Genomic DNA, 129,448 nt, shown 5'->3' with positions numbered 1-129,448 from the left:
AGAATCTGAGAACTTGCTGGGTCAATTGGTCTTTGAATTTTTTTACAGCATTATTGAGGTACACGATTGATGTGCAATTAGCTTGCACATATTTAAAGTGTACAATTCGATGCACTTTGACATAAGGATATACTTGGGAAATCATCACCACAATTGATCCAGATAATGAATATCCTCTAGTTAAAATGCAACTCTCTTACTGAGAAGTAGTACATTAAAATGTTAATAAATGGTATATGTATTAATATATGGTCAATACAGTGTGAAATGAGCTTAATAAAACTACCATTTATTAAGTATTAATTCACATCTCATTTAATCCTCATAACACCCTCATGAGGTGGTTATTACCCTAAATGCTAGATGAGGAAACAGGCTTAGAAAGAATGGAAGAAACTCGCTTCAGGCAAGTGATAGCATCGAGATTTTAAAAACCCATCATATTCTTTATCACTTGTATGTGGAATCTAAAATATGGCACAAATGAACCTATCTACGAAACAGAAACAGACTCACAGACATAGAGAACAGACTTGTGGTTGCCAAGGGGGAGGGGGTGGAGGAGGGAAGCACTGGGAGTGTGGGTGGGGCAGAGGGGGGGATTAGCAGATCTAAACTATTATACGTAAGATGGATAAACAACAAGGCCCCACTCTACAGCACAGGGAACTGTATTCAGTATCCTGTGATAAACCAAAATGGAAAAGAATATTATAAACAAGAATGTCTTTATGTGTATAACTGAGTCACTTTGCTGTACAGCAGAGATTGGCAAAACGCTGTATAAATCAACTCTACTTCAGTAAAAGAATTAAATTAAAATATAATTTTAAAAAACATCATATTCTTCACCACCCGAAGCTTTTTTTTCCCTCCGTCCCTTCCCCAGGCAGCCCCTGAACTGCTGTCGCTACGGGTTAGTGTGCATCTAGTTCAGGTACGTGGAAGGTGAGTGTGACGTTACGGGGATGTGGAGCGGCAAACTCTAACTGGGCGCCTCCTCTGTGTCCCCATAGCACACAGCACGGCCGGGCAGGGCGCTGGGCACACGAGATGAATCTGCCCTCTGTTTGCTCATGGTCAGGTGATGAATCGGGACCACTCTGGGGGCAGCTGATGTCTGTGACAAGAGAGAGAAGCTGGGGTGGGCATCAGAGGGGGTGGTACTTGAACAGGGTCGCTTAGCCCAGTGGAAGCCAGGCAGGAGACGGGATGTTCTAGACAGAGGGAACAGCCTTCGCAGAAGCTTTGGAGAGAAAACAGAAGCAGCCTCTCCTGGAGCCCACAGCGGACGCTGGAAAGCCGGGCTGGACCCTCCGGCCATGGGGAGCCGTGCGTTGGAAGGTTTTAAGGGAGGGAGGGCTTTACACGGTCAGCGCAGAGTGCTGTCAGGGTCGAAGGGCAAGTGTGGGCTCTGCTGGGGGTGGGCAGGGACCGGAAGAGGTGACAAGCGTGTGAGTCCCGGAGAGGGAGGGAGGGCATTTGAGGCGGAGGCTTGGGGGGTGGGGTGGGGGAGCTGCTGGGAAGGGGTGTGGCGTCTGCGTGCCCACCCACCACCCCCCAGCCCTGCTGGGGCGCTGTGGCCACCCTGCGGCCAGGATGGGCCAGAGGTGCCTGACGCTGCTGAAAGCTGCTTTTGTGCGGCCGCTGGGGCTCCTGTTTCGTTGACGTTGGAACCTGCTGCTTATTTATCCAACTCGAAGGGAAATTCAGCAGCAAACGAGGGGAAAAAAATAACCTCAGCGGCCAAGCTAGGAGGAAAGAGGCCCTAGCCTGGCCCCCACCACCCCGCCCGGCCCAGCCAGGGGCCTCGGATGGAGCCCAGGCTCTCCCAGCAGCTGTGGGCCTCATTCTGCCCCTGGAGAGGGGGGCCTGGTAGGTCTGGGACCCCCACCCTGTCTGAGGCTGCTGGCTGGCTGGGGGTCCCCCTGTGGCTCCTCCCAAGGAAAGTCACCTGCCTCCAGGACAAGCGGGCCTCAGTTCATCACGGTGCCCCGCCTCTGCCGGGGGAGGCTCCGGGAAGGCAGTCCCTAGCGTGTTCTGGAACCCTTCTCTGCCCCCACAAGCCCTCTCCGAAGCCAGCGCAGGCCCTGGCTTCAGGCCACACTGCCTCTCAAGGTGCGAGGGCGGAGCCCAGTGAGGCCGTGACCTTTAACCACTCCAGACCCTGTGGTCCCTCAGGCAGGGGTGGAGGTGTGGAGGAAAAGGTATGGACATTGCCCCCAGCCCAGGGAGGGCCTTCCAGCTCTCCACCGCACAGCCTGCCTTCCCTTCCTTTCGTCCAACAGTCCCTGTGCCTGGCGAGGCCCTTTCACACCCATGACCTTGTTTGCCCCCATTTTACAGATGAAGAAACTGAACCTTGGGAGGCTGCAAGGTAGAGCTGGACCCCAGGCCTCCGGACACTAGACCTGCAGCCTGCCTCACTTCTCTCTGAGGTCATCCCACCGGATGGGTCCACTTGCTCCCCTGGCCTGGTCAGCGGGTCTGAGAGACCTGCTGGTCTATCTGCAGGGGGCTGCTCCAGAAACTCCCGTGGGCAGGGAGCGTGTCCCTATCCATTTTGGCTTCTCTTGGTCCTTGCCCCGGTCCTGGCTTTTCCTAGGTGTGCGGTGGGGAGAGGCCAGGGGAGTTATTCCACGTGAAGGACAGAAGCGTCCCCCACTCCCCAGCCCCCTGCCCACAGGTCTTTTTCTGCTGCTTGTGTTAACGTTTCTGCAGGCGCCCACACAGGGAACATCTCAAGTATATTTTTGAGGTATTCAGGCCGTGGGAGGCCATGACGTGGTTTCTGGATCCAGCCGCCTGGATTCAAATCATACCCCACAGCTGTCATCTTAGCTAATCTGCCCAACCTCTCTGGGCTGCGCTTTTCCCGGCAGTTAAGGGAACACTCCAGCGGTGCCCGCATCCCAGGGCTGCTGGGAGGGTTGGGTGATCTGCACAGCGTGGGCTGGGGCTCTGCACTCAAACGGGTGTCACAGTCACTGCCGGTCCACACCCCGGCCTGCTCTCACTCCCTCCCTCAGACACACATCCTCCACTCAACTCTCGGGGACTCTGGGGTGAACTGTTGTCTGAAGCTGTCGCTTGAAGCCTGGGGCCACATTTTGATTTTCATGGTCTTTAGGCACTTTTGCTTTCCTGGGTCCCTTCCACCATTAAAATAAAATTTTAAAAACTGTATTTTGGGCTTCCCTGGTGGCGCAGTGGTTGAGAGTCCGCCTGCCAATGCAGGGGACACGGGTTCGTGCCCCGGTCTGGGAGGATCCCACATGCCGCGGAGCGGCTGGGCCCGTGAGCCATGGCCGCTGAGCCTGAGCATCTGGAGCCTGTGCTCCACAACGGAAGAGGCCACAACAGTGAGAGGCCCGCGTACCGCAGAAAAAAAAAACAAAAAAACAACTGTATTTTATGGCTACGCTAGTATAAAGATGAATATATTATCTATGAAAACACTTTTTGACCTAAAATTGATTTATTTTTTCCTGCTTTTAAGAGAAAGCCTTTCGGTGGGCCCCTAGAAGTGCTGTGGGCCTGGCGTGGTGCCCTCTGAGCCTGATGCATAAGGCCTATTAGGTGGATGTTGGACCTCCTGGATTGATCTCTGATACTCTTTTCTCTCTGTCTACCGCTTTATCTTTTCAGTGGCTTCCTGGGAAATTTCCTCATTTTTATCTTCCAACCTTGTATTATTATTTCTCCTTTTCCTTCTCCTTTTTACTTTTAACCACCATGTTTTTAATTTGCAAGAGCCCTTTCTTGTTCTCTATTTTTTCCTTTTTTACATCATCCTGTTCTTGTTTTATTATAAAATTTTTTTAAATTAATTTTTGGCCGCGTTGGGACTTTGTTGCTGCACGCGGGCTTTCTCCAGTTGTGGTGAGCGGGGGCTATTCTTCGTTGCGGTGTGCGGGTTTCTCGTTGCAGTGGCTTCTCTTTGCTGTGGAGCACAGGCTCTAGGTGCGCGGGCTTCAGTAGTGGTGGCTCGCGGGGTCTAGAGCACAGGCTCAGCAGATGTAGCGCACGGGCCTAGTTGCTCCGCGGCATGTGGGATCTTCCCAGACCAGGGCTTGAACCCGTGTCCCCTGCATTGGCAGGCGGACTCTCAACCACTGCGCCACCAGGGAAGCCCTGTATTTTACTATTTAAGAAGGAAAAGGCCCATAAAATACATGTGGTAAAGAGGGAGAGTCCCCACCCTTCTCCCCTCTGCAGAGGTAATGACGTGGTTTCATTTCATTTCCTTCCAGACACTTTTCTATGCACTTACATCCCTATACACAAGTGTATACAGGTTAGGAGTTTTCTTATGTTTCCCTTAAGTGATACATGTGTCATTCTGTAACTTTTTTTCGCCTGATGGGTCTTGGGCCCATCTGAAGCTCAATGGGCCATCTTCTCTATAGCATTAATATATCATAGCTGGACTGAATTAGTAACAGTACCTACCTCAGGGGGTGCTGTGGGAACTAACTGACATCCTGGATGCAAAGTGCTTAGAACAGGGCCTGGGGCAGACCAGGCTGGCCTAGAGCTAGTTTCCTTATCTGTACCACGGGATTAATGCGAGGATCCAAGGGGTCAATAAAGGGAAAGCTGTTCCTGACAGTGACTGACACAGGTAAGAAGAGCACCACAGCGCTGGCTATAACAGCAGTAAATGTGCAGGAAACACTCATTTTCATTATTGTAAACGTGCAGTTTCCTTTTCTGCTGGAAGGCGGACTCCCTGCCTTTGTTCTTTGTTTTGATGATTGTCTTGGTTCTGTCTCCTCATTTTCTCTTCTAGATGAACTTCGTCATCTAGTCCCAGAAATAATCTTACTGGATTTAGAGACTGATTTATGGAAGTTTACAGATTACTTTGGGGGGAACTGACATCTTTACAACATTGAGCCTGCCCATCTGGAGATGAACACATACATGGAGTGATGTCGGCTGCAAGGACAGCAGGGCTGGGGGCAGAGAGTGATGCCTTGAGTGGGGGTGGGAGGTGGCAATTCAGCTGGGAGGGGCTGTCCTAGAAGGACGTGGAGGCATTGGCCAGGTGACAGCCGTGCACATTTCTTGTCCCAGGTCTTCATCCCCATTCTGAGGTCCCTCGGACTCCCTTTCAACTGGAAGGACATGCCCACCCAGAGCCCCTCCCCGCCCCCCCAGTGCTGGGTGGGAGAAATCCATCTCACCTCTGACCCCCTCAAGTCCCTCGCCCCCCCTCAACCCAGTCATTGGTGTTCATGGGCCTGAGGGGCAGGTGGGGCTGAGCTCAAAGGGCCTGTGAACCTCTTTGCCCAGAAACAAGTAGGAAGTCTCTGAAGACCTTGAGAGACAGGAATGACGTAATCAGATCTACATTTCTTTTTTTAAATTATTATTATTAGTTTCTGCTTTATAACAAAGTGAATCAGTCATACATATACATCTGTTCCCACATCCCTTCCCTCTTGCGTCTCCCTCCCTCCCACCCTCCCTATCCCACCTCTCCAGGCGGTCACAAAGCGCCAAGCTGCAGATTTACATTTCTCAAACAGCACACTGGGAACCGGGGAAGGGGGCTTGGAGGACGCTGTCACTGCAAGTTAGGCGATTGGAAGAGAGAGGAAGGGAGCCCCAGTGTTGAATGAATGAACGGATGGATGGGTGGATGGAAGATCAGCCCGTACGGACACCAGCCGGTCAGTGAGGAAGACTGCAGGGTTGGGGAGGGGTCAGCCCTCGCAAGTGCCCCCATGACGACATCAAGCCACACGCCAGCCTGGGCCTGTTCAGCCAGGGCCAGGCTCTGACCGCAGGACTCTCCCGCTTCCAGCTTCTGCCGGGCAGGGAGGCCTGAGGTCGGACCAACTGCCTGGCAGGAGCTGGGACAGGGGAGGGGAGGCTGAGGGCAGGACGTCCCTCCACTGAGGGGTGGCGTCTGCCCAAGAGAAGCCAGGGGCACCAGGGCCAGCCGGCTCCCGGGTCTCTTCCCTCTGCCCTGGGCTGGCAGGTCGGTGGCCGGCAGGTCGGTGCCTGGTGGGCCCTAGGCTGTGACGAGGGGCCGCCGCCCAGCATCCCCGCCTCATCCACTCACTGGCGGGGTGGGGATTCGGCAGCCCCCCGTCCCACCCCTGCACAGAAGCCCTTTCATAGGCGGGCGGGCTTGGCGCGCTGGCAGCCCTCAGCCCCCATGCCTCCTTCCTGCCAGGCCCCCAACCGGTCCCCCTCTCCGGGCTCTTCGCAGGCCCAGGGTGGGGAGCGGCCAGGCACGGAGCACAATGTGGCTCCTTGTTCCCCCGCCCGGTGAGCCTCCTGGAATTGGCCCGTTTCCTGCCTGGGCCACAGGGCCTTTTCCAAGGTAAATAAACAGATACGGAGAAGCTGGGGCCGGGGTCAAAAAACAGGGTACCGGGGTACTGCTCCCTGCACCCCAGCCCCATGGCCACAGGTGGCGTGGAGCCGCGAGCGTGGGACAGGGAGGCCGAGGCCCCACCCACTGAGCTTTGCTGACCCCCGGGGTAGCAGGACCTCGGAGGGTTTGGGCTGCTCCATGCCTCCAGTCCCCACCCTCAGCCAGGGGCTGCCCCCAGAGAGGAAGCCCAGGAGCCAGGGACCCCCGGCAGGGATTCCCGGGCAGGGGAGACAGCAGCTGATGGCGGAAAGGGCTCTGGGGTGGACGGCAGTTCCCTGGGCTCCCGTCCCAGCTGTGCCACCTCGAAGGGCTGACCTGGGGAAGGAAGTACGCCACCAGCTGCAGCAAGGGCTCAGGAGGGGCTGCCAGACTGGAGGGCTGCCCGGAGTGGGTCTCAGCCCTGTGGGCAAGGGGATGGGCACACGTGTTAAGCAAGAGAATGAAGACTGCTCAGACTCGTGTCAGGGGAGGATGATGCCAGGAGGATTACTCTGTGGGGCTGCATTAGGGTGATGGGCAGGGGCCTGGAGGCTGGGCAGGAATCCTGTATGTCTGCTCTGTGAAGTCCATTTAAGTGGCTCTTAGTCTCTCATAGATTAGAACAAACCCTGTCTCTCTGAGAGCCACACTTTCCACACGCCTCTTCTCTGTAACAAAGAAGGTAACAAAGAGGGTGGCCTGGATAAAGGGGAAAGGGCGAAGGGTCCAGCTTCCTGCTTGCCCACGACCTGGGCTGGCGCCTGCTGGTGCCTGTGGGCTGCCCCCGCGGCTGACCCGCTCGCTTTTAACCCAGGGGCTCCTCCTGTAGGACCCTCGAGAAGGCCTCGGAGAGCTCTGTGTCCCGGGCTTCCCCGGCCCGACCACGCCGGCCACCGTGTCTGCTTTGATGTGGCTGAGTCCCCACGGGTGGCAGCGCAAGACAGCCCTGCCCGTGGCGCCCCTCTCCGTTTATCCCTCGCAACTGCCCCTCCAGGCAGAAGCCCAGGTGGGGACCCCCAAACTGGGACGCCCAATCCCGTCACTTCCTCTCCCAGACTCCCAGGGTCCAGGAAGTGGAAGACCCCTCCCCTTCTTCTCGATGGGACCATTTTCCTCATGATAATCTCTACGGAAAACGAATAGTTCACCAAGCCTGGACCCTGGTAAGTTACAGCGGGAGACACTGGCGTTAAGTTCACTCATTTTCAAGAAGGTGAGATTGTATGTTTGAAGGTCAGAGGGGCCCCTGTGTTCCCTCTTTCTCTTTGCCTCCGTAACAAATCCTGGCCTCCCCAAGGCTGACCAAAGGACATGACTCAGAAATGCACGAGTGAATGAAGCACATGAATAACTACGCTCCTCCCCCCACTCCCCACCTGCAAGGCTCTTCACGGCTCGGGATGGAGCCGGGTGGGAGATGTTGCACCCAAGCTGCTCCTTCTCCCTCTCCCTGCCCCAAAGTACGTCCAGAAACCCCCGATCGTCATGCAGTGCAGAGCTGGAAAGTCAGTTCATTAGATAATCAGTCAGCAGTAGTCACTCCCTCCCCTCTGACGCCCCTCCAGGGGAGCAGTGTGTCCCCACCCCATTTAGGTTGGGCTTGGCCACGTGACTTGACTTGGCCAATGCGAGGTAGGCAGACACGAGGTGAACAGGAGGTTTGAGAAGTGCTTGCCCCACTGGGCTTCCTGTCTCAGCCCTAGGAAGCGCATGCCCTGGCCAGCCCACAGGTCCTAGGAGGTTGAGAGATCCATGGAGAATGCGGGACCCAACCGGGCTTACAGCCAAGCCCAGCTGCCCGGCAGAAGCAGAAGCAAGTAAACCCTTGAGTGGTTTGTTCCGCAGCATTATTGGGGCAATATCTGACATCTGACTGGTACTGTTAGATGAACTCTGAGGCCCCTTATAGCTCTTAGCCTCTACAAGAGGACCAATCCTGGCCAGGTTTGAACATCCACTTGTCTGGACTGGATGTTGCATTGAATGATCCCTGCCTCCCAAGAGTGAAGGAACTGAGCCCCAGGGGCTCAGGGAGAAGCAGCCCTACCTCCTCCCCCTTCTCCAGGCAGGACAGAGGAGGGGGGTTCTCTGATCAGTGTTGCCCTTGTGCCCCTGCAGATGAGGGACCAGGGTTCCTCAGAGGAAGGGGATGATGTCGGACACAGGCTGGGCTGCCTGCCTGAATATCTCCCTTGTCAGCCCAGCCTGGCCTGCATTTCACACACATCAATCCAGTAGGCAGGCGTCTTTGTGTCCATTTCCAGAGGAAAAACTTGAGGGTCAGAGAAGTTAAAGGACTTGCGGAAGACCACACAGCTGGTAAGTAGACCAGCCCAGCCCCCGTTTCCCACGCCAGGGCTGTCTGCCCTTCTGCAGCTGAAGGAAGGGGGTGGGCAGGGACCAGTCCTGGGCCCAGAGAGGCCCCTCTCCAGCTGGCCTGCCACCTTCCAGGAGGGGACTCTGGGCAGATGGGTACATCTTGGGAGAGAGGCAGAGTTTTTCTTAAGCCTCCTACCTGTGCCCCTTTCCCCTTCCTATTACCTATATCCGGCCCTTGAAGGAAGTGTGAACCCCAGATTTGAAGCCTCTCTCCTCTTCCCTTCATCAAAGGCAGTTCGCAGATAACCGTCACTCCTAACAGCATCTGAAAAACTCACTCACACTGAGGCCCTGGTGACTGAGGAGAGCTGGGCCACCACAGGGGGACAGCTGCATAGGGGAAGGACGCCCCCAAGAAGGCCACGTATGGACACGGCCCAGTGAGGCAGGGAGGGAGGCAGGAGAGAGGACGGGGCCTGAGTTTCCCCTCCAAGTGAACGAGAGCATGGGGCCAGGTGTATTTATAACACAGCCCTGAAGGGGACCAGGCTTCCCATAAATCACACTGTCTCCTTGACAGGAGTAAAAATAGCCCCACGGCATCCTGCACATGCCTGTGCATGGAACAGAGCTGGCCCGGCCAAGCCCTCCGCCCTCTGGTCATTGGGACAAAGTTTCCACCTCCTCCTCCCCACCGGGCACCAGGCTTGCTGCTGGCCCCTCACCTCCACAGAGGGGATGCCCCAGATGGAGGGTTTGCTCGGTAGGCCCCCCGAAGCTCTGTCCACCAGGCCAAGACTGCTGACTCAGGCTAGCCACAGAGGGGACAGCACATGTCCTCGGCCAGGTCAAGGTGGGGAAACGGTCACAGCCCAGCAGTGGGTGAGGAATAAGGCTTGGGGCCAGGGGGCGGGGGACTTAGGCTGAAGATCCCAAATAAGCATCCGAGATCACCATGAGGCCTTCCAATACCTGACACCAGATGAAACAGGCAGAAGGGGAAGGAGGGACTCAGGGCAACCCTGAAGCAGGGTTGGACGTTGGAGGAGACCCCTCAGCCCGTGCACCGCAAAGGGCAGTCTGAGGTCTGCATCAGAGTGATTGGTGGAGCTCCTGACGGTGGAGACTCCCGGGCATGGACTCTGTCTGTGGGGGGGCGGGGACGAGGAGGGGGGACACTGCATTTTTAAACAAGACCCCGCAGTTCTGAGGCCCACTGCACCTGCCTTAAGCCCAGGCCGCCCCGCTCTGATGCGCCCCCACCACTAGACTGGAGCCCTGGCGGGTGGGAGGCACGACACGGGGCGGGGCCCGCTGCCCCCCCTCTACTGCTCCTGCTCGGCAAGCCAGTTTTCCCGCAAAAGTGACCTATCTGAGGCATGATCACACCCTCCCAGCCTCCCAGCCTCTCTCTGGGAAATCCACTCCCACGGGGCTGGGGGTAGGGAGAGGCTGCCTGCTCAGGGATGCGGCCTGGGCTCAGGTCTGGGAGGGGCCGATGGAAGGGCCTGCCGAGTGCTGAACCTTCCCTGCAGGTTATTATTACCAGTGTTTTCACACAGGAGGAAGCAGAAGCTGAGATTTGAACTGGGTTCTCTCTCACCAGAGCCCATGGTCTAGGTCACAGGGGAAAACCCCAAATTCTTTCCTGTGTCCAAGCTCAGTATTGCCACAGAGCTACCTTCAGCGTCTGTCTCCTGTGATGTCCAAGATGTGGGCGAATGGCCTCGACCAAACCAGGGTGGTGGCCGGGTACCCTCCCCCCACCCTCACTGGGCCCTGCCTTCCTGGAGCCCCACCCTTCTTCCTGGGCAGCAGCCTCTGCCCAGCAGGACCTGGCCATGCCCTGGGGGCTGAGGGGAAAGGCTCTCACTCTGGCAGAGACTGCAGGCACTTAATTCGTCTAATTAGACCAGGGCAGTGGTTCCGGCCACACGGCACCCTAGGAGACCTCAGAGGAGTTCCTCTTCTCTGAGCCTCGCCGTGCAACAAATGCTTGATGAGCACGTATGCCTCAGACAGTGACCACTGACCAGCTCCAAATCGGGAATTCTCTCATTCACTCTACCAGTGTTGATGGAGTACCTCTTACGGGGAAGGCACACTTCCAGGGCTGGGGTACAGCAGGGGGCACGACAGGCCAAGATCCTGTCCACATGGCACTTACATCCCAGGGACTATCACAGTGCCACAGCAACAGGGTTAAGAGTGGAAACTCTAGAAGCACCCGGGTTCAAATTCTGGCTCTGACTCTCAACTAGCTGAATGACCCTGGACAAAATACTTAACCACGCTGTGTGTAGCTTCCCCATCTGTAAAGTGAGGGTAATAATGATACCTGCTTTGCTCTTGGGAGGATTAAATGAGCTAATGGCACATGGCACAGGCTGTTGGCTGCTGTCACTGTCAGTGCCTGACCCGAGGTCCTCACAGGGAACATTGGGAGGATTATGACAAGACATTATGCATCGAAGTATGAAGTATCATAATTTGTCCTACGGCAGCCCCAGCATTCTTTCCCTCTTACGAGTTCAAATGTACCTGCCCTTGCCTTTTCCTCTTGGGCCACAGCCTCCTAGACAACAGATAACCTCCTGATTCCTTATGTAACTGGAAAAGGGCATGGACGAAGCAGCAGAAACACTGACCTCCCCTCCTTCCTGACTTGGTTTAGTTTGGGGTCTTGTAGTGGGTGCTACTGGCCCACCCCTAGTCTAGCCCTGATGGGAACAGAGGGTAACTGCAGCCACAAAGCCCAGCACCTTTGTGCTAGGAGAGGAACAGAGCTGCCTTCAGATCTGCAGGGGCCAGCACACCAATTTAGAAAAGCAGGCAAGATTATGGGCCCTAGTTAACAATCCTGCCTGGATGACTATCTTTCCTCAGCAATTGGTCTGAGCTATAAGCGGATCAAGAAGTAATAAAAAGAGACAGCTGAAAATGCTGGAAAGTCTAGTCATCTGGGTTATTCCAGTAAAAGGCCAAATAGTATTAAAATTTTTAACACCTGAGAATATCCTTATAGCGAAAAAAAACTTTGGGACATATTAATAATAATGCTAAGGCTGTTTGGATGCCAGACACTATTGTAAATGCTTTACAGATGTTAATGCAATGATCCTTACCAACTCTGTAGCGAGGTAAACACTACTATTATTTATCCCCAGATATCAGAAAGGATGGCTGGAGCAGTAGTTCTCAAAGTATGGTCCCCGTATCAGCAGCATCACCTTTACCTGGGAACTTATTAGACATGTAAATTCTCTGGCACCAACCCAGATTTGCTGAATCAGAAACTCAGGGCGTGAGGACCAGCACCCGGTATTTTTAACAAGCCCTCTGGGGGATTCTAACACATGCCCAAACTTGAGAACACTAAACTAGATCTGCTGTGGTAACAAAAACTCCCTGCGCTCAGTGGCTTAAAACAGTAAAGGAATACGTCTCCCTCGCGCTACCTGTCCACTGTGGGTGGGAGGAGGCCTTTGCTCATCACAGCACTCAGGCGCCCTTTGGAAATGGTCCTGAAGGCTTAGAACAAATGAAGAAACATACAAGCAACTCTACTAAAACTTGGTAAGAACAGTCCGTGGTATTTGAACAAGATCCTGCCCCATCCCCACCCCCAGCTCAGCAGAATGGAAATTCCCCTCGAGGCTGCTGCAGCCCAGCACACAGAGGTCCCTTCCCTTCAGCTCCAAGGCAGGGGTCATCTTCCCAGAACAGGCAGGAAATAAGCATTTGTCAGCCTGCCCCCAGCTACTTGCTGCTGAGGCGTTGTTCTGGGCAAGTGTTGCCGAGAAATGGGGGCTCTCTATTCTGCCCAGCACCCACTCTACCAGGGGCGTGGCACCACTCAGAACACTGGGCCCCAATCCCCTTGCCCTGGCTTTCTAGGAAGAGGTTCCATCCTGCGAGAGGCAAGCCAAGAAGGCCTGAGGCTATAGCCTTTCTCCTCCACTGAGCACTCAGCTCCTAAAGCAGGGGTGCCATTCAGAGAGAAGCACACCCTTGTCCCTAGTCCCAGCTCCAGAGCCATGGCACAGAGATTTTGCCCAGAGGGAGAGGCAGGCTGTAGAACAGAGAGCTCCCAATCTCTTCTCAAGGGAATTGACTTCATTTGCAACAAAGTGTGGAGAAGTTCAAGCCCAGAGGTGCCCTCAGAAACACTGGAGGCTGTGGTGGCAGGCAGTTGGGAGGAGACTGGTAGATTCATTGGAGATGTAGGCTAGTTAGTTTGTCAGAGAGAACCAGGGAAAGAGAGAGCTGTATGGAGCCCTTCTGGGGTCAAAACAGATCTCAAACACTGACCTCAGGAACCATCCCTTCAAAGGAGTCCAGATTTGATTGGATTAGTCTGGGAACAATATATGCCACAGGGCAGTGATGAAAACAGAGGTGCAACTAACTAGCAATTAGTGGCGCTTAACAGATGTGTTTGGTCAGGGAAAGAGAGAGTCAAAGAGAGCCCTGCCAAAACCACTGTCATTCCAGGGTGACTGTGGCCACAACCACCAAGCCTGTGTTCTCCGTAGAGCTCCGTCAGAGGCTACACATTAAGGGGAGAGGGTAGAATAGACCAAGTCACTAAACCAATAAATAAGCAGATAACAATGCCCCAGGGGAGGGGCACCATACTGAGTTGCTACAATATATTATCTAAAATGTCCACTTTCCAACAAAAAATATGAGGCATACAAAGAAATGGGAATGTATGACTCATACACAGGAAAAAGGCAAGTAATGGAAACTGCCTATGAGAATGACCAGGTGTTGGATTTAACAGACAAAACTTCAAAGTAGCCATTATAAATATGTTCAAAGAACTAAAGGAAACCATGATAAAAGAAGTAAAGGAAGCTATGATGGGAAAGCTGCATCAGATAGAGAATATCAATAAAGAGATAGAAATTATAAAAAGAACTAAATGGAAATTCCGAAGTTGAAAAGTACCATACCTAAAATGAAAAGTTCAGTAGAGAAGAACAACAGTAGATTTGCTCTGTAAGGAGAATTAGTGAACTTGAAGATAGATTAGAGATTATGCAGTCTGAAGAAAGGAGATAAAAAAAGAATGAAGAAAAATGAACAGAGAAAGGCTTTCACTTGAGTTCAATAATATAACAGCCTTATAAAAAGAGTCAGTAAGCATCCCATCTTTTTCTCTTCTCCAGAATATTTTGTTCATGATTTGTATTTTATGTTCCTTGAGTATCTGTAAGAACTCACCTAAAGAGTCACCTAAACCTAGTGTTCTATTTTTGAAGCTGTGAAACTACCAGTTCAATTTATTTCATTATTATAGGTCTATTGAGCCTTTCTATTTCTTCAGGCATCAGTTTTGCCTCTAATTTTTGGCTATTATGAATAATGTTGCTATAAATATTTATGTATACATTTTTGTGTGAACATGTTTTCAATTCTCTTGGTAATACACCTAAGAGTGGAATTTCTAGATCACAGGGTAACTCTATGTTTAACTGTTACCACAGAAGCTGCTCCATTTTACATTCCCATACAGTATGAGGGTCCAATTTCCCCACAGCCTTTTATTATTATTTTCTTTCTTTCTTTAAAAAAAAATCATAGCCATCCTAACTGGTATGAAGCGGTTTTATGGTTTTGGTTTGCATTTCCCTCATGACTAATGATGTTGAGCAGATAGTCATGTGCTTATTGACCACTTGTATATCTTCTTTGGAGAAATATTCATTTAGATCCTTTGCCTATTTTTTTTTGAATTTTTAAAAAATATTTATTTATTTATTTAATTATTTTGGCTGTGCTGGGTCTTAGTTGCGGCACGTGGGATCCTTGTTGCGGCATGTGGGATCTTTAGTTGGGGAATCAAGGCATGTGGGATCTTTTTAGTTGCAGCATGAAGGCTTCTTAGTTGCAGCACGTGGGCTTGTTAGTTGCAGCATGCGAACTCTTAGTTGCAGCATGTGGGATCTAGCTCCCTGACCAGGGATCAAACCCGGTACCCCTGCATTGGGAGCATGGAGTCTTACCTACTGGACCACCAGGGAAGTCCCCATCCTTTGCCTATTTTTAATTGGGTTGTTGGTTTAGTTATTGCTGAGTTTTTAGAGGTTTTTTTTTTTTTTGGCCGTGGTGTGTGGCTTGCGGGATGTTAGTTCCCTGACCAGGGACTGAACCTGGGCCACGGCCGTGAAAGCACCAAGTCCTAACCACTGGACCGCCAGAGAATTCCCTAGAGTTCTTTATATATTCCTGATACTAGTCCTTTATCAGAGATATGACTTGTAAATATTTTCTCCCATTCTATTGGTTATCTTTTCACTTTCTTGATGGTACCCTTTGAAGCACAAAAGTCTTTAATTTTGATAAAGTCCAATTTATCTATTTTTTTTCTTCTGTTGCTCATGTTTTTGGTATCATTCTTAGAAACCATTGCCAAATCCAAGGTCGTGAAGATTTATCCATGTTTTGGGTTTTTTTTTTAAATATTTATTTATTTATTTATTTGGCTGTGTCAGGTCTTAGTTGTGGCACACGGGATCTTCATTGCAGCACACGGGCTTCTCTCTAGTTGTGGCGCTTGGGCTCCAGAGCACGCAGCCTCAGTAGTTGCAGCATGCAGGCTCTCTAGTTGTGGCGCGCAGGCTCCATAGTGCGAGAGCTCAGTAGTTGTAGTGTGCAGGCTTAGTTGCCCCGCAGCACGTGGGATCTTAGTTCCCCAATCAGGGATCGAACCTGCGTCCCCAGCATTGGAAGGTGGATTCTTAACCACTGGACCACCAGGGACGTCTTATCCCTGTTTTCTTATCATTTATCATTTTAGTTCTTACATTTTTATACATTTTGAGTTATTTTGACTGATTTTTGTTTGCTGAACCCCTCTTGCATTTCTAGGATAAATCCCACTTGGTCATGGTGTATAATCTTTTTCATATGCTGCTAGATTCAGTTTGCTTGTATTTTACTGAGAATTTTTTCATTTATATTCATAAAAGATATTAGTTTGCAGTTTTCTTTTCTTGTATGACTTTGTTTGACTTTGATATCAGAGTAATAGAACAAATTGGGGATTTCAAACCCATGGATTATTCAGAAGTATGCTGTTTTATTTCCAAGTGTTTGAATAATTTCCTGTTATCGTTTTGTAATTGACATCAAGTTTAAGTCCACTATGATTGTATTTTGTATGGTTTCATTTCTTTTATATTTGTAAAGGTTAGTTTTACCACCCTGGGTATAGTCTATCCTGGTGAATATTCCACAGGCCCCTGAAAAGAATGTGTATTCTACCATTGTTGGGTAGAGTGTTTTATAAATGTCAGTTAGGTCCAGTTGGTTGATGGTATTGTTCACTTCTTCAATAGCCTTTCTGATTTTCTGTCTACCAGTACTATTACTTTCTGAGAGAAAAATGCTATAGTCTCTAACGATAATTGTGAATTTGTTTATTTCTCCTTTCATTTCTGACAGCCTTTCTCCATGTATTTTGAAGCTCTATTTTTGGGTGCTTACACTTTTTGGATTGCTCTGTCTTCTTGGTAAATTGACCCTTGTAATCCTTTGCTCTGAATACTTTGTCTGGTTATATAATAATAATTATTAATATAGCCACTCCAGCTTTCTTTTGAATGTTTTCTTCATGGTAAATCTTTTTCCATTCTTCTACTTTTCACCTATTTATATCATTATATTTGAAGTAAGTTTCATATAGACGGCATATAGTTAGGTCTTTTTTTTTTTTTGCAGTACGCAGGCCTCTCACTGTTGTGGCCTCTCCTGCTGTGGAGCACAGGCTCTGGATGCGCAGGCTCAGAGGCCATGGCTCATGGGCCCAGCCGCTCTGCGGCATGTGGGATCCTCCCGGACCAGGGCATGAACCCGTGTACCCTGCATCGGCAGGCGGACTCTCAACCACTGCACCACCAGGGAAGCCCAGGTCTTTTTTTTTTAACTTATAAACTATTTCTTTTATATTTTTATTATTATTTTTAAAAATACTTACTTATTTGGCTGTGCTGGGTCTTAGTTGCAGCATGTGGGATCTTCGTTGCCATGTGCGGGATCTTTTAGTTGCGGCATGTGGGGTCTTTAGTTGCGGTATGCGGGATTCTTAGCTGTGGCATGCAATCTCTTAGTTGCGGCACGTGGGATCTAGTTCCCTGACCAGGGATCAAACCTGGGTCCCCTGCATTGGGAGCGTGGAGTCTTAGCCACTGGACCACCAGGGGAGTCCCAGTCTTGTTTTTTTTTGGGGGGGGTGGTACGCGGGCCTCTCACTATTGTGGCATCTCCCGTTGCGGAGCACAGGCTCATCAGCCATGGCTCTCAGGCCCAGCCGCTCCGCGGCATGTGGGATCTTCCCAGACCGGGGCACGAACCTGTGTCCCCTGCATCGGCAGGCGGACTCTCAACCACTGAGCCACCAGGGAAGCCCTTGTTTTGTTTTCAATGTCATTACTGATCTGTTTGGATTTAGATCTACTATTTTATTAATTTTGTTTTCTTCTTGTTTCTCTATTTCCCCTTTCCTGTCTTCTTTTAGGTTATTTTAATGTTTTTTAGTATTTCATTTTAATTTATCTATTGTGTTTTTGACTATATATTTTGTATTGTTTTCAAGTGTGCTCTAGGGAGCACAATATACATACTTAACTTTTCAAGTCTACTTAGCATCAGCATTTTACCACTTCAGGTGGAATGTAGAAAACTTTCCACAGTATAGGTCCTTTCAACCTCCCCATTTACGTAATGGTTGTCATATATCCCATTGACATACATGGAAAATCCCACCAAATAATGTCATAATTTTTGCTTTCAACCATCATAGTCTTAAAAACTTAAGAATAGTTTATTGCATTTGCCCAGATGTTTACCATTTCTGTTGCTTTTCCCAATCTTGATACTCCAAATTTCCTTCTGGCACTATTTCCCTTCTGTCTGAAAAACTTCCTTTAGTATTTCTTTTTGAGTAGCTATGCTGGGAATGAATTCTTTTAGTTTCCCTTCATCTGAAAATGTATTAATTTCACCCTAATTCCTGAAGGATATTCTCACTGGATACAGAATATGGGTTGACAGTTCTTTTCTTTCCACACTTTAAAAATGTTGTTCTACATCCTTCTGGCCCCCATGGTTTCTAATGAGAAATCCACAGTCATTTGAATTGTTATTCTTTAAAAATGAATGTTTTTTTCTGGCTTTTTTCATAATTTCTTCCCTGTCTTTTGTTTTCAGCAGTTTAATCAGAATGTGTCTGGTTGTGAATTTCTTTGGGTTTGGGTTTATCCTATTTGTAGTTCACTGAGCTTATTGAATTTGTAGGCTTATATCTTTTGCCAAATTTGGAAAGTGTCCAGCATTATTTCTTCAAATATGATCTGTTCAAATTTTACTGCTTTATTTTATGGGAGAGGTGGGATGGAGTATGCTACTCCATATTATAGGCCATCTTATCTGGAAACAGAAATTTTAAAATTAATATTAATATGGATATACCACTTATTGGATTAAAATTTGCCTAATAAATATTTCCCATTCCATTACATCCAGTATTCCTGTATTCTAATATTTATGTTTTTTGCTTTTGTTTAATTATTTAATTTGACATGCTCCTTTAATCTATAAATTTTGTCCATTTATTATTTATTATTTATTGTGATCAATTATATATTTTGGACTGTGCTATTTATCTTCCTTTTCCTTTATTTCCTTTTCTCCTTTATTGTTTTCCATTAGCTTGGTTACATTTTCTGTATTCTTTTCTTCCCACTCCCTGCTCCACATATTACTTTGGAAGTTATACATCCTGTTTCATTCCCTTTGTAGGTTACCCTTAAATTTTTAACTTGTATACTTGAACTAACAATGTCTGCAGCATATGTCTACCCTTTTAACTAATACAAAGAACTTAGTCACCATTGGTGCCCAATACTTTAATTACGTCTTTTTATACCCCCAAATTGGTTACTGTTGTTATCATGAGATTTACTCACATTCACTCACTTTTATTTGTATTTTTGTTTATTATTGCTGCTTTCTTCTTCTTTTTCTTTTTTTTTTTTTTTTTTTTTGCGTTATGCGGGCCTCTCACTGTTGTGGCCTCTCCCGTCGCGGAGCACAGGCTCCGGACGGCAGGCTCAGTGGCCATGGCTCACGGGCCCAGCTGCTCCGCGGCATGTGGGATCCTCCTGGACCGGGGCACGAACCCGTGTCCCCTGCATCGGCAGGTGGACTCTCAACCACTGCGCCACCAGGGAAGCCCTATTGCTGCTTTCTTAACACCACTTCTTCCTGGGTTATAATATATACCATATATAGGAGATATGTGTACAATACAAAGGATATATAGGATACATACTTTTATATAGATATATAGTCAGTCCATAAAAAGTCTGTTAGTAGTAAAATCTCTCAATCTTTATAAAAAGTAACCTTATTTTTATCCTTGCTCTTCAATAATAATTTAGCTAAAGAATTTCTAGATACACTCTTACTTTCTCTTAGCAACTTGAAGATACTCTTTTTTAAAATTAATTAATTATTCATTTTTGGCTGCGTTGGGTGTTTGTTGCTGCGTGCGGGCTTTCTCTAGTTGCGGTGAGCAGGGGCTACTCCTCATTGCGGTGTGCGGGCTTCTCATTGTGGTGGCTTCTCTTGTTGTGGAGCACGGCCTCTAGGAGCGCAGGCTTCAGTAGTTGTGGCACGCAGGCTCTAGAGCACAGGCTCAGTAGTTGTGGCACACGGCTTAGTTGCTCCCTGGCATGTGGGATCTTCCCGGACCAGGGCTCAAACCCGTCTCCCCTTCATCAGCAGGCGGATTCTTAACCACTGTGCCACCAGAGAAGTCCCTGAAGATGCTCTTTAACAGTCTTCAGGCTTCTAATGTTGCCATTAGCAAATCTCCTGGCAGTGTCATTGTCATTCCTTTGAAGGTAATCTCTCTTTTCTCTCTGGTTGCCTTTAAGATCTTCTTTATGGTGTTTGACAGTTTCACAGTGATGTATATAGTTCTGAATTTATTCGTCTTACTGGAACCAGTGCTTTCTGAAACTAAGGATTTATATTTTTCACAAAAACTGGAATTTTGTAGACACTATCTCTTTGAATATGCTGTCTCCACCATCTGCCTAGTCTCTTCCCCCATGGAACTCCTGTTAGATGTGTGTCAGACCTTCTCATTCTATTCATGTTTCTTATGCTCTCTGGATCAGTAAGCTTTTGTTGTATAACAAATCATCCCCAAATGCACTAGCTTAAAATAACCACCATTTATTCAGGTCATGATTCTGTGCATCACCGATTTAGGCTAGGCTCAGTTGGGTAGTTCTTATGGTCTTGGCTGAGCTCACTCATGCATATGTGGTCAGTTAAGGACTGGCTTGTCTGGGATGGCCTCAGTTGGGATGGCACTTCTTTGCTCCACACTGTCCCTCATCTTCCAGCAGACTACTCTGGGTTTATTCATTAAGGGTTTTAAGAGAATGAACAGAAGTGCCCAAGGCCTCTTGAGGCCAAAGCTCAGAACCAACATCTCTTCCACCACATTTTATTGGTCAAATGAAGTTGCAAACGCAGCCTAGATTAACAGGGTGGAGGAAAAGACTCCACTTCTTTTTATTTATTTATTTATTTATTTAAATTAATTAATTAATTTGTTTTTTGCGGTACGCGGGCCTCCCACTGTTGTGGCCTCTCCTGTTGCGGAGCACAGGCTCCGGACGCGCAGGCTCAGCGGCCATGGCTCATGGGGCCTAGCCGCTCTGCGGCATGTGGGCTCTTCCCAGACTGGGGCACGAACCCGTGTCCCCTGCATCAGCAGGCGGACTCTCAACCACTGTGCCACCAGGGAAGCCCAAGACTCCACTTCTTGTTGATAGGAGCTGCAGCTGCAAAATCACATGGAGGAAAATGGAATTTTATAAAATTAAGAAAGTGATACTATACCTCTGTATTTGTGTCATTTTTCTCTCATGTTTTTTTTACTCCTTTCTTTATCATTTTAAACATACTTATTTTGGACGTCCAGTGGCGGTCCAGTGGTTAAGACTCCATGCTTCCACTGCAGGGGGCACGGGTTCAATCCCTAGTGGTGGAACTAAGATTCCGCATGCTCTGTGGCACGGCCAAAAAAATAAATAAAAATAAAAACATACTTATAGTCTTTCAGGTTGGTTTCGGGTGTTTAATCTTGCTGTTTTTGTATCTCCAGATTTTTGACTGGGGTTGAGTTTTCTTCTGTGCACTATCAACTCATCTTCATCAGGGCTTTATCTGTGGGAGTCCTGTGTGACCTCAGTTGAGGACCTGTTCTTTTAGAGCAAGTTTTGTATTTGTTTCTGTTAAGTGACCCACAGATATTACTAAGCCTGGGACCTATATTTATGTTAATCTCTCAGTTATAGGTTAACAGGCGGAGTCACGTTGAATCTAAGACCTGTGTGAGCACTGGTTCATGGTTCACAAACTCTCAGGAGGCACTTAAAAAATTCTACCAGCCACGCTGAGACAAATTTCCTTCTTGTCCTTTTGTGCCTAAAGGTCTTGGTTTTTTTTTTCCTTTCTTTTTTGCACATTATTTCACTGAAGGTATAGCCCCAGACAGTCCCAGCTTTAGTTGACGTCTCTGTTTCAAACCCCACTTTGCGTAGGTCCAAGGCATCACCTTCTCTGGATGACAACCTGCCCCCATTTTCTGCCTGTGCCCTCAAGGCTCCCTCATCCCCCTAGCAGGGCAGCTGTGGTCAGTTTACCTTTGTTACCCTCTTCATTTCTAGCTCTTGGAGATTTCCTTTTGGTTCTTAATTTCTTGGATTTAAAAGGAAACTGTTGGTGGTTGTTTTTTGTTTTAGTTTTAGCTGAGCTTTCCTAGGTGTTTACAGCAGGATAGTTTTCAGGTTATATAATCTACTCCATTGCTCAAAACACAAGTCCAAATACAAACACAAATTAATTTTTTTTTTAAGAACTGGAATCAAAATTTCCTGGCTGTGAAAGCAGGTAGAAGATCTGCAGAACACAGTTTGAAAAGCACTGAAACAGAAAGGCGAACCCAGGCTTCTTGCCACCTGCTTCCACAATTCTGGCCCTCACACCCTTCATGTTCTGGGACTTGGGGTAAGTTACTTAGCTTCTCTGAGCCTTTTGTTTCTCTTCTGTATGGATAACCATACCTAACTCCCAGAACCTGGGAACATGCATGGAAAGCCCTGGCCCTGCGATGTTTGAGGTGGGAGTCTTCTCCAAATGGCAGTCTTTGGTATAATCTAGAACATTGCCTCAGGCATTAACACCCCTCTGCCCAGCCAGGTGAATGGAGGGCTGGCTGGAGGCAGGTTTCCAGGCATTGTTGCAGGCTGTTCTGAGCTTCCTCACAGACAGGGGTACAGAGTAAAGTCTCCCCAGGCAGAACCCCGGACCCAGCGGTCCTGTCTCTCCTTTGCATCCATTTCTGGGAGGACAGCCCGTGCTGGCCACACCTGACCACAGTGCTTTCCAACCAGCCCTGGGCAGGGACCCCTTGAGAAGGCACCCCAGCCCCTCCCCACTGACCTCGACTTCCAAACAGCCCATTCATCCTAGGTGTCGGGGGTGGGCTGTGGGCGGTGGTGGAGAAGGATCCCCGTCCTCTTACCCCAGACCCCAGGGCCGGGCCGGCATGGGGGACACCCCAGCGGAAGCGGCGACCCCAAGGGAGGCCCCTGCACAGGAAGAAAGCCATTTCTGTCTCGCTCTGAATCCGCCTCGGGTTTCGCACTTCCCTTCCCCGGGACAATCCCGACCTTCACCGTGAAGGAACTTTTGCAAACACACGCACGCACATGTATTTTTGGAAGAAGGGGAAGAATTCCAAGAGAACCTCTGCTCGGTTAAAAATGAAGTGAAGATTATATTAAGAATGAAAGGCGAGCGGGGCCGCTCAGGCGCAGACAGAGGGCCCTTTCATCGGCCGGGCCGCGCGCCGCGGGCAGCTGCCAACACAAACGCGGGCGGAACAGAACTTGCGGAGCCGCCGGCCGCTGCCAGGCCGCGTCCCCGCCGCTCGCGGGCTGGCGCCGCTCCCCGTTTCCGCTCTGCTGACGCACCGAAATCGCCGGGCGGCGGGGAACCCGGGGCCGCGGGGAGAGCGCCGGAGGCTGGGCCGGGCCGGGCTGGGGGGCGCGGTTCCTGGCCGAGCTTCACCTGAGCGCCCGGAGCGCCCAGGTGGGGCCCGGAGTTTCCTATCCGCGCGCTTCGGGCCACACCACTGCCTGCCGCCCCTCTGCCCCGGGCCGCTGCGCGTCCTCAGCCCAGCCCCCAGCGCATCGTGGGTGCTCACTGGGCTCCAGGCAGCCTCCTCCGTGAAGCCCGCCTGGATCATCCCTGCGGTGGACTCCGACGGGCCGTACCTGGTCCTTCCTCGAGACCCCTGTTAGGCCCAAGCAGAGTCTGCAAGCCTCCTGCAGCCCCTCAACCAGTGCGAACCTCTCCCATCCCCAAAGGTGTCCGTGGGGCGAAGAGAGGGTCCATGCCTGATGCCGGCCCCAGACGTGGCTGCTGAGTGTTCCCCATACAAATCTCTCCCTGGAGGATGGGCAGCCTAATGGTTTGCTAACCCAGGACCATTATTCCCATTAATGGTTACTAATTAATGGTTGTGAAAGCCATTCAACCTGACCTGTTAAATGGGCACAGCCAAGTCATCCTTCCCTACTTCTCAGGACTCATGTGAGGCTGAGGAAAAAGTCTGAGGAGAGGTAAGGACAGCTTGGGAACTGCAGGGTGCCCGGGCCTTTCTCTGTGAGACAGGCACTCCTGGCCACTGCCCAGATCTGCCGTACTCATCCCTCCCCCAAGGCACTGCTTCCCACCCCCTCACAGGAGGATTAATCACTCCATTCAGAAGCTCCAGGACTCCCCGTAGTGGGAGAGGTTATGTCAGCCCACAGCCTGGCCCCTGGGAATCTTCCTTCCCGATCCAACCTCATCACTTGGCTCCCACCCCAATGCCAGAGGAGGCCACTGGTCCTGTTGGCCAATCAAAGAACACCACCCACCTGCCTGATTGGTTCTGGGATGGGCAGTGACCCACCCTACGGAAATCAAAGCTTCCCTGTGAAAGCGGGCAGTGAGGCTCTGGGTCTTGGTGCCTGAGAGGAGTGAGCTTGAGGCTGCCAGGGGTTCCCCAATGCCTAGAGGAAAGCAGAGGTGAGAGATGCGGTGGGTGAGCGGGCGAGAAAGACGAAAACCCAGAAAGACACCAACGGAGACACAGACGTCATCCTGGATCGGCAGGACCCAGCTGCGCTGCAGACAGAACCACCCCGGGCCACCTCTTTTGGTTGGGGCCCGAGTAAGCTGGGTTTCTGTCAGCTGGAGTTGAGAGGCCCATCTAACATCCTCACCACACCTGAACAGTAAAACCTGAGCGCTTGCACTTGGTACTTGTGACCTTCACAATGTGCAACCCGCTTCCCTTGCTGGCCTTGGGCTGCCTTTGCCCGTCCAGCACCTTACCATTTACAAAGGATTTTCACAAGTGTGATCGGAGGCGATCCTGACCGCAACCCAGGTGTTGGATGAGGAAGCTGAAGCTTCAGGGTTAAGTGCCGTATCCAGAGTCACAGAGGCATAATGTGGACCAATTCCAGCCTAGTTGTCTCTGACCACAGCCAATCTCCCAGCCACAGCAGCCAGCCTCCCTCTCCCCTCCTAAGCCCTCCCTCCCAGCTGCTCCTAAACCCCACACTCGGGTGTCTCCACAGTGCAGTGGCTGTGGTCCCCCGGCCTCCGCTGCTGACCTCTGTCCTTCACAGCTCAGTGTGTGTCCGCCTCCCCTCCCCCTCTTCTGAGCCTGCAGTCTGCACCAGTCATTTGGCGTTTGTGCTTCCGATGCTGTGGGCTGGGTTGCTGTATCCCCACCTTGCTCCCCAATGCACAGAGTCAGGGCTAAAGGCAGGAGCCTGTCCCATGCGGCTCTAGGTGTGCCTTTTGAATACCGAGGGGGCAGAAACCACAGGATGTGACAATGGATGAGATTTGGGAAGGGAGGACGGGGAGAGGAGAGTCAAATACGGCGACCCCCTTGGTTTGTTTCTGGCTTGGGTGTGATCATTAACTAAACTCAGAAAGGTGAGAGGACGCCTGGGTTACCCAGAAGAGACCAGGGAGGGGAGGTCTCAAGGCCCCTGGGGATACAGCACAGAAGGTCCAGAGAAGACAAGGCTGGAGGAAGAGGTTCTGGAGGCTCTGAGGTAAAGGTGGAGGCTGAGCCCCTTGGGAGTGGATGCGTTCACCTGAGAGGAACTCATTCATGTGGGAGAGGAGATGATCAAGGACAGAACCCCAACATTTGCGGGACTGGCAGAGGAGGGGGACCAGGTGAGGGGAGCGCAGTGGGGAGAGAAGAGGAGGAGGGTCAGTGAAGAGGAAGACAGAACAAGGAGAGTGCTTTGTGAAAGCTCCATGAGAAGGTGTTTTAATAAAGGATTGCTCCAAAGTGGCAAGTGATTTCAGAGGTCCATGGGAAGAAGACTTCTTCCCAGAAGTAAGGTGCCCCCCTGGACAGTCAGCTCAAGGGTCACTGAGTAGTGTCCACGGATTGGTGGTGCTGACGTGTGACAGCAGTGGGCCAAGGGGCAAGCGATGGCGGGGACGCCGAGAAAGCAAGTGCAGACAGCTCAGCTAAAAGCCCAGTGAGTGTGGGCTTAACAGAGAGGAGGAAGAGACACTGAAAACCACGTGACATCACTGAAAGACATTAAAGACCTAAATAAATGTAACGACATTCACGTTCGTGGATTAGAAGACTTCATGTTGTGAAAATAGCAATACTCCGCAAATTCCTCAATGCAGTCCCTACTGAAATCCCACCCAAAAGCTGCCTTTTTTGCAGAAATTGACAAGCTGATCCCAAAAACTCACATGGAAAAATGCAAGGAATCCAAGTAGCTAAAACAAAATTGAAAAAGAACAAGGTTGGGGCTTCCCTGGTGGCACAGTGGTTGAGAGTCTGCCTGCCGATGCAGGGGACACGGGTTCATGCCCCGGTCCGGGAAGATCCCACGTGCCGCGGAGCGGCTGGCCCCGTGAGCCATGGCCGCTGAGCCTGCGCGTCCGGAGCCTGTGCTCCGCAACGAGAGAGGCCACCACAGTGAGAGGCCCGCGTACCACAAAAAAAAAAAAAAAAAAAAAAAGAACAAGGTTGGAGGATTCACAATTCCTAATTACAAAACTTACTACAAGGCTACAGTCATCAAGACTGTTTGGTAGTGGCATAAGGATAGACATATAGATCACTGAAATAGATTCGACAGCCTAGAAATAAACCCATACATTTATGATCAGTCGCTTTTTGACAAAGGTACCAAGACCATTCAGTGGGTTTGGTCTTGAATATTCTCTTCTACAAATGGTGCTAGGAAACTGGATACCCACATGCAAAAGAATGAAGTTGGTCCCTTACTACATACCATATACAAATATTAACTCAAATGGATCAATGACCTAAATATAAGAGCTAAAGCTATGAAACTCTTAAAAGAAAACATAGGGGTGAATCTTCACAACCTTGGATTTGGCCATGGTTTCTTTTCTTTTTTTTTTTTTTTGCGGTACGCAGGCCTCTCACTGCCATGGCCTCTCCTGTTGCGGAGCACAGTCTCCAGACGCACAGGCTCAGCGGCCATGGCTCACGGGCCCAGCCGCTCCACGGCACATGGGATCCTCCTGGACTGGGGCACGAACCCGTGTCCCCTGCATCGGCAGGCGGACTCACAACCACTGCGCCACCAGGGAAGCCCGGCCATGGTTTCTTTGATATGACACCAGTAGCGTAAGCAACAAAAGAAAAGATAGGCAGATATGGACTTCATCAAAAATTTTGTGCTTCAAATGACACCACCAAGAAGGTGAAAAACCAATCTACAGAATGGGAGAAAAATTTTGTAAACCATAAATCTGATATGGGACTAGTTCCAGAATATATAAAGAACTCTTTCAATTCAACAATGAAAGGATGAATGATCTAATTAAAAAATGGTCAAAGGATCCAAATAGACATTTCTCCAAAGAAGATATACAAGTGGCTAGTAAGCACATGAAAAGATGCTTGACTTCAGCTGTCCTCAGGGAAATACAAATCAAAACCACAATGAGATACCAGTTCACACCCACTAGAATAGCTATAAAACCACGACTAGTATGACGACTTACTACTACTACTACTACTGCTACTACTACTACTACTAACTACTACTACTACTACTAACTACTACTACTACTACTAACTACTACTACTACTAACTACTAACTACTAACTACTACTACTACTAACTACTACTACTACTACTAACTACTACTACTAACTACTACTACTAGTAACTACTACTACTAACTACTACTACTACTACTAACTACTACTACTAACTACTACTACTACTAACTACTACTACTACTAACTACTACTACTACTGCTGCTGCTGCTGCTACTACTACTACTACTACTAACTACTACTACTACTAACTACTACTGCTGCTGCTGCTGCTACTACTACTACTACTACTAACTACTACTACTACTAACTACTACTACTACTAACTACTACTACTACCATTAACTACTACTACTAACTACTAACTACTACTACTACTAACTACTACTACTGCTACTGCTACAACCCCAAAATAACAAGTGTTGGCGAAGACATGGAGAAATCAGAACCCTCATACATGGCTGGTGGCATGTAAAATGGTGCAGTTGCTGTGGAAAACAGTATGACTGTTCCTCAAGAAATGACATGTGGAATTACCACATGACGCAGCAATTCCATTCCTAGATATATACCCAAAAGAACTGAAAACAGGTGTTCAAACAAAAATATACACAAATGTTCACAGTAGCATTATCCATAATAACCAAGAAGTGGAAACAAAGCAAATGTCTACCACCTAATGAATGGATAAACAGAAGGTGGTGTATACATACAATTGTATATTATTCAGCCATAAAAAGGAATAAAGTATTGATATATACACACATACATCTACAACATAGATGAACCTTGAAAACATTATGCTAAAGTGAAAGAAGCCAGAGACAAAAGGCCACATATTGTATGATTCCATTTATGTGAAACGTCCAGCACAGATAAATCCACAGAGGTGGGAAGGAGATTGGTGGCTGTCAGGGCCTGAGAGAAGAGAGTGGAGTGTGATTGCTGATGCGTATGGCCTTTCTTTCTGGGGTAATCAAAATATTCTTGAATTAGATACAGTGACGGTTGTACGACCTGCGAACATGCTTTTTTTTAAAAAAACCATTTAATTATATAACTTTAAAGAGTGATATTCACAGCATGTGAATTATGTCTCGTGTTTTTAAAGGAGGAGGAATATGTGAAGACATCCTCTTGTACAAGTTGTTAACTCTCCTGGAAGGATAGCCAGGAAATTGCCAACAGTGAAGGGACCAGGAATGGGGCAGAGGGCGAGGATGGGAGGGAGGGCACTTGTACATCAATTCTGAGTCATGGGAATGGATTACATTTTTCAAGAAGTAATTAATAGAACAAAATAAATGGCTGTGGGTGAAAGGAGGCAGGATTGAAGGAGTCTTTTTTAGGAGGGAGAGACTGGGCCATGTTTGGAGGCAGAAGGGGAGAAGAAGCCTGTGTATCACAAACAGAGGAGGCTGATGAACCGCTGAGGCCCGGATAGACGGCACAGAAAGAGGCAAGGGGTGGCCATTTCCCCCACCCCTAACTCCTGCCCCGAGGACCCTGGGGAGGAGGTGAGGGGGGCAAAGATACAGAAGTAGGGGTGAGGGGAAAGGGGGGTCTTATTTCATGCCCAATGACGTTTATTGGCTCTGTGGAGGAAGAGGCCAGGTCACTGGGCCTGGAGATAGGAGAAGGAGGTGCTTGGAGGGGAAGAAGGGGCATGAGCATCAAGGGCAAGGTTAGGAAGGGCTTCCTCATGGAATCCAAAAAGGAACCAGTGACGCAGGAAAGGGCTGCTGAGTAATTCTGAGGTTGGAAATCCACCTCGGTGATTTTCGCATCCATTCCATGGAGCTTGAGTAAGGCTCTTTGTGTGCCGGGACACTGTGCTATTGATGGCGGGCAGCTATCGGCTGTGGCCAAGCAGGGGTCAGCCCACCTAGGCGTCTGCTTTAGACTCCAAACGCCACCACACGGGGTGGGGCAAGTGGGCCTTGCAGGGGTTTAGGAGAAGCGGGGGTGGAGGCGCCAGCCCTAGCAGAGGGGCACAGCGTGGGTGGTGCCCAGGGAGTGACCCTTGGGCTGGGGAGCCATGCCATCTCTGGGGTGGGGACTGAACTGGGTAGTTCAGAGGGGCTGACATCGTTGTGACCTTCAGTCCTCCTAGTCAACTGCACATTTTCCAACAACTATTCACAATTAAGGTGGAAACCCTCACTGCATTTCCAGCCAACTAGTTGCTACCTGCTGTTGGCTCCTAGGGCTCCCCTGACACGGAAGATGCCATCGGGTTTGGCTTTCACAACCACGACGGGGGGAGGTAGCCCTATTGTTAAGGTGTCCGTGTGCCCGCGGCCCTTCTCTGGGTCGATGATCGTCTCCAGATCTGCAGCCTGCAGACCTGCCCAGAGTTCTGGGGTCCCACGGCCCCCAGTTGCCCCAACAGCGCTTGCCCTGCCCTCTTTAGCAGTTGCTGCCGCCCATGGCTCATGCTGAGTTCACAGTCTTTTTGTCTGACCCGGGTTTGTCTTTTGTTTCCATCAAGGGTCTTTGAACCAGATTTCCTCAACACAGCCAGCCAAGGCAGACCTCATTTCAAGCCACCTATTCTGCATTGTCTTTCTGACTTGTCAATAAGGATTTCATGAGGTATGTGAACATAGCTCATAAATTAGCTCCATTTATTCCTTCAACAAACCGGGGCTCCTGTCTCTCTGACTGTGCAGGGGAATGGAGGATCACAGTCAGGTGACATCCTGTCCCTGTCCTGGAGGAGCTCACAGCCTTGGGGAAGTCAGGCCAGACCATCCAGTTACTGTGGGATGTTGGGAACCAAGGGCCTGGGCATCTTGGAGGCAGCTATGTCAGGGTGGTCAGGGAAGGCTGCCTGGAGGAGGGGACGTTTAAGTTTTTTTTCTTTCCAGGTTTATGCATGTATTTATAACTATCTTATACGTGTGGTTTTTGTATAAAGAAATTAAAAAAATTTTTTTAAATATGAGAAATGTTTTAATACCAAGAAAAGAGGAAGCATTATGATTTTATTTGCCAGACTGGGGGCAGAGAAGTTCACTCTTGTGCTGAATGGCCCCTTTCCCATGATTGTTGGGATGACTGACGGTTTGCTGGGGACACGTGTCCTGCCTCTTTGTGAGCCCTGGAGGCTTCCACTCAGGATCCTGTCTTAAGTTAAGCTTTGGAAGAGGAATGGAAATGTGGTCTGGTCTGAGAGCAACACATGGGGAGGTACAAGGGGTGGAATGGTGTGAACATTTAGGAACCGCAGGTGGCTCAGAGTGGCTGGAAGGCAGGGAGCCTGGCAGGGAATGGCTGGAGATAGGCCAGGCCTCCTATGCTAAATTAGAGAGTTTGAACTTTACCTCAAAGGCTACTGGGAGCAACTGAAGCATTTAAGCCGGAGCAGGATGGGGCTAGCAGGTGGAGGAGGGATGGAGCCTAGGACTGGGGAGGCTATAGGGGGAAAGGTGTCCAGTGATTAAGGAGAGAGGTCGTTACATCTGATCCGGGAAGGGCAGGGAGATGGAGAGTTAGGGGCTGATACAAGGGACACTACGGAGGCAAAACCCTCAGCTTTGGGATGAGGCTGAGCGGGAGGAGGGAGGGCAGCAGGGCCCGAGGGTCTGGCTCAGGGCTGGAGCAGGGGGGGCCGCAGCGTGAGGGAAACGACTTTCACTGCCTTGTGTGAGGGTGTGGAGATATACCCTGTACGTGCGGAGGTCTCATGAGTCACCCAGGAGTCCCTCTGACACAAGCCACGGCCGCATGAGTTTGGCAAGCCTGTTCCTGATGAACAGATGATGACGCTGGCATATCTCCGCTTACTTATCCATCTCGCAATTTACCTCAAAAGGTTCTCAGAAACCAGCTTAGATTTTGCATCGGGAATTTGGATTCAGGTTCCACTGGCATCCAGTGAGCACCTGTCACAGTTGCTGCACAAACACCAAGTCACGAGGCAGGAGAAAGTGTGGGGCTCTTTCTGGGGCCATGTGACCCTTTTTCTGGCGTCCATCTTTTCCAAAGTGGCCGTTTGTCTGGAGTCTGTCTCCTGGTGCTGTTCTTATTTCCTGACGTTTCTCAGTGAGCAGCCACAGTGCCCCCGCCCCGCCCCCCCCAAGTCAATTCCCGTCTTGGATGGTGAATTTTCTGGGTCTGACATTGCTTCTCCCTCGAAGGGTGTTTCTCCTTCTGTCTGAGTGGTCAGTGAGGACGAGCTCTGCAGGAGGGAGCTGGTAAAGGGGGCAGGACGGGGACGCAGAGACCGGACTCGAGTGCTGCTCCGCCTGCAGCTGCGCTTTTAGTGTGAAGGGTTGTAAACTAAGAAAATCACATTTGTAAGAAAGATAACATATTTTTTGGTTTATTACCATATTTATATCATATCACCTTCTTATCTATCTTCTGGCACTTCCGTCTCTCTCTAGAATGTTGGCCTCCTAGGCCAAAAACACGAGTGCCATGTGTGCAAACGCAAACACACAGGCTTTTTTGCTTCACTGATGCTTTGGATTAAGTCTGACTCCGCACTGTTATGATGTCATTATCATGACTGGGTTGACCAAAGCGATTAGAGAGGTCAAGGTAAGCTTCTTAATGAGGTCGGGAGAGAAGGAGCCAGGTAAAGAGCCCAGCCCTTCCCGGCAGCCAGCCTGGCTCTTGAGCCCGACAGAGGACAGAAGTCTCCAGGATTGCTGTTCACCTGGGGAGGTATCTGCAGGGCTCCCCAGGGCCCAAAGGAGGGTGTGATTTCTCAGCCCAACACAAACACAGCTCTCCGTGATCCATCCCGTCTGTCTGCCCAAGTGACATCCACGCAAAGACTTGTTTTCGCAAATGTGCAGATGCACAGGTGGGTCACCTCCGGGCCTCTGCTCCTGCCATGCTCTCTGCCTGCCTGCCTGCCGCGGGCCCTTCAGGCTCCTCCTTTGTCACAAGTCACCTGCCTGCAGAGTCAGGCCTCTCCAGCCTGACTCTCCGCCTCTCCAGCTGTGCTGAGGACTGACCACACTTGCTGCCGTTTCCTCTTGGACGACAGGGGCCCAGGAGTCGGGCCCCAATGCCCAGCCAGACCAGTCTTATGGAGTGACCATGTGAAGCAGCTGGGTTGAGAGAGAGGCCTAGAGCCGTCCCAACAGGACTCCACCCCATCCAGGGCCCTTCCAGCCCCCCAGCCCAGGGCACTTGCTCCTGTGGCCCAGGCGGGCTGGCCCGGAAGCATAGAGCAGGTTTTGTCGCCACCTATTGCCCGGTTTGCTCAGCAAAAGTCAGCCAGGGCCTCAGGCCTTGTCTCGAGGGAAAAGAGCCCAAACCCTCTTTAGAAGACAGCAACCGGCCTAGGGGGCGAGTGGGGAGAGGTCCCTGAGCACCTCACAGAAAGGGCCCCCCTCCACGCTAGAAGCGCTGCAGCTCGGCCCACCCGGGCCAAGACCTTCCACCCTAGGCCGCAGCCATGGCTCTCAAATGAGATGGGAAGTTGTCGGTGAGGGTCCAGGAGGGAACAGCAAGGCTCGCAGAGGAGGGTTGAGCACCTCAGCTGGGTGGGAACGACCAAGCCCTCTGGGAGCCAGAGGCCTGTCCAAACCAGGCCCGCTGCTGGCGGCTGTGAGGCAGGAGAGGCAGTGATTTACATCCAAATCCGGGAAGAGCCCGGAGGCCCTGGGGCAGTGTCTTACTCTCTCTAGGCCAGCTTGTTCCTTCCCTGGTAAGTGCAGGGCCACTGCTCACCTCCCAGAATTGTGGCAAGAACGAGCTGCAGTGATGCTGTGAGGGCCCCGGGCTGCCCCTCAGGTGGCAGCTGTCATCACCCAGCACCACACTGTCCAAGACACCACGGGGAGGCTGGCTTTATAACACCTCAAACACATACGTTTTGCAAGACCCAAGGTGCACAAAAGTGCAGGAGGACTGGCTGGCTCCCAGGTTTCCAATTAACTGTCTTGAAACAGCTCCCCAGAGAAGGGAGCAGATTTCAAGGGAACCCCAACCCAAATGCACAGGCGTTTCACCCTTAGGTCAATCAAAAAGAATTGCTCTGGCTCCAGCAAAAAAACTCCACTCCACTCACTGATCCAACTGGTCTCAACGAATGGCTGTCCCTCTACCCTACCTACTGACTTTATAAGTTTAATTGAATTCACACAATTCACACTGGATCTTGCAAGGACAAGGAAGTCTTTTATTTGCTTACAACGAAAACAACTGTAACATAATTCTCTCCTCAAAACGGAGAGCCCTACAAAAATACACAAAGCCATCTCTATTTGTATTTACCCAGAGACGTGAGCAGCGGGAAGGGGTTGGGACTGGAGGAAAACCAAGGACTAATTCTATTTGAAAAAACAAGAAACTGCCTTTAAACAATAGCATTTTTCTACTTGTCAGTAGCTACCCTTTCCCCTCCTCTGTATGAAAACGTGAAACAGAAAACAGCACCTGTGGAAACACCTCAGCAGCAGTGTCAGAGGTGAGGCAGTGGCCTCGGGCTGCAGAATCCGAGCCCCTCTTCCAAGCAGGTCACTGCCACGAAGTCTGCTCTGGGGAGTTCCTTCCAGAAAGCTCCCTCCCCACCCCCCATAACGATGGAGAACTGGGCAGCCTCGCTTCTCTTGCTTGTAGTTAGCTGAGGAATCTAGGGATCAAACACAGCAGTTAGAAACACAGCGGGACTCAGATGTCCCAGAGGGGCACCAAAGCCAGTCCCGGGTCTGCGGTCAGGGACAGACGCCATCGCTGCAAGGCCCCTAGGGGGTGGGTCCGGGGAAATGGTGACCGATTAATACGGTGGCTTTGAAACTTCAAATCAAGAACACAGTCTCAGAAAACCAGACTAGAAGGGACCCTGAGACCATCCAGTTCAACTTCATTGTTCAGGTGAGGCCCCAGAATAGATGACTAATTCCTGAATGCAGGCAGAGCTTTTATTCATTAGACTTTCTCAACTGTTCCACAAGGACTAACACTTCCTCCACCATTCAAAGACACGAAAAGCACCCCCCAAGAGCCAAACGTACAGCAGCTGCTTTCAATGGGACACACAAAACCCGTGACACACACCAGACAGCGTGAACCACTCGGGATGTGACCAGACAAGAAGCCTGGACAGGCCTCGCCAGGCGGTTCCACAGGACGACTGGCTTCACCACACAGACAGGTAACGTGGGCGCCGACGGAAGAGACACAGTGTGGTCCTTTTTCCAGAGCCAAGAGACCCAAGTGGACTATTTCTGGGCTCTGTGATCCTGGACAAGTAATACCTCCTGTTCCTCACCTATAAAATGTGCCTGATACTGTGTACTTCACCAGGCTGTCACAAGACCAGTGTGACACTGTCTGAAGGCAGGAACACAGTGAAAGCTAGTATGACAGCCCATCGATGGCTCTGTGGTGCTGGCTCTGCAGGCACTGCCCGCCCCCCTCCCCAGAGCCCAACGCCGGCCCCAGAGCCATGAAAAACGCTGGTTGGTACACAGGGGTGGGTGCCGGCTGATGCGCCATCCCAGCCTGGTGCCCTGGTGTGAGCAGCTGTCCGGGCCATGTTGTGTGTGTCCAGGGGGTGGGGGACAGAGTAAGAACATATCCTTCACTCCCATCTTGCTGAACAACAGTTTCTGAGTTGGGGGAGAGACCTGCCCTGAGACATTTCCCCCAACCCAACCCCTGGGCAGAAGCGGGTGGGCTCAGTGCAGGCAGGAGGGAAGGCCAGTGCTGCCTCAAGATGACCATCTTGCTTCTCATTTAAATCTACCATGAAGGGTGCTTTTCTGTGCCTCTAAGTGCTGGGGCACTCTGCTGGCTAAGTCTTGTTGGCTGGCCTTTATAACAAATTACAGAAAAACATGGCACCAGTGAAATGCAACGGACAAACCTCAAAGCCACCACCTCCTGGGACTCTCTTTAGTGGGATAAAGAGATGAATAAACCAAAACACATAACTGCTGTGAAGAAAAATTGGCAGGCTATTGGGATGCAGAATGATGCAGGTTGTTGTTTAACATAAAGTAACTGGAAAGACGTCTCTGAGCAGGGGACATTTAAGTAGACTGAGCTCTGAATAGTCAGAAGGGCTTTCCAGGTTGGAGGAACGTTGATGCAAAGGCCCAGAGTCAAGAACACGATTGGAGTGTGTGAGAGGCACCAGAAAGCCAGTGTGGCCAGGGTGGAGTGAACACAGGGAAGAAAGACAGGAAGGGGCCCCGTCACACGGGCCACAGAGGCATTAAAAGGTAAGTCACTGGAGCTTCTGAACCGAGAAATGACTTTTAAGAAAGATGATTCTGGCTGCTCCGTGGAAGACACTGCAGGGCTTAAGGACCATGGCAGGAAGAGCAACCCCTTCGCCTGGGCCAGTGCTCACACTGCCCTGCCCGACAAGCCAAGGTGAGGTCGTGACGTGGTGCCCGTTTCCTAGTCCAGGCACTCGAAAGCTAGCAGCTTCACTCTTCATTTTGCAGCACCTCACTTCCCACTCATTTCCCATTTATTCCTCTGTAAACCCACACTGCCAGTAAGTCCAACTCTTCTAAGACCAGCACACTGGAGAGGCCACTGTGGGCTCCAGCTGATAGTCCACGCACATGAGGGCCACCCCAGCCGCTGAAGTGGAGGCATCTGCTGTGCTGTCGGCATCCAGGAGAGGAGGGGATGGGGCAGAGCCAGAGCAGCTAGATGGGGCCACGGCCACACCGGATGCAGGAGGGCAGACACATCAGACGCACGTTCCTGTCCAACCCCACGCAAAGTCATGGAGAAACAGTGGGGTCTTGTGATGATCTGTGATGCAGTCACACTGAGAAATGCCCAGCCTTGGGGCCCAAACCAACCTGACACGCCCTCTGAGCACCTGCAGCTGCTGTCCAGCTGGAGTTCCAACAGCAGTTGTAGTGCTCAGGCCCAGAACCTACTGATGAGCCAAGACAGGGCTCCAGCCACAGTCCGTAAGGGGAGAGGGAGGCCCGTGGCACCACTGACTAATTCCACTACTATATGCCAGCGTCGCTATATAAACATACAGACTCGTTCTGGCATTAATGTGAAGGATGAATTTACCCTATATAGGTTTAAACTCTTTGATCAGGGTATTACAAATGGTATTTTAAGTCAACAAGCAGAAAGTTTGGGGACAACTGTTTAGACATTTGATTAAAAATAAAGTTAGAAGGACTTCCCTAGCAGTCCAGTGGTTAAGACTTCGCCTTCCAATGCAGGGCGTGCGGGTTCGATCCCTGGTTGGGGAGCTAAGATCCCACATGCCTCGGGGCCAAAAAGCAACAGAAGCAATATTGTAACAAATTCAATAAAGGCTTTAAAAACGGAAAAACAAATAAATAAAGTTAGATACCTACTTCAAATTAAGGATGTAAATAAACTGCTGATATCATAAAGATTTAAACATAATAAGTAAAACTATAAAAGTATTAGACAGAAACAAGACATTACTTCTAAGATAAGTAGTGGAAATGCAAATAAATGAGATGCTGAACTTTACTAGTAATCAAGGAAACACATTAAAACATCAAAAAGGTATAATGAGGCCCTTCCCACAGGCATCCTCACTTCCTGAAATCCTTTCAACAGAAACAGAAGTACCAATATCCTAAGCACTTGAATCTGGGAAGAGCTTATTGCCTCTGCCCGCCCAGCTGGGAGCCCCAGGCTATCAACATGGTCTCGCTCAGGTTCCCTCTGCCCCTCCTTCTGGAGCTCTTGGGCCCTCCTTCTGCTTTTTTCTCCAAGTCCTCGGTCCCCCAAGACTCCTCCCTCTTGAGCATCAAGCAGCCTGAGGAAAACAGAGAACTCCTGTTAACCTATGAAGAACAAATTTAGTTTCCTTTTGCCTCAAATTCTCCTACTGAGTTTAAAAGTCTTTCATTACAAAATGTCCTATGAATGCATTTGCTTAGGGAAGGAACATGCTCTTTTGTGTTAGAGGAACTCTGCTGCTCTCCCGAAGCAACCAATTAAAATTGCACAATATTTCTGGACTTCCCTGGTGGCGCAGTGGTTAAGAATCCGCCTGCCAATGCAGGGCACATGGGTTCAATCCCTGGTCCTGGAAGATCCCACATGCTGCGGAGCAACTAAGCCCGTGCACCACAACTACTGAAGCCCACTCACTCTAGGGCCTGCGTGCTGCAACTACTGAGCCTGTGTGCTGCAACAACTGAAGCCCACATGCCAAGAGCCCGTGCTTCACAATAAGAGAAGCCGCCGCAATGAGAAGCCCGCTCACCACAACGAAGAGTAGCCCCCGCTTGCCGCAACTAGGGAAAGCCCGTGCACGGCAGCGAAGACCCGATGCAGCCAAAAAAAAAAGCACAGTATTTCTATCCCTACCACGAAGATTCAATATTATAAACCATAACAAGAGGTCAAAGGGTAAAAAAAGCTTATCTTTGTGACAGGAAGGCATTTGATAACAATCTTTCCTGATAGAAGCCTTTAGTATAAAAACATTTCCTTAACATGGTAAAAAAAAGAATATATCTCAACCGAAAGTCCGCATCATGCTGAGCAGTGCAGCAGCAACAGGTCACCCACAATGGTCACGAAAGATGCGGTGCTGAGCCGTCACCACCACCTACCACTGCTCTGGAAGCACTCAGCCCACATGGTGAGATGGGCTCTGGATAAAATAAGAGAAGGTGAGAAGGAGAAAACAAAGTTACCATTACTTGTATACGATGATCATATATATGCCTAGAGTATCCAGGGAAGCAACTGACATTTTAATAACTATCAAAAAACTGAAAAATTCAGAAAGGTGTTTGGTTACAGGGAAACAGGCAATTTATAGAAAGGACATGTGACTGTAAACATGTGAAAAGATGCCTGATCAGGGACATGCCAATTCTGATAACAAGATCCCACTCTGGATGCACCAAACTGGCAAAGATTAAGACATCTAACATTACAAATGATGGCAAAGCTATGGAATGGAATCTCAAACACTACCAACAGGCATGTAACGTGGCTTAAACACTTGAGAGGTCAATTTAGTGATTCCTAGTTCAGCTGAAGATATACATGCTACCACCCAGTGACACGACATTTAAATAAATACCACAGAAACCTCAGGTGTGGGGATAACTATGTCATCTCCTGTCCATCTACCTATCCATCCACCCATCCATCAATCACTGTTAAGAATATGATGATTCCTTCCTAGGATGGAATGCTACTGGGTCTTTTTTTTTTAATGAGGTAGTTCTTTGTGTGCTAACCTAGAAAACATCCAAATTGCATTATGGTACAAGATGTATAATTTTATTTGTGGGGAAGATTACATTGACACCCACAATCTCGAATATTCATAAAAACCTTTAGGGAGGGGCACATGTGAAACATCAGTGGTTACCTCTAGGGAGTAGGTGTGGGGACTGGGAGGTTTTATTCTCCGCTTTTTGGGTTAAAAGTATAAGCAGGTAGCATTTTTATAATTTAAAATATGACAAAAAGTTATGGGGTGGGGGGTGGTAGAGGAAACAGAACAGCAGAATGCTGATAACTCAGACTGTCATGCTATTCTTTCTAAACCTGCATAGGTTTGAAAATGTCCATAATAAAAAGTTTAATAATCATCAATGAAAAAGAAAACTCAATCTAGTCTGTGCCCCATGAAATGACTGTAGAAATAAACCCTGTATTCAATATTCACTCAGCACAAACATGTGCCCGGGAATGAAGATGGGTAGGGAGAGCCTCCAAGATCAGACACTGGGATTTTATGAGGTTCAGTCAGCTGAATTTTCAAATTGAAACCGATAAAAAGAAACACTTTAGCATACATGAAAATGCATCAAAACAGAAAAGTTCAAATTTCATTTTGAAAATCCAATACTCATTGCACACTGAGGTGCAGAAGGCAGAGAGAAAAGCCATCATGTACCCAGGGCTCAAGGAGAGATCAGCCAGGGGACCCTCAAAACAAAAGAAGTCAGACTCAGGCAGAGAACACAGACAAAGGTCCAGCAGGGCAGACTCCAGCTGAATATATTAATACTAAACAAGCTGCTTCTGAAGAGAGTAAACCCCAGGCCTGGGGAAAAGGCACAGTCACTGTGAAATAGAAACTCAAGCAATGATATGATAGGTGTCCACAACAGTTGCACAAAACAATGGGCAGTAATCAAAGAAGAGTGTGAAAATGTAACAGAGAAGATGGAGAAGTGATGTAATCCTGGAACCAGGAGCCGGAGGCTGCAGAGCCTGGGATGTTTATGTTTGAAACCCGAGGACAAAGAGCCAAGGATCAGGGCAGGGTAAGCGGAGTTCCCACGGTGTCTGCACCAGTCCTACCCATCCGCAGCCCTGGCCTAGAGCCCTTCCCTCCAGTCCTGCAACAGTGAACCAGAGTGAGCAAGCAGACATGAACAGCATCTGTGAGAAACCTCTAGAATAGTCGGTCTTCACCTTTTATGGGTCATATAGCCCTTTGAAAAAACTGGTGAGAGGACTTCCCTGGTGGCGCAGTGGTTAAGAATCCGCCTGCCAACGCAAGGGACACGGGTTCAATCCCTGGTTCGGAAAGATCCCACATGCTGCAGAGCAACTAAGCCCGTGCGCCGCAACTACTGAGCCTGCACTCTAGAGCCCGTGCTCCGCAACAAGAGAAGCCACCGCAGTGAGAAGCCCGCGCACCGCAACGAAGAGCAGCCCCCGCTCTCCGCAACTAGAGAAAGCCTGCGTGCAGCAACGAAGACCCAACGCAGCCAAAAAAAAAAAAAAGAAGCAAATAAAACAAACAAAAAAACTGGTGAGAGCTATGGATCCCACTTCAAATCCCAGAAAATGCACAAATGCTGCACATTAAGGTGAAGATTCCTAGACCCTCCCTGAAGCCGGTTAACTAGTTCTCTTTCTCAAAACGCATCGGAATAACCTAGTCTGGGTATCTCCAACATCCAACTGGGGGAAAAGAATTTTACAAGGAACCCAAGCCCACTCACACTCTGTGATGTGATGTGCTGGCCACCTCACCAGCTGGCTGTGTCCTCTGGCTTGTCTGGTTCTCCATCCTGACCTTCCTCCTCCCGCCACCGTGCCCAGCAACCGTTCAAAGCCAGCCCTCGCTGCTGCGCCCACCTTCATCTGCCTGTCCCCGCCTTGGCCCTGGCCTCTGGAGGCCTGCTCCACACCGACTCTCCCTGCTGCAGTCCCCTCAGCCTCCCTGGTGCGCTCCCACCCCCAGCCGGCTACGCCTCTCTACTTCTCACCACTGGCGTGAGGCCGGCGTCACTATGTGTCCCCTCTCTGCTGGGAACACACATCAGGCTCTCTGAGTGGTCCCGCGAAGTCCACAGTTTTTAGCTTTAAACTGAACCAGAGAGCACCCCCAGGCCTCTGCCCTGACTTGCGGGTGGCCTAGGACTCACAGCACACTTCCTCTGATGACAACTGTCAGAGTTCACAGCCATCAGGTGCCACGGTGCCATGGTGCCATGGTGAAGACAACAGAAGACAAGATCAAAGAGGGGTCAAAAGTGCCACCCAACTGCCACCCTTGTTTCAAAACAAGGTTTACATTATTCAACATGTTTCTAATTACCATCCACCTCCTCTCTTCTCTGGCTCAGACTCCCAGCTAAACCTCCCACTCGTCCTCCTGGCTCCCACAGCCTCTCTTCTCAGTTCCATGTTGGTGCTCCCAGGGTCCATCCTTGGCCCACGGTCTTCCCCTCTCTACACCTCCTCCTTGGTGACTTCGTCACATTCCTGGATTTTAGCGCCCTGCATACACTCGTGGCTGCCATGTGCTCTCCAGCCAGACCTCCTCTCTGACCCCCACACTCACAGTCAACTTCCTGCCGGCTACCTCCACCTGGCCGTCCTACAGGTACCTCAAGTTCCTCAAGCCCACAAAAAAAATACCTGCCCCAAGCCTCCTTCAGTTGCTAATGCCTCCAGGGACCCAGCTATCAAAGCTGGAAATCTGGAGATCATTCTTGATTCTTTCCCTCATCCCAACACCGAACCATGTGATTCTGCCACCTAAGAGAGTCTCTCCCTCTGCACCCTGCTCCCCACGTCTGCATTCAGGCCCTCATCTGCTGGCTGAGAGGCTGGCTGTGACTGTCTCCTGGTTCTGGTCCTTTCCCCTTATACCATTATTCCCCAGCCACCAGTGGGATGACCACAAGAGAGGAAATGTTCCAAGGAAGGCTGTTATGATTATCTTATTTGGGACAGAAGGGACTAAGTGGAGAACATTTAGGATGTATGGTTCTGAGTTATCTTTAAAGAGATCCGTAGTTCCCAGTATGTGGTGATACGTAAGAGGGTATGATAGACAGAATAATGGCCACCCCCCAAAGGTGTCTACCTCTTAATTCACAGAACCTGTGACTATGTCACCATATGTGGCAAAAGGGAGTTTGTGATTAAATTAAAGATCTTGAGATGGGAGAGTATCCTGGATTATTTGGGTGGGCCCGATGCATTCAGAAGGATTCTGAGGGAGACAGGAAGGTCAGAGTCAGAGAAGAAAGCATGACTACTGAAGCAGAGGGGAGGGAGGGACTGAGAGAGAGAGAGATGCTGACCAGGGCAGGAGGGCATGGTAGTTTGCAGATGCTATGCTACCAGCTTTGAAGATGGGGGAAGGAACCACTAGCCAAGGGATGCAAGCAGCCTCTCCAGGCCATTTGTTACAGCCGCGGTAGGAAACTAGCACAGAGGAATTTTCTTACACTCATGGCTATCACATGCAGCTCACCAAAAATCATCATCATCATCACTAAGCCCTGTGATGTGTCGGGATGCCAAAAAGAATTAAAGAGCCGAGGCCTGCATGTGTCTCTCACAGCCTTTTCTGTTCAGATTGTGACAATGACCATGGTGTGGATGATGCAGACCACATCCCTGTGGACATACCCTTGTCCTCTGTGCTACAGATGATCTGTGCTCATTCCCTTTGTCTAACAAATTTGAAGACCCTTCTCTGGGTTCTTGAGACTCTGAGGCTCATCCCCATTCATCTCAGCTTCATCCTGGGTCTGGGACTGCTCTGGCAGGGCCCTCAAAGGGCAGTCAGGAGAACCAAACTAAGACTCCTCATCCTCTCCCTGAAGTGTCTCAAGGCACTAAGGGGCTTACTACATGTTAATTCCTTATTGCTCAGGCTCACTTCTTTCACTATTTGCCTGTATCCTTATTTACCTAAATCAGGGTCTGGCTTACATAGGCCTGGAGACAAGGCTTATTCATAATTAGGTAATTATGAATCCAAGAAGTTAAAAACAACTGAGCCAACATCTGAGAGGAGAAAGAGGTACAGAGTGACTTTAAAGATCTAATCGCTTCATCCTACAGGTGACAAGACTGAAGCCCAGAGGGGTTAAATGACTTGGCTGATGTCACAGAAAGCAAGCTAAGACTGAGAATCCAAATTTCTCATTTTTCAGCCCCATAAGGAAAGGTAATGGCACTTCAGTAATCACTGATTTGAAGGTTAGAGAAAGGAACCTAGTTATCGCCTGACATTTAATTAACTAGCCCTCATTGATACCTCACCTACTAAGAGCACAGAAGTAAGTCTCAGTAGGCAGCAGGTTTGGGGCCTGTTACGGCTGCCAAGAGAGGCTGCAGAGAGAGGTGAACGGGCCAAAGAAGCTCTACCAGCGGAAACGTTTCCCAGGAAGGGGTAAAATGAAGAGGTGCCAACCTAAGTGGAGTTATTTATAGTCACACAACAAAGGGATGACTTCAATGACACCCCTGAGCTGGGAGAAAAGGCATTTCACAGATTTCCTAAAGATCAAGAGACTGTGTGTAATAGTTTGTCTGGAAAACAGCACGGCCCTCATCTGAGAACAAGAGCATGCCTGCCTGGCCCTGTTACTCTTGAGAAAATACATCTCCATTTGGAGGAGAAAAAAAAGTGGAGATGCAGGGAAAGTCAGTCAGAATTAATATATAAAGTCATAAAAATACACTTAAGCAAGTTATTATTTGTTCAGGATTCAGATGAGTCTAACTGGAGGCATGAAATATCTTTATAGACTCAACAGTAGATTTGAGTTTCTCCTTAATCCCTTTGGGAAGGATGGGATCAAACAGATTCTCCGTCTGGATCTGGTCACATACTGTGAGGGATGATGCTCTGCTCCTAGGGTTGCCAGGCAACTGACCGGTACGGGCCGGACACAGGAAGGCTATTTTGGAACAAGGGAACCCCTGACCCCAGAGGACCCCTCAAGCCTCGGCACCGAGCTCTGTGGGGCTTGCTGCTCCAGGGCTCACTCCGGCCAACATTTTGAACCAGGACTAAACGAATCCCAGAATCTCAACTACAGGAGTGGACTCTCCACAGCTCGGCCTTTATTTCTACCTGAGCCTCCTGGGAGCTGCTTTGACTTCCCAGAAAACACTTTTTTTTTTTTTTTTTTTTGCGGTACGTGGGCCTCTCACTGTTGTGGCTTCTCCCGTTGTGGACGCGCAGGCTCAGCAGCCATGGCTCACGGGCCTAGCCGCTCCGCGGCATGTGGGATCTTCCCGGACCGGGGCATGAACCCGTGTCCCTTGCATCTGCAGGCGGACTCTCAACCACTGCGCCACCAGGGAAGCCCCCAGAAAACACTTTTTATGAAGTCTGTTAGGATACTCTTTCCCTGAGGCTGGCCAAGCAACACGGCTCAATCCTCTTAATTCTATAGCCCAAAGGCTTCAGCTTCTCTTAAGTATGGAAAAGCAGAGAAGAGGGAGGAAATTACTAAACACCTAAGAAAGAAATAAAGAATCCCTGAGCAACCAGTGATAATGCTCCAGCTGAAGAAAGAAGCTGAATATATTCAAAGCCTCAGATATCACCTGGGGTTTACATTTCAAATCAAATGAAAATGGTCACAGTTGTTTACACACACGCAAACAGGGAAAGGGTCTAATTCTCTGAGCTTTATTCCTTCCCCAATCTGTAAAACGGAGATAATTTCTCCCTCAAAAAAATGTTGGGAAGATTAAATGGGCTTATGGACATTACGGAGCACCGTGGACATGGAATGATGCTCAGACTCCAGGAAGAACTGTTAGGAAACCCGTTACCCCTGAGCTCTCCTGCCACTCATTACAGACCTCTGCTACTCCCACAGGTCAAGTGTAAGCATAATGTGAATTCCAGAGACCACAAAGAAAACAGCGATACATGTAAATGTATAAGCACTCAGAACAACTAGAAGAAAATATGTGAACTTACATAACAGACATTTAGTGAACATCCTTCAAGTGAAAAAGGGTTCTTACAAAACAATGAAGAAAAGACCTAAGAGTGAGCAAAGGATATCAATAGGAAATTTACATAAAGAGTATACGGGGCCAATAAATATGCAAGAAGATGCTCGACTTCAGTAGAAATTGAGAATGTACAGATTAAAATAATACAGAACTGGTACCCCCTATCTTAGGGGGAAAAATCCACCCGAGGAAAATCTGGGAAGCTAGTATAGGAGTTGGTGCCCAATGCAAAGCCCCTCCCTGTGGTATTTAAGGATCTTAAAGCATTTCATTCAGCTCCCATCTGTTCAGCCTTAAGAAGGATGAGTCGAAAAGCCCTGCCCAGGTGACAGAGCTCCTGGTCAACTTTCCTGACTGTTTCATTCTTATATGTGAATAAGCAACCAAGAAACACCAACCATTTGTGGAAAGTCTATAACACGGAAAAGAGAAAAGTCAAAGCAAATGAACAGAAAAATAAGCAGTTCAGAGAATAAAAGAAAATGGGCAAGAGTGGTCCTTATCTTTTAGAGATACACAGGGAAATCCTTTTGGATGAAATGATATGATAACTGGGACTCCACACCCTCCAAACCAGGCCAGAGCCCTGCTTCGAGATTTTTCAAACTGGAGCTACAGTTGGTTCAGGAAGAGGAGGGAGGTGTGGGTAAGGAATACCCCTCTCCAATAGAAAGGCTGTGTAAATGGATGCCTGGGCATTCCTTAGGGCAGGAGAGAATGAAGCAAAGATGAGACTGATTCCCTGGGGCCCACAGTCTCTACCTGCCCGACTACTGACTGTTCACCATCTCCTTGGATTCTGTGAGCTACCCCAGGATCCCCTCAGTAAACCTCTTTTTTAGTGGACACTAGTTAAAAATGGGTTTCTGTTACTGGCAATAACATGAGTCCTGACAGCCAGTACAAGAGTCAGCCTGGAAGGTATGGTTTCAAAGAGGCTGGGCTAGCATTTCAGCTATTTCATATTTGATCCAACTAACATTTACTGAGCATCAATCACATGCTAGGCATGGTTCCAGATGCTGCAAAATACAAAGGTGAAAAGGACATGGTCTATTGATCTCAAAAAACTGCGTCTATCACCAGAGGCTTAGAGAATATAATTGAGGGAACTCTTGTTCCACCAGAAGTATCTAACATCTTTGAAGACAAGATGGAGACGAGTCAGTAGCATCTAACATCTTGGAAGACAAGTACACATTTTAAATGATCCTAGTTAGTTAAAACTAGTTGGCAACATAATCTAAAAACCTAGACATTTTAAGTGACTAACTAGGCACAAGTACAACAGAAAAAAAAGGGGAGCAGCAAGACCAACGACGCAAAAGCCAAAACGTGTTACAATCTCAATGGCAGTGGGAGTCTGATGATCGTGGCCATTGCTGGTGATAAGACAAACTCGAGACTTAGGGATACCGCCGAAACCATCTAAGAATCAGCGGCTCCAAAACGTCTGCCAGATGCAGAAAGCTGGGAGGTGAGGACAACAGAAAGGACACTTGTTTCCCTGCTGGGTTTTCCAAAGTCTGTTTCTAGGACAGACCTGGGAAGAATCAGATCTTCATTAAGTGGCAGAACATGCCAGCTCACAGCTCAAAATGTCTGGCAAAAAGCCACCGGGTGTCCATTTCTGGCAGACACTGACAGTCGCCAAACGAGAAAAGTCCTTTGGCTCACGTCTCAGCTCAGGAGACCTGCTAATACACCAATGTCCCCGCAAGACCTGAAGGCCAAGGTCACAGGGTCACGGTCAGTGGTGACGGCGACATTACGTCTGATACCGACTGGCTGTTTCTGACGGGGCAGAGACAAGAGTGTACAGATCGCTTGCAAAAGCCCTGAGATGAATGGGCCTTTTCACTGCCTTCTTCTCTCAAGCCTCCTTTGTAGGGAGATGGAGGAGGCAACAAAGGAGAGGTTTATCATCACGAGCCCGTCCAGCAGCTGTTTTCTTGTTGTCCCTTGTTTAACTTCTCTCAAGAGAGCAGAGCTATCTACCCAGCTAAGCAGGTGTTTAAGGCAGGTGATTTTGTTTCCATCAGTTTTCTGAAGTAACAGTAAACCAGACAAGAGGGTTATGTCATGTAGTCCTGGGGAAACCGCAACCCCGAGCAGCTAAACCCTGGGTGCAGCAGGCCCGGGCGTGCCCACCCCCTGCTGCTCTGAAAACCTTCCGTCTCTAGTTCTTGGAATACTTGGAACTTAGCAGTCACCAACCATTCCCACCCTCGACATGTGGATCGTCTTTAACAATGTGTTAGATGGAAGGTGAGGTTGGAGGCTTTCAGGTTTTGGGGAGAAACCAGATTAAGAAAAGCATTATCTTCAACACCCAGATAAACCATTGCATTAATAACTATACTCACAGCTTCACGTTCCACGCTACTGTGAGGGAGGTGAACATATACCATGAAACATTTCCGTTTTCAATTTTAGGCTTAAGGCTTCCCAAACCTATGAATCTAACCTCCAGCCCTGCATGGACCTCCCTTACTTCTGTGATCTTCTCTGAGAAGGCCCACAGCACGTGCCTTCCCCCTGCACCACAGCGGCCCATCAGCTCCAGGAAGGAGGGTTTCTCTTCTCACTGTAGGCGGCACTAGTCACTGGGGGCCGAGGAGAAGAGCCCACCTCCTCACACAGACGGCCCCCGGCTTATGATGATCTGACTCATGACTTCTCCACCTTATGATGGTGCAAAAGCGATAAACGTCCTGCAGAAATGGTACCTGAAATTCTGGATTCTGATCTTTTCCCGGCCTAGCAGCATGCTGTCCCAGTGGCTCTCATGATGCCAGGCAGCAAGTCGGAGCTCCTGATCGGCCCCGCAATCCCGAGGGTAAACAAGCGACACGCTGACAGCCGTTCTGAACCCAGACAACCATTCTGGTTCAACTTTCAGTACAGTGTTCAATAAACTGCATGAGACAGTCGACACTCTATTATATAATAAAACCAGGCTTTCTTTGGGCTGATTTGGTCCAACTGTAGGCTAACATCAGCGTTCTGAGCACGGTTAAGACCAGTGAGGCTAAGTTAGGGTGTTCCGGGAGGTTAGATGTATTAAATGCATTTTTGACTTATGATATTTTCACCTTACGATGGGTTTATTGGGACATAACCCCACCGTTACAGGGACGACCTGTACTAGACAAAATCCTGAAGCTCTTCATGCATCAGCCCTTCCCTTACCTTTAGTTTTCTCCTACTGTAGAGCCGTGCTCAGCAGGAGCAAACATTCGGCGACACATTTCTTTCTCTTCATCCATGTAATCCCTGTAACAGCTGCCGGTAGAAATACACGGTAGTTAGAGAAGGGCTGTCTCTGTGGGAGGTGACACCTGGTGGCTGGAATTCTCCACTCAGTTCCAGAAACACCGAAACTTCAGCAGGCCTTACACGGAATCAGGAGTGGGTGGAAGCAATGCTGGGGGGTTGGGGGTGGGGAGATGGGGGAGGCTCCCGAGGGCTGCTCAGGAAGCCCTTGGACAAAAAGCGCACCATCTGCAGAGATGGCAGCCTCGAAGACCGGGAGCCGCTGTCAGTGAGGCTGCCCAGCAGAGACCTGCCGAGCAACACCTCACACTCAGAGACCTCAAACTTATCTTGAGATTTTCCTGCTAAAGAATGGTCAGACTCCAAAATTTCTACACCTAACTTGACAGGATATTTATAAATACCAGAAAGGAAATTGCTAGAAAGTGTTAAAGGCCTGAAATGCAAACAATCGGATCCATATAAGAGGTACACACACCTCAGACCTTTTTTAATGGCAAGAAAGCTTTGACTAGCAATCTGGATTAAACATTTAAAAATGTTAACAGGAGTAGAAAAATCTCATCAGTAGGGGCTTCCCTGGTGGCGCAGTGGTTGAGAGTCTGCCTGCTGATACAGGGGACACGGGTTCGTGCCCCAGTCCGGGAAGATCCCACATGCCACGGAGCAGCTGGGCCCGTGAGCCATGGCCGCTGGGCCTGCGCGTCCGGAGCCTGTGCTCCGCAGCAGGAGAGGCCACAACAGTGAGAGGCCCGCGTACCAAAAAAAAAAAAAAAAAAAAAAAAAAATCTCACCAATACAGAGGAACAAAAGAACACCAAACAAACAAACAAACAAAAAACCCCAGTGGTTATAATATGAAGTGATGGAATTATCGGTGATTAACTATGTTGAAATTTCCAAAGTTTTCTACAATGAACACGTAGCTTCTACAATCAGAAAAAGTTAGATTACTTCAAGGTTGGTATCAATATCACCTGGGTAACAAGAGCGCCACCCTAGGGTATGAGTAGACTCGAAAGAGCCATTTCACATCAAACCACGATCTGCAGTCAGTTGAGAACAGCAGTCCTCAGTTGGTGGCGAGTAGGGAAGAATATCTGAAGAACACTGCCCTTTCTGAAAGTCACACTGGCCACCTCTTCAGGGTGCTTACTTCTGGGGGAGGACAGGGAGGCGGGCGATGGTCCAGGCATGTGTGGTTTGGAGGTCTGTCCTACAGCTGCCCTCCCCCCACCCCGCCCCCCCACGGCCTGGGAGCTGTGGGTCAGAGTGCCGAGCACTTCACAAAGCCAGCTCTAGGGGGCGCTGCCTCCCAGCACAAGCCTGGCAACATCAAACAGGCCTACACCCGAGCGGGCAGGCCAGAGTGGCAGCCACACCACACGTTCCTTCCTCTGTTTCCACTCCTGCAAACACAGGTCTCACCTGGCCAGTTTCTTCAGCTCGTTATTGATGTCGTGATTGAAGGGCTGTTCCTTCTGGGCTCGGACTAGAAAATCCCGGGCCTTCTGATACTCAGTCATGAGGAGACAGGCCTGTCAAAAGGACAAAATTTTAAAAGCACACTTTAGGAAAGACAGCACTTCTGCAGTGCCCAAGCTGAACACCACTGCTGCCTTTCTTCGGGCATTCATTCCCAAGTCCCTGCCCTCCAACTCACCTGTCCACATCGGAAGAGGGCCTTGGTGTTCTTTTGGTCAATGATCAGAGCCTGCTCTCCATAGCGCAGGGCCATGGTGGGTCGCTCCAGCTTCAGGTACGTAAAGGACAGGTTAAGGAGAACAAGCAGCTTGGCGCTGTCCACCAGGAGTTGCTCTTCAGGGGGTGCTGATCGCCGGTGGAGAAGCAAAAAGGCCTGTGGAGAAGGAAGACAGGAGGTCAAGAGAAGGTGGTCTTATATATAGCAAACCCTAAGAACACACACACACACACAATTAGTGCTAAAAAATGAGTTTAGCAAAGTTGCAGGACACAAGATCAATATATGGGAGTTAGTTGTATTTCTTTACTCTTGCAATAAATAATCCAAAAATGAAATTAAGAAAACAACTCCATTTATAACAGCATCAAAAAGAATAAAATAAGTGGCAATAAATTTAAAGTGTAACACTTGTAGACTGAAAACTATAAAACATTATTGAAAGAAATTAAAGAAGATCTAAATAAATGGAAAGACATCTCATGTTCACAGATCAGAAGACTTAATACTGTTAAAATGGCAAGAGTGCCCAAATTGTTCTACATTTTCAACGCAACCACTACCAAAATTTGCAAAAATGGACAAGCAGATCTGAAAATTCATACAGAAATTCAAGAGATCCTGAATAGCCAAAAAACATTAAAAAAAAAGAAAGAACAAAGTTGTAAGACTCATACTCTCTAATTTCAAAACTTATTAATTACCAAGCCAGTGTGATACCCATAAGGACAGACATATAGATCAGTGGAATAGAACCAACAATGCAGACTGAGAATCCAGAAACAAACCTATATATATCTAGAGTCAACTGATTTTCAACAGGGTGCCACACCATTCAATGGAGAAAGAGCAGTCTTTTCAACAAATGGTGCTATGACAAACGGATGTCAACATGCAAAAGAATGAAGCTGGATTCCTACCTCAGACAGCATACAACAATTAACTCAAAATGGACCACAGACTTAAATCTAAGAGCTCAACTGTAAGACTCTTAGAAGAAAACACTGTTGTAAATCTTTGTGGTCTTAGATTAATAATGACACTGAAAGCACAAATATCTAAAGAATAAACTGGACTTCATCAAAATTAAAAGCTCTTGTGCTTCAAAAGCCACTATCAAGAAAGTGAATGAAGAAAATGACTGAATGCTGACTGGTGTTTAAGAAAAATTACTATAGGGACTTCCCCGGTGGTGCAGTGGTTAAGAGTGTGCCTGCCAATGCAGGGGACACTGGTTCGAGCCCTGGTCTGGGAAGATCCCACATGCCACGGAGCAACTAAGCCCGTGTGCCACAACTACTGAGCCTGTGCTCTAGAGCCCGCAAGCCACAACTACTGAAGCCTGTGTGCCTAGAGCCCATGCTCTGCAACGAGAAGCCACCACAATAAGAAGGCTGTGCACCACATCGAAGAGTAGCCCCTGCTCGCTGCAACTAGAGAAAGCCCATGTGCAGCAACGAAGACCCAACACAGCCAAAAATAAATAAATAAAATAAATAAATTAAAAAAATAGTGTATATATGTCAATCCCCATCTCCCAATTCATAAAAAAAAGATATATGCACCTTACATTCACTGCAGCATTATTTACAGTAGCCAAGATATGGAAGCAACCTAAGTGCCCCAAAATAGATGAATGGATAAAGAAAACGTGGTATATATACACAATGGAACATTATTCAGCCATAAAATAGAACGAAATCTTGCCATCTGTGACAACACGGATGGACCTAGAAGGTATTATGCTAAGTGAAATAAGTCAGAGAAAGATAACGTCTATTGGTATTTCCCTCCTCTTCTAACAGAGCCTCCATTTCATTCAAAGCAGCAATGTACTAATTAAACCACACTTCCCAGCTTCTTATACATATACAGCTAAGGGGAAGTGGACATTTACCACGGGTCTGGCCAATGAGATTTAAAGGGAAGCTGGGGTAGGAGGAATTCTGGAAAGCTCTTAATATAAATAAACACACCAGACTCTTCTCCCCTCCCTTCCTCCTGCCCAGATGACCACATGATGCTGCAGGTTGAACTACCATCTTGGGGGAAAATAAAAAGAACAAAAACATGCTTAAGAGCAGCTGAGCAGAGACCTATGGAACCTGAGTCCCTGATGGCTTTGTGGAACTGCTGTGCCAGGCTTCGACTGCCTCCTTTCTTTCTTTAAATTTTATTTATTTATTTTTGGCTGCGTTGGGTCTTCGTTGCTGCACGTGGGCTTTCTCTAGTTGCAGCGAGTGGGGGCTACTCTTCATTGTGGTGTGCAGGCTTCTCATTGCAGTGGCTTCTCTGGTTGCGGAGCATGGGCTCTATGGTGTGCAGGATTCAGTAGTTGCAGCACACGGGCTCAGTAGTTGTGGCTCACGGGCTCTAGAGCGCAGGCTCAGTAGTTGTAGCGCACAGGCTTTGTTGCTCCACAGCATGTGGGATCTTCCCGGAACAGGGCTTGAACCCGGGTCCCCTGCATTAGCAGGCGGATTCTTAACCACTGCGCCACCAGGGAAGCCCTGACTGCCTCCCTTCTTATGTGAGAAATATTACGTCTCTAGTTTATTTGAAAAACTGTTTTTCAGATTCTGTGGTTTACAGCTGAATGCAAATCCTGAATGTTTAGTGTCACTATGCAAGTGAGACAAAAATCAGAACACCCCTAAACTCTAAACTCTATCCTGTTTGCCTCTAGAACTTAGGGTGCAAAGTTTGGCACACAGAAAGTGTTCATAATATTTGCTGAATGCAGTGCAAGGCCAACAGTGAATTCCTGTCAGCAAAACCTCCACAGGAAGCCAAATCACAATCAGAAGCTTGGTGAGAATGGAGTCACAATTAGATGAATCTCCAGTCAGAGAGACATGAAATGAAGATGGCAAATGGGGTGGAGAAGTCAATAGGTAGAGAACCCTAAACTAGAAAGAGAATTTTTAAAAACTTTTTTATTGAAAAACACACACAGTTAAGTACAAAAGTAAGTATCCAGCTCAGTGAATTTTCAGTCTGAACACACCCATGCAATCACATCCAGATCCAAAACCAAACATTACCAGCTCCCCCAAACCCTGTGTCCCCTCTCCTAGTCTTTAGCCCTCTGGCATGCGGATTTTTTTTTTTTTTTTTTTTTGCGGTACGTGGGCCTCTCACTGTTGTGGCCTCTCCCGTTGCGGAGCACAAGCTCCGGACGCGCAGGCTCAGCGGCCATGGCTCACGGGCCCAGTTGCTCCGCGGCATGTGGGATCCTCCCGGACCGGGGCACGAACCCGTGTCCCCCTGCATCAGCAGGCAGACTCTCAACCACTGCGCCACCAGGGAAGCCTAAGGCATGTGGATTTTTAAGCAAGATTTTTCTTAACAGCTGTATGTGAGGAGTAGGGACAGAGACAAAAGCCTGTACCTTTTTTTTTTTTTTTTTTTTTTTTGCGGTACGCAGGCCTCTCACTGCTGTGCGGCATGTGGGATCTTCCCGGACCGGGGCACAAACCCATGTCCCCCGCATCGGCAGGCGGACTCTCAACCACTGCGCCACCAAGGAAGCCCAAAAGTCTGTACCTTTTAAAGAAGGAAGTTTCCAGGGTCTAAACTTGTACCTTAAAGCAGTCTTACCCGTTTATATCTCACTTTGGCATCATAGAAATGATTTTGGCGGAAAAGGTAGTTGCCAAACTCCCGTTCAGTAGCTGCCACTTTCAGGACCTTCTGAAGTGGAAACTGATCCTGCTGCTCCTGAGGATCAAAGACAAGGTCACCAGCAAGGAAACTGAACGCCCCAGGGCCGCAATGCCAGCGTCATCACAGCTGTCAGCTGCTCCTTTAGATCAGGAACCGCTGTTCACCGCCACGTGTGTGCCGAGCGCTGGGCTAGGTGGCTCTGCAGAAGTCACCTCTGTGAATCCCAACAGAAGCCACGGCAGGTCAGTGCCATTACTGCTCCTGTTTTACAGACTAGAGCCAAAATGAAGTCTACTAGTTTAGTCCTACCCAGAGATGCTCCCTAAAGAGGCAGTTTCTCATAGAATTAGAAACTGATGGAACTTGTCAAGCACAAAAGTCAAGTATCAGGACAACCACTCACCCAGCAAGCATTTAACAGGTCGTGGTCCACCCAGGGCCCTGCTGGTCTTTCTGGCCATGAGGCTCTACCCTTGGTACACATCAGAATCACCTGTAGAGCCTCTTTTTAAACAGATGTCCCAGCCCCATCCCCAAAGATTCTAAATCAGTACACAAGAGTTGGGACCCAGGTTATCTGCAAGAACCTCTGCTTTGTGGAAAGATGAGAAAAAGGTAATATCTCTCACTTGAGGTGGTGACAGTTTAGCTGGGGAGATGTCATATACAGATGTGAACCTGGGGTGGACATCTAAGGCCACATGTACAGCCAGGGTGAGACACCATAACAAGGAGTGCATGTGACTGCTGACAATCAGAAGCCCTGTCTCTACGGGATGAGTTAAGTGAAAGGCTACAAAGGAAAGGCAATTTTTAAGTTATGAAGACAGAGGCCATCTGTCCCAGTTTGCCTGGGATTGTCCCAGTTTACACCCAATGTCCTGGTATCCCATCTGGTTAACAGTACCTCTCACTCTCAAGGGTCCTGGGTTGGACAATAAATCATATGATCACTTTAGTTAGGAGCTATCAGTGCTTGACTTGCTGGGAACCAAACAGCGTTGAGAAACAAATGTTCCTTGTCTTTCAGGAAGAATTGGCAAACAGTGACTGAAAGGTCATTTCAGCCTGGTGGTCCATAACAAACCCTTGGCCTAGCACATGTACCCGCACACAAGAGCCAGCAGAACTAAGACAGACACATACTAACAAGTGGCCGGACACTCCCCTGCTCCCCACCACCACACAGGAGGCTGGGGCAGAATCTGGGGCTGAGGATCATCAGCAGGGCAGGATAATTACCAAAAACACAAACCCATCCCAACTCTCTGTCAAGTGCTGACATCTGTGCTCCAGAACTTACGGCTGAGAGGACACAAAACTTGTCTGACTCAGCAGAATCCAGAAAGTCAAGCAGCTCGATCTCAAACAAGACAGTGGTGTTTGGGGGGATGAGGGGAGGACAGCCCAGCATTCCGTAAGCGTAGGTTGGTTTGAACAGAAACCTGGCCACCTCTCCTCTCCGCATGCTCAGAAGGCCCAGCTCCATGCCCCAAAGTGTGATATCTGGAAGAAGGGACGAAAAATACACGGTGGAAGCTTGCCCAGTATCCTGTCCCAGTGCTATCCATTTCCTCCCCCTTCACGTCCACATCTCTCCACAAGTATCCCAAGCCTTCTGCACTGTTGTCCCAACTCACTTCTCAGCCTTGTTGCCCCCCACCCCCCCACTCCAGACTCTAACTCCTCCAGGCTCTGCAGCATTCTGGCCTCTACATCTCTGTTCACGCAGTTCCTTCTTCCTGCAATGTTGTCCTCCTCCCCCAAGGCCCAGCTTCCACCCTGAGTGAACCCTTATTCCAACTTCAGGGCTCATTTCAAATGCCCCCTCTACCATGAAGTCTTCCCAGCTGGAATTAATTGTGCCTTCATTAAGCACTCCCATAAAACACTGCTTATGCCTCCCAGGAGCTCCATGAGGTTAGTTGTCTGGAGTGTGTCAATCTCCACCATACTGGCCCCAGCCCTTCTAATCAGAGTGTGTCCATCTCCACCATACTGGCCCCAACCTTTCTAAACAGTGTGTCCATCTCCACCATACTGGCCCCAACCTTTCTAATCAGTGTGTCCAACTCCACCATACTGGCCCCAACCTTTCTAATCAGAGTGTGTCCATCTCCACCTTACTGGCCCCAGCCTTTCTAATCATCTGAGTACATCCTCTCTGTTCACCCTGCCTTGTAAAAGGGTCATTCAATAGATGTCTACTTAGTAAACTAACAAGAATGTGGCACCCCATGTTTAAGTCAGGATGCAAAGGTTACCTTCCTTGCCAGGCAGGCCATCTCCCAAATACCTAGGTCTCAGGGGGAATGTGGGAGACAACGTTTAGCAAAACCCAGCCTCAGAAAAACCAACTTGAAGACTCAGTTCTCTGGACAGCTTTCCAGTCCTAGGGCACTGCCCTGCATCAGTTCCCCAAGCTGTGGCGTCTTTTCCAGCTCCTTTTCTGAACTTACCCTCTCCAAGTTTCATGAGCCGAGGGGTTTTCCTAAAGCAATTGGAATCAAAAGGCTTGTCCATGTGCTCCAGATACCCAGAATATTTCACTAGGACAGAAAAAAGAGACAGTGGGAGGAAAACGGACCAAAGGCACTCACGCCTCCACATCTCATCTCTTTGTCACACAAAAGCAATGTGAGTACCAGATGCCCTTAAACTGTCCCACACCCTGAGCGATAGGAGAAACCTTTGCTCAACGTCTGGATGCCGGCCCTTTGGCTCTGAGGTTGAAGAGCTGGGCTGGGGGGCCTCCCAGAGCCCCTTGTTCACGGTGGTCTCACACAAAGGGGTAGTGAGTTCCCTCGCTTATCCCTTAAAACCCGAGGAACCGCCAGCACTAGGGCATCGCCAGCCTCCCAAGGGCAGACGGCACCCAGGGCTGCACGACATACCGAGCACCGAAGCGTCCGGTGTCACCAGCTCTCCAGAGCCCTCTCGGATGACATCCTTCAGCACGCCCCGGTCTCCGGAAAGGTCCAGCATCCTTTGACTTAACCGCTGGTACGGAGACTTGTGGGGAATGAAACAGAAGATCTCAGAGTCCTCAGCTGACACCCGACTCCGGCGGCACCGGCTCCTGACTCCCCAGCGCCCGAGCCCTAACCTGGCTGGGAGTGTCGTCCCTTTGCAGGACTCCCGGGTTCCGGGCGCTGCCCCCCATCTCCGCGCGGCCTGCCTCTCGATCCCGCTGCCCTCCCCCAGCGGAGACTCGGTCTCCCCTTTATACCCTGGCGTCCGCATCCCACGGCGGCAATCTGTTTAGGGACCGCGAGGAGGCGCTCATCGCTCCAATCCAACCACAGCCAAACGCCTGCGGGCCCACGCCGGGGCTGGGTGCTGGGTGCTGGACCACGCGCCAACGGATGCCCGGCAGGGCACGTGACAGGGCACGTGGTGGGGGCGCAAGGAGCTTGATCCCGCGCGAGTTGAGGGCTCGCAGGGCATGACGGGAAACGTAGTGAGGACCCACGGAGCATGACGGGACACGTGGAGCAAAACTGGGCACATTATGGGGGTGCGCAGAGCAACATCAGGCAGCCAGTGAGGACGCGAAGAGCATGACGGGGGCCCGTGGCAGGGGCGTGTGGTGGCACGTGGTGAAGGCGCAAGGAATGGGACACGCAGGTGGTGCGGATCAGCAGTGGGGCACATGATGGCTAAGCTGTGGGCACGTGGCCGGCAGAACACGCTGGTGGGGACAAGGCCCCAGAGACGGCGGGCTGCTGGAAGGGCCAGGCCTCACAGCCGTGGGTTATTTCCACCCTCTGTCCTTCTCCATCGCGTTCAGGGGAAACGTAGACGCAGATAGGACTTTAAATTCAAACTGCCCAGTTCCTGAGAAAACAAGGTGATGGCCCTCACATTCCCAGCACCGGAGCTGCAAAATCTGCTGCACCTGCGCTCTTGTGGCGCAAAGGAAGAATAGCCCTGGATTCCATCCCCTCCAGCCTGTTCCCTGCGTCCTTCCACTCTTGCCAAACCGAGGACTGGACGCCTTTGGGTATTCTCTTTCTCCTGCACCTGCCTTGCCTTGACTACAGATCATTTCCTTCCGCTTATATGTGTCCCCAAATACCCCGCCTTAAACACGCCTCCCTTTGTCCCAAATGTCCCCGCTGCTACGGGTGGTCTCATTCCTACTCTCCGTGGGAAAAACTTCTCAAAAGGGTTGCTGCACGGGCTTTCTCAGCTATCCTGTCAACACCTCCTTACCCTCCATTTTCTTTTCAGCTCACTTCAATACCACTTTCCCCTGTTCCACACCACCATTCTTCTGTTGTTGCCAAATCCATCAGATGCCTCTTTGTCCGCAGGTTACTGGACTTCTCAGCATTTGATGAAGCTGACCTGACTGACCTTTAAATGCTTTTTTTCTCTTGGCTTCTATATTTAGTTTTCTTTCCTTCTTGCAATAGAGGACCACAAAACTAGCTGTTTAAAGCAACACCTATTTATTGTCTCACGGTTCTGTGCATTAGAAGTCTGACACCAGTCTCACTGGGCTAAGATCAAGGCATCAGCCTCACTGGAGGCTCTGGGAAAGAATCCACCTGAAAGCCCATTCAGTTTGTTGGCAGATGCAGCTCTCAGCCTGAGGTCCCCATGTCCTTGCTGTCAGCCAACAGTGATCTTTAGCTTTTAGAGGCTACTCTGTGGTCCTTGCACGTGGGCCCCTACATCTCAGAGTCAGAAACAGCATGCCAATTCCTTCTCAGGCTTGGCGGGAATATTATCTGATTGATATTTTTATAGGCTTTCCTCCTCTTCTGCTGCATCTCTCTCTGAGTCCAGACAGGGAAAGTTCTCTACTGTTAAAAGGTCATGTGATTAGATTGGACCCACCCAGATAATTCAGCTCCATGACTGTGATTACATCTTCAAAGTCCCTTTTGCCATGTAAGGTAGCGTATTCACAGATTCCAGGAATTAGGGCATGGGTATCTTTGGGGAGCCATTCTGCCTGCCACACCTTCCTGGTCACCACATCCTCCTGATTTTCCTCCTACCTGTCTGGCTGTCCCTTCTCAGTCATCCTCCTCTTCCTGACCTCTAAACATTAGCAACCTCAGGGCCCTGTCTGTGGACCCCTGCCCTTCTCTATTCCCAGTCCCTGAGAGAGCCCAACCATTCCCAGGTTTAAGTATGTGATATACCAGGCCAGCCTAGAGCCTCCCCTGGGAACCAGAGCTCTAGGTGCCTGTGTCCAGTTGACTTTTTCAGTGGTTCTCAAAGTGTAGTCCCCAGACTAGCAGCATCAGTGTTGCCTGGGAACTTATAAAAATTGGGACAAAATTGTTGGACCCATCCCTGTACTCCTGAATCAGAAAGTCTGGGGCCTGGGCCCAGAAATTTCTCTTTTAACAAGCCCCCATGTGATTCTTGTGTCTGCTGAAGTCTGCAGACCACTGGGCTACTCAGTTGCTTCCCCTGGTCGTCCTCAGTCAGGCATCTGACTCTGGATTCTCCCGTCTGCCTTTTTCACCTTGATCTCCTTGGCATCACGATCCACCCGCCCAAGTGCTCTAGCCACTATGATCTATTATCTACACAGAAGCTAGAGGGATCTTTTAAAAATATAAATCAGATCATATTCCCTTGCTTTAAAAGCCGCCAATAGCTCCCACTGCCCTTGAAATTAAATCCAAACCTTTGCCCTCGTCTACAGGGCCCTCCCTGCCAACCCCTCTGACCTCATCTTCTGACGTTCCCTCTGGCTTAACTGTGATCCAGCCACCCAGGCCCCCTCTCTGGTGGATCTCACAAATACGGTTGACCCTTGAACAACAGGGGTTTGAACTGCGAGGGTCCACTTATACGCAGACATTTTCCAATAGTATATATTACAGTACTACACTGTCCGTTACTGGTGGAATCCATGGGTGGAGAGGGCTGACTCTAAGGTATATGAGGATTAACCCCACACTGCTCAAGGGTCAATTGTACTGCACTCTTTCCAGCCTCAGGCCTGTGCACTTGCTTACCCATTGCCTGGTCTGCCCTCCTTTCAGGTGGCTGGCCTCTTGGTATCCTTCAGTTCTCAGCTCAACCATCCCTCCTGAAAGATTGTCCTGCCCCCTTCTAGAATGCACCTCACAATCCTGCCACTCCGTCTCCCTCTTTCTTACCACGCCGTTTACTTCCTGCATAGCATTTAACGCTATTAAATTATCTAGTTTATTTATGGCCTCACCCTACTCCTACCCCCACATATTATCAAATCCAAAAGCACAGAAGCCTTGTCTGTTTTGTTCTCTAATGGGTCCCTAATACCCAGCCTAGTGCTTGACTCATAGCAGGTTCTCAGTAAATATTTGTCCAATTCAATAAAATTGGCTTTCTACCTGCCTATACCAGCCCTTGGTCTAGCTTGTCACTGGGGTAGAGACCTCACCCCGCTGACAGGCATGGGTACTTAGGCCTGCAGGGGTAGTGGCCTGCTGATCCAAAACTCCTTGTTTCTTAACGCGTCTGGAGACCCCTCACCCACCCCTGTCTTTTCCATTCAGTGAGCTCCCACCACACAGCCATGATACAAATAGTAGAGTATGACCATAATATTTATTAACTATACAACAAAATGACATTGAACTTCGAAACCTTCGAAATAACCTTAATAAAAATGTTTGTAATTCAACCATATTGAGTAAGAGAAGTTGGACACAAAAGAATACATGCTATGTAATTCTGTTTATTTGAAATTCAAAGCCAGGCCACATTCATCTGTGATGATGTAAGTCAGGATAGTGTTAGGGTTTCTGAATGGGGGACGCATTAGGAAGCCTCTGGGTGCTGAAAATGTTCTGTATCTTGATCTTTTTCTAAAAGGTTTACCAGTTTATAGTAAAGGATACAGATGAACGGCCATATGAAAAGGTATATAGGGTGAAACCTGGAAGGGTCCAGAGTGCAGGGACTTCTGTCCCCGTGGAACTGGGGTGCACCACCCTCCCAGCACATGGACGTGTTCACCAACCCAGAAGCTCCTCTGTATCTTTTTTTTTAAAATAAATTTATTTAATTTTTGGCTGCGTTGGGTCTTCGTTGCTGAGCGCGGGCTTTCTCTAGTCGCGGTGCACGGGCTTCTCATTGCGGTGGCTTCTCTTGTTGCGGAGCACGGGCTCTAGGCATGCGGGATTCAGTACTTGTGGCACACGGGCTTAGTTGCGGCGCACGGGCTTAGTTGCTCCACGGCATGTGGAATCTTCCCGGCCCAGGGCTCGAACCCATGTCCCCTGCATTGGCAGGCGGATTCTTAACCACTGTGCCACCAGGGAAGTCCCGCTCCTCTGTATCTTGACCTTGTGAGTGAGTATACACATATAATTTGTACCGCAACTGTGTACTTAAGATTTGTGCACTTTATAGAAGTTATACATCAGTTTAAAAATCTAGGTAACTAAAAATACCTTCATTATTCTAGAGAGAGAGAGGGAGAGATTGAGATTCAGAAAGAATTGTGTCAAGGCACAAGTCCACTCCCGTCTGGGGTCTGTGAGGTATGAATAGGTACCCAGTCCCTCTGTCTCTGCCCCTCCCCCATGCCTGGCCAAGGCGAGCACCTGAGTATTGCCGCTATCAGAGCCGGCCAAGCAGAGGCTGCCTCCCCGGTCCCGTGATATGGCCTAGTTCCACCTGATTCTGAGTGACCTTGAGGACACCGGGGGTGTTTCTGGGAAAGGGGAGGAGGAAAGGAGCAGAGACTTGGTAGAACTGGTGTCCAGCTACAATCCCCAGATCTCTGCACCTGCTGTCCCATCCTGGGGAGAAGAGAAGGCAGAGCAGATCAAGTCGATGATGCTGGTGTGAGGCCCCGGTGGGGGGCTTGGCGGATCCCGAGAAGCCAGGTAGTCCAGTGAGGGGTTCCCCTGGCCCACTGCCGACTTCTGGTGAGACGCCAGTCAGTTTTTACAGAGGAGCAGGGTGGGAGCTCAGGAGACTGCTCTCCAGGGTCCCAGACTCTCTGGAACAGTGTTGTTCTAAGACAGAACTCTGCTTTAGAATGGCCTGGGGGTGTCAATTGTCAGTGCAGATTTCTGGGGTTCATTTGAGATGTGTGAAGGGGTGACTCAGGAATTCTGTTGTAACTCTGCTTCCAATAGCTGCTCGCCAGTTTGAGAACTGATCTAGAAGGTGGGAAAGACCTTGGCTTGTTTTTGCTTTCCAGTTCTAGGTCAGGACACCTGCTGGGCTGGAGCTTGCATTATTAGTGTCACTCCAAATGACCCTGCAGATGGCCTCTTTCATGTTTACCTCCAAATCCGAGTTAACAGTGTTGAATCCTGGACCTCCAAGTGACCACACTTTTCATTTAAGCCCTTTGTTTTAAAGATGGGAAAACAGACCCAAAGTCATAGCGGGTCAGGACTGGAATCGAAGACTGGCGTCCTTAAGAGCCTCTCTTTTCAGGGCCCTTGGGGGCTGGGGGCCAAAGGAGTGGAGAGAGCAGTCTCCAGGGAGGCCGCCCTGGGCTCCAGCAGGCTCTGTGGATGGCGTGGCAAGTGAGCGTGCCCGAGCTGGAGGACCGCCTGCAGTGCCCCATCTGTCTGGAGGTCTTCAAGGAGCCCCTGATGCTGCAGTGCGGCCACTCCTACTGCAAGGGCTGCCTGCTGTCCCTGTCCCGTCACCTGGACTCGGAGCTGCGCTGCCCCGTGTGCCGGCAGGAGGTGGACTGCAGCAGCTCCCCGCCTAACGTCTCCCTGGCGAGGGTGATTGAAGCCTTGCAGCTCCCCGGGGACCCTGAGCCCCAGGTCTGTGCGCACCACCGGAACCCTCTCAGCCTCTTCTGTGAGAAGGACCAGGAGCTCATCTGTGGCCTCTGCGGCCTGCTGGGCTCCCACCAGCACCACCGGGTCACGCCTGTCTCTACCGTCTACAGCCGCATGAAGGTGGGCAGGGAGGCTGCTGGGGGGTGGGGAGCCAGGCCGCCCCTGGGGACACAGAGCCGGGTCCTGAGCCCTTGGGGCCATCGCCCGGCACAGAGGGGTCCAGGGCCAGCCTTGTTCTGGAGCAGAACTTTCGGAGCGTTTGATCATCCACGGATCACCTTTTGAGCAGCGGCTCCAGTCTCCAGGTGCTGGGGACTAGGTGACCCAACGGGTGGAGAGCCCCCTGCGTCATGTGCTAGCCCCCTCCCCTGCTTTAGTCTTCTCTGTAGCCCTCATTAGATTCTTGAGCGCTCAGGGGACTGCACTCTCAGGCAGGTGAAGACAGGGGCTTTGTTTCATTCCCTGGGCTATTTCCGTGCCTAGGACTGTGCCGGCCAGGTAGTAAATACCCAAAATGTATGTGTGGAATCAATGGATTCCTGCCCTCATGGACTGTTGCCTCAGAATTAGCAGATCACTGTTTATGATGAATAATAATAAATAAGAATGATGCCATCTTAGGTTAGTCTATTGATCTAAGGCTTATGAAGAGTGGGGTTATTGCCGTACTTGCAAATGAGGAAACAGGCTCCGAGAAGGTAAGGGTCTTCGTCAAGGTCATACAGTTTGTCAGTGGCAGAGCTAGGACTCACACCAAGGCCAGTTTTCATTCCCCTGGCACCAGATCAAGGAAGGACAGGAAGAGCTTTTGGAAGGAAATTGTAATAGGGTACCTGGCCCGGTGTTTGGGTGGGTGGGGGGCTGGGGCAGTAAGGATGAGGAATGAGGAAATTCAGGGGAGGGGGCAGGACGAGGGAGAAGCATCGAGATCCGTAGACAGAGGGGCCCCTGGAAGCTGTTGCAGGGCTTTCCTGGCTGAGTGCTCTGGGCAGCATTTCTTTGCTCCTTCAACCCTGGGAGAGAAGTAGGAAAGGTGCACAGGGCCAGCCAGGTCGTCCACCAGCTTCCCGTACCCACAGACATTTCCTGGGCATCTGGTATGTGCTGGGTGCTACACTGGTGCCCATGGTACAGCAGTGGGCGAGAAGTTCACCCTGCACCAGAGCTCACAGTCTGGGGGTCTGACAGAGTCCCGTGTATCAGGTGCTGCTGTCAAGGTTAAGTACAGGCAATGGTGAGACCATCTGGAACATGGCTCCTGCGTGGTCTCAGGTGGTCAGGGAAGGCTTCTTGGAGGAAGTGGACTGGTAAGCTGAGACCTGAACCATAAGGAGGACTTGAAAGGAAAAGAAAGGGAGGAAAAGCATCCTAAGTATAAAAAGAGCATGTGCAAAAGACAAGGAGGCAAACAGCATGGCACGTTTGAGGAATTATACATTGTTCCAATAAGCACGAGGGAGAGTGAGGTGGGAGTGAGGTGAGGTAAGCGGGGGTCAGGTCATGAAAAGGCCTGTGTGACATGAGACAGGATTAGAGGTTTGTTCAGAGAACCAGGGTTGGAAGGTTTTAAGCAGAGTCGTGATGTGGCTCAATCGCTCTGCCAGAGGATAGATTGGAGAGTGAGGCTGGGAATAAGAGATTGGGAGTAATCTACATACAGGCGGTCATTGAAGCCACAGGTGTGGAGAAGACCAACCAGGAGAGTCTGCAGGAGTGATGGGGAAGATGATGCCCCCAGGAGCATCAGGACTTAAGATTTGGGTAGAGAGAGAACTCTGAAAAGGGGCCAGAAGGAATTCACTGAGGGAGCAGGAACATTGGCTGAAGGTAGCCTCCAGGAAATCAGAGGAACAGAGCATTTTGACAGGAAGGAAATCACTTGTGTGAAATGTCTGCTGAGGATTGAAAAGAGCCTGTCTGGTTTAGCAGTAAGAATTGGTTATCTTGGCAAGAGTAGTTTTAGGGGAGTGTGAAAGGAGGAAGCCAAATTGCAGTACAGTGAAACTGAGTCAAGTTTTAGTAGCAGAGGGCTGCCTGGCGGCGGAGGAGACTCCTGGGAGCACAACATTTCTGGCTAGGAGTTGGGAGGGCTTGGGTCCTGCTTTTGGATGTGGGTTTTTGTGATCTCAAGACTCCCCCGTGTGCTGCAACTAAGTTACGTTCCATTTCAGATCTCTTTCATGCATTCCTGTTTTCCCCTATTGATTGGGATCTTAAGATACTTTATTTATTTGCATAATTCTGTTTCCACTCACTGTGGCCCAGTTGATGAGAAAGAACTAGTCCCATCTCTCTTTGCCTTGGGAAGTTTACCACTGGGATGCCCTTCTCAGGCTCCTATGAGATCGGATGCCTTGTTATGGAGAGCAAGGAGTCTGTGTTCGTTTATCTCCATGCTGGCTCTATTTTTTTCTCAGCTCCCTTCCGGAAAGGCTCTTGCAGCTGACTTCTGCTTGGGCACTGTCTAAGCCAAAGATTCTGCGCACTCCATGGGCACAAACCAGCAGGACTCCATTAGGTCGTGCAGCCAGTTGGTGCTCTAGGTGGTTCTGGTTGGATCCTTAAGGTTAAGTCAGATATGGGGCCAGGGCAACCTAGGAGAAGTTTACTTCAGCCTGGGAGGCCCTAAATCCAGGCTGGGCTCAAGCCTGCTGGAGATGGATTCAGGTCTTTATAGGGAGTGGGGGGTCACCAGGTGACCCCTCCCTGGGCCATTGCATGCACCATTGACTTCACTTGGGGCCAGCCTTTTTGTGATGACTCTTGATGAAATGCCCACTAATTCTGGACCTGCTGGTGACCAGCAAGTTTACCAGGTGGGTTCCCTACGGGCAGCATTCCATGCAGGGAGTGTTGACTTCAGATTGGCAGTCGCCCCGCTTGGATGTTGTGTGGTGACTTCTGGTGGCTGTAACGACGTGTAGCATCTCTGTCCACGGCATAGAGAGTGATCACGTGGAGATCTCTTCTGTCCAGGCAGTCCGTGCTGTCAGTGTGGAATATTCTTGAATAGCCTTTCCTATTTTGTGCTTGTGGCCGTCGGGCTGCCCCTGGGAGCTGGGGGTGGTGGTGAAGGGGTCGGCGGCTTACGGGGCCTGTTGCCTCCAGGAGGAGCTAGCAGCCCTCATCTCCGACCTAAAGCAGGAGCAGAAGAAGGTGGAGGAACAAATTGCCAGACTGGTGAACAACAGGACCCGGATTGTCGTGAGTGCCCCGCCCCTCTGTGCCCTCCCCTGGGACCAGCCACCCGCCTTCCCTTTCCTGCAGAGCCCAGTTCTAATCTGTCCTTTACAGGAATCCATGCCTTCCATATAAAGCCAGAATTCAAAGCATTCCAGGCTGGGGTGGGGGAAGTGCAAAGGCTCTTAGAGGAATTCAGCACAGTTGTCAGGACTGTCGCCAAGTCGGCTTGTGTCCTCCACGTCCTTGAGACTGAGATAACCTAGAACCCAAGTCCCGGAGGTAAACAGCTTAACACGTGGGCATAACTGCCCGCCCTCTGCCACCTGTGGCTGCTTGACATTGACAGCCTGGGCAATGCCCTCCTAGCACCTTAGAGCACAGGCACGGAAAGGCTTGAAGCCCTTGGTGGCTGTCTGCTTTTCCTAAATGAGGGGCTCTTGGGTCTGGGAGTCTGTGGAGCCTGGGCCCTACAGGTAGTCATGAAACGAGCAGGAGACCAGCATCCGTTGAAAGTCAACTCAATTAGTCTTCCTCATCCTGGAGAGGGAGCCCGCTTTACCCCGTCTGATGGAGGCAGAACTCAGGGTCACATGGGGAACCCTTGTTATCTCACTCCAAAGTCTGCTCTCCAGGGCCTTCCAGACTTTTTTTCAGTTGTGGAACCCCATGATAAAGCAAAATCTTACGTTCACACTTGTTAGCAAAGATGGGCAAAAGCAGAGCCACTGTGTTGGAACTGGGAGCTGGGGGCCCAGCCTCTGCCCTGCCACTGTCGTCCTCCCCCGGGGGCCACATCCGGGATCCCCAGGCACAGTGTGTGAACACCTGGCAGGAGTCAGCCCTGGGACTTGGGTACCAGGACCAGCCCGGTCAGAAGGCTCAGGAAGGCCTGAGCTGCCAGGCTCTGGGGACGCCGAGGTCAGCCATGGCTCCTGCCTTGCCCCTCCCTGTCCCAGAATGAGTCTGACGTCTTCAGCTGGGTGATCTGCAGTGAGTTCCAGGAGCTGCACCATCTGGTGGACGAGGAGAAGGCCCGCTGCCTGGAGGGGGTGGAGGGTCACACCCGTGGCCTCGTGGCCTCCCTGGACGTGCAGCTGGAGCAGGCCCGGGGCACTCGGGAGCGGCTAGTCCAGGCTGTGGGTGTGTTGGAGCAGTTCGGCAACGAGAGTCACCATGAGTTCATCCGGGTGAGTGGACAAGGGAGCGTCCCCTGTGCCAAGGCCACCGGGGCGCCAAGAGCCTCCCCCTTCCTGTCAGCTTCCGCATAGCCTTGTCCATGCTCTAACCCTCCTTCCTCTTGTCTTCCAGAAGTACCACGCCATGGCCTCCAGGTAATAACCTCGGAGGGCACTCTCAGCGAGGGCCTGGTGGCTGTGGGCTGGGGCATCTCATCTCCACTAGATCCTCCCTTCAGTTTTACTGGTGCCGGGAGCAGCTGCCCACATCTGGCTCTGTACTGAGCCCAGGGAAAGTGACAGCCTTGCCTTTAGGGGTCTCCAAGCCTTGTGGGAGGCAGCGGTGAAGTATGGTTACATCACTGTGGGCACCTAGAACAGTAGAAGTTCACACAAGCTAAAGAATTAACACAGAGGGGGAAGTGACTGGGGGGACATCGGCAAAGGCAGCACACAGGTGGGATGGCTGAGAAGGGCAGAGGACAGGCGTTTGCCAGGCACACTGACTCACGTGAAAGGGTAAAGTGTGTGAAGGTTTGGTGTATTGTGAGAATTTCAATATCATGGGTGTAAAGGCCGATGAAGAGTAGAACAGGAGATGAGGTGGGTGATGGTGGGTAAGGAAACATGCACCATGGCTTGTAGGAAGGGGTTGGATCCATGTTCCAAAGCCAACAAATGAATCACCTGTGCAGTTCCTGAGCCTTTCTCTGCCACGTTTATGAGAGTCTCCTTGTTTTCTCCAATTTCCCTTAGTCTTAAGGACAATTTGGTTAGAAGCATTGGCTTAAATGAACGGACAGAGGATCTGATTGGCTGAGTTTGGTTCCCACTCCAGCTGGAGCTGAGGGCCAGGGTCACCCGATACAGAGAGGTGGTCCTCAAACAGTGCATCAGAAACACCTGGAGGGCTCAATTAAAACAGAGGTCACTGGGCCCCAGTAATGAGTTCTGATTCAGCAGCCCTGGGGTGGGACCCAAGAAAATTTGCATTTCTAACAAGCCCCCAGGTGCTGCTGCTGCTCCCAGACCTGCACTTTGAGAGCTACTGATGTAGAGTGTTTCCCCTTCCAGGAAGGAGGCAGGTCCCCAGAGGGGGGCGGTGGGGGGTGGGGGGGCTGGTACATGGTGGGCATCTTCAGTGCACGGTCTTCTGAGCTGTGGCTTGGCTGGTGGGACCTGCGTCTGGGTGAAGGGCTCGGGTGCACGGTAAGCAGCTCCACCATCACTGTGGACCTTTGCCCCCAGTGCAGAGCTCCAGCAGGCCCGGCCCCTGGAAGGCACGTTCAGCCCCATCTCCTTCAAGCCAGGCCTGCACCAGGCTGACATCAAGCTGACTGCGTGGAAAAGGCTCTTCCGAAAGGTTCTGCCAGGTGAGACCCCACCCACCCATCCTCCTTCCAGTGTATAAGGTGCAGAGAACTGGAGGCGGGGCTGGCACAGCTAACAGTGAGGGCGCGGTGGTGGGCTTCCGCCAGCAGGGGGAGCTCAAGCCCAGTTCCATCTCTTACTAGTGACTGGGAGAGTTGTGTAATTTTTGAGCCTCAATTTCCTCATCTGTAAAGAGCCCACCTTGCTGGGCTGCGTAGTTTCTAAGTAGATGTGTGTGTGTGTGTGTGTAGATTAGTGCTTAATAAATGGCAGCGGCTGCTCTGCCAAAAAACAACTCGGACCTTTAATTAACTCCTTCATTACTAGCACATAAGGAAGATCAATCAATAGACTGATTTCATCCAACAAAGGCACAAACAGGGTTGATGTAAGAACAAAAGGGGGAAAGGGGAGTACAAAAACTGCAGATAATCTCTGAACCATGAATGTTGTTTGCACGTTTTAGGTGTAAACTGATTAGCTGGCAGCGAGCAAAGAGGTCAGTTGGGATAGTTTGTCCTTGACTGGGCTGCTAGGGTATCCAAGAAAGCCACTGCCATTGTTAGAGTCTCCAGAAAACCTGGGGACTGAAGCTGAGGCACCCACGTGACAGGCCGTCTCCCAGATCCTTCCATCGGCACCTCTGCCTTAGGCAGGCCGCAGCACCGGTTCCCTTGCCAGAATGCCTGGGCTTGCAGCAGCCCATTCTCCACCTTTCAGGCATCATTCACTCATTCGGCAAATGTCCTCAGGGTTGCCTGCTCCAGGCCCCCAGCCCCTTCTAGGCCCTGCGGATACAGGGAAGGGGCCGACTCAGTTCTTCTCCCGAGGAGCTCAGGGCCTGCCATCGGCCTCCCTTGGGGCAGGGCCTGCCGCCTTCTGCGAGGCTTGAATACACATCTCCTCTGATCTCTCCCAGCCCCGGAGTCCCTCAAGCTGGATCCTGCCACGGCCCACCCCCTCCTGGAGCTCTCCAAGGGCAACACGGTGGTGCAGTGTGGGCTCCTGGCCCAGCGGCGCGCCAGCCAGCCCGAGCGCTTCGACTACAGCACTTGCGTCCTGGCCAGCAGGGGCTTCTCCTGCGGCCGCCACTACTGGGAAGTGGTGGTGGGCAGCAAGAGCGACTGGCGCTTGGGGGTCATCAAGGGCACAGCCAGCCGCAAGGGCAAGCTGAGCAAGTCCCCAGGGCACGGCGTGTGGCTCATCGGCCTGAAGGAGGGCCGGCTGTATGAGGCCTTCGGCTGCCCGCGGGCGCCCCTGCCCGTGGCCGGCCACCCTCACCGCATCGGCGTCTACCTGCACTACGAGCAGGGGGAGCTCACCTTCTTCGACGCCGACCGCCCCGACGACCTGCGGCCGCTCTACACGTTCCAGGCCGACTTCCAGGGCAAGCTCTACCCCATCCTGGACACGTGCTGGCACGAGAGGGGCAGCAACTCCCTGCCCCTGGTGCTGCCCCCGCCCAGCGGGCCCAGCCACCTCGCCCCCCCGCAGCCCACCAAGCTGTAGCGCTGCTCGGGGGGCTGCCTTCCCAGCTGGGCACGGGGGCTCGAGGGGTCCCACTGGCTCTGGTGAGCAGAGGTTATGCAGTCGTTCGGGGAGGTCTTCCTGCCTGGGTGTCCCTAGAAACGTTTAACGATAGGGAGAGAAGGACCATGGTCCCATCCCCAGCAGTCAGGGGCGTGTTTATTAACCTCTTTCCAGGCTATTAACCTGCTTATTAACCAGCGGAGCCAGGCCTTGGGGCCCGCGGGTCAAGCTGGGCTTCCCTTGGGCCCTCCTAACCGCGATCTCTGCTTACTGTTCCCCCTGAGGGTGGAAACGCTCCCACACGTGACTTCCCCCCATCACTGTGAACTTTAAATAACTTTAAGGATAACAAAATTGATGTTATTTCTTCTTTTTCAAATGATTTGCAGTTATCAACTGCTGTACGCACCCACTGCTTTATGCTCAGGCCTTTAAAAGCAGCTCCAGCCTCTGGTGGGGCCACATCTTGCTTCCACCCCCTTCCCATCGGTCTCTGGTTAGTCACAGCAAACACTCTGTCATTGCTCTGTCCCCAGAGACTTCTCTCAACTTCCCTCTCTGTTAGAGAAGATGGAAATGACACTCCTGCAGAGCAGAAGCAAGTAGGGGCCAGATGGGTGTGTGGCCCATCCCTGAAAGCTGCCGGGCACATGGGAGTGGATCCAGAGCCCAGGTCTGTGATGCTGAGCCTGCCCTGTGGTCACACCAGACCAAGGCTGGGACAGCTGAATTCCTTCCCAAGAACGTGAAAATTGGAAGAGAGAGAGAGAGTGGCTGGGGCTGAGTCATCTGAGGTCTGGTGCTTTAGAGAGAAGCTCCCCAGCCTTGTGCCCTGAGGTCTGTGGACCCGTCCAAGAGCCTTCCTTGGGTCATAGCCCTGCCCTGTCGCCCTGGCATGAATCCACATCGGCCACACAGACAAAGTCTCAACCCACAGCCTATCTGAACGATCCTCCAGGAACAGAAGAGGGAGGAAGACCGTGAGGCGCTACCTCAAGGCCATCTTTACCGACCTCCTTATCCTCACGGGAGACTCAGGACATCACCTCCCTGGCTGTGAGAAGCTCTGAAGCTTTCTGCCCCCCTTTCCTCCCAGTAGGGCTGCAGTCTATAAAAGAGCTTAGCCGCATCTAGAACTGGCTCCTCAGCAACGGGATATCCCACAAGTCAAGTTGCAGCCACGAGCCCTTTGATTTCCACACCATCCTTTTTGGCGTGGGCAACAAGGCCCACGTGCAGCTTCTGCCTTTGGCTAATCTTCCTCCTGCTGTCTATGTAAGTAATAAACTGAATCAAAAGCTGGTTGTTGTCTCTTGATCAGCTGAATCTGTCAGGCCTTGGCCTTGGTTGCTATATGCTTGACACCTTCCAGACTTGGCTTTTGGTTTTGCAGCTCTTCCTTCAATTCCATCAATCTACCTCCACTCTCCACCCTTCTCCACCGTGCTGTGTCCTGGGAGGCTGGCCCCGCTGGAATGCAAACCCCTCTGGCTTCCTGTTGGGTTCAGCTGAGGGGAGGGCCTGGCAGGAGATCCCAGGGCAGGAGGGGGAGTTGGAGGTATTTATTTTCCTGGTTTTCTGCCTGCTGGGCTATGCGTTGGCACCTTCCCTCTACTAAAGACTCCTGGCAGGCAGCCCTCTCCCTCTGCTACTCTTCCCTTGTTCCTGTCAGTGAACAGTGAGCACTACACCATCTTCTGTAGGTCCCCTTAACTCTGACTGTTCTTTTAGAAATAGTTCCTTCTTTAAACTCCCCTCAACTACTCCCTTATGTGCACCTTTCTGCCTCCAGCCAGACCCTGACAGACACAATGGCATACTTCTGCACCCATTTAATAAATCCCCTCTTTTGTTTGGCTAACCAGAGTTAGTGTTTGTGTTTGCAACCGAAAGATCTTAACTGATACACATCCAATATGCAGAAGGCAGAGAAAAGAGCAGTTAATTCTTCATGTGGAGTTGGCATTTAAGCTGAAAGAAGTGGAAGACAGGCAGAGGAGAAGAGCCTTCAGGGATCTAGGTCCAAAAGGGATGCTGCAGCTGGAGCTGGGCCTGGAGATGATGGTGGGGGCTGATCCGGGGTGGGGGGCATCTATGCTACTTTAGTGTATGTTAACTTTGTCCTGTGATGACGACAGCGTGGGAGTGGGCGAGTCTGCCCAGGGAGGAAATATCCGACTGACAGAAAGGAGGTCAGAGAATGGAACACCAGAACCTAGGGGAGCAGCTTAGACGGGGTTGCCAAGGAACCTTAGAAATGGGCAGAGAGATGGGAGGGTATGCTAGCAGGAGAGGTCATAGAAGCCAAAGCTTTCCAACAAAGAAGGTGTGTTCAACAGTGCCATGAAACCCCAGATTCAGCAGGAAAGGCCTAAGGAATATTTGGAGATTCTTGGTAGTTTGGGAGGGACCCATCTCAGTGCAGCTGGTGGAAAACGGACTGCAGGCAGTTAGATAATAGCATGTGATGAAGATGTAAAGGCAAGGATTGCTGATTCTCCATTTAAAAAGTTTGATAGTGGGACTTCCCTGGTAGCACAGTGGTTAAGAATCCACCTGCCATTGCAGGGGACATGGGTTTGATCCCTCGTCCAGGAAGATCCCACGTGCTGTGGAACAACTAAGCCTGTGCACCACAACTACTGAGCCTATGCTCTAGAGCCCGTGAGCCACAACTGCTGAGCCCATGTGCCACAACTACAGAAGCCCACGTGCCTAGAGCCTGTGCTCCGCAACAAGAGAAGCCGCCACAACTACTGAGCCTGCCTGTGCTCTAGAGCCCGTGAGCCATAACTACTGAGCCTGTGTGCCACAACTACTGAAGCCTGCGCACCTAGAGCCCATGCTCTACAACAAGAGAAGCCACTGCAATGAGAAGCCCACACATTGCAACAAAGAGCAGCCCCTGCTCACCACAACTAGAAGAAAGCCCGCACACAGCAATGAAGACCCAACACAGGCAAAAATAAATAAGTAAAACATTAAAAAAAAATTAAAAGACCCAGGTCAGCTATCACTCAGATCTTGATTTCTTAATACCATTCTACAGTAAAAGGAATGAGGGCTCCTTGGAGAACTGGCTGATTCTGGGACTAGAACAGGAAATACACCAAATGAGCCTTGGTATCTTGTAGTGCCAGAAGGCAAGGAAATGCTCAAAACCAGACAAACATGAAAAAAAAAAAAAGTACAGTAGTAGAGCCCTGTGAAAAGGATATAGGAGCCAACTGAAAGCACTTCCAGTGGCCAAAACAAGAATAATTTGAGCAACAAAATATTTTGGATTACAGTCCAAAGTATAAAATAAATACCCCTGAATCCATACTGATATAAATAAATGATTGTTTAATTAAATGGGGGAGAAGAGATAAATCTGTGCAGAAGAATTCCCAGTAATTTTCATAGCTACTCCACCCTCAAGGAGGGGGAGCATAATTCCCCTGCTCCTTAAATGTGGGCTACACATAGTGACTTCTTCCCAGAGAGGACAGAGGGTTACAGAGAAGCTTTACAGTGGAGAAACTGGACAAACACTCCCTCAGCCAGGTGATCAAGGTTAACATCAACAGTGATGTCACTTTAGTACTATGTGCCCTTGCTCTGATGTAATGAAAATGTCCCTTTACCTGTGGTCTTTCTCCCCAAAACTCATAACCCTAGTCTAATCATGAGAAAAACATCAGGCAAGTTCCAAGTGAGGAACGTTCTACAAAATACTGACCAGGACTCCTTAAGGTAATCAAAGTAACCACAAACAAAGAAAGTCTGAGAAACTGTCACAGACAGGAGGAACCTTGAGAGACGTGACTAAATGTAATGTGGTGTCCTGGATGAGATTCAGGGACAGAAACGACATCAGGTAAAAACTAAGGAAATCTGAATAAACTGTGGACTTTTATCAATATTGATGTACCTGTTACCCACTCACCTGAAGGAGGGGGGATTGTTTTAGGATGGGTCAACTCCAGTACAGCTGGTTGTCCAGAACCACATCAATTTGTGCTCTGTTCTTCCATTCACTCCTTCACTCATTCAACAGTATTTATTAAGTCCATACTGTGAGAAAGACACTGGCCTTGGAGCTAAAGGTAGATGAGTGTCAAGACAGACAAGGATTTGCCCTCATGGAGCCAGATGGAGAGACAGAGAATAAATCATAACCACATATGGAATAGGTGCTATGAAGAAAACAGATGATGTAATTTGATGGGGGAGGAGGAGAGTTCCACTAAAAGATCACTTATGAACCAACCTATAGCTACAGGAGTGCGTTAAACCTTTAAGTGACTCAGTGATTTTATTGTAGACTAGAGTCAACCTTCTTGCAAAACGCTTGCTTACGTGCTGTTAGTAATACAGAGAATATACAGGCTGGAATATTCTAGTTCATGGAGTCCTGTCTACTTGAATGCTTGAGATACAAGTGTACTGGTTTTTTGTTTTTTGTTGTTTTTTTTTCTTCTCAATCAACCCATTATGTAACCAGTAACCACATGGGTGCTGTAGACCCAAATACCACACAATCCCTGTCCTCCTAGGGGTGAGGCTGGGGAAACGTTCCTATAGATGAATCCTCACAAGGATTGCATAAGAGGCTAGCCATTGGGAAACAAAGAGTTATTTCTCACATCACGTGCCAAACCTAATTCCTCAGGAATTTAAGTGTGAAATGATGAAGCCGTAAGTGATTTCTATATTGTAGAGGCATGAAGCAGTTTTCAAGCATGACACCAAAGGCAGAAACCATAAAGGTAAGTATCTTAAAAATGAGAACTCTATGTTACCCCAAACAACTATAAACCGCATTAAAAAGCAACAATAGGGACTTCCCTGGCAGTCCAGTGGTTAGACTCTGTGCTTCCACTGCAGGGTGCGCGGGTTCCACCCCTGGCTGGGGGAACTAGGATCCCGCAGGCTGAGCGGCACGGCCAGAAAACAAAAAAAAAAGCAACAATAAACTTGAAAAAAGGGCAAAACCTAAGATAAGAGGTATATATTGTTAATCCATAAAGATCACCAAGGGAAAGATGGTAGAAGAATGAACAAAAGACATCTACATGTCACAACAGAAATACAAATGACCAATAATATATGAAAATATTCAACCTCAATCACAGAAATTAAAACATCAATAAAATCTCATTGTTTGCCTGTGAAATCGGCAAAGATTGAAAGAAAAAAGAGAAGAGCTACGAAGAAGTGGTGAACCGGGCTCCCAGCGTCGGCCTCCACTCCCTGCCAGGCACCTGGCACACGCCCTGTGGGTACCTGGATGGGCACTGTGGCTCCCGGATCCGGAACCTCCGTGTCCTTTGACCCCGGAAGTCCGGGCGGGATGGGCGGTGCGGAGCCGGGCGCGCTTCACGACTAGAGCCGTAAAGGCGCACGCGTGGGCGGGGAGCATGGCGCTGTACGCAGCGGCGGCGGCCGTGCTGGCCGGCGTGGAGAGTCGCCAGGGTTCCCTCAAGGGGCTGGTGTACGGCAGCAGCTTCCAGGTAGCGGGGTACGGGGTTCGGAGTTCGGGCCCGGGAGGGGGGCCCGGCGGGGGCCTCCCCCGGCCCGGCCCCCGCCTCACCTGGGTTCTCTCGGCCGCGCGCAGAACGTGAAGCAGCTGTACGCGCTGGTGTGCGAGACGCAGCGCTACTCCGCCGTGCTGGACGCAGTGATCGCCAGCGCCGGCCTCCTCCGCGCCGAGAAGAAGCTGCGTCCGCACCTAGCCAAGGTGACGGGTCGGGTGGGGTGGGGTGGGGTGGGGTGGGGCGGGGCGGGCGGGGTGAGCCCCTTCTAACCTGGTCCCAGCTCCGCCACCGTGCACGGTGTGACTCTGTCAAGTCGCTCCTCTAAAATGAGGAGGCGCAGCCCCTCGCTGGGTTATGAATTGAGGTGGGATGAACATTCTTTACCTTGGAGCCTTGTGTGAAAGATAAAGAACGGAAGTGCAAAGTAGCGACGGCAGGGACTCTCTAGGTAAAACAAAACGGTGATGTTGACCAGGGAGGAGGGTTGGCATCCAGAGCTTTCCTGGTGAGAAGCCGTGGGGAAAGGGTTCAGGACTGGGAAGCAAGGCACCAGGTTTAAATCATGTACCTGCCATTAATTTCTTGTGTTACCTTGAATGAGGTGTTTCACTTTTACCTGTTACCGTCTTGACAGGTGGTCTGTTTAGCTCTTCCAGTTCCAACACTGTGGCCTTCCAAGATATTCATGCTCAGGGTTTTCTGTCTTCCTTTCCCCATCCCCAGGTGCTAGTATATGAGTTATTGCTGGGAAGAGGCTTTAAAGGGCGCGGGGGCCGATGGAAGCCTTTGCTGGACCGGCACCAGGCAAGGCTGAAGGCCGAGTTGGCCCGGCTCAAGGTTCGCCGAGGTGTGAGCCAGAATGAGGACCTGTTGGAAGGGGGATCCAAACCTGGCCCAGGTGAGCTGGAAGGAGTTGTGGAGGTGGAGGTAGCCATGGGGCCCTCAGGAGAGGGCCGTCCATGTTCCTGCCCACTCACTGCTGATGGTTTCCTAGCCTCCCAGGTGCCTCGATTTGTACGAGTGAACACTCTCAAGACCTGCTCTGAGGACGCAGTTGATTATTTTAAGAGACAAGGATTCTCCTACCAGGGTCAGGCTTCCAGGTGAGTTTAGAACCGTGACTGGCTGCCCTCATCTAGGAAGGAGCCTGGGGAAAGGGATCGGTGGGGAGAGAGTCAGGGTGGTTGTGACTGCGCTGAGGTTTGCTTCCTACTTTTCCAGCAGTTTCTCCATTTCCTTTCAAGGCCTGTCTTCCTTCATCCTTTAAACATTGGTTCTCTTGGGAGCCCTGTTTTACTGATACATTTTTCTAAATGTATCCCTCAATTTCTTCTCTGGCTCTGACTTCTACTTCTCACCTGATCATTCTGTCTCCCAGTCTAGGCTTCTCTCCTATTGTCCTACTCTCAGGTTCATGTTACTGCTTCACAGACACTACAGTCGCAGCACGTGTCAAACCAAATTCATCTTTCTTTTGAACTCTGCACTGTCTTTTTTTTTTTGCGGTACGCGGGCCTCTCACTGTTGTGGCCTCTCCCGTTGCGGAGCACAGGCTCCGGACGCACAGGCTCAGCGGCCATGGCTCACGGGCCCAGCCGCTCCGCGGCATGTGAGACCTTCCCAGACCGGGGCATGAACCCCTGTCCCCTGCATCGGCAGGCGGACTCTCAACCACTGCGCCACCAGGGAAGCCCTGCACTTTCTTTTTTTTAACGTTAAATTATTCATTCAAAATTTAAGATTTAAGAGAAATGCTGCCAAAACAGTGTGCTTAAATGCATTATTGGATTATTTTGCAGCATCCTTTTTTAAAATTGACATATAACACGTTATTACCTTCAGGTGTACAATGTGATGATTGATATTTGCACATATTGCAAAATGGTCACTAGAATAAGCCTATTTAGCATCTGCCACCATACATAGTTGTAAATTTTTTTTCCTTAGGATGAGCACTTTTAACATTTATTCTCTTAGCAGCTTTTAAATATGCAATGCAAGATTATTAACTGTAGTCACCATGCTGTACATTACATTCCCGGGACTTATTTTATAACTGGAAATTTGTACCCTGTGACAACCTTCACCCATTTCGCTCACCTATACCCCACCCCCTGTCTCTAGTGATCACAAGTCTGTTCTCTGTATTTATGAGCTTGGGTTTTTGTTTTTGTTTTAGATTCCACATAGAAGTGAGATCATACAATGTATGTCTCTTTCTGTGTGACTTATTTCATTTAGCATAATGCTGTTAGGGTCCATCCATGTTGTCGCAAAGGGCAAGATTTTATTCTTTTTAATGGCTGAATAATTTTCTGTTGTGTATATATATCAATTTCTTTATCCACTTCTTCCATTGATGGACACTTATGTTGTTCCCATGACTTGGCTGTTGTAAATAATTCTGCAGTGAATGTGAGGATGCATGTATCTCTTTGAGTGTTTTTGTGTTCTTTGGATAAACACCCAGAAGTAGAATTGATGGATTGTATGGTAGTTCTATTTTTAATTTTTTTTTTTTTTTTTTTTTTTTTTTTGCGGTACGTGGGCCTCTCACTGTTGTGGCCTCTCCCGTTGCGGAGCACAGGCTCTGGACGCGCAGGTTCAGCAGCCATGGCTCACGGGCCCAGCCGCTCCACGGCATGTGGGATCTTCCCAGACCGGGGCACGAACCCGTGTCCCCTGCATCGGCAGGCGGACTCTCAACCACTGCGCCACCAGGGAAGCCCCTCTATTTTTAATTTTTAAGGCACCTCCATACTGTTTTCCATAGTGGCTGCATGAATTTATGTTCTCACCAACAGTGCACAAGTGTTCCCTTTTCTCTACATCTTTGCCAACACTTGTTATTATCTTTTTGATGGTAGCCATTCTAACAGGTGTGAAGTGATATTTTGGGTTTTTTTAATTGTTGTTGTTGTTTTTATACAGCAGGTTCTTATTAGTTATCCATTTTACACATATTAGTGTATATATGTCAATCCCAATCTCCCAATTCATTACACCACCACCCCCCTCCCCTGTGCCACTTTCCCCCCTTGATGTCCATAGGTTTGTTCTCTACATCTGTGTCTCAACTTCTGCCCTGCAAACTGGTTCATCTGTACCATTTTTCTAGGTTCCACATATATGTGTTAATATACGATATTTGTATTTCTTTTTCTGACTTACTTCACTCTGTATGACAGTCTCTAGATCCATCCACGTCTCTACAAATGACCCAATTTCGTTCCTTCTTGTGGCTGAGTAACATTCCGTTGTATATATGTACTACACCTTCTTTATCCATTCGTCTGTTGATGGGCATTTAGGTCGCTTCCATGACCTGGCTATTGTAAATAGTGCTGCAGTGAACATTGGGGTGCATGTGTCTTTTTGAATTACGGTTTTCTCTGGGTATATGCCCAGTAGTGGGATTGCTGGGTCATATGGTAGTTCTATTTTTAGTTTTTTAAGGAACCTCCATACTGTTCTCCCTAGTGGCTGTATCAATTTACATTCCCACCAACAGTGCAAGAGGGTTCCCTTTTCTCCACAACCTCTCCAGCATTTGTTGTTTGTAGATTTTCTGATGATGCCCATTCTAACTGGTGTGAGGTGATACCTCATTGTAGTTTTGACTTGCATTTCTCTAATAATTAGTGATGTTGAGCAGCTTGTCATGTGCTTCTTGGCCATCTGTATGTCTTCTTTGGAGAAATGTCTATTTAGGTCTCCTGCCCATTTTTGGATTTGGTTGTTTGTTTCCTTAATAATGAGCTGCATGAGCTGTTTATATATTTTAGAGATTAATCCTTTGTCCATTGATTTGTTTGCAAATATTTTCTCCCATTCTGAGGGTTGTCTTTTCGTCTTGTTTATGGTTTCCTTTGCTGTGCAAAAGCTTTGAAGTTTCATTAGGTCCCATTTGTTTATTTTTGTTTTTATTTCCATTACTCTAGGAGGTGGATCAAAAAAGATCTTGCTGTAATTTATGTCAAAGAGTGTTCTTCCTATGTTCTCCTCTAGGAGTTTTATAGTGTCTGGTCTTACATTTAGGTCTCGAATCCATTTTTGTGTATGGTGTTAGGGAGTGTTCTAATTTCATTCTTTTACGTGTAGCTGTCCAGTTTTCCCAGCACCCCTTATTGAAGAGACTGTCTTTCTCCATTGTATATCCTTGCCTCCTTTGTCATAGATTAGTTGACCATAGGTGTGTGAGTTTATCTCTGGGCTTTCTATCTTGTTCCATTGATCTGTGTTTCTGTTTTTGTGCCAGTACCATATTGTCTTGATTACTGTAGCTTTCTAGTGTAGTCTGAAGTCAGGGAGTCTGATTCCTCCAGTTCCGTTTTTTTCCCTCAAGACTGCTTTGGCTGTTCGGGCTCTTTTGTGTCTCCATACAAATTTTAAGACTTTTTGTTCTAGTTCTGTAAAAAATGCCATTGGAAATTTGATAGGGATTGCATTGAATCTGTAGATTGCTTTGGGTAGTATAGTCATTTTCACAATATTGATTCTTCCAATCCAAGAACATGGTATATCTCTCCATCTGTTGGTATCATCTTTAATTTCTTTCATCAGTGTCTTATAGTTTTCTGCATACAGGTCTTTTGTCTCCCTAGGTAGGTTTATTCCTAGGTATTTTATTCTTTTTGTTGCAATGGTAAATGGGAGTATTTCCTTAATTTCTCTTTCGGACTTTTCACCATTAGTGTATAGGAATGCAAGAGGTTTCTGTGCGTTAATTTTGTATCCTGCAATTTTCCCAGATTCATTGATTAGCTCTAGTAGTTTTCTGGTGGCATCTTTAGGATTGTCTATGTATAGTATCATGTCATCTGCAAACCGTGACAGTTTTACTTTTTCTTTTCCAATTTGTATTCCTTTTATTTCTTTTTCTTCTCTGATTGCCATGGCTAGGACTTCCAAAACTATGTTGAATAATAGTGGTGAGAGTGGACATCCTTGTCTTGTTCCTGATCTTAAGGGGAATGCTTTCAGTTTTTCACCATTGAGAATGATGTTTGCTGTGGGTTTGTCCTATGTGGCCTTTATTATGTTTAGGTAGGTTCCCTCTGTGCCCACTTTCTGGAGAGTTTTTATCATAAATGGGTGTTGAATTTTGTCAAAAGCTTCTTCTGCATCTATGGAGATGATCATATGGTTTTTATTCTTCCGTTTGTTAATATGGTGTATCACATTGATTGATTTACATATATTGAAGAATCCTTGCATCCCTGGTATAAATCCCCCTTGATCATGGTGTATGATCCTTTTAATGTGTTGTTGGATTCTGTTTGCTAGTATTTTGTTGAGGATTTTTGCATCTATGTTCATCAGTGATATTGGTCTGTAATTTTCTTTTTTTTGTAGTATCTTTGTCTGGTTTTTGTATCAGGGTGCTGGTGGCCTCATAGAATGAGTTTGGGAGTGTTCCTTCCTCTGCAGTTTTTGAAAGAGTTTGAGAAGTATGGGTGTTAGCTCTTCTCTGAATGTTTGATAGAATTCACCTGTGAAGCCATCTGGTCCTGGACTTTTTGTTTGTTGGAAGATTTCTAATCACAGTTTCAGTTTCATTACTTGTGATTGGTCTGTTCATATTTCCTATTTCTTCCTGGTTCAGTCTTGGAAGGTTATATCTTTCTAAGAATTTGTCCATTTCTTCCAGGTTGTCCATTTTATTGGCATAGAGTTGCTTGTAGTAGTCTCTTAGGATGCTTTGTATTTCTGCGGTGTCTGTTGTAACTTCTCCTTTTTCATTTGTAATTTTATTGATTTGAGTCCTCTCCCTCTTTTTCTTGATGAGTCTGGCTAATGGTTTATCAATTTTGTTTATCTTCTCAAAGAACCAGCTTTTACTTTTATTGATCTCTGCTATTGTTTTCTTTGTTTCTATTTCATTTATTTCTGCTCTGATCTTTATTTCTTTCTTTCCTTCTGCTAACTTTGGGTTTTGTTTGTTCTTCTTTCTCTAGTTCCTGTAGGTGTAAGGTTAGATTGTTTATTTGAGATTTTTCTTGTTTCTTGAGGTAGGCTTGTATAGCTATAAACTTCCCTCTTAGAACTGCTTTTGCTGCATCCCATAGGTTTTGTATCGTTGTGTTTTCATTGTCATTTGTCTCTAGGTATTTTTTGATTTCCTCTTTGATTTCTTCAGTGATCTCTTGTTTATTTATTTGTTTAGCCTCCATGTGTTTGTGTCTTTTACGTTTTTTTCCCTGTAATTCATTTCTAATCTCATAGCATCATGGTCAGAAAAGATGCTTGATATGATTTCCATTTTCTTAAATTTACTGAGGCTTGATTTGTGACCCAAGATGTGATCTATCCTGGAGAATGTTCCGTGCACATTTGAGAAAAAAGTGTAATCTGCTGTTTTTGGATGGAATGTCCTATAAATATCAATTAAATGTATCTGGTCTGTTGTGTCATTTAAAGCTTCTGTTTCCTTATTTATTTTCGTTTTGGATGAGCTGTCCATTGGTGTAAGTGAGGTGTTAAAGTCCCTCACTATTATTGTGTTACTGTTGATTTCCTCTTTTATAGCTGTTAGCAGTTGCCTTATGTATTGAGGTGCTCCTATGTTGGGTGCATATATATTTATAATTGTTATCTTTTCTTCTTGGATTGATCCCTTGATCATTATGTAGTGTCCTTCCTTGTCTCTTTTAACATTCTTTATTTTAAAGTCTATTTTATCTGATATGAGTATTGCTACTCCAGCTTTCTTTTGACTTCCATTTGCATGGAATATCTTTTTTGCTTCCCTCACTTTCAGTCTGTATGTGTTCCTAGGTCTGAAGTGGGTCTCTTGTAGACAGCATAAATATGGGTCTTGTTTTTGTATCCATTCATGAAGCCTGTGTCTTTTGGTTGGAGCATTTAATCCATTCACGTTTAAGGTAATTATCGATATGTATGTTCCTATGACCATTTTCTTAATTGTTTTGGGTTTGTTTTTGTAGGTCCTTTTCTTCTCTTGTGTTTCCCACTTAGAGAAGTTCCTTTAGCATTTGTTGTAGAGCTGGTTTGGTGGTGATGAATTTTCTTAGCTTTTGGTTGTCTGTAAAGCTTTTAATTTCTCCATCGACTCTGAATGAGATCCTTGCAGGGTAGAGTAATCTTGGTTATAGGTTCTTCACTTTCATCACTTTAAGTATATCATGCCACTCCCTTCTGGCTTGTAGAATTTCTGCTGAATAATCAGCTGTTAACCTTATGGGAGTTCCCTTGTATGTTATTTGTCATTTTTCCCTCGCTGCTTTCAATAATTTTTCTTTTTCTTTAAATTTTGTCAATTTGATTACTATGTGTCTCAGCGTGTTTCTCCTTGGGTTTATCCTGTATGGGACTCGCTGCGCTTCCTGAACTTGGATGGCTATTTCCTCTCCCATGTTAGGGAAGTTTTCGACTATAATCTCTTCAAATATTTTCTCTTGTTATTTCTCCCTCTCTTCTCCTTCTGGGATCCCTATAATGCGAATGTTGTTGCATTTAATGTTGTCTCAGAGGTCTCTTAGGCTGTCTTCATTTCTTTTCATTCTTTTTTTCTTTATTTTGTTCCATGGCAGTGAATTCCACCATTATGTCTTCCACATCACTTATCCGTTTTTCTGCCTCAGTCATTCTGCTATTGATTCCTTATAGCGTAGTTTTCATTTCAGTTATTGTATTGTTCATCTCTGTTTGTTTGTTCTTTAATTCTTGTAGGTCTTTGTTAAACATTTCTTGCATCTTCTCGATTTTTGCCTCCATTCTTTTTCCGAGGTCCTGGATCATCTTTACTATCATTATTCTGAATTCTTTTTCTGGGAGGTTGCCTGTCTCCACTTCATTTAGTTGTTTTTCTGGCGTTTTATCTTGTTCCTTCATCTGGTACATAGCCCTCTGCTTTTTCATCTTGTCTGTCTTTCTGTGAATGTGGTTTTTGTTCCACAGGCTGCAGGATTGTATTTCTTCTTCTGCCGTCTGCCCTCTGGTGGATGAGGCTATCTGAGAGGCTTGTGTAAGTTTCCTGATGGGAGGGACTGGTGGTGGGTAGAGCTGACTGTTGCTCTGGTGGGCAGAGCTCAGTAAAACTTTAATCCACTTGCCTGCTGATGGTTGGGGCTGGGTTCCCTCCCTGAAGGTTGTTTAGCCTGAGGCAACCCAACACTGGAGCCTACCTGGGCTCTTTGGTGAGGCTAATGGTGGCCTCCGGGAGGGCTCAAGCCAAGGAGTACTTCCCAGAACTTCTGCTGCCAGTGTCCTTGTCCTCATGGTGAGCCACAGCCACCCCCCACCTCTGCAGGAGACCCTCCAACACTAGCAGGTAGGTCTGGTTCAGTCTCGCCTGGGGTCACTGCTCCTTCCCCTGGGTCCCGAAGTGCACACTACTTTGTGTGTGCCCTCCAAGTGTGGAGTCTCTTCTCTCCCCCAGTCCTGTGGGAGTCCTGCAATCAAATCCTACTAGGCTTCAAAGTCTGACTCTCTAGGAATTCCTCCTCCCGTTGCCAGACCCCCAGGTTGGGAAGCCTGACATGGGGCTCAGAACCTTCACTCCAGTAGGTGGACTTCTGTGGTATGAGTGTTCTCCAGTCTGTGAGTCGCCCACCCAGCGGTTATGGGATTTGATTTTACTGTGATTGCGCCCCTCCTACTGTCTCATTGTGGCTTCTCCTTTGTCTTTGGATGTCGGGTATCTTTTTTGGTGAGTTCTAGTGTCTTCCTGTTGATGATTGTCCAGCAGCTAGTTGTGATTCTGGTGTTCTCGCAAGAGGGAGTGAGAGCACGTCCTTCTACTCCACCATCTTGGTTCCTCTCCGATATTTTGGTTTTGATTTGCATTTCCCTGATGGTTAGTGATGTAGAATATCTTTTCACTTATGTTGGAGGGCAGAGGGAACAAAAAGCACCCACTGAACTGAGAAAGCATCTTGAGACTGAAAACTAGGCAGGCAGCTCCAGATAATCAATGGATCAGTTTATTATAGGGTAATTTACTCACAGGATGGGATCTGGATCAGGCAGACAGCGATCCGGGAGCATTCATACCTGTACTGTGCACCACCGAGGGGCCACTGGGACAGTTTTATAGTTAACTTAGGGTATGGGGCTAGGTGCTTGGAGACAGGACGTGCATTCTTACGTCAAGATTTATGAACAGGTAACTAGTCCTGTGGGTGCTGGGAATATGTCAGTGAAGGTTTCCATCACTGGGGACTCACAGAGCATGGAGGCCACCTGGTCCTAATGGTTATTAACACTATTGATTACAAAGCCCTTGATGACACAGAAGTGATTTACTGCACAGTACAGTTCTGGGTAAGATCAGCCGAAGGACAGGAGAAGCTGTAAGGGCCCAGTACTGTGGCAGTGATGTTAACAGCCACAGATTCCACTCCTGACATCTTGATGGCCCGTATAATCTTGTCCGTCATTTTTCCACGTAGACCCTAGGGCTAGATATCGAGAGGTGGCTTTTGTATCCCGAACAAAGGGTTCCTAGTAAACAAAAGTATAGTAAGAACTATGGTTCTCCATTTACCTGGGAGAGAAGTAAGCCAGTGCGTAAAGCATCAGCAAAGGGGATTTCATCCATTCGATTAATGACTGTTTTCATGTGGGAGTGTTAATCAGTTATGTTGGAGTCACGTGAAGGTGTAAATGCAGCATTCCTGCCCAGTTAAGGTGCGTGTCCTTCCCTGTGAGGCTGTCAGCATATCTAAGGCCATATAGTTTTGCAGCACCACCTTTCTCGTTTGAGTGGTTTCCTGGTTTCCTGGAGAGATGGGAGTCATTCAAAGCTGATGGGGTAAATTGCTAACACCTGGATTTCTAGTTTAGCACTTACACTGGTTTTCTCGTTTGTCGGCCATTCCCACCATGACATACTATGATGGGCCCACCACCTGGACTCAATAGCAGGAAGGTTATAGGGAACTCCTGGTAAAGAGGTGTATGTACGGCCCAGAAGGGAAGGCGCGTTGGCCCGTCCGCTCATAGGGCAAATAAGGCCACAGATAAGCTCCACATTTCCAGATCCCTTGTTTGGGAGCCATGAAGTCGCCTGTTCTATAGGAAGCTGCTTCCGTTCCTGTCCATTCATCATTTGATATGTTGTGAGTTCCTCAGCAGACTTCAAAGGGAAGCCCCGCATACATCTGTGATTTGTTTGGGTGTGGTTGGTCCTTCCTATGCAGGTGGGGGCTCTGGACATCAAGACTCCTTGTGCAGCTCCCAGCCACACTAAGCCATCCCAAATATAAGCTGTGGGAGTCCAGGGATTACTTGACCAGTTTTGCACCAGGGAAAAAACATATTGTTTAGAGTCACTATAATCAAACAGAACTTTCATGTATAGGAACCGGATCACCAAGGGGATTTTTGGTCACCAAGCCATTGTCCCGTTCTGTGGGACAGATGAACTGTCCACAGCATCTACTCTGCATTGGAGACAGGCCGCAGACCCAGCACTCAGAGCGATTGTGGACCTTCACATATGTTGAGGCCCGGGAGAGGAGGACATTTCTGGTAACCAGAGCCAGGGAGTCTATGAGACACAAACTGTGAGTGATAAGACAGATGTTTTAGGGGTGAAAGATAGGCAAATCCTCATTTGTGAGTAGCACTGTAGCTGTTTGATCACCGTTGGCCAAAACCACCCCTGGTTTTGTCCTTTTTCCTGGCAGGTGGTAGGACTCATCTTGTCCTTTAATGTCTTCAGTACTGGGGGGGGGGGGGGGCCTCAGCAGGAACCCACTTGAGTAAACCCACTTCAGCTGCTTGTGCTAATGCTTTGGAGAGGAGATTTGGGTCTGAGTGGGGCCTATTACCATATAAAAGGCCTGATTGAGGGAAGGCAATACCCAGGCAAGTCCCATGCCCCAAGGGATTAGGATACCAAGCCACCTGGGAGGGGGAGACCAATTTAAATGCTAATGAATTACAGTAACACTAGGTCAGAGGTCCTGTGGCAGTGGCTAAAGGAGACCTTCCTACAGGATAGGCTTAAGGCCTCCCTTCTGAATCTGCACTCTCAGGCTCTTGATGTCTGGTCAGGTAGCCATTCATCTGCAGATTGTCATCCTGGGGACAGCATTTAATCATCTGATAGTTTCAGACCTCTTAACGTGGAGGGAGTGGGGAGGGACCAACCTCTTAACGTGCAGTCAGGAGATGGGGCTTTTAATGTGGCTTCTGACATGTTGACATGCTCTATAAGGCCAGCCGTGGTGGGATTGTATGGTAGGTGGAAAGTTCAAAGTATTTCTTGGGGTTTCTGCCCACTCTTGTATTTCACATCCAGTGAAATGATTCCTTGTTCATGTCAGTTTGGGCTGGTGTTCCATACATAACTTCCAATTTTGACAGGCCTTTGATTGTTGCAGCCTAGTTGGTTTTCTTACTGGTAAAGGTTTGCATCAGTCTAGTGGCTGTGTCAGCACAGGTTGGAGTATATGTATGTCCTTCTGACACTGGCAAAGGCCCTATGTAGTCCGCTTGTCATCTGGTAACTGGATGGTCAGAGCGTCCAGCGTACCCTGGGGTGTGTCGAAGAGGGTGGCACTTCAAAGGACACTGAGGACCATCCTTATCTGTGACTCAGAGGTCCGTGTATTGGAGAGGCAAATGCCGCTTTTTTACTATTTCCCAAGTTTTGGGGCCTCTGTGTCCCGACTTTCGATGGAGCCAGTCCGCCATGTCAGAGGGGGTCTGTAATTCTTCCAGCAACAAAGCTCTTGCTAATGCAGCTGCTTCGTGATGACCAGGCAGAGTTGACAAGTGCCATAAGGTCATGCTGGCACCTGGTTGTGTGTAGGCAGTCCAAATATCAGCCCTCAATTCAGCCCCCCACAGAGGTTTATTTAATATTTCCTGATTATTTTGATGCCAAGTGGCAAGCTTGAGGGGCATGGGTTTGTGGGTAATCACCAGCCACGTGGCTCTGGGTTCTGCCCACTGACTACTTTGTTCAGTCCCTTGAACCAGATGACATCCGGAGCCAAACAAACAGCTGTGGAGGACCGCCGAGTGGCTTGGCCCTACAGCTGACATCGTGTATCATGTATTAGCAGGGGGCATCCCTGTATCTTCCTGTACCTGTGGTAGAGGGGGTGCAGCAGGTGATGTTGCGGGGGTCTTTGGTGGGTCGCTGTAGGTCACCGGCCCTAATCAGGCATGCACCTCCCAGGAGAGGGTGCTTTGCTGAGTAAGCTTACACTTTGTAAGGTGCTCAGTCGCACCCAGGTAGGAATTCCGTATGTCAGCCGGTAGGTCGGTCGTCAGACCCTTGGTTTGTTGTAAGGCTAGATAAACTGCTGACAGTTGTTTTTCTTTAGGACCATACCAGTTCTCTGCCCCTTTCTGTTATTGAGACCAAACTCCTAGCAGGACTTATTTCCTATCTTGTTGCTGCCAGAGCCTCCACCCAAACCCATCTGGATATATACTTAAATCCAATTCGCAACTTGCATCTGGTATTAACACCCTCAGTCCTTGGACAATCAGCTTGGCCTTTGCAGAAGCCTCTTGTTGTGGGGTATTCCAGTCCCAGATTGTTCTCTTTTTCATTAAAGCATATAGTGGTTTTAATATCTGGGCAAGGTGGGGAATAGAAGGGTGCCAGTACCCTAGCAGACCTATAAAGACCTGTAGTTCTTTTACATGTCAGGGCATGGGATACACCTGTGTTTTATCAAAACAGCCTCAGGCATCACTTTAGTCTTGCCAGACCAGGTAACTCCAAAGAGCTTTACTGACTGTCTCCATCCTTGCACCTTGTTGGCATTTGCCTCCCATCCCTGTGCTTTTAAATGTTCCTGAAGAGGTGTAGTGGCTTGGGGAAGAGAGTGCAAGGCATCACAGCTTGACATGTCATCCATGTAAGGGTAGAGAACTAAAGAGGGAGGGAAAGCCCAGTTCTCCAAATCCCAGGCCACCATCCCATGACATACAGCAGGACTATGCAGACAACCTTGGGGTAAGACAGTAAAAGTCTGTTGTCTCCCATCCCACGTGAAGGTGAACTGGTCCTGGGACTCCTTATCTAAGGGTGTGCTGAAAAAGGTATTAGACAAACCTAAGACACAGTGATCTGTCTAAAGGGAAGAGGAATTGGATCCAGGGGTTGGGCTGTTTGGAACTGCTGCATAGATAGGGAGGTGTTGCCTTGTTTAATTCCCTGTAATCTACTATCATGCCAGGTTTGGTTTTTTCACCAGCCACATGGGACTATTTAGCGGGCTTTGTGCGGGTCTTTTAACCTCCACCTTCCCTAATTCCTTGACGGTAGCTGTTATTTTTTCCTGTCCCCCAGGTAGGTGATATTTTTTATTGCCACCACTCTCCACGGGATAGGCAACTTTACAGGGTCCCGTTTACCATGATCCACCATTGCAGGCTTGACTGCTCGGATCCATAAGTGGAACTCGCTCATGGTGGTTATGAGGTCCAGGTCCTGTAGGACATCCACACCCAAAATATACTCAGGTATGGGGAAAATATAAACCAGAAAGGGACGAGCAGGGTCTGGGGGGTGAGGGGGTCTTCCAACTTGTAAATACAGGCTCACTTGTTTCATCCTCACCTCTGGCCTCCATATCCATCAGTGGCTTGTATTTCCCCTTGGAACTTGGATGGATTCCCATAAATCAGGGTGCACTTGGCACAGTGTCTGTTAAAGCCAGGACAGTCTGTTTATTGGTGTGGGACTAATAAATAGTTCAGTATGGGACCTCCAGTTGCCCCCTGTTGCCCGCACCAAGGAGCAACCTTGACTTCACCCCTAACCCCTAGGAGTGGGGTGTATGCACCCCTGTTCTTTATCTTCCTGCCCCTGTGGAGCATAAGCTTAAGCCTGTTCCTGTTTTTCTCTTGCTGTCAGAAGAGTAAACTATTTCATTGGGTAATGCTTTCCATGAGGTTAAAAGGATCGGATTAGGTTATCTATATTCTCCTTACGGGTTCCAGCTAATACTGGGTCTTGCCATAATTGTGGGAAATTCTAGTTGGGCCCCTTTGTTTAGTTTCCTCACTTTTTGGTTTTTTTCTCTTTGCCTTTATCTCCCCTTCTATTTCCCTTATGCCAGATCTTTTCAGTTTTGCTTAGATCAGCTATCATGGCCGCCCCGTCTGAATGAGTCGATTAACCATTGGGGCCAAAACTGAAACTAAGGTCCCGTGCCAAGCTCCTAGAGTGGACTGCAGGATACCATCCCTTATGCCTGTTGTAAATAACTCCTCATCAAGTTCTCGGAAACTAGGAGCATAGATAGCACGCTTTGTTCCCACTTCCCCTCGCTATTTCTTGTAACTCTTGCGTAGATGCCCATCTTCAGTATGGGGACGGCGCATCCCCCTCATTTAGCCCAGCCTTGTGTATACCTGCACGTATCTAGTCAATCAAGGTGGCTATAGCCACCCTTGGGTTTCTCCCAACCCAGCTGCATACAAATGTTGCTGGAGGGTGGGCTGTGCTGTGACCAAGGCCATTTTTGACGTTTCTGGCTCATTTAACATAATACCATTTCTCCCAGTATCCCATAAACGGAGCACCCAGGCTGCAATTCCTTTCCTACTCTTTTGTTTAAACCTGCCTGTGAATTCTAACTCAGTGGAGAAATATCCCTGCACAGTTGTGTCTTGGCTTCTAGGGATCTCCTCTCAGTTATCTCCTGGCTCCCTAGTGGCCTGTGTTGTAGTTTGGATGAGAGGTCTTGCCTGCAGGTCTTCCTCCTCTAGAGTTATGTCCACATGTTCTGACATGTAGTTATCCCAAGGATCCCACCTCTTGGAGTCCCAGTTCTCCTGTGAAAAGGTCCTCACGTTTGAATGGAACAGCCTGTGGCCCTGCATTTTAGGCATCTTACATGTTATCACTTCAACATGTTCTTCCTGTTGTATTGTCTTTAACATATGTCTGAAGTGGTGGAACATGCCATCTGGACATCCCTTTCTAATGCCGGCGCCTCTTTAGTCTTCTTTAGTTCCCTGTTGAGCTGTAATTCTTTCTCTGTGCCAATCATTAGAGTGCATAACAAAGGTCATGCAGTGCAATAGCTTACTTTGTTTTTCCACTTTTTGCTTTCCCACCACTTCAGTTGATATATCTAATAAGCCCTTTGGTGTTTTGGGGGCATCCCTGTACTCACACACTGGCTGGAAGTGTTCCCTAAGCCTAGCCAAATCACTGCACGTGGAAGTGGCTGGCCAGCCTAGGATTTCCCCTACCATCAATGGGCTTTACTGTCCCTTTACCCATTCCTGGGTCGTTTTCAGTTTCCTGACTGGCTTGCCAATTGTTGGATGGAGGGAATGAAAAGTGCCCACTGAACTGAGAAGGCATCATGAGGCCAAAAAATGAGGCAGGCAGCTCGAGATAATCAATGGATCAGTTTATTATAGGGTAACTTAACAGGGTGGGATTGGCCAGACAACAATCTGGAAGCATTCATTGCTGCACTCTGCGCAGCAGAGGGGCCAATGGGACAATTTTATAGTTAACCTAGGGTATGCGGGTAGGTCCTTGGAAACAGGGCGTACATTGCTAAGTCAAGATTTATAAATCGGTAACGAGTCTCATGGGTGCTGGGAATACACCAGCGAAGGTTTTCATCATTGTTTGGGGACTAACGGAGCATAGAGGCCACTGGTCCTAATGATTATTAAACACTATCTATTAACCACAAAGCCCTGACGTCAGAGAAGATTTACTGCACAGTACAGTCCTGAGTAGAGTCAGCAGGACAGGAGAAACTGTCCTGACTTATGATGGTGTCACTTATGCTAACAACCATACAGTGTACCTGTTGGCCATCTGTATGTCTTCTTTGGAAAAATGTCTCTTTAGAGGCTCTGCCCATTTTTTAATTGGGTGTTTTTTATAAACTATTGAGTTGCCCATTTTTTAATTGGGTGTTTTTTATAAACTATTGAGTTGTATGAGTTCGCTGTGTATTTTGGATATTAAGCCCTTATCAGATATATGATCTGCAAATATTTTCCCCCATTCCATAGATTGCCTTTTCATTTTGTTGATAGTTTCCTTTGCTGTGCAGAAGCTTTGATGTAGTGTCACTTGGTTTTTGTGCTTTTGTTGCCTTTGCTTTTGGTGTCAAATCCAAAAAGTCATTGCCAAGGATGATGTAAAGGAGCTTACACCTGTTTTCTTCTAGGCATTTTTACGGTTTCAGGTTTTACATACAAGTCTTTTATTTTCCTTTCAGTTTTATTGAGATGTAATTGACATACAGCACAGTAGAAGTCTGAGGTGTACAGCATAATGATTTCACTTACGTACGTCATGAAATGGTGACCACAGTAAGTTTAGTGAACATCCATCATCTCACATAGATACAGAATGAAAGAGATGGAAAAGAAATATATTCTTCCTTGTGATGAGAACTCTTAGGATTTATTCTCTTAACAACTTTCATATGTAACATATATCAGTATTAATTATATTTATCATGGTGTATGTTACGTTCCTAGTACTTTATGTCTTGTATAACTGGAAGTTTGTACCTTTTTTTTTTAAAGTTGGCATTTTTCCACATGACAAACCTTCCCTACACCATCAACTAAGGAGCAGTCAGTGATGTTAAAACACACTGAATATAATTAAATGTTCTACATGGAAGCATAATATCTTCTTAATATTCACATTCAACAGTTAAGAAACTATTATTTCATCTATTTCCTCGAACAGGCTGTGCTGTATACTCCACTGCCTTCTTTTCCTTTTGTGATATATATATATATTTTTTTACATCTTTAGTGGAGTATAATTGCTTAACAATGGTGTGTTAGTTTCTGTTTATAACAAAATTAATCAGCTATACATATACATATGTTCCCATATCCCCTCCCTCTTGTGTCTCCTTCCCACCCTCTCTATCCCACCCCTCCAGGCGGTCACAAAGCACCGAGCTGATCTCCCTGAGCTATGCAGCTGCTTCCCACTAGCTATCTATTTTACGTTTGGTAGTGTATATATGTCCATGCCACTCTCTCACTTTGTCACAGCTTACCCTTCCCCTCCCCATATCCTCAAGTCCATTCTCTAGTAGGTCTGTGTCTTTATTCCTGTCTTACCCCTAGGTTCTTCATGACATTTTTTTTTCTTAAATGCCATATATATGTGTCAGCATACAGTATTTGTCTTTCTCTTTCTGACTTACTTCACTCTGTACGACAGACTCTGGGTCCATCCACCTCATTACAAATAGCTCAATTTCATTTCTTTTTATGGCTGAGTAATATTCCATTGTATATATGTGCCACATCTTCTTTATCCATTCATCCGATGATGGACACTTAGGTTGTTTCCATCTCTGGGCCATTGTAAATAGGGCTGCTATGAACATTTTGGTACATGACTGTTTTTGAATTATGGTTTTCTCAGAGTATATGCCCAGTAGTGGGATTGCTGGGTCATATGGTAGTTCTATTTGTAGTTTTTTAAGGAACCTCCATACTGTTCTCCACAGTGGCTGTACCAATTCACATTCCCACCAGCAGTGCAAGAGTGTTCCCTTTATTCCACACCCTCTCCAGCATTTATTGTTTCTAGATTTTTTGATGATGGCCATTCTGACTGGTGTGAGATGATACCTCATTGTAGTTTTGATTTGCATTTCTCATGATTAAAGATGTTGAGCATCCTTTCATGTGTTTGTTGGCAGTCTGTATATCTTCTGTGGAGATATGTCTATTTAGGTCTTCTGCCCATTTTTGGATTGGGTTGTTTGTTTTTTTGCTATTGAGCTGCATGAGCTGCTTATAAATTTTGGAGATTAATTCTTTGTCAGTTGCTTCATTTGCAAATATTTTCTCCCATTCTAAGGGTTGTCTTTTGGTCTTGTTTATGGTTTCCTTTGCTGTGCAAAAGCTTTTAAGTTTCATTAGGTCCATGTGTTTATTTTTGTCTTTATTTCCATTTCTCTAGGAGGTGGGTCAAAAAGGATCTTGCTGTGATTTATGTCATAGAGTGTTCTGCCTATGTTTTCCTCTAAGAGTTTGATAGTGTCTGGCCTTACATTTAGGTCTTTAATCCATTTTGAGCTTATTTTTGTGTATGGTGTTAGGGAGTGATCTAATCTCATACTTTTACATGTCCCTGTCCGGTTTTCCCAGCACCACTTATTGAAGAGACTGTCCTTTCTCCACGGTACATTCCTGCCTCCTTTATCAAAGATAAGGTGACCATATGTGCGTGGGTTTATCTCTGGGCTTTCTATCCTGTTCCATTGATCTATCTTTCTGTTTTTGTGCCAGTACCATACTGTCTTGATTACTGTAGCTTTGTAGTATAGTCTGAAGTCAGGGAGCCTGATTCCTCCAACTCCATTTTTCGTTCTCAAGATTGCTTTGGCTATTCGGGGTCTTTTGTGTTTCCATACAAATTGTGAAATTTTTTGTTCTAGTTCTGTGAAAAATGCCAGTGGTAGTTTGATAGGGATTGCATTGAATCTGTAGATTGCTTTGGGTAGTAGAGTCATTTTCACAATGTTGATTCTTCCAATCCAAGAACATGGCATATCTCTCCATCTATTTGTATCATCTTTAATTTCTTTCATCAGTGTCTTATAATTTTCTGCATACAGGTCTTTTGTCTCCTTAGGTAGGTTTATTCCTAGATATTTTATTCTTTTTGTTGCAATGGTAAATGGGAGTGTTTTCTTGATTTCACTTTCAGATTTTTCATCATTAGTGTACAGGAATGCCAGAGATTTCTGTGCATTAATTTTGTATCCTGCTACTTTACCAAATTCATTGATTAGCTCTAGTAGTCTTCTGGTAGCATCTTTAGGGTTCTCTATGTATAGTACCATGTCATCTGCAAACAGTGACAGCTTTACTTCTTCTTTTCTGATTTGGATTCCTTTTATTTCCTTTTCTTCTCTGATTGCTGTGGCTAAAACTTCCAAAACTATGTTGAATAAGAGTGGTGAGAGTGTGCAACCTTGTCTTGTTCCTGATCTTAGTGGAAATGGTTTCAGTTTTTCACCATTGAGGATGATGCTGGCTGTGGGTTTGTCATATATGGCCTTTATTATGTTGAGGAAAGTTCCCTCTATGCCTACTCTCTGCAGGGTTTTTATCATAAATGGGTGTTGAATTTTGTCGAAAGCTTTCTCTGCATCTATTGAGATGATCATATGGTTTTTCTCCTTCAATTTGTTAATATGGTGTATCACATTGATTGATTTGCATATATTGAAGAATCCTTGCATTCCTGGAATAAACCCCACTTGATTATGGTGTATGATCCTTTTAATGTGCTGTTGGATTCTGTTTGCTAGTATTTTGTTGAGGATTTTTGCATCTATGTTCATCAGTGATATTGGCCTGTAGTTTTCTTTCTTTGTGACATCCTTGTCTGGTTTTGGTATCAAGGTGATGGTGGCCTCGTAGAATGAGTTTGGGAGTGTGCCTCCCTCTGCTATATTTTGGAAGAGTTTGAGAAGGATAGGTGTTAGCTCTTCTCTAAATGTTTGATAGAATTCGCCTGTGAAGCCATCTGGTCCTGGGCTTTTGTTTGTTGGAAGATTTTTAATCACAGTTTCGATTTCAGTGCTTGTGATTGGTCTGTTCATATTTTCTATTTCTTCCTGATTCAGCCTTGGCAGGTTGTGCATTTCTAAGAATTTGTCCATTTCTTCCAGGTTGTCCATTTTTTTTTTTAAATTATTTTTTTTGCGGTATGTGGGCCTCGCGCTGTTGTGGCCTCTCCCGTTGCGGAGCACAGGCTCTGGGCACGCAGGCTCAACGGCCATGGCTCACGGGCCCAGCCGCTCTGCGGCATGTGGGATCTTCCCGGACCGGGGCACGAACCCGTGTCCCCTGCATCGGCAGGCGGGCTCTGAACCACTGCGCCACCAGGGAAGCCCCAGGTTGTCCATTTTATTGGCATAGAGTTGCTTGTAGTAATCTCTCATGATCTTTTGTATTTCTGCAGTGTCAGTTGTTACTTCTCCTTTTTCATTTCTAATTCTATTGATTTGAGTCTTCTCCCTTTTTTTCTTGATGAGTCTGGCTAATGGTTTATCAATTTTGTTTATCTTCTCAAAGAACCAGCTTTTAGTTTTATTGATCTTTGCTATCGTTTCCTTCATTTCTTTTTCATTTATTTCTGATCTGATTTTTATGATTTCTTTCCTTCTGCTAACTTTGGGGTGTTTTTGTTCTTCTTTCTCTAATTGCTTTAGGTGCAAGGTTAGGTTGTTTATTCGAGATGTTTCCTGTTTCTTAAGGTGGGATTGTATTGCTATAAACTTCCCTCTTAGAACTGCTTTTGCTGCATCCCATAGGTTTTGGGTTGTCGTGTCTCCATTGTCATTTGTTTCTAGGTATTTTTTAATTTCCTCTTTGATTTCTTCAGTGATCACTTCGTTATTAAGTAGTGTATTGTTTAGCCTCTATGTGTTTGTATTTTTTACAGATCTTTTCCTGTAATTGATATCTAGTCTCATAGCATTGTGGTCAGAAAAGATACTTGATACAATTTCAATTTTCTTAAATTTACCAAGGCTTGATTTGTGACCCAAGATATGATCTATCCTGGAGAATGTTCCATGAGCACTTGAGAAAAATGTGTATTCTGTTGTTTTTGGATGGAATGTCCTATAAATATCAATTAAGTCCATCTTGTTTAATGTATCATTTAAAGCTTGTGTTTCCTTATTTATTTTTATTTTGGATGATCTGTCCATTGGTGAAAGTGGGGTGTTAAAGTCCCCTATTATGAATGTGTTACTGTCGATTTTCCCTTTTATGGCTGTTAGTATTTGCCTTCTGTATTGAGGTGCTCCTATGTTGGGTGCATAAATATTTACAATTGTTATATCTTCTTCTTGGATTGATCCCTTGATCATTATGTAGTGTCCTTCTTTGTTCCTTCTAGTAGTCTTTATTTTAAAGTCTATTTTGTCTGATATGAGAATTGCTACTCCAGCTTTCTTTTGGTTTCCATTTGCATGGAATATCTTTTTCCATCCCCTTACTTTCAGTCTGTATGTGTCTCTAGGTCTGAAGTGGGTCTCTTGTAGACAGCATATATATGGGTCTTATTTTTGTATCCATTCAGCCAATCTGTGTCTTTTGGTGGGAGCATTTAGTCCATTTACATTTAAGGTAATTATCTATATGTATGTTCCTATTCCCATTTTCTTAATTGTTTTGGGTTCGTTATTGTAGGTCTTTTCCTTCTGTTGTGTTTCTTGCCTAGAAAAGTTCCTTTAGCATTTGTTGTAAAGCTGGTTTGGTGGTGCTGAACTCTCTCAGCTTTTGCTTGTCTGTAAACGTTTTAATTTCTCCATCAAATCTGAATGAGATCCTTGCTGGGTAGAGTAATCTTGGTTGCAGGTTTTTCTCCTTCATCACTTTAAATATGTCCTACCACTCCCTTCTGGCTTGCAGAGTTTCTGCTGAAAGATCAGCTCTTAACCTGATGGGGATTTCCTTGTGTGTTATTTGTTGTTTTTCCCTTGCTGCTTTTAATATGTTTTCTTTGTATTTAATTTTTGACAGTTTGATTAATATGTGTCTTGGCGTATTTCTCCTTGGATTTATCCTGTATGGGACTCTCTGTGCCTCCTGGACTTGACTGACTATTTCCTTTCCCATATTAGGGAAGTTTTCAACTATAATCTCTTCAAATATTTTCTCAGTCCCTTTCTTTTTCTGTTCTTCTTCTGGAACCCCTATAATTCGAATGTTGGTGCGTTTAATGTTGTCCCAGAGGTCTCTGAGACTGTCCTCAGTTCTTTTCATTCTTTTTTCTTTTTTTTTTAAATAAATACATAAATTTATTTTAAAACATAAATTAAAAAATGCAGAACTTTAGTTCACAGGCCATACGAAAAACAGTCAGCAGACCAGCTTGCCAATCCCTGGTCCATGTGATTCCTACTCTGAGGACCGGCACCACAGAATAGTATATGAAGATGCTTTTTATGGGACTTCCCTGGCAGTTCATTGGTTAAGACTGCACAAGTTCGATCCTTGGTCAGGGAACTAAGACTCTGCCTGCATCATGGTATGCCCCCCACCCACAAAAGCCTTTTATTTTAAGGTGCTACCCTCAGGTATGAGGATGACACATATGCGCACTTCCCATAACAGTAGGTATAAGAGCTGCTGATTACAGGGAGCTATTAAACAACAAAATCTAAAAAACCAGTTCCTTACTTTTACTAGCCATACTTCTAAGTACCTGGTAACTAGAGAACATTTCTATCATTGGACAGTCCTGTGTTACATCTGATAGGAGGGGTATTTATTCAGTACGTCATCACAAACCAGAATAATAATAGTTCCAACAAAAGGTTCACGTGTTTATTACTGAGCTACACAGTGGGCAGTGATGAGGAAAGATCAAGAAAAGAGGAGAGCATAAAACGCAGGCAGACGTTCCAGACACTATTGGTGTTTTGATCATGTGTGACACTTCATATGTGAGGCTCGTTATAGACCCAGCTTGGTTCTTCTCCAATGTCTTCTCTTAGAGTTGTACCTGATTTTACTACCAGTTTTCATTCGAATCCATTGAGGAATGGGGCGATTCTGCTTTTGTTTCTTGGCCAGGAATCGCTTGATCCTGAAAGTCTTGTGAGAAGACATGGCGAGGAGCAAATCCAGCACCACATAGGATGGCGGACAAGAGAAAAGAGCTCATTCTTTTTTCCTTCTTCTGCTCTGCAGTAGTTATTTCCACTATTTTATCTTCCACGTCACTTATCCATTCTTCTGTCTCAGTTATTCTGCTATTGATCCCATCTAGAGTATTTTTCATTTCATTTATTGTATTTTTAATCATTGCTTGATTCATCTTTAGTTCTTCTAGGTCCTTGTTAACTGTTTCTTGCATGTTGTCTATTCTATTTCCAAGATTTTGGATCATCTTTACTATCATTATTCTGAATTCTTTTTCAGGTAGACTGCCTATTTCCTCTTCATTTGTTAGGTCTGGTGGGTTTTTATCTTGCTCCTTCTCCTGCTGTGTGTTTTTCTGTCTTCTCATTTTGCTTATCTTACTGTGTTTGGGGTCTCCTTTTTGCAGGCTGCAGGTTCGTAGTTCCTGTTGTTTTTGGTGTCTGTCCCCAGTGGCTAAGGTTGGTTCAGTGGGTTGTGTAGGCTTCCTGGTGGAGGGGACTAGTGCCTGTGTTCTGGTGGATGAGGCTGGATCTTGTCTTTCTGGTGGGCAGGTCCACGTCTGGTGGTGTGTTTTGGGGTGTCTGTGGACTTTTTGTGATTTTAGGCAGCCTCTCTGCTAATGGGTGGCGTTGTGTTCCTGTCTTGCTAGTTGTTTGGCATAGGGTGTCCAGCACTGTAGCTTGCTGGTCGTTGAGTGAAGCTGGGCGCTGGTGTTGAGATGGAGATCTCTGGAAGATTTTCGCCGTTTGATATTATGTGGAGCTGGGAGGTCTCTTGTGGACCAGTGTCCTGAAGTTGGCTCTCCCACCTCAGAGGCACAGCACTGACTCCTGGCTCCTCAATTTGGGATGATTCGTTGTCTATTCATGTATTCCACAGATGGCGGAAGTTTGTACCCTTTGACTACCTTCATCCAGTTCCCCCTCATCTCTGGTAACCGCAAATCTGATCTCATTTTCTATGAGTTGGTTTGTTTGTTTTTGAAGTACAATTGACCTATAACACTGTTAATTCATGTTACACAGCATAGTGATTTGATATTTCTATACATTTCAAAATGATCACCACAATTGATAAGTCTAGTTACCATCCATCACCATACAAAGATATTACATAGTTATTGACTATATTCCCCATACTGTACATTTCATACCCATGACTCATTTTTTTAAAAAATTTAATTTATTTATTTTTGGCTGCATTGGGTCTTCGCTGCTGCGCACAGGCTTTCTCTAGTTGCAGCAAGCAGGGGCTACTCTTCGTTGTGGTGCACGGGCTTTCTTATTGCAGTGGTTTCTCTTGTTGTGGAGCATGGGCTCTAGGCACACGGGCTTCAGTAGTTGTGGCACGTGGGCTCAGTAGTTGTGGCTCGTGGGCTCTAGAGCGCAGGCTCAGTAGTTGTGGCACACAGGCTTAGTTGCACCGCGGTGTGTGGGATCTTCCCGGACCAGGGCTTGAACCCGTGTCCCCTGCATTGGCAGGCGGATTCTTAACCACTGCGCCACCAAGGAAGACCGACTCATATTTTTTGTAACTGGAAGCTTGTACCTCTTAATCTCCCTTACCTATTTCTCTCCTCCCTGCCACCCTCCTCCCTTCTGGCAATCACCTGTTCTCGGTATCTGTAACTCTGTTTCTGTTTTGTTATGTTTATTCATTTTTTTCTACATTCCACATATAAGTGAAATCATATAGTATTTTTCTTTCTCTGACTTATTTCACTTAGTATAATGACCCCTAAGTCCGTCCATGTTGTCAGCAAATGACAAGATTTCATTCTTTTTTATAGCTGAGTAATATGCTGCATACATTCAAGTCTTTAATCCATTTTGAGTTAATTTATTGTGTGCTGTGTAAGATAGTGGTCCAGTTTCATTCTTTTATTTGCAGCTGTCCAGTTTTCTCAATGCCATCTATTGAGGAGACTGTCCTTTCCTCATTGTATATTCTTGGCTCCTTAATTGTATACTTGACCATATATTTGTGGGTTAACTTCTGGGTTCTCTATTCTGATTCGTTGATCTGTGTCTATATTCATGCCAATACCGTACTGGTTTTTTTTTCCTAAATTGAAGTGTAGTCGATTTATAATATTATATTAGTTTCAGGTATACAACATAGTGATTCAATATTTTTATAGATTATGCTCCATTTAAAGTTATTATAAAATATTGGCTACATTCTCTGTATTGTACCTCTTAATCCCCTCCCTCTATTTTGCCCCTCCCTTCTTCCCCCTCCCTACTGGTAACCATTGTGGTGTTCTCTATATCTGTGAATCTGTTTCTGTTTTGTTGTATTTGTTAATTTATTTTTAAATTCCACATATAAGTGATATACAGAATTTGTTTTTCTCTATTTCACTAAGCATAATACCCTCCAAGTTTCTCCACATTCTTGCAAATGGCAGAATTTCATTCTTTATGGCACAGTAATAGTCTGTTGTGTATGTATGCTACATTTTCTTTATCCATTCATCTATCGATGGGCACTGAGGTTGCTTCAGTATCTTGTATATTGTAAATAATGCTGCTATGAACATTGGAGTGCACGTATCTTTTCAAATTAGTGTTACTTCATTTTCTTCACATATATACCCAGGAGTAGAATTGCTGGATCATATGGTAGTTATATTTTTAGTTTTTTGAGTGACCTTCATTACTGTTTTTCCATAGTGGCTGCATCAATTTACATTCCCACCAGCAGTATACTAGAGCTCCCTTTTCTCCACATCCTTGCCAACATTTGTTATTTGTGTTCTTTTTGATGATGGCCTTTCTGATGGCTGATGGATGTGAGGTGATATCTCATTGTGGTTTTGATTTGCATGTCTCTGATTAGCAATGTTGAGCATCTTTTCATATGCCTGTTGGCCATCTGTATGTCTTCTTTGGAAAAATGTCTATTCATGCCTTCTCCCCATTTTTTTAATCAGGTTTTTTTTTTGTTTTTTGTTTTTTTTTTAGCGGTACACAGGCCTCTCACTGTTGTGGCCTCTCCCGTTGCAGAGCACAGGCTCACAGGCCCAGCCGCTCCACGGCATGTGGGATCTTCCCGGACCGGGACATGAATCCGTGTCCCCTGCATCAGCAGGCGGACTCTCAACCACTGCGCCACCAGGGAAGCCCAGTTGTTTGTATTTTTGATGTTGAGTTGTCTTAGCTGTTTATATGTTTTTGGATGTTAATCCCTATCAGTCATATCATTTGTGAATATTTTCTGTCATTCAGTAGGTTGTCTTTTCATTTTGTCAGTGGCTTCCTTTGCTGTACCAAAGCTTTTAAGTTTAACTAGTCCTATTTATTTATTTTTTATTTTGTTTCCTTTGCCATAGGAGACAGATTAAAAAAAAAATTGCTAGTTTTTTTGGCTGGGCTATGCAGCTTGTAGAATCTTTGTTCGTTCCCTGACCAGGGATTGAACCCATGACCCCTGCAGTGGAAGGACAGAGTCCTAACCACTGGACTGCCAGGGAATTCCCCTACAATTTATGTCAAAGAGTGTTCTGCCTATGTTTTCTTCTAGGAGTTTTTTGGTTTCTGGTCTTACATGTAGGTCTTTAATTGATTTGAGTTTATTTTTGTATATGGTGTGAGAAAATGTTCTAATTTCATTCTTTTACATATAGCTGTCTGGTTTTCCTAGCACCACCTATTGAAGAGATTTTGTCTTTTCCCTTTTGTATATTCTTACCTCTGTTGTCATAGATTAATTGACCATAAGTTTGTGGGTTTATTTCTGGGATCTCTGTTCTGTTTCATTGATCTATGTGTCTGTGTTTTTGCCAGTACCTTACTGTTTTGATTAGTGTAGCTTTGTAGTAGAGTCTGAAGTCTGGGAGCTTCATACCTCTGGCTTTGTTCTTTTTTCTCAAGATTGCTTTGGCTAACAACTACTGAGCTTGCGCATCTGGAGCCTGTGCTCCACAACAAGAGAGGCCATGACGGTGAGAGGCCCATGCACCGCGATGAAGAGTGGCCCCCACTCGCTGCAACTAGAGAAAGCCCACGCACAGAAACAAAGACCGAACACAGCCAAAAATAAATAAATAAATAAAATTAAAAAAAAAAAAAGATTGCTTTGGCTATTCACGGTCTTTTGGGCTTCCATACAAATTTTAGGATAGTTCATTCTGTTTCTGTGAAAAGTGCTATTGGAATTTTGATAGGGATTGTGTTGAATCTGTAGATTTCTTTGGGTAGTATGGACATTTTAACAGTATTAATTCTTCCAATTCATGAGCACAGAATATCCTTCCATTTATTTGTGCTATCTTCAGTTTTTTTTTCCATTAATGTCTTATAGTTTTCAGTGTGCAGGTCTTTCACCTCCTTGGTTAAATTTATTCTTAGGAATTTTTAAATTTTTGATGCAATTGTAAATGGGATTGTTTTCTTAATTTTTTTCCTGATAGTTCATTATTAGTGTATAGAAATAGATTTTCGTATATTGATTTTTTTTGGCGGGGGGTGGCATGCCACACGGCTTGTGGGATCTTAGTTCCCTGACCAGGGATTGAACCCGCGCCCTTGGCAATGAAAGTGCAGAGTCCTAATTACTGGTCTGCCATGGAATTCCCTGTATATTGATTTGTATCCTGCAGCCTTACTGAATTTATTAGTTCTATTAGTTTTTTGGTGGATTCTTTAAGGTTTTCTTTATATAAAATCATGTCATCTGCATATAGTGACAGTTTTACTTCTTCCTTTCCAATTTGGATGCTTTTTATTTTTATTGCCTGACTGCTCTGACTAGGACTTCCAATACTAGGTTGAATGAAAGTGACGAGAGTGGGCATCCTTGCCTTGTGTTTGATCTTAGAGGAAGAGCTTTCAGCTTTTCACCATTGAGTATGATTTTAGCTGTGGACTTGTCATATATGGCCTTTATTATGTTGAGGTGTGTTCCCTCTATACCCAGTTTGTTGAGAGTTTTTATGAGTGGATGTTGAATTTTTTCAAATGCTTTTTCTGCATCTGTTGAGATGGTCATGTGATTTTTAATTTGTGTATATCGCATTGATTACTTTGTGGGTGTTGAACCATCCTTGCATCCCTGACACTGGCATCTTATGCATTCCCTGTTTTAACCTAACAGATATCACCATTATGCACCCATTTCATCAAGGCAGAAACTGAGTCATCATAGATGCTTCCCTCCTCTCCTTTTAGTCATTTACTACTGTGCCTTCGGCATCTTTCTTTTGTCCTCCTGGATACTGCCTGGGTTTAAGCATCATATCCTATCGTGATTGGCAGAAGAATCTCCTAAACTGGTCTCCCCACTTCCAGACTTTCTTGTCGTGTTTGTCCTCCTTGTGTTGGCTGCGGAGAGATCTGCAACCAGATCTGATGCTTTACTCCCCTTCTGAAAACCCGTGGCTCTCCATTGTGCTGTGCCCCCTGCTTCCTTTCCAGGCCCATCTGCCATGCACTCTGTGCACCTGTGTTATCACAATGGTTGCTGCTCCTCACCCCAGGCTTCCCTGCACTCACCTACCTCCTGGTCTGTCCTTTGACAGCTCTGGGAAGCTGCCTCTTCTCCCTCCCTTTCTCTCCATCTGTTGTAGATGTTCCCCCATCTGCCTCTAGCATGCTGCTTAGTGACCAGGGTGGTAGAGAATGGTTGTGTTTGGGTTTGAATTCCAGCTCTGCTACTTCATAGCTTTCTGAGTTGTTATTCTCTAGGCCTGTTTTCTACGTGGGTCGGGTGAATGAACAATGCTCCTTTGCAGTGTGGAGAATACAGTTTTCACCTCACCTCCTCAGGTTACTTATTCATCCATCAGGAGTCAGCTCAGCATTTACCTCCCTGAACCAGGCCCCTCTCCCCAGGGTTATGTTTTAATAGTACTGGCTAGTGCGTGTCTAATTTGTGCAAAATATTTTCCTAAGTATTTTGCCTGTCATTTAATCCTCACGAGATCTACCATTTTCCAGAAGTGTAGATAGAGGCTGAAGTGCCAGTGCTCCCGCCACTGGTAAATGATGGAGGTGGGATCCTGACCCTGGAGCCTGGCCTGAGAAGCCTGTTCTCTTAACTGCTGCCTCTACCTTATCAGCTGGTTCATTTACTCATAGCAGTTTTAACCTTTTGTTGCATAAATAAGCAGTTAGGTGACATGTGAAATGTCTGGCTTGCTGCCTGGCATGGAGGGATTCAGAAAATGTGGAATGAACAGTTCTTGTTCCCTGGCAGCCTCGAGGACATGAGGGCCCTCAAAGGGAAGTGTTTTCTTCTGGATTCCTTGCTGCCGGAGTTGCTCGTGTTTCCTGCCCGAACAGATCTGCATGAACATCCACTGTACCAAGCTGGTCACCTCATCCTACAAGACAAGGTAGGGTGGATGGGTGTTAAAGGGAGGAGCGGGAGGGGAGCGATCAGCCTGGGGTCCCTTTCAGCCGCCCCTGTGCTCTGCGCTGCCAGGCAAGCTGTCTCCCGGCTGTGCTGCTGGCTCCACCTCCAGGTTCCCATGTCATCGACGCATGCGCTGCCCCAGGCAATAAGACCAGTCACTTGGCTGCTCTTCTGAAGAACCAAGGGTGAGTGCCATGGTCAGACAGAGGAGTGGGGTGGGGTCTGATCCTACATTTTGTAAGAAGAAATAAGGAACTCTTTAACTCCAGTAGGTCATGAAGGCTGAAATGTGGCCTTCCCTTTAAATATTTCCTCCTGGACCTAGGGCAGTTCCTAAGCTTCCCAGTGGGTTACACGTGTGAGATGTGAATCCCCTAGCCCTTGGGGCAGAGGGCCCTGGGCAGTTATTTCTAACCACTGCCCTTTATTTTTTTTAACTTTGTTTTAAACTTCACGTGACTCACTTTGATTTTTTGTTTTAATTTATTTTTGGCTGTGTCGGGTCTTAGTTGTGGCACACAGGGTCTTGGTTGAGGCGTGCAGGATCTTTCGTTGCAGCGTGGGCTCTGTGGTTTGAGGCACGCGGGCTCTCGTTGAGGCGCGCAAGCTCGGTCATTGTGGTGCACGGGCTGAGTTGCCCTGCAGCATGTGCGACCTTAGTTCCCTGACCAGGGATCGAACCCACGTCCCCTGCATCGGAAGGTGGAATCTTTACCACTGGACCACCAGGGAGGTCCCCCACTGACCCTTTTTAAATATTAATTGAGAATTTAAAGACATTGAAGTGTGATTTTCTGTGTGTCCTGACTTCAAGTACGTGTTACTGTGTCAGCCTGTGGGCTCTTATGTGTTGTGTAAATTCTCAGTTCACCTCAACTCTGCCCTCCTCCCTAGGAAGATCTTTGCCTTTGACCTGGATGCCAAGCGGCTGGCTTCTACGGCTACCCTGCTGGCCCGGGCCGGGGTTTCTTGCTGCGAGCTGGCTGAGCAGGACTTCCTGGAGGTCTTGCCCTCAGACCAGCGTTATCGTCAGGTCCAGTACATCTTGCTGGATCCTTCTTGTAGTGGCTCTGGTGAGATGGGCGAAAACACGGCTGAGGGCCCCACAGATCCAGAGCAGCCTTAGAGCGGGGATAGGGGTGTGTGGCGGAGGTCATTCGTTTTGGCCTCGGGTTTAGTTCTGGCTCAGGTTATCCTGTGAATGGTCAGGTGTGCTCATCTGTATGTGGGGATTTCATTCGAAATCAGGCAGTGTGTGGTGAAAGCACTCTTCCCTAGGGATGCTGACCAGACAGCTGGAGGAGCCCGGGACCAGCGTACCGAGCCAGGAGCGCCTGCGAGCACTGGCTGCCTTCCAGCGGCGGGCGCTGAGCCTCGCGCTCACGTTCCCTGCCCTGCGGCGCCTCGTCTACTCCACGTGCTCCCTCTACCAGGAGGAGAACGAAGACGTGGTGCAAGCCGCCCTGCAGCAGAGCCCAGCAGCCTTCAGGTAGTGGGTGTCCACCAGGGTCTTGGGGCAGGGGCCGCCCTCTTACCTAGAAGCCCGTTCCATTTCCTCTCTGCAGGCTGGCTCCTGTCCTCCCCTCCTGGCCACACCGAGGCCTTGGCACTTTTCCAGGTGCTGAGCACTGCCTCCGGGCCTCCCCTGAGACCACTCTCACTGGCGGCTTTTTCATTGCTGTACTTGAACGGGTAGAGGTGCCAAGGTGAGTGAGCAGGGGGGGCCTGCCTGGAAGACGCTGGAGGATTGGGGCACATCTAACTCACTCTTCTTTTCTTCCAGCTCCGTCTCACAGGCTGAAGCATCAGCCCCAGAAGTTACACCCAACCCAGCCCCAAAGAGAAAGAAGAGGCGGCGAAAGCAACAGCTGCCCCCAGCTCACAGCCTGGCATGTAGCAGGTGCTTAGAGCCTTGACCCCTCAGATCCTCCTCTCAAGCTTAGTCTCGGGCCCTCAGCCCCAGGCAGCAGTTTTGTTTGCAAAGGCTCTTTTCATGGCTGGAGGAGGAAAACCGGTAACCCCGTTTCTCCATCTGGAAAGAGCGGATATCCCTATGCTGTGGGTCCCTTCCCTGGACTCTGTTCTTGCTGGTGAGACGCACTGCTTCCCACATAAATAAAAGGCAGGACATGGTCTACGATAGATCACAGTTTTTTTTAATAACATAAGCAAGGAGAACAATCTCACGTTCATACTAAAAATTCCAACTAGACTCACAGGAATTCAGTCTTTATTTGTAATGGAAAGTCCCAGCCTCCCGTCCCTGTCCAGTGCACGTATGCGTCCACACCCGCACTCACGCTCAGGCTGCGCCAGGACGCCCGCTTCAGGGGGCTCCTGGATCAACTGTCCTGCCTGTGGAACTGAGGTAAACTAGCTGCGAGTACTAAGCTGAGAGGGGCTACCTTATGTAAGGTATAGGCAGAAACTTGATTTCTAGACCCGCGCCCCACCCCCCTCCAATCCTAGCAGGTGTCTGAGGCTCCGGTCCCTGCTCAGCTCCACACACAACAGTTAAGTACTAACAGCTCTCCTTGGGGCTGGGGAGGCGCAGTCCCCTGCCACACAACATTCACCCTCATTCACCAAGGGGAGGGGGACTAGTTACATCTACATCACATTAGAAAATAAGAGTTACATTTTGTGTTTCTGGAAGGAGCTCTAGTCCCTCAGGAAAGCTGCCTGGGACAGCATTTGAGCCTCTTCTTCACACAGGCATAACTTAACTATACAGCTAAATTTCTAGTCAATAGCATTTATACTTAACCACCTCAATGAACCAAGCTTGAAGGAATTTAAAAGGCAATTTAGCTTAAATACAAAAATAAATTTTTGTTAAAAAATGTTTAAATATTTTTCCTTTTAATTTAGACACACGCATTCATACTTCTCCCAAAGAGGATGGGCATGGCAGCAAGGCTTTTGGGCCTGGGGTATGTGGTTTTGGAGCCAAGGAAGAAGGAAGGAAGGGGTGGAGGAAGTAAGACACAATTTTAAACTGCAGTTCATTAATTTAGGGTTTCTAATATGTACTACAAGTGACCTAGCCTACAGTGAAGTTAGGCAGGTGGGAAAGAAACAGCAGAGGGAAGAGGCCTTTGCTTCCCCTCAGACCCATCCTCCTTGGGCTGCCAGCCCTTAAAGTCGAAACACCATTTGAAAATTCAAGACTCGGCACTTGTAGCCGTAAAGTGGTGCTACTTTCCACATTCAATTAGCGAGGCCCCAGGAACTTGAGAAACAGTTAAGTCCGGCACTACCAACATGCCGCCACTCATACAATTCAGTTCTTCCTCCAAACTCGATTCAAAGAGCAACAGACGTGAGCATCAGACAAAATAACACAGGACAAGGCTTTAGACATACAATCCCGGAGAGGCAGACGAGCCCAGTGAGGCCAACGGGACGGTGGGCGAGGAGGCAGCTGAAAGCAGTGGGGGCGTCCTGCCTGCTCCAGGAGCTTCCCTCTCCTGGGGAAGGTATCACCACTGGGTCTGCCAGGCTAACAGTCTTGAGCCACCAAGCTTTTAGGGGCCAAACTGGCAGAGAGTGTCGGGGATGAAACACCGGCTCAGACTTGGCAGGAGGAAGTGGAACAGCAGGAGCAGCGCCCACTGGGGTCTCCGAAGGCAAAGCTAGAGGCAGGATCATTTTAAATGGAATCGATCCTGCAAGGAACCAGTAAGGGATGAAGCAGCAAAAAATGGGGAAACAGAGTCCCCTAATGGGACCAGAGGGGGAGAACCACTTTTTATAGCCAAGCCAAGCAAGGTAAAGTTTTAGGGATAATCCATCCCCCAATCCCGTCAAATGCATATCAGAGGTGCAAGTGGGTGAGGGCTCTACCTGCTGCCCTCCGGCAAAGATGGCTCTCAGGGGCTTCCCTGGTGGCGCAGTGGTTGAGAGTCCGTCTGCCGATGCAGGGGACACGGGTTCATGCCCCGGTCCGGGAAGATCCCACATGCCGCGGAGTGGCTGGGCCCGTGAGCCATGGCCGCTGAGCCCGCGTCCGGAGCCTGTGCTCCGCAACAGGAGAGGCCACAACAGTGAGAGGCCCGCGTACCGCAAAAAAAAAAAAAAAAAAAGTTGGCTCTCAGGAAAAAGGCGGGAAGGGAGGCCGCCTGACCAAGCTCATACACTAAACGAGAGTCAGGGAAGGCAGCAGACGATATGTACAGATGTTTCTTTAGTTCTCTCCAGCCTCACCAGTGGAACTGTTCAAGTAAGGTAGTAATAGGCTTCTGCCCTGCCACATCCTGCCTCCCCCTTCTCCCTCGAGAGGCCCGAGGCTTTTGCTTCCTGGAAGAGGGAAACAGCCCCTGGGGCTGCTACCACCTCCCTGGTGGCCGAAGCCAGAGGTCTGGGGCAGGTCTGTGTTATGGAACTGGAAGGGTCAGAGGCTCTTCCTAGCAGGTGCTGAGGTCCAGATTTGGGCAAGGGTGGCGGGGGTGTGGGGGGGCAGGGGCAAAGGCTATTTCTTGCGGGTGTGCTGCCTTCGGGCCTGCAGTCGCTGTCGAGCCCCTGGGGTCTTGGATCCCGCACCAATGGAAAAGGAGGGGGCCGCCGATCCTGGAAAGATTCAACAAGATCTCATCAGGGTAGCTGCTACCTGAGAGCAGTCTCTAAAGAACACCGGGTGCTGGGAGAAAGCCTTGCCAAGCTCTAGCAATTCTTCCAGGGGAGGGCTTATTAAAAAGGCAAAATCCCAAGACCACAGATAGGCTGGGAGCAAGGCCCAGGAAGGCATTTTTACCTGGCGTCCCAGCAGTCTGGCTCCTTCTCATCTCTGCTGCTCAACTCCAAACCTGGCTTGTGCTGGACTCCCAGACAGGCCTCGGAGAGCCGGAGCTGCCAGCCCACCCCACCCCATCTTCAGAGAGGAGATACGCAGGTCACACTGGCAACAAGGAGACTGGCCGCTTACCGAAAGGTCCAACTCCGACAAAGCCTTGGGCGGGTGTTGAGGATGCCCCAAAGGAGAGGCTGCTGCCTGATGCGCCCACCCCAGGGGCAGGGGTGTTCTGACCAAAGGCGGGTGTGGAGGTGCCTAGAATGAAGAGACAGCAGAGAACTGTAGAGACCAGGCCGGTGAGCAGAGGGCCTCAAAGCAGAGGGTAATGAGCCTAGTGGGGAGGTCTGCTCCTGGCAGGGCCTTCCCCGCAGGACCCCTTAGCTCCCATTCAGCCCGCTGGAAGGAGGCCTTAACACGTGTTGCCCCAGGTGGGCCTCCCAGCCTGCTAACAGCTGTGCCGCAGTGGAGACAAGCCCCTCAGGTTGCCTTCTGACCACCTACGGCATAGGGCTTGCTTCTGCATTCCCTTGGCCACCAGACACAGCAGAAGATGACCATCAGTGGACCGCCACCTCTAGCCTGACCGGGTTACCTCCCTTCCACCAGAACTGGAAGCGTTATGCCTCTTCTCCTTGTTCACCGGTCTCCTCCCCTCCACCCGGTGGGTCCCCTGATCTCCCCCCGGGGCCCACTGGGACTCAGCCGCCAGCAAACACCCCGCCCTCACTGATTGCTGCTGTCCGCACCAGCCCCGTGGGGAGGGCCGCCTGCTCTCCCAGCTCTTCCTCGTCCCAGGGTGGGGGGCTGGGCTGGGGCGGGCATCTTTCTGGCTTCCTGGGGCCCGGCCTCGCCCCCGTCTCTCCCCCCACTCCCCACTCCCACCTCCCCTGCAGGCACTGCACTGGCTCCCCGCTCGCCACCACAGCAACTCCGGCTCCTGCTTTTCCTCAGCCTCAGAGGAGCTCTGGGCCACCGCCCTGCAACAGGCGGGCCTTGCCGGCTACCACTTATTTTAGGTCTGTATCTCGTAACTGAACGTCGCTGGGGAAGAACGGTGCCGACTGGCCTCACTGTAACTTCACAAGCACGCTTTTCCAGCCTCAAAGCTGCCTGCGATCCCATTCCATCTTCTCCCCAGCTCCAAAGCGACCACTTTCAACAGGTCCTGTGGTGCCCTCACACACACCTCCCCCCAGCCACACCCCAAACTCTTCTTGCCACAGTCTCGGAGGTTAAATTTGTTACTTCCTCAGAAAGGCATTCCTCCACAGTCATTAATCACATACTTTTATCAAGACATTTATTGCTACCTGACACGCTATTTACACATTCAATACCTGTTTCTTCACTACCACAACGTAAAGCTCCACAAGAGCAGACGCTGCACAGCAGACCAAGTCAACTCCTGACCTTACCTCCAAACACAGGTTTGCTGTCCGGCGTGCTGGCCACGTTGAAGGCAAAGGGTGTGCTCTGGCTGGGCGCGCCTGAGCTGTTCTGACTCAAGCCTCCCCCGAAAGGGGTCGTGCTGCCAGTGGTCCCACTCTGTCCTGCTCCAAAGCCGAACGCTCCAGAGGCAGAGCTGGTGCCTGGGGTGGCCGCACCGATCCCAAAGCCCCCGCCACCGGCTGGGGCTGCCGGTCCCCCAAATGTGAAGGGCGACGGTGTCGTGCTGCCGAACACTGAGCTACTGGTCCCACTGCTGGCGGTCTGGGTTGTAGCTCCAAAGCCAGAGGTGGTGGCTGCACCGAAGGAGAAGGCAGCTGTGGTGCCGCCAAAGGCTGGCTGGGTGCTGGCAGGGGTGCCAAAGGCAGAGGCCGTGGCCTTCAGACCACTGAAGGCCGACTGCGCGGTGCCACCAAAGGCTGGCTGGGCCGGGGCTGGCGCTGGAGCCGCAGTTGGGGCCGGGGCTGCAGAGTTTCCGAAAGTGAAAGAGCTGCCGAAGCTGGGGACGAGGGCCGACTTGGCAGGCCCCTGCTGCTGCCCCTCCGCAGCCCCGAAGGCGGGCTGGGGGTTGGCTCCTGGGTAGGATGGGGGAGGCGGCTTGGCGCTCGAGCCGAAGGGAATGTTGAACGCTGGGGCGGTGGCGCTACTGAACGTCAGCGTGAGCTGGCTGCTGCTGACTGGGGCTGAGGCGGTGAGGGTGCTGCCAAAGCCACTAAAGCTGGCCGTGCTGCCGCTGCTGCTGGGGGCGGTCTGGGCGGCACTGGGAAGGGACTGGCCAAAGGGGGCAACTGCTGTTGAAGCGGGCATGGCGGGGGGCTTGCCAAATTGGAATATGGGGCCCACAGCTGGGGTGAAGCTGGCACCGGAAGCAGGGGGAGTCCCAAAGAGGAAGGGCCGGGAGGCGGAAGCGGTGGTGCTAGTCGCACTGCTCAGGGTGCTGGTCACGGTGCACACACCGAAGCTGAAGGCGGGCTTCGGAGCAGAGTCTGCGGAGGTGCTGGCTGTGGTCATGGACACCACTGCAGAGGTGGTGCCAGCCTGGCCGCTGAAGAGAGGGGCGCTCGCGGTAGTGGCTGGAGTAGCTGTTTGCTTGAAGGAGAAAGGAGTTAACATGGGCACAGATGCAGGTGGCCCCATGTTGCTAAAGATAGGCTTGAAAGTGAGGGGTGGGCTGCTGGTCGTCATGGGGACGGCTGAGCTGGAAGATGCCACGGCTGTGACCTTGGAAGGGCTAGAGGGCAAGGGGCCCTCATTCTCACTTTTAGGTGGGACCACAAAAATGGGCTTGAACATGGGAGATGCTGAAGACACAGCAGGGGCCGCAGAGGCAGGAGGGTCAGCAGGTGGGGTGCTCAGCATTCCAAACAGAATACTCTGCTTGGGGCTGGGAGATGGGGCGGACGGGGCTTGCGATTTGGCAGATGTCTCAGCCTGAGGGTCCGGAGGCGACTTGGCGTCAGTGACTGGTCCTGGGGAAGAAGCAGGGGTCAGCTCCAAGAAAGCAGTGGTGGATTTGGAGTCTGAGGAGGTGCCTGGAAGGGGTGCTGACTCTGAAGAGCCCAGAGGGGCCAGAGGGCTGGGTGTCTTCGGAGGCGAATGGGCCACAGTGGTTGCCACGCCAGCAGATTCTGGGAAGAAGAGTAGAGAAAGTGAATTTGGAATATCTCAAACATGATGCAGTGTTCAATGCCTAGCACAGTGCTAGGGATTCAACAGTGAACAATTATGAGCAAATCTATATCACAGGCCTTTAAACTTTTCATTCCTGAAAGTCAAGGAAGTGTTCATAATTTCTACCCTTCACAGGTCATAAGAAAGATAGAAGAGGATAAAACTTGGTCCAGTTGGAAGTTAAATGTGTAGAAACTAAGAAAAATCCAATTACCTGAACTCAAGTCCAATTAATTATGTAGATATACCTTATTCATCTAACAAAGATGTACTATATTACATTCACCCACCAGGTGCTAAGTACAGAGCATATGACCATGAATGAGATGGTCTCTGCCCATGAGCCCTGTGAGAGGCTGAATACCTAATATATTCTACACTATGATAAAGTGCAGTAGAGGAGTGTGTATATATGCAGTGCCAAGAAGGCAAGGGGCTGGAACAGCCAGCAGGTCCTTGGAAGCCTATTACCTTGTGCCTGCGGTCTAGCAAGCATGTGACAAGACACCTTAACCATGTGACCGTTTACACTGCAGGGACACCTCATGAGGTGAGCACTGTTCTTATTTTACAGATGAAGACAACAAGGCTCAGAGCAGCTAAGGGACTGGGTTTCAAATCAAGAGCTATTTGACTACCAAAGCTAAGCTGCCTTCCCCAGCTTTAAGTGTTGCAGCCCTTCCCTAAAATGTCCTGATTACAGATTTCTAAAGCTCTTAAGCTTGCACCAGCTCAGGTTTGGGAAGTTAGAATAGGTTCAACCTTTACAGCAATTTCCAGCAACTGATGGGCATGGTGCTTTTACTTCCACCTAAACAAAGGCTGATGTCATTACGTGCTCCAAAGTAAGCTCTCCCACTCACCGGGGAGGGATGGTAGGCCTGGGGAATTCTGCATCTTCTTCAAGCTCTCCAACAGTGGGTTAGTGCTTGGGGCTGGGAGGGAGGTTGGGGATGAAGCAGTCCCAGCAGCAGGCAGGGTAAAAGTGAAAGAAGACTGAGTGGTAGGTGGGTTCTCAGTGACAGAGTTTGAGGCAGTATCTAGGGAAGAAAGAAAAGATGACATTGTCCTCCCTTGTTTGAGAATTCTTTCCAGTGGCGTATCATGGAGCACGGGGAGTTCAAGGCCTCAGTACAACTCATTTAGAAAGGCTTCCCTTCAGTCTCAATGCTCACTGTTCTCCAGATTCCACTGAGGACCCAAATGGACTTCCCAGATGAGAAAGACCAAAATAAAACCAAAGGAAACAAACCCTCTCTGGGGTGTGAAACTGATCTACATTCCTTACCAGTCTTATCCTCCAAGACCTTGTTAAACCACTGTAAAGAAGCTTTCTTTTCCAAGTCTAAGTCTTCAGCAGTGATTGAATAACCAAGCTGGGGAGGTGGAGGCTACCAAAGAGAAAAAGAAGTTGTCAATCAGGAGAAACTGGAAGAATCCTATATTTAGCCTTCCTAAGACAGAGTTAAGCTGGGGTGGGCAGAGGTAGATAGACAAGACCATACCAAGGTCAGCTGGTCCCCTCGCCTGGAGGGCAGCAACTGAACCTTCCGTTTACGCTGCCCAGAGCTGCCAGGTGTTGATGGGGAACTCCACGAGTTCTGTTTCTTCCATGTGGTTTTATCTGCAACTAGAAAAAAGAAAGACTTGTTTTCTTCCTCCTCACTGCCAGAAATGGATAGGTTTGTCTATCCCGTTTTTAACATTGAGTTTTCAATGGGTATCTCTGAAAGATTCGATCTTCCATGATTTGGGCTCTTGGATGGTGTCTGCAAGATTATATAGTCAAGGGCTTCCCTGGTGGCACAGTGGTTGGGAGTCCGCCTGCCGATACGGGGGACACGGGTTCGTGCCCCAGTCTGGGAGGATCCCACATGCCATGGAGCGGCTGGGCCCGTGAGCCATGGCCGCTGAGCCTGCACGTCCGAAGCCTGTGCTCCGCAACGGGAGAGGCCACAACAGTGAGAGGCCCGCGTACCGCAAAAAAAAAAAAAAAAAAGATTATATAGTCAAGAGGATATAAAGGCAGAATTGCTCCAAATGCAGGTATACAACTGCTTGCTGGACAATAATTACCTGGATTGGTCACATTATCTGTAGCCCACTGTTACCACACGTTATACTGTACCTGTCTGTGTCACCTTTCTCCCTTACCTGACTATAAATCTCTGAAGGACAGAAACTCCTATCTCTGTATCTAACAGGCCCTTCACAAGGCAATGCTCAACACTTCCACCACCAAAAGCCACTCTAGTGCATTCACCAACTTACCCTTTTCTCCCTGGGGCTCCTTGTCTGTTACCAATGGAGTTGAAGAACTAGAATGATGAGAAAGCTCCTCTTCTCTGTAGGAGGAAAAGGCAGAATTAAGTTTAAGAAAGACTTGCTGACAAAAAGTACTGGATTAACTTCTTGTACCTGCTTACCTACCAAGGGGTCTAGAACAACCATGATATAAGACCTCAGTATGCCAGGACAAAAAATAAAAGAAGTCAAAAGAAAATTCCAACAGAAAAGAATGGAGGCAGTTCATGGAAACCAAGGAGAAACCTTTGTCTTACAACAAGCACAAATCAGTGATCTTCAAAACCTTACTTACAACCCACCAAGTCCCTGAAAGTTCTAGTCACAGATCTGATCCCTAACAGAATGACATTCAACTTGACTGTAGGTACCTAGAAGGTCAGCTGGAGTCAAAAACATGAAGTCCGCTGCCCGATGACATCATTCACTCTGTTCATTCTATTCTGTGTGGCCTCTACTCTTGCACCCCCGTCACTCACGCTACGGTGTGAGGAAGAGAGCCAGAGGCCTCTACAGTTGGTACAAAAGAACTGTAAGAGATGAGAGCGATTCAGGCGGGCACTTCACTGTCCTCTAGATGTTAATTTCTTTGATCCTCCAAATCAGAGTTGCAGAAAGCCTAAGAGCCAAGTAAACGTCCCTCTTTGCCTGACCTCTCAGTAACCTATACAGCAAACAATAATGGATTACCTTATTTTCTTTGCTGGCCGCTCTGGTGTCTGGGAGCGGGATGAGGCTGGGCTAGAGAAGGGAGATGAACTGGGTCCACTCCTCTTCCACAGCTAAAAGTCAAACACAAGTAACATGACTGACCCTAGTTGATAGTTTATCATCTGACCTTCAATATAATGTTGTGGTTCTATTCATCACTGCATATAAAATCTCCTTTTAGGTAACTAAAAAAATATTTCTTTGTGAAGGAAGGCTCCTGAAAAGAAAGTCAATTGCCAGTATTAACTACAGGAGAAAAAGTCTGAAAAACTAATGGAACGCTAACTAATAAATGTAGAAGGAATGAATGTACTTTTGGCGTATATTAAAAAGTGGACTGTCACATTCAGTAATGGTTTAGAGCTATGACGTGCATACACGTTTACTCTATATTGTCTGTGGAAATGATAAAAGTAAATTAAACTGTTCCAATGAAGATAAGCTAATAAACTAATTTAGTTTTGCTCTCATTAAATTTTCAGTTTTACTTTATTAACTTTATTTTTTTTAAATATACGATCATGACATCTATGACTTTTGCAGCATCAGTGGTATTTATCGTTATAATGATCCATGCATCTGTCTCTTCACCAGGTGGAGTCCCCTGATAGCAAAGGTAGTCTGTTTTCATCTCTGCCTCCTTCGAAGGGGCCTAGCAGCAAAGTACTTGACAAAGAGCGAGCTCTCTGCAAATAGGTTCACTGTCTCTGGCCTATTTACAAAGATACTGAACTATCACCATAGGCATTTTTCCTATTGAGAAGCTTCTAGTGATTTCTTACTCAGTAAAATTGCATCATATAAGCACAAACAGGGAGGCAACAATACTTAATAAAAATTTTAAAAAGGTAAAGAGGGTTTTAAATCAAAGACAGGTGGTAAAGCAGTAGAATAGTTCCATAAGACTAATGTCAGGAAACCAAGACTCAGAATGAGCTTGAGAAAAAAGCTGAAATCAATAATAGTTTTTTATGTTATGCTCAGGTAAATAACGAGAAAGGACAGCCATCTGAAAAAACAACAAATGCTTAGGCCTCACACCTGTATTTTTAACAAAGTGCCAAAGGTGATTCTAACCTTTAGCCAGGGTGGAAGACAACCTGGTTCAACAATTAGGAGGAAAATGTTCTATCTCTACTTCATAGACTATACACACACACACAATCCAGGTGTCATAAAGGACTATTTAAAAAAAACCAAATGAGCTCTTAAATAACTTGGGGTAGGGAAAAGACTTTCTATTCCAGAAACAAAGGAAAGAAAACTGACAGACTGTCATAGGACAACTAAGAACCTCTCTAAATAAAAATGTCTCCATGTGGGAAGGAGACTTTACTATATACTCTGTACCATCTGAATTTTCAACCACAGTAACGTTTCCATAAACCAGAAATAAAATGTATGTGGACAGGAAACAAAAACACTCCAAAATGAAACAAAAACATAACTAGAAACAAAATTAAAAGGTAGATATATTCAACTAAAGTGATAAGTTAATATCCTTAACATGTAAAAATGAAAGTCTTGCAATTCCATATAAACATAATAAACATATCAAATGAAAAGTGGGCAAAGGCTATACCAAGGCAAGTCATAAAAAGAAACAGTCAATCTATGTATCCAGCAGTCAATTTAGTTCTGCACTGTAATTCAATTTTTGTCAAGTTCCTACTTCATAAAGGTACTATCCTTTATACTTTACAAAGAATACAAGGATAAGCAAGACCATTCCCATCAAGAAATTTACAATCTAGAAAAGAGACAGGGCGGTACACAAATTGACTGTAACAGACAAGAGATGAATGAAGTCTCTAAAAGGAGTCCAAGCAAATAAAGATTATGCAGAGTTCGGTTAGAAGAATAATAAAGGATGAAGGTGACATTTGTGATGGTCCTTCATAATCTGACAAAAACACCTGAAGAAAGACAAACTTTATAGGCTTGCAGTAGGATGGACACATGATTCTGGATGGAGAACAGAACAAGAAAAGGAAACAAAGCAGGAAGGAATTAGGTGCTCTTACAAGATAACAAATACCCTGCTTTGACTTAAATATAGGGTATATATGTAAAGGAATAATAAGGGACAGGATCAGAAATGCAAGCTAGGGTTTTGGGGTTTTGAGGCTTTGAAGGCCAGGGTTACTATTCCTACTTTGGAAAATGACAAGTCTTATATAAGACTTATGAAGATATCAGTGTCATGCACAACGAGATCTAAGGACAGTTCACTTTCTCTAATTGGCACCAGTCTAATATTTGCAGTGATTTTATAATATCAAAGCTAGAACTTCTAGTTTGGGCAGGTGTGGGTTGGGTATATACTACTGCTCCTCTGGAAAAATACAATTAAGTCAAATATCTCTACTACCACTTGCACCAAATAGAAGGGCTGTCATCTCTATTGACTACTGGGGATGTTTACTGCTTCAGTGCACATTTCTTTGAAAGAGAAGTTTCAACATAAAGAACTTTCATATTACTCTAATCTCCGTTTCCAAAGACTTCCTTACTTTCCTGATAATTTAAAATAACTCATGCCATGGACCATTTCAAAGATAATTATGATCAAAATTAAAAGTACACTATGCTCTCCGTTCTAGAACTTCTCCTTCTGAGAGCATTATAGATTCAAATATCACACACAAACAGGGGACTGGTAACTACTTACAATAAAACACCCAGAAGCTATTAGTGTCAGTGAGTATATTACTTGCCGTAGGTCACAGGCTCTACCAGGGGTGAGGGTGCTTTAAAACAAAATCTGACCATGTTTCAGGCTATGGGTTTGTTTGTTGTTTTTTTTTTTGCGGTACGTGGGCCTCTCACTGTTGTGGCCTCTCCCGTTGCGGAGCACAGGCTCCGGACGCGCAGGCTCAGCGGCCATGGCTCACGGGCCCAGCCGCTCCACGGCATGTGGGATCTTCCCGGACCGGGGCACGAACCTGTGTCCCCTGCATCGGCAGGTGGACTCTCAACCACTGCGCCACCAGGAAAGCCCTGTTTGGTTTTTTTGTTTGTTTTTTTTTAATGCATAAGCACCATTTATTTAGTTTTTATTGATATATAGTTGATTTACAATGTTTCAGGTGTATAGCAAAGTGATTCAGTTATACACACATATATGTGTGTGTATACATTCTTTTGCAGATTCTTTTCTCTTATAGGTTATTACATATTGACTACGTTGTTTCAGACCAACCCTGCTGTGAAGGACAAATAAAAAACTCTGAAGAAAATATAAAATACATGTTTTTTTGTTTTGTTTTGTTTTTTTGCGGTACGTGGGCCTCTCACTGTTGTGGCCTCTCCCGTTGCGGAGCACAGGCTCCAGACGCGCAGGCTCAGCGGCCATGGCTCGGGCCTAGCCGCTCCGCGGCATGTGGGATCTTCCCAGACCGGGGCACGAACCTGTGTCCCCTGCGTCGGCAGGTGGCCTCTCAACCACTGCGCCACCAGCGAAGCCCAAAATACATACGTTTGAAGGTATGGTGGTATGGAGAGCTACCGAGGCAGTGAGACACTGTGGAGGTAAGACAAAGAGGAGCCAGCAGGTGAGGAGCCTCAGGGCGACTGCTCATTCCAAAAGTAAAAGCTGCAGTTGAGAGGCTGAGAAAAGCTGTTGGCAGCCCTGTAGGGCTGGGAAGACAAAAACCGGAATTCAGGGCTTTCCAAAGTAGAGGGGCCCTAATATACACCTTAGGCTTTTGGTTGGAATCCCAAAGACCCAACACAGCCAAAAATAAATAAATTTTAAAAATTAATTTCTAAAAAACTAAAAAGAAAAAAATACTAGAATTAAAAAGAAAGAAAAAACTGTTATTATTGTAGACAACATGATGTACATACAAAAATCCTAAAGAATATACAGATGAATATTTAGAATTTAGCAAATTTTCTGAATACAAAAATCAGTTGTATTACTATACATCAGTAACAAATTTCTAATATGCTATTTATAATAGCATCAAAAACATGTACCTAGGGCTTCGCTGGTGGCGCAGTGGTTGAGAGTCTGCCTGCCAATGCAGGGGACACGGGTTCGTGCCCCGGTCCGGGAAGATCCCACATGCCGCGGAGCGGCTGGGCCCGTGAGCCATGGCCGCTGAGCCTGCGCGTCCAGAGCCTGTGCTCCGCAACGGGAGAGGCCCGCGTACCGCAAAAAAAAAAAAAAAAAAAAAAAAAAAAAGTACCTAGGAATAAATGTAGTAAAAAATACGTAAAACCACTGCACAGATAAGTTAAAGATGATGTAAATAACTGAAGACTACCCCATGTGCATGGACTGGAAGATTCAATATTGTAAACGTCAACTCTCTCCAAAATAATTGGTAGATTAAAGGCAATCCCAATCAATATCTTAGCAAATTTTTTGATGTGGAAATTGACAGGATGATAAAATTATATAGAAATGCAAAGGGCCAAGATCCAAGACAATTCTGAAGAGGAATGAGAGAAATGAGAAAGTTGGATGACTTACTCTACTAGATATCAAAACCTAAAGACTGTGTGGCATGTGGCAGAAAAACAGACCAGTGCAACAAAACAGAATCTATCAACAGAAATGGATCTACAGATATACTGACACAAATTATGACAGAGGTGGTGCTGCAGAGCAATAGGAAAAGGACGGGCCTTTCAATAAACGTTGCTGAGTCAAATAGATACTTAGACGGAAAAATACTAATTTTGATCCCTACCTTACATCATACATAAAAATCAATTTCAAGAGGATTATAGATCTAAATGTAAAAAGGAAAAATAATAAAGCTTCTAGAAGGTAGCATAAGAGAATATCATCATGACCTTAGGCAGGCAAAGACTTCCTCAACAGTACACAAAATACACTAACCAGAAGTGAAAGAGTGAAAAGAATGAAATGGTGAGCCACAGAGTAGGATACTTACTTGTTGCAACACATATAATTCACAGAGACCTTGTATTCTAGAATATATAAAGACCTTACATAAATCAGTAAGAAAAAGACAGACAACCTAATAGAAAAGAGCCAAGAAACTTGAACAGGCCCTTCATAAAAAAGGACATACAAATGGCCAATGAACAGTTGATACATCTATTTCATTATTAATCAGAGAAATACAAATTAAGACCACAATGAAATACTACTTCACAGTCACTGGAATGGGTAATTAAAAGAGACAGGCAACACCAAGTGTTAGTGAAGATGTATAAACACAGGAACAAAATCTCATACTGCACTGGTAGGAGAATCAACTGAAACATCACCTTAAAAAGAATTATACAGGGAATAACCCTAGACCACTGGTGGTCCAGTGGTTAGGACTCTGCGCTTCCAGTGCAGGGAGCACAGGTTCGATTCCTGGTCGGGAAACTAAGATCCCACAAACTGTGCAGTACAGGGAAAAAAAAAAAGACTTATACAAAGCAGCACTATTCACAACAGCCACAACATGGAAACAACCTAAATGTCCATCAACAGATGAATGGATAAAGAAGATGTGGTACATATATAAAACGGAACACTACTCAACCATAAAAAAGAACGAAATAATACCATTTGCAGCAACATGGATGCAACTAGAGATTATCATACTAAGTGAAGTCAGAAAGACAAATACCATATGATACCACTTACATGTGGAATCTAAAATATGACACAAATGAACCTATCTATGAAACAGAAACAGAATCACAAACAGAGAACAGACTGGTGGTTGCCAAGGGGGAGGAGGTTGGGGGAGGGATGGAGTGGGAGGTTGGGGTGAGCAGATGGAAGCTTTTATATACAGGATGGATAAACAACAAGGTCCTACTGTATAGCACAGAGAACTATATTCAATATTCTATGATAAACCATAACAAAAAAGAATTTTTTTAAAAAAGGATGTATATGTATGTATAATCATCACTTTGCTGTGTAGCAGTAATTAACACAACACTGTAAATCAACTATGCTTAAATTAAAAAAAAAAAAGACTTATATAAGAATGTCCATAGCAGCATTAGGCATAACAGCTCCCAACTAGAAACTCAAATGTCCAATGGTAGAATGGATAAATTAATTGTGGTATATTCATATAATGGAACAGTATTCAGCAATGAAAATGAAAGACCTAGACCACATGCAACAACATGAATGAATCTCACAAGTAAAATGTTGAATGAAAGAAGCCAAACACAGAAGAAAGCATATTCTGTTTCCATTTATATAAAATTCAAAAACAGGGAAAACTATATATGATGCTAATATTCAGGAAGGAAGGAGGGAAGAAGTAGTGACTGTGAGTGGGTATGAGAGGGGCTTCTGCATGTTGAAAATGATTTATTACTTGACCTGGGTGGTGGTTACATGGAGCTGTACATCTATATTTGTTTTTCTGCACATTATACTCTAATTTTAAAACAGCCATTAGATAGATAACATGACATGGAATGCTATGCAATATATAATGATTAAAAAAGATGCAGAGGGCTTCCCTGGTGGCGCAGTGGTTGAAAGTCTGCCTGTCGATGCAGGGGACGCGGGTTTGTGCCCCGGTCCGGGAGGATCCCGCATGCCGCGGAGCGGCTAGGCCCGTGAGCCATGGCCGCTGAGCCTGCGCGTCCGGAGCTTGTGCTCCGCAACTGGAGAGGCCGCAACAGTGAGGGAGGCCCGCGTACCGCCAAAAAAAAAAGATGCAGAAAAACCATATATGTTATGATTCCATTTCGTTAAACAGACCAGAAATCTTATGTATCATCTGTGTTTGCATACATAGTAGGAATGTTCACAATAGGTACCTACGGGATGGACACTGAGATAGCCAGGACAGGGGAATTTTTACTTAACAGTTATCTATACTTAAAAAAAATTCTGAAACCAGGAAAGGTAATATTGTAGCACATGTTACAAATTCCAACAAGAATTCAGTAAAAAGTTTCCTTCCTATCCAATAGTTATTACAGTTTCTAATATATCCTGTCAACATTATTCTATGCACATCAAAAAATTAAGGAAACCAGCAGCATGAATAAAGGACACTATACACACAGTTCTGCACCATGCCTTTTAAATATAATATTTTGAGCTCATTCACATCAGTGCCTATTAAAGCTGCCTTACTGTTTTTAACAGTTACACAGTATCTCAACTTATGGAAATACTGTAAGTCATTCAACCAGCCCCTTAAAAAGGTATGTTTACATTGTTTCCAAGCTTCTGCAAAAAGAATGCTACAATCAACATCCTTGTATATGTCTTTGAGTATATGTGTAGGGTTAATTCCTAAAAGTAAACCTGCTGGATCAAAGGGCATGTGCATCTCTAATGCTAATAACAATGGCCACACTGCCCTCTAGGGAACTGTAACAACTGATGCTCCCACTAGCATCCTTTTTTTTTTTTTTTTTTTTGCTGCAGGTTGCATGGCTTGTGAGAGCTAAGTTTCCCCACCAGGGATCCAACCCAGGGCCCCCGGCAGTGAAAGCGCCGAGTCCTAACCACTGGACCACAAGGGAATTCTGAGAAGCCTGCTTTTGCAAACATTTATTTTTATGGTTTCTATTTTACATTTAAATCTTTAGTTAATTTGGAATATGTTTCTCTAGTACTGTATATGAAAAGCTGCTCAAACTCACTCATAAGAGACACAAATTAAATACGATTCCTCACCTATCAAACTCATCTTTCATTTATATTACTGTAAGAGCCTTCTGGATTGATTCACCTATCTCAAAATTTTTCTCCCCTCGAAAATCTTCCTCCACATATGCTTCATTTTTTCCTAGCTACTATATATTGGGTACCCACTTATTAACAGGCACTGTAATGGGTACTTTTCAAACACTACCTTCAGTCTTTACAATAATGATTTAGAAATGAGACAAAGAGAGTTTAAGTGATTTACTTGCCCAAGGCCCCAGAGCTACTAGGTGTCAGAGCCAAGACTGGAACCCACATCTGTCTGGTAGCAGAGCTTGCTCTGTTCCCCAGGCTATACTACATCCTCTTTCTAAAAAAGAATTACAACCACTTCTTATTTTAAAAACTTTCATTAAATTCTCAATGCCTATAGGATAAATTTCTTTTATGATCCAATGCAATCTGGACTCAATCTACCTTTTGATTAAATTAATATCATTTACTGAATTATTCGTCCTTTGCCCATTTGTCTTGTATCAGGTTTCCACATATGATTGCTTTACTTTTTGGGCTTTCTATTCTGTTCCACTGGTCTATAGTTATCACTCAAGGGTTTGTATCTTCTGTTAGTGGTAATCCCAATATCTGACAGATAGAAGATATCTACAGATAACCAGGTAGTAACTGCCAGGTAGTAAACACTGGCTGATCGATTAATTAATGCTAGGAACCCATTTCTCCCACAGTGCAAGACAAATGTACCTGAGAGAGACCTCGAGTAGAACTGTAAGAACTGGTAATGGCATTGCGGCTGGAGCTAGGGATGCCACCTGTGTACATGCTTGTCAAGGAGCTCATAGAAGAGGTGCGGGATCTCTTATTCAAGTGATCATCTGAGCTCTGGGAATTGAGACCTCTCTTCAGAGACCCAGGCCTAATAAAAAGGGGAAAAGATAGTTAGATGTATTATTAAAGACATTCTTTTAAGGCTTTGTCCATGGATACAAAATCTTCCTTAAAAAAAAAAACTTAATAAAAGAGCATAATGCTCTTAATTTTATTATTAATAGTTTGGCTAAATATATCTGACAGTCAGGAATAGAAAGCCAAATATTTTAAAAATCAAATATATGAGTCCACTGATATAATATTCTAGAAAATGCACACTAATCTACAGTGACAGAAAACAGATCAGCAGATACCTGGAGATGGGGACAGGATGGAGGGAGGTATTACTAAGGGGCATGGGGAAACTTTTGGAGGTGATGTTTACATTCATTATCTTGACTGTAGTGATGGTTTCACAGGTGTATGCAAGCCAAAACTTATCAAATTGTACACTTTAGACAGGCAGTTTATTATTCGCCAATTATACCTCAATAAAACTGTTTTTAAAAAAAATCAGAGTTAAGAGAAACCAACCATTTTTTCTCAGCTTCTAACTGAAACAGAAATTCCCTGTACATCTTTCCTGTAGAATAAGTCATCCAACCCATGTTATGATACTCAACCACTGACCAGTTTATTCTTATACTGGATGAAAATGTATTTCCTCTAACTTTCACCCATGGATACTATTTGGAGCCAAACCGAGCAAATTGTTTTTCTTTTTTCACATGACAGTCCTTCCATATTTTGGAGACCATTATCCAAATTTCCTTATTCTCCTTGAGATTATTCTCCTCTGGGCTAGTATTCATACCCCTTCAAAACTGCCTTACCCACCACCAGCCCATAAAATCTTAGCTGCTCCACCCAGAATGAATTTCAGTTTGTGTACATCCTTACAGTGTAGTACAGCAAACCAAACACACTCCACAGACAATCTGAGAAGAGCGAAGAAGAGCAAGACTACTACTCACCAGCCTCATTCTAGTCTTTGTCCTTCTATCAGCACAGACTAGGAGCACATTAGCTTTTTTGGCAGCCATATCATACTGCTGACTCAAACTAAGCATATACGTTACCACAAGGCTTTTCACACATATTTCTGAGCCACTTTTCCTCCCAGCCAATTCCTCCTCAAATGTATTTAAACTCAAATGTAGAGATTTAATATTTATCTTAAATTTCATATTGTTGCATTTTATCCATTGCACAAACCTTGTGATCTGTTTATATAACTGGTTATTAAATATATTTATAAACCCTCTTAGCCTTAGTGTGTTTTACCCATATTAATGAAAAATATTAAAAGGAATTAGAAGATAGTTATTGTGGCAAGTTACTCAAAATGTTCCTCTCTGACTTCAAAGATTTGAACCTGAACTAATAAAGCAATGCAAAAAAGCAAAGGAAGTCTACAGGACAGTAACTCTGATGATTCCCTTTTTCCAAACAGTCTATATCTCACCCATGGATTCTCACTTACTTAGGCACAAAAGAAGCAGGGACTCCATTGGCCACCAGGGGCTCAAATGCTGAATGTCCGCTCCCACTGCTATCATGGCGCCTAGACAAATCAAAAAACTCTCAATTAAATGAAGTTACTTTTCTTTCCCCTTAAATCATATTCCCATATTCTTGGGACCCTATACTATTCCCATGGAGCATAGGTTCCATGCTAGACAAGAAGAGGGATGCTTCAACTCCAAAGATTCCAAAAGGTAAATTTATGCTAAGAGTGTCCAGGCAGTAAGAAAAGTATGAAAATACTTTAAGATCTTTTGAACTCTTCAGGTGTATCAATTATTTGCTAACTTCTCACCAAAGTGTCAGAATCACAAATTTAACATCCTACCATCCCCAAACTGAAAACAAAAAAAACCCTTTAGGGATTAACCCACACATCCTATAGTGCTCTAGAGGTTAATATGGCAAGTCTATTAAGGAAAAACTTTACATATCACATACAAGAAGGGCCTATGCATGGTGCACGTAATCACTGCTTATTCCCATCATGGGAAAGATAGTACAGAATCCTCAGTTATAGGCTCACTGGGGTCAAGCAAAATTACCACCCTGCAGAACATGAGAAACCATAAAAATAGTTATTTCTTCTCCCACCTCCACACCTCCCCACCCCCTGCCACTCCTACTTAGCTAGTTGACATTAGCTCAAATTGCTCACTCGTCAATCCTATCTCTAGTCATGATTATGTGATCTTCCCGTTACATACATACACTTGCACTGATTAACATTTCCCTACTCAATTTTGTCATCTACAGTATCAAAGCTGACCAATTTTGAACCTACAGGGTATGAACAATCTTCTCTAGGTAATGGGGCCAATGATTTTACATGTGGGGTCCACTGTCTCCTCAGAGAGCACTTCTTTGCCCACCTTATATAAAGAAGCCCCCTTCTCATTACCCTCTGTTATATCACTCTGTTTTTTATCTCTATACACTTATAATTGATAATTATCTTGCTTATTTTATTATCCTTATTTTTTGGTCTCTTTTCCTCAAACAAGTCCCATGAGGACTCTGTCTTATTCAAAGCTCTCTCCGCTGTACCTAGAATAGGCTCTGGCACATAGTGGGTACTCAATTTATTGAATTAGAAAAATGACTGGACTCCTTAACTGACTCCTTTGCAGCCTGTTAAAGCCTTAACACCCATTTTCATTAAGTTATTGAAAACAAAATAATGAAATTGGTTTTACTCTCATTACTGATAAGTCTACCATACCCTAGTCCTCACTCTTCTTTGCCAAGCACTCCCCTCAGCACAATCACAATACTGCAACTGGTGGTTACCAAAATAATTAAACAACACGAGATTGCGAGGGGAAGACTTTAAGCATGCTCTCTCAAAAATAAAATTTAACACGTTTGTATCAAAAGTATGAGGCTAACATGGCTAATAGTGATTGGTGTATCTCTAGTACTTATGGAAAAGGTAAATTACAAAATTTATCTAACATGTGTCTTAGGAAATGAATAGCATTAAAGCCCTTGTTTCCAATCTCTTCCATGAAAGCCAAAGAACAGGACCTACTAAGGGTCACAAACTGGAGCTGCCTCTGTATCTTTTGGAGAGTGATCTATATTTCAACAAATCCCGGGAGCCCACCCGAGAGGTCTGTTATTACTCTGTTGGGACTGTTACCTTCTTTTATTTTCCTGGCCATCAGCAAATATTTGGTCTTCCTCCTCCACTGTCCTTTTCTTCCTCTCTTTGAGGGCATTCAGTACGGTCTCCTTTGCACATGGGTCTGGGGCACTAGTTGATGGTGAGGACAGTGTTGAGTTGATAATTTGCTCTCGTCTACAGTGAAAGATAAGATTCCAGCATCAGGATATTTTAATTACCATGCCACATAGCACAGACTTCAGTCACTGGACATCAGAAGCTAACCAACAAGCAAAAGTATAATTTATACACTCACAGAAATTGCCCTTTGCAATTAAAGCTATAGTCCAAGGCAAACAAAACAAAAAGATGGTTCAATTCCTAGAATTTGGGATTTCTCATTCAAATAAGCAGCTACTTCTTTTTCTGCTTTGTCACAGGAATAACCAAAGAATAAAGTGGACAAACAGGAGTCTATTCTTCCAACGACAATACTCACATCGGAGAACGAGTCAATTTGCTGTCTGGAGGAGCAATCCTCACTGTCACTGGGCTGCACACCATTTTGGAATTACGAGCAGAGAGCACAGTCTTCTTGTGGTAACCATTCCAGCATACTGTGGGAAGTACCCCCAGCAAGGAATACTGGGTCTGTTGAATTGGATATCTTCTTCGAGGTGTTATTACAAACCGATGTGATAAAGTCCCACAATCTCTGTGAAGAATGGGAGATACCAAAGAAGCTTAAAGGAATGTCAGAAAATTTAAATGACTAAAGAACCACGTGGGTTCCGATGTTTTCCAGAGAGTTTAAACCTCTTTCTAAGCAACAAAGAACACACGGTATTTTTATGGCAACTTTCCCCCATTTCGTCTAAGGGCAGAAAGTGACAGCTGCTTAACAGCTGTCCCTACAATGAACTTCAACAATTTGAGAGGGAAATTGAAAACCTTGCCCACACAAGTAAACTACGATGGAAGAAAAGTGTGTGTTAGGATGTGTAGGGAGAAACTTTTCAAGAATGCTTCATTCTTTTATGCTAATCCATCAGTAACATACACTCAAAGTTAAACATTTTTAACACCTAATAACACCTAAACATTCATCTTCTCAAATAAATGTACTTTTCAAGAATCTAATATTTTCACCAAATTTTTGTATTCTCTTGTATCACTCAGCTATTGGGACTAAATGAAACTCTTTGATTGGATCATCTTTATCTACCAAGTTTTATCAATCAAAGAGGTGTTTCCTGGGAACACCTCTTTGAGCTCGGCTAACCATAGAATTTCTCTTAGTGGTCCAAAGAAAAAAAATCTAACAAAACATACTCTATGACTACACTCGAAAGATAAAGACATTTTCACTAGAAGTAGGGATACTTAATGGTTTATCAAGTATTCTGTTAAATCTATACTGTACGAAAATTCAGACAGGTTTAAGAATTAAAAGGAAGGGAACAGCTGTGGCATCACATCTCATTCCAAAGGGTAAAGGGGGGCAGGAGACGACTGACACGCATCAAGGTGTTTAAGATGGCAAAACGACACAGAATCCACTTTGGACTTAATGAAAAAGAAAATCGGATTTGAAAGTCAAGTCCTCAATTCAAAGCCCGTCGACAGAGAGTGTGGGAAAGATCAGGGTTATCTTACCGGTGGGAAGGCCTCCTAGAGGATCGGAGGAGAGGAGTGGGGAGGAAGGGGTGAACTTGAACACCACGGGGATGCGCCGACTGAGCGGGCGGCGCGGTGCGGGCGGGTGGGCGTCGGCCCGGCCTCTCCCGCAGGTCCCTGCTGTCCGGGGCGGGGGCAGGCTGCGGGGGGCCGGGCTTGCCCAGGTAACTGCCCAAGAGGAGCAGTTCAGCGGGGTCGGGTCCTTCCAACAGGCTCCGCGGCTCTAGAAGATTTCCATTTACTGCCGACTTGGCCGGAGGCGAGGGGAGCAGTGTTCGCTGACGCCTGGCGTTCCGAACCAGTGAGAAGGCGCGCGAACCCCGGGGCTCGCGGCTCAGTCCCCACCAGGCCGCGGTAGCCCCCACAGCCAGCCAGGCCAGCGCAGCCGCCGCCGGCACCAGGTACAGCACGAGGCCGAGCAGCGACAGGACGAGAAGCACCAACCCGGCCGGCCCGCCGCAGCCCCAACCCCGGCCCCGGCCGGCCCTGACACTCGCTAACGGCCGCCGTCGGTCGCCTCCTCCAGCCGCCGAAGCCGCCGGAGACATCGCGGCTCCGCGCCGCGGAGAAGACTTAAATATCCCAGCGTGCACCGCGCCGCGCGTGGCGTCACCGCGCGCCGACCGCGTCACTGCGCACGCGACTCGGACGCGCGACAGCGAAGAGAAACGCTACTGCCCGGCGACGCGCTAGACCCGACCCATTTCAGAAACTGCCGCCTCGCTAAATGCCGAGTTGTGATTCTTGTCCCGCGTCTACACCCGCACAGCACCCATCCAGAGGTGAGCCTCTTGGAAGAATCGCGTTAGAAATAAAAGCTCTGGAAAGCGACTACTCACGTAATGCTTATTTTCTAGGGGCCTAAACACCCTAGAAGAGATTGTCATCAGGCACTTTCACAACTGCTACCTGAGGCTGCGAGTTTTTTCAGTTACTCAGTTTTCTGCCAAAGTATAAACTGCTAAAGGGAGCTGACTTCAACAGCAATAGTAAAAATCAAGACCAACCCAAACTATCCACCCTCATTAAATGTGGATCTGGTACTAATAAATTCCCGATCAAACTGCCTAATAGTCTAATAAACTGCAGATCAGACCTGAAGCTGCAATAGAAGTTTGCGTTTCTGCAGTACACATTGATAAAAGGGGGCAATTATCTACGAAATTTCACATTATGCTCCAGAATCGGGTAGATTTTTAGGATTTGTGATCAATTTACCTTTGTTAAGTTTGGTGGCCTGAGAAAGTAGATTAGTGTTTGTCTAGGTCCGGGGAGTGTGTTGGGCGTCGGGGGATGGAGAGTGACTACTGAAGGGTAGAGTTTACTTTTGGCGGGGACAAAAATGTTTAAAAATTAGATTATGGTGATTGTTGCACAACCCTGTGAAATTGTATGGTATTTGAATTATATCTTAATAAAACTGTTTAAAAAAAACTTAGTGGTCTGCTAATTCAGGCTTTGGCCTAGCTCAGCTTCCTTGGCCATTCATTCATTGATTTACTCATTCTATTACTGATAAACACATTAAAGAGAGTAATGGGGGAAAACACAGGGTCTCTGATCTCTAGAAGCCCTGAGTTTAGTAGGGAAGAAAGATGTGTAAATAGAAAGTTACAATTCATCGTGGTAACTGTGATAACAGAGGCACAAAAAGGGAAGGAATGATAAAGGGGAAGATGGGCTGGGAGGTGCTACTTGAGCTAAGAGAACTGGCTTAAAGCAGGTTCAGGGCAGATAAAGAAGGATTTTGCAGAAGCACAGAGATGGAAAGGAGTATGACACAAGAGTCTGCAAACAGTTCGATCTGGCTGGAGATTAGGATGTTTGGTGGAATAGGGAGGTTGGAAAGATAGGAAAGGCTCAGAAAAAGATGCCTCTGGAGCAACTGGGAGAGATGAGAAAAACAAACTGTTCTTCTCTTCCCCAACACATTGCCAGGGCAATTCTGCTTCT

General features: G+C 47.4%; 5 protein-coding genes across 6 annotated transcripts; 2 read left to right on the top strand and 3 right to left on the bottom strand.

Annotated features, from left to right (window-relative positions):
• Nucleotides 1-47,303: 47,303 nt before the first annotated feature.
• Nucleotides 47,304-55,916, bottom strand: FKBP6 (FKBP prolyl isomerase family member 6 (inactive); the record flags this gene model as incomplete). Its single annotated transcript, XM_082645365.1, has 8 exons — nucleotides 47,304-47,394; nucleotides 48,814-48,923; nucleotides 49,049-49,243; nucleotides 52,688-52,807; nucleotides 54,057-54,259; nucleotides 55,213-55,302; nucleotides 55,648-55,765; nucleotides 55,860-55,916. The coding sequence occupies 8 exons, from the start codon at nucleotides 55,914-55,916 to the stop codon at nucleotides 47,304-47,306; spliced, it is 984 nt and encodes a 327-aa protein (XP_082501491.1).
• Nucleotides 55,917-61,242: 5,326 nt separating this feature from the next.
• TRIM50 (tripartite motif containing 50) lies at nucleotides 61,243-68,759 on the top strand (the record flags this gene model as incomplete). Its single annotated transcript, XM_082644569.1, has 6 exons — nucleotides 61,243-61,641; nucleotides 64,630-64,725; nucleotides 65,661-65,891; nucleotides 66,013-66,035; nucleotides 67,128-67,252; nucleotides 68,170-68,759. The coding sequence occupies 6 exons, from the start codon at nucleotides 61,243-61,245 to the stop codon at nucleotides 68,757-68,759; spliced, it is 1,464 nt and encodes a 487-aa protein (XP_082500695.1).
• A 5,402-nt stretch (nucleotides 68,760-74,161) lies between these two features.
• On the top strand, nucleotides 74,162-107,398 carry NSUN5 (NOP2/Sun RNA methyltransferase 5). The gene is given in 11 exon segments (XM_082644381.1): nucleotides 74,162-74,275; nucleotides 74,380-74,502; nucleotides 75,023-75,197; nucleotides 75,294-75,402; nucleotides 103,115-103,253; nucleotides 103,343-103,458; nucleotides 104,168-104,346; nucleotides 104,552-104,762; nucleotides 104,839-104,979; nucleotides 105,057-105,133; nucleotides 105,136-107,398. Coding segments are annotated over 11 exon segments (1,398 nt in total). The 5' UTR covers nucleotides 74,162-74,182; the 3' UTR covers nucleotides 105,171-107,398.
• On the bottom strand, nucleotides 96,577-96,950 carry LOC309816250 (large ribosomal subunit protein eL39-like). Its single transcript, XM_082643504.1, has one exon. The coding sequence runs from the start codon at nucleotides 96,881-96,883 to the stop codon at nucleotides 96,728-96,730; it is 156 nt and encodes a 51-aa protein (XP_082499630.1). The 5' UTR covers nucleotides 96,884-96,950; the 3' UTR covers nucleotides 96,577-96,727.
• Nucleotides 105,409-128,052, bottom strand: LOC309816627 (nuclear envelope pore membrane protein POM 121C-like). 2 transcript variants are annotated; one of them, XR_014296049.1, is made up of 14 exons: nucleotides 127,475-128,052; nucleotides 126,318-126,533; nucleotides 125,855-126,013; nucleotides 124,172-124,252; nucleotides 122,563-122,734; nucleotides 114,177-114,268; nucleotides 113,454-113,527; nucleotides 112,688-112,812; nucleotides 112,471-112,573; nucleotides 112,046-112,222; nucleotides 109,481-111,139; nucleotides 108,198-108,320; nucleotides 107,120-107,842; nucleotides 105,409-106,941 (listed from the first exon to the last, which is right to left on the bottom strand). XR_014296049.1 is itself a non-coding variant. In XM_082644370.1 (13 exons), exons 1-13 carry the CDS (start codon nucleotides 128,041-128,043, stop codon nucleotides 107,745-107,747), a joined length of 3,648 nt encoding a protein of 1,215 aa, XP_082500496.1. In that variant the 5' UTR covers nucleotides 128,044-128,052; the 3' UTR covers nucleotides 105,409-107,744. The 2 variants fall into 2 exon arrangements, 1 of the variants encoding a protein (XP_082500496.1); XM_082644370.1 differs by having other exon boundaries at nucleotides 105,409-107,842.
• Nucleotides 128,053-129,448: the final 1,396 nt, after the last annotated feature.

The sequence above is a fragment of the Mesoplodon mirus genome (assembly GCF_964341445.2).
Source record: "Mesoplodon mirus genome assembly, chromosome: 15".
NCBI classification, from domain to species: Eukaryota; Metazoa; Chordata; class Mammalia; order Artiodactyla; family Ziphiidae; genus Mesoplodon; species Mesoplodon mirus.
This window is presented reverse-complemented; position numbering and strand designations above follow the sequence as displayed.

Excerpts from the sequence above, each read along its gene's own strand:
- LOC309816250 (XM_082643504.1), bottom strand. The coding sequence starts at position 96,883 with ATGTCTTCTCACAAGACTTTCAGGATCAAGCGATTCCTGGCCAAGAAA.
- LOC309816627 (XM_082644370.1), bottom strand. The coding sequence starts at position 128,043 with ATGTCTCCGGCGGCTTCGGCGGCTGGAGGAGGCGACCGACGGCGGCCG. Across the intron at positions 124,253-125,854 it reads GGCCAGGAAAATAAAAGAAG|GCGCCATGATAGCAGTGGGA; the intron begins GTAACAGTCCCA and ends TGATTTGTCTAG. Across the intron at positions 112,574-112,687 it reads GAGGGGACCAGCTGACCTTG|CCTCCACCTCCCCAGCTTGG; the intron begins GTATGGTCTTGT and ends TCTCTTTGGTAG.